This window comes from Nuphar pumila, chromosome 17 (genome assembly GCF_984573655.1).
Source record: "Nuphar pumila chromosome 17, dmNupPumi1.hap1.1, whole genome shotgun sequence".
NCBI classification, from domain to species: Eukaryota; Viridiplantae; Streptophyta; class Magnoliopsida; order Nymphaeales; family Nymphaeaceae; genus Nuphar; species Nuphar pumila.
Window position 1 is genome coordinate 17,183,548 of NC_143265.1, and position 144,179 is coordinate 17,327,726.

The 144,179-nt window shown below is 37.4% G+C and overlaps 3 protein-coding genes across 4 annotated transcripts; 2 read left to right on the forward strand and 1 right to left on the reverse strand.

The window, feature by feature from the left end:
- Positions 1-5,111: 5,111 nt before the first annotated feature.
- On the forward strand, positions 5,112-48,942 carry LOC149811729 (U-box domain-containing protein 6-like). Its single transcript, XM_089993463.1, has 7 exons — positions 5,112-5,279; positions 6,124-6,243; positions 11,783-11,871; positions 12,722-12,907; positions 37,733-37,840; positions 40,165-41,339; positions 47,961-48,942. The coding sequence occupies exons 2-7, from the start codon at positions 6,222-6,224 to the stop codon at positions 48,745-48,747; spliced, it is 2,367 nt and encodes a 788-aa protein (XP_089849589.1). The 5' UTR covers positions 5,112-5,279; positions 6,124-6,221; the 3' UTR covers positions 48,748-48,942.
- A 16,590-nt stretch (positions 48,943-65,532) lies between these two features.
- Positions 65,533-98,318, forward strand: LOC149811730 (very-long-chain 3-oxoacyl-CoA reductase 1-like). 2 transcript variants are annotated; one of them, XM_089993582.1, is made up of 3 exons: positions 65,533-66,304; positions 66,961-67,030; positions 98,246-98,318. In XM_089993582.1, the coding sequence occupies exons 1-3, from the start codon at positions 65,583-65,585 to the stop codon at positions 98,258-98,260; spliced, it is 807 nt and encodes a 268-aa protein (XP_089849708.1). In that variant the 5' UTR covers positions 65,533-65,582; the 3' UTR covers positions 98,261-98,318. The 2 variants fall into 2 exon arrangements, with proteins under 2 accessions (XP_089849708.1, XP_089849707.1); XM_089993581.1 differs by lacking the exon at positions 98,246-98,318 and adding an exon at positions 72,520-72,930.
- Positions 98,319-98,957: 639 nt separating this feature from the next.
- On the reverse strand, positions 98,958-116,231 carry LOC149811731 (4-coumarate--CoA ligase-like 9). The gene is made up of 6 exons (XM_089992657.1): positions 115,128-116,231; positions 109,924-110,113; positions 102,258-102,403; positions 99,965-100,032; positions 99,346-99,448; positions 98,958-99,222 (listed from the first exon to the last, which is right to left on the reverse strand). The coding sequence occupies exons 1-6, from the start codon at positions 116,157-116,159 to the stop codon at positions 99,097-99,099; spliced, it is 1,665 nt and encodes a 554-aa protein (XP_089848783.1). The 5' UTR covers positions 116,160-116,231; the 3' UTR covers positions 98,958-99,096.
- Positions 116,232-144,179: the final 27,948 nt, after the last annotated feature.

Consider the following 144,179-nt stretch of genomic DNA (forward strand, 5'->3'; position numbering starts at 1 on the left):
ATTTATATTATACTCTAAATGACTATTTCAAAAATTACCTCTTTAGGCGTAACAACCCATGTAGATAACTCAGAGTCTACTGTGTTGGCCAGACATATAAATCACTCACAACAACATAGTCCAAATCAACCCAGACTATGGACTTACAAGTGTTGCAACTGCTCGTCGGTTGCAAGCCAGGAGCCACAAAGTACTCATCGGTGGCTAGCTGAAGAGTTCGAGAGATTATACATGCCCCCAAGGTACTCAAGGAGCTATACCTGCCTTCAAGGTGTTAAGGAGCTATACCTGTCCCTAAAGTTTGTGGTTCATGATACATTCTACATGTGTCTAGTGGTCTTTAACCCCTAAGGGCCACCTAAAAATTCCTGAGGTATGAATGATGTATACCTACCCCAACAATGCCCTAAACCATGTATCTCATAATAGAATTTTTTATCATACTCTGTATTGTTAACCTATGCATATTATTCTTTCAACTTTCATTTTTTGACGTTAGTTCATTATATAATAATCAATGTATGTTCACTAACTACTTTTGACACGTAGGCACATGTCGTATATCTAAGGATAACAACCCACCATAGAGTCAATTGATTATATCACAACACTTATAATGCTCCTCCCAAGGCATAAGTATGACATTCTCAGAACAACTCATATCCTAAAACTCTACTCTCATTTCTCAAAGTCATATATCAACATTTAACAACATATTACATGCATCAATGCCATGAATATATCCACACATGATACATTTATAATCTAAATCATGTCATAAATAAAGGAACATGTAACATGTATAATCATATTTAAGCATCATACTGAATAACAAAGTTATAGATTCTTAAGCATGCTAAACAGTTCTATTCAAGATAAGATAAAACTAACATACTTAAAATACATAAAATCACATTGAAGGATGCCTAAACTAACCAACATGTATTTTACTTAACTAAGAAGAAATTTGCAAATGTTCACTAATGCAGAACGCTTAAATTCTAAATCTAAGAAATAACTTTAGTCTTCTCGCAAGTTCTGATATGAAATAGACAAAAATCTTGTATCATTATTTAAAGTCTCAACCTTGTGAAAAATTATAAAAATATCTCTAGGCTTTCATGCCAAACTCTGACCTCATTTTCTCAGAGTTTATCATCATTTCTTCTGCTAATGGGTCCTACTCGAAGAGAAGAATCCAAGTATCAAAAAATCACTTGAATCCGATATCGGGGTGACAAGTTATACCTTATTTATTAATAAGGTATATCAAGGGTAAAATAGTCTTTTTACTCTTCAACCATCCCTGGGTTCATATAATTTTTCTCATATTCATTTTGTCTTTATACTCCACCTAATTTGCATTCTCTATAGTTCATATTTAGTTTAATTGGATCTATTGATTGAGTTTCGGATCCAGATCCACTTTTATTCTAATACGGATCTTTCAAGTTTTTCAACCATAATCCTGACTGGATCCTGGATCCGATACAATCGATCCAAATCTTTTCGTAGTAGGTTTGATACAAGTGTGACATCAACGATGGAAAGGACTTGGATTTGAACTAAACCCAATTGGATCTAATTTATTTTAGATCCACTTATGTACATGAGATCTGTTCTCGGTTTGGATCCGACTCGTATTGAAAAAATCAAAGTCTTCACCATCTCAAATTTTGACTCGCTTCATATACATGTACATATCCACTTAGTCTCTCTCTCTCTCTCTCACACACACACACACACATATATATATATATATGAATATTTTATATTTATATTTTATTTTATTTTCTAAAAAAGGGTCGACCTGGTCTAGATCGAGTCAGTCTGTCTCAAAGGTTGGCCCTACTCGGTCTGGATAGAGTCAATCTGACAATAGTAGACCCGACTTGGTCAGGACCGAGTCAGTCCCTAAAAAACAAACCCAACTTGGTTTGTCTAGACCGAGTCAGCCTGCCAAAAAAGTAGACCTGGCTCGGTCTTCCAAAAAATAGACCCAGCTCGGTCTGTCCAGACCGAGTCGGTCTGTCGAAAAAAACAGACTCAACTCTGTTTTTTCTTACTTAACTCGGTCTAGGCCATTGCCAGACCGAGTCGACTGGTTTTATTTATTTTGACTTGGTCGCCTAAACCAAATCAGTCGGGTTAGCTGCTAACCCAGCTCAGTCTGCGTTGTACCCAGATTGAGCGGCCTGGTCGACTCGATCTACTGTTATGTGCAAACTGAGTTTGCCTAGTCACTCGAGATCGAGACAGAGAGTCCCCCTCTTCTCTGTTGTGACGCCTCTGGCAACCACCCGTTGCCGATGGTTGAGGCAGGGCAATCCCTCCCTTGCCTTCCATTACAAACGCGGCGGCACCGTTGACAATCACCGATTGCCAATGGCTGTCCACCCAACATTTTTTTTTCTGAAATCGCAGGCCGCTGGCAACCCAGTTGTCGGCGATGAAAGCAGAGGGGACAATCCCCTCTGCGCCTCTCCACAAAGAGTGCCAGGTGGTAGTGCCTCGCCATTTTGAGTGATAGGGACAGGGTCGCCTCCCTGTCCCTGCACCTCTGCAATCGTCGACTACCGTACGATTGTTGGCGTTTCTTTTTCTTTTTTTTAAAAGAACGGGGGGAAGGATGAGACTTACCTGGTTTGCCAATGGTGGAGTGTTTCTCGCTATCCCCTTCCTCTTCTCTCTTTCTCTCAACCTCCCTCTCTTTCTCTCTTTGCCAAAATCGACATGTGGGAGATAGGGGACCCATGGGTATAAAGCCATGGATGAGGGGCATTACCCCTCACCCCCTCCTGCCTTCTTTGAGAGACGTTTCCCCCCTCTCTCTCCCCACTTTTCATAACTCACCCCCTCCTGCCTTCTTTGAGAGACATTTCCTCCCTCTCTCTCCCCACTTTTCATACGTGAGAGAGGGGTAACCACCCTCTCCTCTCTATAACCGACCCAGGTGGGTTACACACACCAGGGCAGCGTTACACCTTGGCCCGACCTGAGTTCCGATTAAGATCTCCAATTTTTTAATGTAAAAAATATAAAGAATATTATTTTACTTTGGTATGGTCTCGGTCTGATTCATGTAATCCTTATAGGATCTGAGTATGGTTTCTCTTATGGTGAATCTGATTGAACCGGGAACCATAGTCTCTAACTAGGTATGGGTCTGCAGGTTCCACCTTGGTCCCAACCAAACATGACCTGTTGATACCGTACTGACTACCTGTTTGTTTCTGTGGACCCATTTCTATATAAGGGTCGATCATTTTCCCCTTCTACGTGGATCGAAGAAACAAATTCCTTTATGAGGAAACCTAACAATATGCACTTGGTAATGGGGAGATAGCCTTGGCTTATTTCAAATCTGGTTGTTTAAACTTAGCCGATCTGATCATTTATTAGAAAGAAAGAGACTTTTTTTTTTTTTATAATCTAAGGGCAAACCCCATCACCGACCGCACCTTGGCAGGCCTCCTGTTGGTAAAACCTTTAAAGTCTCCCTGCCCACCAGAAAGTACACCCAGGACCTTGCAGCAAAGGACACCACCCGTGGGTTTTGAACTTGTAGCTGGGTGACATTCACAAGTCGCCCCTATCAGATGAGCGGATCCCTTTAGGATGAAAGAGACTTTGTTGCTCTGTTCACTCTCTTTCTGCTACTGGTAGTAGCGTGACTGGTGCGACCAGTTGAAGGTTGACCAGTAGGAGATGGAACCTTACTTCATCAATTACTCTAACATCATCAGACAAAACACCATTTCTACTAAAATAAACAATGATAAGTCTATTTACATGGTCTGATCTAGTTAAAAATGTATAGCAAAACATTATTATATTTATTGATATTCACATCTATACGAGAGAGTCGTTTGATATATATTCCAAAATTTCCTCTCTTATGGCAAATACCTTACTTAATGTCCTCAATCAAAGCCCTATTTAGCTCTTTCTATTCTCTCAAGCCTGACATGACTTCTCTCTCTCATTAAAAAAGATTATGGTGCAATGTGAATGCACTTAAAGTGCCTCTTCAGGATGGAGGGCGATCAGGTGCAGCGGCACATTAAAAGTGTGCAATCACATTGCACCTGATCCTCCCTCCTCTCTCATGGGGCTTAGCCGTTTAGGTCCTGTTTGGAAACTAGTAGCTTGGATGGGAAGTGGCATTTCAGTGGTAGCTGTCAATTCCATGCTTTAGTATAAATACAATGCTACATCCCATCCCAAATACACTAACTCCCGTGATCCCATCTCAGCTACAGTTTCCAAACAGCCACCATAGTTTAAACAACTTTTTGCCAAATGCATTAACTCCTATCCCAGTTCCTACATTCCAAACAGGCCGTTATAGTAAATCAAAATGACCTCCTTGGCAAAGTGATACCAAAGGTCTCAATTTTATTCAACTTTTGGTGCTTATGACAGGTTTTAGTCCCCTTATCTACCATTATATTTTCTTGATTAACACGCGAAGAATAAAAGTATGATTTTTTTTTTGTGTTATTGACATTAGATTAGGTTATTTGTATTGCATTTCATTTTTTTTTTCATTGACAGTTCTTTAGCCTTCATAGTATCTTTCATCCTGTGCACTTGCACGGGCTTTATACTAATATATATATATATATATATATATAGTCATGAAATATAATATAAAAATTGCAGCAAGCACGGAGCATGTCATGCGTCACGTTACCATTCGTATTGTCTCCTCTGAAAATGTAATCCATTTAACGTGTTCTTGTGACATGGATCGTGTTGCAGTTGGATTGAAGTTTGTCTTCAATTAATATCCGATATTCGGATCCAAGTTTAACCCAGTTGTAAGCATGACCCGACATAATTGGTTTGTAAGATCCGGGTTTGACCTAGTCAGATTCAAGTGAAATCCATACCATCATCATCAACCACACAAAACGTGTGGTGGTTTTTAACCAAAGTCAAGAAGATCCAGAAACGAAAAGTCGTTATAGAAAATATTTAAGGGTATTTTGGTAACAAAGGACTCAAACAAATCCGTCATTCTTTAAAACTGAGGGACATTTTGATAATTCCCTCATTTCCAAAACCCCCCCAATTATTATTTATTTTTGTTTCTCGCTATCTCTCTCATATCCCGACGAGGCCAGGAGGGACGCGGAGAGAGAAACGAAAATCCCGATTATTTATAGAATCCCGAAATTCGGTGTTCGTTTTCACTCTCAAACGCCGGGAAACTTTCTCCTCCGTGTCCGTTCTTCCATGAAACCTCCAAGAGAATCTCTCCCTCTCTCGATTTGGTGAGATTTCTGATTCTTTCTCCCTTAGCTTTGCTCATCTTCCCGCAAATCCTTTTAGCTTTCTTTTCTGAGAATTTTCGAGGTCGGCAAATCCCATAATTCAACTGGGTTTTGTTTGTTTTCTTTGAAACTTGAGCGATTTATTCATTGGTTTAGATCAACTCTTGGTGGTTTTGTTCGTTTTTCCTTCAATGGGTTCGTTTTTGGCTTCGTTGGTTTTGTGAAAAACCCGTTTGGCATGATGGGTATCGAGAAAAATTGGGATCTGTGACGGTTTTGATGACGAGAAGGGTCTTTTTTGGTCGAATGAAATTGCTTTCCTTCTGCTTTCTATTTTTCTTGGTTTTTTGTTTTCTTCCTTTTCTTATGAGGGAAGCTTTTGAGCTATTTATTTGTTGATTTTAATGGTTGTTATGGTAATTCGTATTTGGATTTTAGCACGTTTGTTCTCTAGAATACTTGTTACAGCTTTGGCATTTAAGTGATCATTTAATGGTTTGTGTAATTTATTGAGCGATTTGAAGAATGGTCTTTGTGATTGATTTGTTTAGCTAGTTTCTTTTAGTTGGTGTTGATTAATGGATCAATACCTGCTAAATTTACTTTGAATGATGATCACATGATAATCTTAGTATAAGGGAAGACGTAACTCTATGTTAGGATGGTGTTTTGAGCAGCCCATTTTTGGTTCATTGATTTTTTTCCTTGCCTTTAATACTTGTAAATTGTTGCTGCGGTGGTTGCCTTTTGGCTCTCATTTGTACTTTGGTTTATTCTCTTATTGGAACCTTTCTTGATTACTTCCTAATGTTTCCCTGATTTTTCTTTCTAATTTTTTTCGTAGATCCATGCAAGGAGATTCAACCAAGTGTTGAAATTATGGTTCATCTGTTGAGCTATGTGGATCCTTTGATAGGAAAGGATCCCAATTTGTGACCTTTGATGATCTTACAACGCTATTCTGGTGAGTCGTGCTTACCATTTTGTGAATTGTTAAGGATGTGGTTGACATACACAAGATTTCTGCATTTATCGGATGTTCACTGCATAACATTCGTTCCTTTTTCGATGCTGTTTCCTAGGGGTGTCTATAGGCATAGAGACATATTTTCTTGTTTTCGCTTCCCAAATTTTGTTCCAAAACACTCGTATAGAAGCCTTATCATCTAGATGCTCTTTGATGACATATATTTTAAGCTAGTTCCCTAGTTGATTTTACCATAGTAGCTCTTTATGTTTCAAAAGTGCCTCCCTACTTGTCATTTATTCTATGGAAAACATTTTCATTGGTCAACCTCTTTAGTATTTAATAAGTATCACCATTGGCAGCCTTGTCCATATAGTACTAGATCTATAATTATACCATACTAAATAAGATTATAAGAGACATGGTTCAATTTAAGAACCCAACAAGAGAATTATAATGGGCAGTTTTTTTTTCTGTTTTGATTTTCCTTTTCTAGGTTAATAAATTAAATGTGGCAAACAAATATGGTGTCTCTCACTTCTTACTTGGGATTCATCATAGCATTACATGCTATGTGTTCCGGACCACCATGTTTTTCACCTTTTTGCTCTTATGTATATACCTCTTTGGCACTCTAGAGTGCCCCACAAGGCCTTACAGCCTAAGAACCCCGTGTATTCGGACCCTCTCTTCCCCTCTTGATGCACTTTGCTTTCAAGTATCTATAAAGAAGCTTTTTGCATCTCTCTCTCTCTTTGTGCTTGTGCATACGCGTACTCTTGCTTCCGCTCGTGCGCGTGTGTTGTGCGTTGCTTGTGCGCTTAAAAGGCCTGCCTTCGGTGTGTGTGATTGCCCGAAGCTACGTCACGGGGGCCTTCGCTTCCCAGCCCGTGACAAGTTGGTACCAGAGCCTTGTCGACATTGAGAGTGACAATGGCGCCGAAGAAGATTGCCATGACTCCTTCAAGCAGTGTGGTTCCTGCTGAAGAGGACTTCATGGCCGATGATCGGGTGTCAGCCATCTCGCGCGATGTGGCGGAGCTGACTGGGTCAGTGACCAACATGGAGAAGTTGGTTAATGGAACTTGTGTCGCTTTTAGAGATCTCAATGCAGAGATCAAGACAACAGTAGAGGGAGTGGAAGACTCGGTGGAAAGTCTTGCCACTAAACATAACTACTCGGTGGAGGACTTTTCCACCAGATTTGATGATTTGTTGGGTCGGTTCAACATCATGGCTGCTGAATTGGATCTTGTTCGACGAAAGAATGAACAGTTAGAGCGGTAGTTGAGAACTGCTCCGGCTGGCGGTGTTGCGACATATGTGGATAGACCACGTTACAGGCTACCTGAGCCCACAAAGTATAAAGGCACGCGAGACTCAAAGGATCTCGAGAATTTTATCTACGAAATGGACCAATTTCTAGAAGATGCGAGGATAGAGGAGGACGCAGATAGGCTGCGCACCGCAACAATGTACTTTGCGGATGAAACGACCCTTTGGTGGAGACGTCGCTTAGGTGATGTTCGACGGGGATTGGTTGCTATAGTCTCATGGGAAGACCTACAGAAGGAAATGCGAGACTACTTTCTACCTAAAAATCAAGAGAAAATGGCCCGCAAAAGGTTATTGGCATTGAAACAGACAGGGTCAGTACATGACTATGTCAAGGAATTCTCTTCGATAATGTTGGAAGTGGAGAGAATGGATGATGAAGATCGATTGTTTTACTTTGGCAATAGGTTGCAAGGATGGACAAACCAAGAACTCATTCGGCATGACCTCGCAACACTGGCTGAGGCGCTTGCGGTTGCAGAGAAACTTGCCGAGCTGGATAGGAATGACCATGCATTTCAAGGCAGATAACAGGGAAATGATCGCAACAATCTAAGGAACGACCAATGACAAAATGCTGGTCGGGGAAACCAGCAGAATCATGGCCGGCAAGATAGCCAAAATAATAATCATAATTGGAATAACTTTCAAGGTGGTAATTATCGTCGCCGTGATTGTCGCATCTGTCATGGGGATCATTGGCATGATACATGTCCCAATAGAAACCGCGGTCAAGGGAATGGAGATAACCGCGCACCCCGAGTTGCGAATGCTGTTCAGGGTGAGGAAGATGATCAACTTGCAGTGGCGCTAACAGTTGGCGCAATGCAGATGATGAATGCAGTAAAGGTCACAACCAGTGTGAAACCGACAGTATGCAAAAAATTGATGTATTTGGAACTTTTGCTCAACGGAAGACTCACCAAGGCATTGGTAGACACAGGTGCCACGCACAACTTCATCTCGCATGAAGAAGCAGAACGGTTGGGATTACAATGGGAGAAAAAAGAGAGCCGCATGAAAGCGGTTAATTCAGAGGCTAAAGCCATCTACGGTGTCGCTCAGGATATACCAGTGCGGATCCACAACTGGTCAGGAAGGATCGCGTTATCAGTCGCACCCATGGATGATTTTAAAGTCATCCTCGGGATGGAATTCTTGAGAAGCAACAAGGCAGTGTCGATGCCCCACCTCAACGTTGTCAGCTTTGAGAGTGAGAGTCAGCCCTGCATGGTTACTGCGATGACAGGGAAGCCTTGTGAGCGTTTGGTGTCTGCGCTCCAGTTGAAGAGAGGCATGAAAAGTGGTGACGAGACTTTTCTTGTCACAATCCGTGCTACAGATGAGGTAGAAAAAGTCGCGGATGTCCCAAAGGCCTTAGCGCCAGTATTGAAGGAGTTCAGTGATGTTATGCCCGCCGAGATGCCGAAGAAGCTACCTCCGAGGCGTGAGGTAGATCATCAGATTGAATTAATACCGGGTGCACGACCACCCGCAATGGCTCCTTATCGCATGACAATTCCTGAGCTGCAGGAATTACGCAGACAATTGGATGGTATGCTCGAAGCAGGAATCATCCAACCATCCAAAGCTCCATTTGGAGCGCCCGTGCTCTTTCAAGCAAAGCACGATGGGTCGAAGCGGTTGTGCGTTGACTATAGGGAACTGAACAAAATTACGGTGAAGAACAAGTACCCGCTTCCTTTGATCGTAGACTTGTTCGATCAACTTGGAAAAACAAAGGTCTTCTCTAAGTTGGATTTGAGATTGGGCTACTGGCAAGATCAGATAGAGTTGGCGAAGGTATATCTAAACAAGGCAACCAAGCGCATGAAGAAATGGGCAGATGAAAAGCGTCGCCCAGCAGAATTTCGAGTTGGAGACAAAGTGTTGGCCAAGCTCTTTTCTAACCGCACAACTATCTTTCGGGGCCACCACCGAGGCCTTATTCGCAAGTATGATGACCCCTTCACCATTATCAAACGTGTGAGAAACTTGGCATACCGGCTGGACTTGCCAGCAAACTTTCAAGTGCACCCGATATTCCATATATGCAACCTGAAGCCATTCCACGAAGATGAAGGAGATCCTCAACGGAGCATGCCTCAACGTGCTCTGATCCCGCAGCGAGCTCCTTCAACAGTTAGTGTACCAGGCAGAGATCCAAATATCATCCTCAACCATTCCAACAACTATCTAGGGGAAGTAAAAAAGTACTTAGTGCAGTGAAAAGGATTGCCAGAATGTGAAGCCACCTGGGGTGAAAGCCAGTAGCATGTTTCAACATCGACAGCTTGTAGAAGGCTACCATGAACAATTGGCGTCGAGGACGGCGCCAACTTAGGCGGGGGAGCGTGTTCCGGACCGCTATGTTTTTCACCTTTTTGCTCTAATGTATATACCTCTTTGGCACTCTAGAGTTCCCCACAAGGCCTTACGACCTAAGAACCCCGTGTATTCGGACCCTCTCTTCCCCTCTTGATGTACTTTGCTTTCAAGTATCTATAAAGAAGCTTTTTGCATTTCTCTCTCTTTGTGCTTGTGCATACGCGTACTCTTGCTTCCGCTCGTGCGCGTGTGTTGTGTGTTGCTTGTGCGCTTAAAAGGCCTGCCTTCGGTGTGTGTGATTGCCCGAAGCTACGTCACGGGGGCCTTCGCTTCCCAGCCCGTGACACTATCTTACCGGGACACTTTAGGTGGCATGTCGACATGGGTACACGTACCGGACACGCCACTTTGCATGTCCTATATTATATGATATTATATTATATATTATATTTTCTGTATATTTTCAGTATATAATATATATTTTCAGTATATAATATATAATATATAATATATAATTATAATATATTATATTCAGTTTATTTTGAATTTATTTTGTATTTATGTGATATATATATATATATATATATATATATATATATATATATATATATATATATATATATATATAGCCGTGTCCCCGTACCCACATTTTTTGGAATTGCTGTGTTGTACCCTCTATACCCGTCGTGACATAGATTACATGTCAGCGATGTGTTTTTCTTTTATGCTTTTCCCATTGGTTAGCCTTGTTTCTAGCATTTCTGTCCTGGTCCCTGGTTTCTACTTTGTAAAATTCATCTGTATAAACTTTTGGTCGGTTTTATTGAAATTTTATGTTTTTGCTAGGTCAAGAATTTCTTGATAAATATAATTAAGGTCATGTTTAGAAAGAGGGATTCATTTTCATACATGCAAATAGATCTCTTTGCTTTATGTGAAAGGGGCTCAGTTTATCATGTTTGTATGCTATTGAAACTTGGACTCAATTAGTTTCAAGCATTTTCTAACTTGGATTTAATCTTAGATCCAAATTTGAGTTGGTTGGACTCAAGTATCAATTTTTTGTGATATTTTAACATTAGATCCAAATTTAAATGGATCATAGTCAAATTAAAATGTGGTTGGATATTTGATTGAAACCAAAACCAAATCCTGACTCCATTTGATATTAGACCAGTTAAGTTGAATTTGATAGATATAGATTCAACTATATATACAGAGAAAAAGTAGGCACTAATGGTGCATGTAAAAAAAATTTGTGGGAAGCAAAGATGCAAGGAGGGAGGTGTGACCTCAAATTCCATGAAAACCACTTTGTCCAAGATCTATTTTTCCATTGACTTGGGAAAATGGATCCCACATTAATTTATATTTAGGGCATGTTTGCTTTGGTCAAAGGTGGGGATGAACAATCACATCTGAGAAAGTAGAAGTGATCTTGTGACAAACTTTCACAAGATTCAATTAAAAAATAATCACATCTGGCAATCACAATGACTACTTGTACTTTTCTCATGTTTCACTAGCCTAGAGAAAGTGTTGTGATTGTGATTTACAATCACAGGATCTTGAGAAAATCCAAGAATCACAGGGCATTGAGAACATGCCCATAGTGTTATGTGAGAAAGTATGCATTTCATATGAAAATAAGTCACTTTCCAAACATTCCCTAATAGAAACCCATGACTTGCTTTTGATAACTAAAGGATGCCAGAGTAATTAATTTTACATACCATTTGTGTGTTGTTCCTGTTGCTCTCTTTTAACTATAGTTTGTTTGAATATGTGATTCTGTACCTTTTCTTTCGTATCAATGCTTGCCCATTTCTTATTCTAATGCTTCACGTTCTTACTTTTATGCTTGCATTGTCAGCGGAAATACATGAATCAGATCTTCTGTGGATGGGAAACATGGATGCTGCTGAGGTTGAAGAAAGTGTGTTTGCTGTCAGTGATGCTAAGGTATTGTTACAATTTATTGCTGCAACTTTTGAAGATGAATTCACATAGATAAAATGTCTGGAATTTTTGTTACAAAAGATCATAGGCCATTTGTTTACTTTCATGCGAAAATGAGCCATAAATGTAAAACTCTTGCATTAAACATCATCCTATTCTCACAAGTGATTTCCTAGTATCATGCACTTCTCGGGATATAATAAATGGTTCATATCAGATTTAGCTATATCCGCATTGCTGTCTATTATTATCTATTGCAATAGGTTGGATATTTTCATGTGTTTCTTGGGTTAAATGCTGAATGCAGTCCCTGGTCATGCATTGTCATCTTGGATATGATCCTTTGCCTTAATTCATTTCTTCTAATTAAACCTGGGAGCTTATCATGGTACTTAATATGTATACAGTGGTGAGAGCGTAAGGGTTTTGTCATGGCACTTGATATGTATGCAAGAAATTTTGATGCTTGATATGTAGAGGGGTTGGTAAGAACATCATCAAAGTTATCCATTTTAGTTTCAAAAGACCGGGTTGGTATGCATTGAATTTTTAATCTTTTTAGCTTCACCACTGTATTCATTTTAGTGCATTTTTTCCAAGTGAGACTTTGGTGGTGTGATCTGAAAGATGTTTCTAGCATGCAATACTGATTATCTGGTGTTGACTTTTTAAATGTTTTAACTGCATCATTGCATTTTTCTTCCTTCTTCAACCTTGGATTTGAGAGCTGTTCACAGAATAGGCTGTGACGCTGTTTACAAGTTACTAGTATTTGGGAGTTAAAGACATAAAATAAGTGATGTTCACAAGTTGTTTTATGTGGAGTTAACCATGTTCTGATGTGCATTTGCAGTTACATGGAGGGATGTGTAAAAAACTTTCTTGTGTATTGTGTAAAGTGATGGCAATATTTCCAGTTATAGAAGAGGCAAGGCCTAGATGCAAATCAGGCATACAGGCATTATGTTCTTTGCATATAGCACTTGAAAAGTCTAAGAGCCTACTCCAGCATTGTGCTGATTGCAGCAAACTTTACTTGGTATGCCTCTACTTTCACCATGATCATTTTATATCACTGCAAAGTTTCCTGCCTTGTGAAAGCGTGATAGAGAATATAAACTTTGACATGATATTGTAAATGGGATTGAGCTAACATTATGAATGGAATTTATTTATTGTTTTGCCTTAACAGAAGCATCAATTGACGAAGTTGCAATTATCAGTTACATGGAAGTAGTCATTATCAACCAGGTTCACGTGATTGACCTATATGAAGCATTGTTTTGATCACATTCCTACAGTTAAGCCTATAAGCAAGCCGAGGCAAGCCATAGTCTAGGTTGATCACACCCGACACTTGTTGGCCTACACCCAGCCGTGTCGGATGCTGTACCAGCACCGACACCATCACATCACACCCACATTCAGCAATGTCAGCGCAGGTGCTTCAGGAGTTCAGAAGCACCTATGTTATATAGTATAAATCACTAAGGGTTTAGAAGAGGAGCCATTTTTTGGTTTTAAAGTGATATATGATAAATTGATAATGCTGAAGAGAACTTTCTTTGATGCTTGGCCTCATATATAGGGCCACTAGAATATAAGAATTACCATATGAACTGAGATTTTTTTCTCCTAAATCTAATCTGATCGATGTGATACATGCATGGTTTTATAGGGAGTCGGGACCAACTCTTGAATCATCCAATTATGATGCATAAGTAGGATTTTTTAAGGCTTGAAAACCAACAGCTCAGAATGTTATAAATATTCAAGTATCCAAAAATTGTGTTTTTTCATTGAAAATACATGATCCAACAGTCAATTCCTAGCAAATTCACCATGCTGAACACATCTGCATGGTTGGATTCACAATTTTTTTTTAGAAATGGCCAGTTCATATGGTAGTTTTCATATTCTAGTGGCCCTATATATATAAATAATGTGTGTTTGGTACTAATGAATATAAGGAGCAATTGAGCTAGAAATCATAGATGCAAAAGTGTATCGGCTCAATCTGACCACATAGATGTGTTCAACATGGTTTGTTTACTAAGGATTGGACCTTGGATCATGTTTTTTGATGAAAAAATATGATTTCTTGAGTTGTCAAATTTTGGTACATTTTAAGTTGATGATTTTTGAAGCCTTTGAAAACCTTGCTTACATTGTCACAATCACGTGATTCAAAACCCATTTCCTACTAAACAAATATAGTAGATCACATCTATAAGGTCTGATCTACAAGAAAGTATAAAATATATGAAAATCTAATGTCACATAAGTGCGGGCACGGATGCAGGTGCGAAGGGTGCGACACGGCAGTCTCAAAAAGTTTTTGTACAACATATATATATATATATAATCATGTGTGTGTATTTGTATTTACGTATATACTATAGATAAAATTGAACTTGATTAGGGTGAACTGAGTTCAGATTTTGACAAAATTGGACCTCATTGCTGTTGACCGCATTGCAGAATCCACACACACACACACACACACACTATATATATATATATATATATATATATATATATATATATATATATAGAGAGAGAGAGAGAGAGAGAGAGAGAACCTACTAAATGGGCTTTCTTACAAAATATGCTAAATGAGCTAGCACCATCTTATCTTATTTTGATTGGACGATTCTTGTTTTTCCCATATAATAGCCCTTTTAGCCGCCCATCCCCACCCTAGACGCCTCTCTTTCTCCCCTATCTCCCTCTCCCTCTCTCGCCTCCCTTCTCCACTCCAGCGATGACCGCCTCTGGTTGCATCTGAATTGACGACAATCTAGCATCTCTCTCTCTTCTAGTTCTGCCTCTCTTCTCCCCTCCGGCAACACCATTGACAATGACAACCCATCCAAGCCTCTTCTCCTCTTCGGTGCTGGAGATGGTCTGGTCGCTGCAGGATCTAAGGTGGCGGGCCGCTCTGATGTCGAAGGTGCTGTCGGAGGTGGTGGATCAGGGTTACCGGAAGCGCCTAGCTAAAAGGGGAAGCGCGGAACGTCGCGCTTCCGAAGCGTGGGGGGAAGCGTCCCCCTTTTTTGGGAAGCGCGTTTCCCTTTAATGGGGGACACGCTTCCCTTTAATGGGAAGCGCGCTTCCCATCACGCTTCCCCCACGCTTCCCCCTCGCTTCCCCTGTTTTTTTCAATTTTTTTGTATTTTTTATTTTTTATTTTTATTTTTTTCGCTTCCCCTTCGCTTCCGAGACGCTTCCTAGGTCGCTTCCGAGATGCTTCCTAGGTCGCTTCCGAGACACTTCCCGAATCGCTCCTAAGTGGTCCCACGCTTCCCCGCTTCCTAAAATTTTGAAAGTGCCTCGCTTCCCGCTCCCGCTTCCCGTATCGCTTCCCGCTTCCCGTATCGCTTCCCGCTCCCGCTTCCTCAACTGGCAACCATGTGGTGGATCATCACGTGAGGAGAGAGGAGAGAGGAGAGAGGAGAGAGGGGAGAGAGGTGGTGGGTCGTTGGATCGTGTTAGAACCCGAACTCCCACAAAGGATGGTCTTACGGATTTTGGCGAGTTGGACATGAGTCACAACTCCAGAGAGAGGCGTGGCACCACAAGCAGGAGGGGCATGCAGTGTTAGGAGAGAGAGAGTCATCTCTCTTGGTCGGCTACAAGGGAAGCGTGAGGTGGATGGGGGTAGACGACAAGGGAGGGAGAAAAGACATTTCCTTTTGGTCGATAATGGACATGGAAGAAGAGGCGAGGAAGAAATACTTTCCCTTAGAGAACAAGAACATGAACTAAGAATGAAACTTAGAGAAGTCTTTGAATAAACTTTATTAATTATAAAGTAAGCAGGATACATCTATATATAGATTTACAAGAGGGCAAAAGGGTAAAAATACACACAGTTCCTATCCTAGAGAGGAGTTTAGGAGGCGTCCCACCAGAGTCCCAGCCTGGGCAAGACTTCAGCCTGGGCGGGTTTCTTTGGGAGTCATGGGAGAAAAGGAAACTCCCTCCGCACAATCCCAGCTAGGCCGATTCTGGTTGGGGCGGATCTTACTAGTCGGACTTGGGGAAGGAAAGGGTCCATAACTCTAATACCTATGCTTAAAAAAATGTTTTGGATCTAGGTTGATCCTAGCGGATCCAACCCGGATCCAACCTAGATCTGGGTCGACACCCCCTCTTGTGTTCTATTTAAACCCCCCCAGGGGGGTTTTCTTTTTTTAAAATCACCTGAACCCCCGACTCACCCCTCCCGACTCCTCCCTCGCCTGTTTCACGTCGGTGCACGAACCCAACGCCCCTCCTTGCACCTCGTCGAAGACCCTGCTTGACCCCGAACCCCGATGACTCCATGAACCACGCCGAAGCCCTTCCGATCTTTCTCTTCCAGTCTTTTCCCTCTTCTTTCCCCCTCAGGTACGCTCGTTGCCCCCTCTCTCCCGTATCCCTCTTACAGGTTCAACCGTGCCTCCCTTTCTCCCTCTTGCAGGTTCACCCGAGCCTCCCTCTCTCCCATCTCTCCGATCGCTCTCCCTCTCGCAGGCTAACCCAAGCCTCCCGCTCCCTCGCCCCTCCTCTGTGTTTTCTTGATGGACGGAAGAGGAAGGCCCAACTTCCCTCCTCTTCCTCTATTATTTCCATCGGCCAACAGAGGGTCGTCACCCTCTGCTCTCCTCTCACTCTCTGTGTTTTTCGGCAGGAGGGCAGCGGGCAAGCACCCCTACCCTTCCCTCTTTTGTTACCTAAATGAGTGGTGGCACCACTTGGGTGCCGCCCTTCCTCTTTTGTTACCTGAGTAAGTGGCAGCCCTATTCGGGTGTCGCCCTCCCTTTTTTCTACCCTACGTGAACGGCGGCACCACTCGAGTGCCACCCTCTTTTTTTTTTTCTTTCTACCCTTCTCTGGCTTGCCAGGACAGAGGGTGCCCAACACGCTCTTCTTTTTCAAATCCAGCAGCAGCCTATGGCTGCTTCTCCTACTTTGGTAGGATAGCTGACAAAGGGTAGTTGAGGTCGCTCCCTTGTTGCCCCTTTGTCAGCCCCCCTCCCCCCCATGTTAAAGAACTGAGCAAGGCTCAGTCCTGTCACAAGGTTGGGATCAGGCCGGGCTCGGCCTGACCACCGAGCCCACCCCCTCCCGTTTGGTTGCTTAGCATGCTGAGCTAAGCTTGGCTAGAACCGAGCTCAGCTCGGTCCCCGCCTTCAAACTGAGTCGGCTTAGTCGTGCTTTACCCCCGTCTCTTTTACCAAGCCCGGCTCGGTTCGGTCGGCTCGAACTGGGTTTGGGTTCGACCCCTGTGACACAAACGTTGCTTATTTTGTTAAATTAAGTATGTTGCATCATTTTTTTTGCAACACGATAAAATATCTTTTAGCGCACCACATCAGCGCAACAAACAAGACATGTTTACCAAGGCATGAGCCTTTAAGAACCTACGTTCGGAATCGTTAGTGAGTCAGACCATCTTCGAGGTAGGAAAAAGTTGTATACGAGAACAAATGACAGAATACTTCTAACTTATATGTATTATATATATATATATATATATATACTTTTAACTCAAGGACGAATTTTGCATATTCTTGTCTATTTAAATTATGTCATTTACTTTGCTGCCACGTTGTAATGTGCACAGGCTTCTGCTTATGCAATTTATTTAGCCGATATACGGTTTTGTACTTTGTACATCGCTTACGCTATTTATTTAGCTGATGTACAGTTTCGTACATCGTGTATCGCTTACGCAATTTATTTAGTTCAATGTGTGGTTTCGCACATCGGGCCTTGCTTTATGTCATTTACTTTGCCACCACACTATAATGTGCATAGGTTTATGCTTTAATATATATGTATTATATATACATATGTTTAACTTTATAAAGTACGCAGTTTCACGTACTCCTGTTTACTTTATATTACGCTTATATGTATTTATAGACGCAGATTTGCGCATCTTCACCAAGTCTTTGTTTAAAAAAAAAAGGATTTCTCTTTGGTATCCAAAATGACTTGGATATTCTCCGGTCTAAGGCACGAAACATTGAAATTTCTAAATAATGTTATGGTTTCTTTTCGAGAAACCGATATCCCTCTCATCGTAGTGGTACTATCAGACTTGCATGGTATGTTAGTATTACGATGATTTGACGAGGGGTTTATGATAACTTCGTAACGTGAAAATGCATGATGATTAAAAGAAAATCACATAAATGGTGATGATCGCTTTCACCAGCAAGATGCTCGATTTGGTTTGAAAGACTAGAGCATGTAGAATAGGTCGCCAATTAAAATAGAACCTGACATATTCATTCATCTTTTTGGTTCCGTCAAGAGAGAGGATAAGATGGTACAAAAACTCCGATGAACAAGTTATTAACTACGCCCTTCGAGTAGCAATGACTTTGTGTTCCCGGTCATCGGAGTTAGAGGACTGGGCTACCAAAAATTATCTTAGGTGGTAGATCCCATTGGCTTTTGCAGAAGTTTGGATGCATCTCTTGCCATGTATGCCTCTGGGAAATTCTCTCTCGGTCATTAGCCGTCCTCTTAGGAGCGGACTCAGTTAGTTGTCCGGGGAATCAAAATACATAGAATAACAAATCCCTGAGCAGTCTCAGTTGTTTATACGTTTCTCTTATGCGTACCCTCAAGACAGTTAATATCGAAACAAAATTATCTTGCTCATTTTACTTATTCTGAACTGCACATCACGAAAGGAACAATATATATGTTAGCTTTATTATGAATTTTGATATCTATGCACCTACCAGATTTTTATAAGTTTGACCCATTTTATGGGGTTCAGGTGATGATTAGGTCAGTACGATAGGCAATGACGCAATGACGTGATGATATTAAGATCCCACTCTTTCTCTGACGTTTCATTCCTGACACGTTTTGAAATTTTGCATAAGGGTTTCTTTTGAAATCCCTGTTTTGTATAAACTTTAATTATCAAAAACCTTGTTTTGAATATATGTGATTTCAATACTTATATGGAGATACAAATCTATTGTGTAAAGGAAAGTTCGCTTGTAATGCGCCCAAGGTTCATTGACTTGTTATTTCAAAACACTATTTTTCTGCTGAACTGCCATTTTAAATTCTGAAAAAGGATTGATTGCAAAGTATTTAAATTTCTCCTAAAAGATTACAAGTTCAGGATTTTGGGGCATTACAAATGGTATCAAAGCAATACAGAATAAAGTGATTCTTGATCATCCGACATCGGCATCACACTGTAAGTATTCTTGATTAAATTATTTTTACATCTATCTTGATTAAAGAAATATGTTTTGGTTTAAATGTCTTACTATGAGATGATCGAGACAATAGATGCCTTGACTGAAGCAGTTGAGCAACTTCAATCATTTGTCTAGAACATGAATCATAGGGTGGATAGGTTGGCTTACGAAAGCATAAACCTAGGACGATTTGGTAACTAGATGGAATGTTTTCAAGCTCACCCAGGTCAAATGTGCTCCTAGGATCCTAATGATTGTATCTTCTGTGGTAAGATGAGCCATTATGTGGAAGAATGCCACCTTAAACAAAGGCACGACAAGAGGCAGCTGGCCGCACAAGGCCACGAGGAATGGGAGCGAGTTAAGGGTGTACAAGGCAAAAAGTTTGTTGAGGATGGTGGGGGCATCAAACAACAACCTGCTAATGACAAAATGTGGAGACTCCTATTCAAAAAACAAAAACAAAATAGAGGAAACGAGCCACAACAACATCCAAATTAAATATGCTTAAAGTGCAACTATGTTAATCCTGGACAACCATGCCCCCGAGACATTGGAGGCTATCTATATTGCAGGAAGATGAGGCATTACGCCCGAGAATATCGGAAGAAGTTATCAGATTGGCAGAGACAAACCACAAGTGAAGGTCAGCAGTAACAATCTCAGCAGTAACCACAAAAAGTAGCATCTATGCCACTGTGATCGAACAAGTAGAAAATAACGAGTAGATACTTTAATAGTCGTAGGTTAAGACTTTTTGCGATATGGTAAAATTGCGAATTTTGCGAGACAAAGCTTAATCAATGAAATCACGTATAAATTTTGTTCAACCGAGTGATTAGCCCAAAGCTTTTCCTAGGAACTCATTATGAGTTGTGTTGATCACTTTAAGAGCTTATATATTTAGATTTACACACACGGGTTGTGCATCCTTATTAACTCTGTTTAACTTAGATTATGATCTTTGCAGATAACCTTTGAAGGAAATTTCGAGGATGAAATTCTTTTAAGAAGGGTAGAATGTACATGCTTTAAAAAAAATGTTTTAGATCTAGATCCAACTCGGATCTGGGTTGACACCCCCTTCTGTGTTCTATTAAAAGCCCCTGCAGGGGGGTTTTCTTTTTTTAAAAACACCTGAACCCCCGACTCCTCCCTCGCCTGTTTCACGATGGCGCACGAACCGAACGCCCTTCCCTGCACCTCACCAGAGGCCTTGCTCGACCTCGAACCCTGACGACTCCTTGAACCACGCCAGAGCCCTCCCCATCTTTCTCTTCCCATCTTTTCCCATGCAAGTTTTCAAGCATGTACTATTCGTTGTGTCGAAAAGAAAAAATAAGTATTAGGCGTATGCGTATTTGCAATTGAGTTTTTTCCTCAAACCTGCATACCGGAAAGACTTCGACTATGTGGCCCTAGGTGGTACGTACATCCGATACTTCTCTTTGGTATCCAAAATGACTTGGATATTTTTCGGTCTAAGGCACATAATATTGAAATTTCTAAATACTATTTGGGTTTCTTTCTGAGAAATCGATATCCTTCTCATCATAGTGGTACTATCAAACATACACGACATGTTAGTACTATGATGATTAGACGGGAGGTTTATGATAACCTCGTTGCGTGAAAATACATGATGATTAAAAGAAAATCACATAAATGGTGATGATCGCCTTCACAGGCAAGATGCTCGATTTGGTTTGAAAGACCAAAGCATGTAGAATGGATCGTCAGTTAAAATAGAACACGACATACCCATTTGTCTCTTTGGTTCGGTCAAGAGAGATGATGTGATGTTATAAAAACTTTGATGAACAAGTTGTTAACAACTACGCTACTCGAGTAGCAATGACTCAGCATCCCCGGTCATCGGAGTTAGGGGATTGGGCTACCAAAAATTATCCTAGGTGGTAGATCCCATTGGCTTCTGCAGAAGTTCGGATGCATCCCTTGCCATGTATGCCTCTAGGAAATTTTCTCTCGGTCATTGGCCGTCTCCTTAGGAGCAGACTTAGCTAGTTGTCCGAGGTATCAAAATAAATAAAATAATAAACTCCTGGGCAGTCTCAGTTGTTTCTACATTTCTCCTGTGAATATCTATGCACCTACCAGATTTTTATAAGTTCTACCCGTTTTATGGGGTTCAGGTGATGATTAGGTCGGTATGACAGGCGATGACGCGATGACGTGATGATATTAAGATCTCACTCTTTCTCTGATGTTTCGTTCCTGAGCACGTTTTGAAATTTTACATAAGGGTTTCTTTTGAAATTTCTCTTTTGTATAAACTTTAATTATCAAAAACCTTGTTTTGAATTTATGTGGTTTTAATGATTATATGGAGATACAAATCTATTGTGTAAAAGAAAGTTCACTTGTAATGCGCCCAAGGTCTGTTGACTTATTTCAAATACTATTTTTTTGCTGAATTGTCATTTTAAACTCTGAAAAAGGATTGATTGCAAAGTATTTAAATTTCTCCTAAAAGATTACGAGTTCGGGATTTTGGGGCGTTTCAGTAATAAACCACCATTCTCAAACTCGCCTTGCCCTCAAGGCTAGAACTTCGGGCAATGTGTTGTTTGCCGGTCCTCCTTATCTTTTTCCAATCTTGTTTCACCTTGTAGGTTATAGGTTCACAATATTGAATCGGACCTCGGGGCTACTCTATAAACTAAATGAACCAAACAGGATCTACCCCAACATGCGCACTGAAGCCAGGAACATTCTTTTCGATCCAACCAAAGTCATGTGAGAGGCCTCTAAAGTGGAACAGGTTAAATGAATCTAGAGCGACTGGTTGAGACAAAATATAGATCTATTTTGAAGGCGCTTGATCTGATCCAGATGATTGAATATATTGATCACCTTTGGGTTAGATAATATGGGTTTGGGACAAGTTTGAATTTGGCTAAGAAATTGGACATAGGGAGGTTTTGAGATTGGATTTGATAAGCTCAAGTTTAGATCATTTTTATGGTTTTCAAGAATAAGGATATGAGGGTCCACAATGGGTTTAGGAGGGCCCAATATAGGAGATTTGAATTCAAGACAAGTTTGGATCCAAATCTTCTTGAATTGGATTTGGGTTTTGAGAAAGATCTTGGATGAGTTCTAAGAGAGGGATGTCTGGATTGGGTCTCGATTGAGTTTATCTACTCGGGTTTGGGTAGGCTAAGAGGTGTCCAAAAGCTTTTCCTTTTCCCTGTTGAGTTCTTTTTCAATATCTAAGGCATGCTAAACAACTTGCTCATGAAAAATGGTTGTAATGCTTTTTATTTTCTCGGATATACAAAAATTAAGTCCTTCAATATACCTGGTAATTCACTTCTGTGTGGTTTCCTGAATCTGGGTTTCCCATGTTGCGCAATGAAACATCTTTGTGTATTCTTGTATGGACTTGGAGCCTTGAAAAAAGAAGAGGCATCAGATCTCTATCATCAAATCTTCATCCATTCTCTGTTTGTGTTGTGTTGTCTGTTTGCAGGACAAATTATTGCCGGTTCGAAGCTCAGGTGGTGCAGAGGGGTAGGCTAGGGTTTAAGAAGGGCTTAGGATTCGATGTCTCGTTTAGGGTATTAGGTATTTGAGATTTATATAGGTTTTTAAAAGGTTAGAACTAATTTATTTTTGGGATAGGCCAGCGCGTTATAGGCTCTGTTCAATTTTCTAGGTTCTGACAAGTTCTAAAGATCGGACCAAATCTCAACGATCCGGACGAAATTTTTGGATCTGTAAATTGGGTTTGAAAGCTAGCAGACGTATGTTCTTAGGGTAAATTTTTTAGGATTTATAGATCTATGATCTGGCTTGGGGAATTTTTTGAAGTTTAAAAAGCATCAAGTCATCAGGATCTAAATGCTGGATCTGACAGGTTTCGGTAAAACGATGATATCTACATATGAGGATTTGATTTTTTTGATCTGGAAATTGAGTTCTGTTTAGGACAAATAGTGCTAACTGTAACATTCCTAAAAAATACAATATTTTTAAAACTTTATCAAACCCAAAATTTTGAGAAAAATTTAAAACTTTTTATTTATTATAAAAATTTACATGAGTCTGGAAAGTAATATGCCCACATGTTCATCTATGGCTACATTTCAACCGTTCCAAATACTAGACGACCCACTTGAGCGCAAGCACAAATGTATATTATCCTCTCAATATCAGATTCAGTACAGAATCATCCATAAACACAACTCAATTGAGAAATTTACATGAATCCTGAAAGTAATATGCCAACAAATTCATCAATGGCCACATTCCAACCGTTCTAAATACTAGACGACCCACCTAAGCGCAAGTGCAAGTGTATATTAGCCTTCCAGTATCATATCTAGTACGAAATCATCCATAAACACTACTCGATTGAGTTTATTACTCTAAGGATTCTTACATGTAAAAAACAAAATAAAATGTGAAAGACAGAATTTATTTAAGGTTTAAGACAATTGAGGAGTTGCGTAAAAATTCAAAATTTTCAAACCACAAGCATAACCAATGCGAAATGAAAGGACAAAATTTAGAATTCTTCTTGTTCCAAAATATTACAATTCTTAAAACTTAAAGATCCTGACATAAAAAGTTAAATCTTGACAAATTTATAACCATCCCAAATTGTTTGGGTCCTCCAGGGATTATAATAGGTAAGAGTGGAGCCTTCAGCCACGCAACAATCCGCGCTTCGCATCAATCCTCCACGAGGTAATCTGTAATATTATAGGGCATCAACCACTTACCCATAAGAAACTCAAACTAAACTTAGAGAATACAAATCAAGTTGTAATGGTATAATCAAAGTGTAATTCTCATCATTTTAAAAATGAGAGTCAAGGAAATCCACCCGAAAACAAGCACATTATGTTGAATCACATTTAGCATCATTTATTCTATAGCATTCATAATTTTGTAACTTGTAAGTATGTTCTCACACATGTTCATTTTCATTCATGGCATTTTACCATTACAATCATTCGAATCCATGACAAGTATTCACATAGATGAATAAGTTCACAATTCATAGTATGCTTAGAAGTGAAGTAAAACACATTTCATGAAAATGTAGACATTCACTTTCTTTATCCTAAAAAAAAACGTGCTCATGACTAAAACATGCATTATCTAAATTATAAATTTACATACTATTTCTCAGAACATTTATGCACTTTGCATTCAGATATATAAACAGAACAGGCCCTGATTCGACCTTTTCCGTGTCTCACACACACAAGCACCTCGCGTGCAACAAGCAAGCCCTTGGCTTGCATCAATAGGTCAAATCACATGACTAACATAAACATGTCTTTTTCATTCACATGTAACAAATCATATGCAATAATCATGTAAATCTTAGTAGTCTCTGCATGTTCACATCTATATGTTTATGCATATGATAACTGTAACGCCCCAAAATTTCAAACTTGCGAACCTTTCAGAAAACAGGCAAGAGACTAGAGAAAATCTCTTTCCTCCAGAGTTTGTTTATGAAATCAACGGAAGATTTTTCTTTTGTTAAATCAGAAGGCAAACTCACAACTTTGGGCACGTTAGCTAAAATAACCAAAACTCATAAAATTAGGGTATCCTAAGGAAAATCCGTTACAAACCCAAAGCGTCCAGGACGCGAGCTAAGAGCAGGAAGAAGAAGTCTTGAAGCCATCTTGCAATCGCGCCATCGCCTGTGGTGTACCTAATCATCACCTGTACCCATAAAATGTGTTAGTTTCGCGAAAAACTAGTAGGTGCACAAGAAAAACTACAGGAAACTGAATTAAGTACGTTTAATTCAGCAGACTAAGCAGTTAAAAGCAGATATGTAGTTAAACAGGTAAGCAGTACAAACGGGTAAATAGTACAAGCGAGTAAGTAGTGCAAGCGCGTAAGTAGTGCAAATGCGTAAGTAGTGCAAGTAGTAAGCAGTTCAAAGCAAGGAAGCAGTGCAACTCACAAACGCAACATACAATTAAATTGATCGTAGGCTGTGGACCACCACACAACTAGCTTGTTCTCGTTCCTAGAACGGGGTTTCTGCATCTAATCATTATCAGGTCATCGTTTGTCGCCCTCACTACTTCCAACAAACGCTTTTTCCTGAACCACCTTAAACTATTCCCATCTCTCAAGGCCTTACGCGGTCAACTGTTACTGATTATGACTCACTAAGTCGTCATAATTTCTCAGAAAAACCCACCCTTTCGTAGAAGGTCCAAAATATGATCATGATCTAAAATCGCTAAAGATCTGATTCTCACATCAGGGATCAACATGTAATCATGCTAAAGCAGAAAGCCAAACTATAGATTTATAACTGGCTATCTCAAACAATCTCAGAAGATCATCACGGCTCACCATAACTTTTTATGGTAAGCAAAAACATAAGATCCACGTCGGATCGCTCGGTCCGGGAGATATACGACCAGACAAGGAATTACCGCCCTAGAGGCTATACCTGGTCTTGGACCATACATGCCCTCGCAGATAATCCTTTGGAGATCAAGTCCTTAACAGACAACCAACTCGGTGATACATGCATCAATACAACCGACTGCTCTGAACCATTGACCGCCTCGGGGTCAGTAGCCACAATATGGGCACAAGCATGTATATTAGCAATATGCATCGTATCACTTCACACAGAAGCATATAATCCTACGCATCGTATTATTGCCACAAAGAATATTGCAATCCTCAGATAGGACCTCAAAGCATGCGTAAACGACACATGAGAACACGCAGATATGGCAATCTAGTTGATTCTATAGGCGAAGAGTAACTAACTCTATCTGACAGCCAAACAAAACAACTGAATAAGACAAGCACTCGTAACAATGCTCGTAAAACATACAATTACCATCAAATGGCTCAGTTCATCAACAAGTAATTAAATTAATCGTAAGACATAAACCATTGCATAACAAGCCATTCATAAGCTATACATGATAAGCAATCATACGACAACAGTTATATCATAATATGCAAGCAACTTATAAGACAAGCGGCCACATCAATCCTAGTTGCCACCAGTTCGTAGATAACGAGCTGTATGCAATCACATCAATCATAAGAGATGCAAGCCAACGTGCTACACTACAATAAGCACCAAACAGTTCGACCAAGGGGTAAAGCAAGTCACATACTAATATGTAGCAACTGGCATAATGCTATTATTATAAGCATTTAACTAGTATGAGAAGCTAGATGTTACTTAGCAAAGAACTACGTAAGCAATTTAACAACTAGAGTAACTCCTTGACCGACGGATACAGCTCAACGAGTAGCATACTGAACTACCGAGCAAGCAAGCAATCGACCAGTGTGAACAAACTTTATGTTTTGATATTACTGGCCCGCGGGTACGCGCAGGCAAAACGTAGAAACAACTGAGACTAGTTCGGGCGTCTGTTATTCTATGTATTTTCAATAACCTGAATAGCTAGTTGAGTCCGCTCCTAAAGGGCCAGCTTTAGCCGAGAGAGGATTTCCCAAAGGAGGCAGTGTCACGGATGCATCCAACTTCTGCAGAAGTGTTGAGCTAACTATTGTAGCCCCTTTCCCCTTAACTCCAATGACTAGGGAGGTCGGATCATTGCCCATGGGGCGGTTGTTAACAACCTGTCCAGTGGAGTTTTGTACTGCTCTGTCCTCTCCCTTGACAGAACAACTAGAAGTGAATGGGTGCGTTAGGGGTTGCTTAACTAACGACCCATCCTATGCTGTGGTCTTTAAACCACTCGAGCATCTTGCCTGTGAAGGCGAAGGTGAGGCCATTTATGTGATTACAACATTGTGCATTTAACACTGTTCGAGGTCGCACGACCGTCTCATCCAATCATCGTACTACTAGACGTGTCGTGCACGACTACAAGTACTCTAGGATGAAGGGGGTATAACTCCTCAATAGAAGCCTCAAAAGGAGTGTTTCACAAAGATGTAATGTTTATCAACTATACTTTGATATTCTTTATCTTTTGAAACATCAGTACCTTGTGCCGACATTATGCATGCGATTTTCTAAAATCTCATCCGCTATCGAGGTATCTACATGCCTTGCATGACTCGATACCGACCTCGATAGACGAAATACGGGTTTCTCAACAGAACACCCGCTAAGAAGTTCGCTTGAACCTCCCAATTCAGGATCACCTGAGATATGCTGAAAAGACGAACAAAACCAACCAATCACATCATTCTAAATGCTTCTATTTGGGGTAGTCTTTGATGCTTTTGCGCAGCTCCCTAAAATCTCAAGTTGACTCTGTAAGACTGCGTACACAAAGAGCCAGGATCCTTGCGAGGTATCCCTCTCCTTAGACGAGGATGTATCGCTCGCTCCCGATTGAACTCTTGTCGCAAGAGGGAGAGTGGTAGATGTCTCTTGCATCCTTCACGAGGATGCCTCAAACGCGTATGCAATGAGCGAAAACCTGAGCGTCATCTGCAATAACAAGGTAGTAACAACACATATGCAAAAGCAAGAGCTTGGGCGCAAAGCGCGACGACAAAGTAAAGACGGTAAGCAAGAGTGCAACGCAGAACCTTTGCGCGATGCACGATGGCAAAGTAAAGCACTGTAAGCAGGAGTGCAACGCAAAACCTTTGCGCGATGCACGACGACAAAGTAAAGGACTGTAAGCAGAAGTGCAACGCAGAACCTTTGCGCGATGCGCGACGACAAAGTAAAGACTGCTAGCAAGTAAAGGACAAGGATCACAGAACTGCATCCTTGAGTTAAATGCGTACTCGTATAAATATATATATTTCTATATATATATATTTATTTAATGGCCCCTTTTTAGTTAATTAAACTTAATTCAATTGTCCAAGTCTTCTGTGCAATCTTCCCTTACCTTTGAGAGTTGCAAGGTTGCTGGCGTCTGCGAGTGTAAGCGATGAACGGTTTGGGTCGCGGAGCGTGAGTAGGATCCGTCGCGCGAGCTGCAAAAGTGATGATCTTAGCAAGCTAATACAAAAAATAGAAGGTCAGGGGTATTGTCGTCGTCCTGACGTAAGGGAAGCAGAGGCAGGGGCATCGTGCCCTTCAGCAGGGAGCCTCTGCTCCCTCCCCTGCCTTTTCAACAGAAAGCAAGACAGGGGGCACATCCCCCTGCTGGAAACGAGACAGGCAGCAAGATCAAGGCAAATGGGCGAAACCTCCTACCAAGAAGCAAAACAAAGGCAAGGGGACCTCGCCCCCTACCGAGAAACACAAGGCAGGGGGACGAAGCCCCCTGCCGGAAACAGGATGGGGGTAGGGGGCAGATCCCCCTGACAGAAGACCACAGGAGGCAGGGGGAAGAACCCCCTGCCAAAAACAACAGAAGGCAGGGGGCTTTGTCCTCTGCCCGAAAAACGTAAAGAGGCAGAAAAAACCTGCTAAAGGCAGGGAGCGGAGCCCCCTGCCAGAAAGCCGAGCCGACACAGGAAGCCAAGCTCCCTGTCGGCGATAGGAAAGAAAAAGGAGAAGGGGTTTTTACCTCAGGAGACCACGATGATGGGGGAGTCCACGGACCACCCAGGAGATGGCGACGAAACCTCGCTCAATGGGCGAAAAGGGACATAGGAGAGGATGGCCTCGGGGTTACTAGCGTTAGGCTCCGACGAGCAGAGGGTAACAAGGTCGGCGGGGGTTGCTCAGGGTTAGCTCCGATGTTGGGTGGTGCCAGCCCAACACAAGAGAAAGGCAGTGACAAGGGGGCTCACCGGAGTGCTGATCAAAGAAGCGGTCTGGCAGAGGCGTTGCTAGACAGAGGTGGTTGTTGGCCACTGGCAGGAGCAGAAAAAGGAGATCGGGGGAGAGGGTGCCTGACAGCGGCGATCGTCGGGAAACACAACCAAGAGGGAGCAGATGGTAGCTGACGGCGAGTCGCCGATGACGGAGGTCGTCGGGGCTCGGAGGTCGGCAACAACGAGGAACTCAGGCGGCGAGGGCTTCAGTGCAGTCGATGAGGTCGCATGGGAAACAAGAGGAGATGGTCGGTCGCCGGAGCTCGGAGGCTGTCGGGAGGTCTGCCGAACTCAGAGAGGAGGCGACCGGACGGAGTTGGTCGCCGACGACAGCGTGAGAGAGACGGAGCAGAGGAGAGAGAAGGGGTGAGGGTTGCATACCTGAAGGTCGCCGACGTCGACAGAGGGAACAAAGGCAATCGGCGGCGGCGGCGGAGGAGGTCTCCGACGACGGTCGTGGATGCCGAAGGTGGTCGGCTCCGACGGTGAGTTCCAACGAGAGAGGGTCGGGAGGAAAGAGCAGAGAGATGGGAGTATCGGGGAGAGAGAACAAGAGAGGAAGAAGGGGGCGGAGGTTCTCTTTGTAACCCCTGCCTCGCTGTCTTCAAAATACACGGGAGGCGGTGCCTCAATTGGGTCCGGGTCCGGATCCGACCTGAATCCAAGCTTAGAATTTTTTTTCCTGATTATTACAATAACAGTGATTCTAAAAAATCTAATTAATTGTTTTTCTTGTTTATTCAGACTCATCTGGTATAAAAGAGGGTATAAACATCCAGAAACAACCATAGGAATATTTATTATTCTATGTATTTTAATTGTCTTACTATGGTTTAACTTGTTTCTTTCCGAGCGATTCAACTTTGCAATGCATCTGTTGGGAGAACCGATCCATGGTCCCAGGTCTTGGCCTACGCCAAACTAAAATTCCCGGTGAACAAATCGGGCATGCATCCCTAACTCTACAGACTTGTGGTACTACCACCTAGGACTCAGGACTCATTGGTAGACTTGGCCCCTAACCTCCGTGGGACGGGAACAAGCGGCGCCTTCAGTCCTTGAAAATACATGTCCCATGAGACTTGTAGTGCCCTTTCCTCTCCCAGGAGGATATGAGATCGAGACAAACCTAGCCATCTCGAAGAGCCGGGCTTCACTGACGCCTCAAATAGACCCATGGTCCAGGGTTATCTTTATTATTAAGTCATAGGTCAAAGTCAAGTCTCATAGGATAACCCTCTCATGCCCTCATACATGATATCAACATTTCATGCTCTCTCACATGATTAAAACAGTCTATGCCATATGCATATGTATGAATTAATCTTACATGTGCTCATGCATGTACATAACATAATCGTATTCACTCTCATGTATGATCCTATCATGTCATGATTTAAACTACACTTGTTCTCATGTATGATTAATTTCTAACATGCTTTCATGTATGATTTGAATTCAACACGTTTTATGCATGATTCTCTCGCATGAGTTACTGTGCATGTACATGTCATAAAAGATTTCATTTTTCATGCATAATACATATCACAACATAATTCACACACAACCATGACATACACTAACACACATTCACATTCACGCGCATGATACATTCATTCTATGATAAGCACTCATGTTACATGCTTCATATACTTCATTTAGTTATTAATTCACATAGGTATTCAAAACTATCATCTTAAACCACATCAAATTATGCACTCATACAATTCACACAATGCATGCTCAAACATGTACCTGCAGTAAACACACTCCATATCCTGCTAACTAAAATCATGACAAGCATGATTTTCAACAATAAAATAAGATCACTTCTATTCTCATATATTCAAATCATGCTCAACATGATCTCCAAACTACAACCATAACAGTCTTAGATATCCACAACTAAGTGAGTGTGTGAGCAGAAAACTATTGCATTCAAGGAAATAAATATAGTGTATGATGCAATTGCACCATACACTTACTACGAGTATTTACCCAATTTGTATTCTTATGCATTGCATTTAATGCGTATGACATTTCTAGCTGCAACCGATACTTAACAAGTATCACTTATTCTCCTTTTTCTTTGTTTTGTACCTGTAAATAAACAATTACAATGCAATATTCAGGTATCTCTAAGAAATTTCTACTATTATGAGTAAACTACTAATTTAATCTAAGTATATGCCACATTCTAACATAAATTTAGTTACGCAAGAATTCATACTCAACATATTTTTGGAATACTTTAGATTTCTATCAATCAATAAGAAATTACATTCTACAAATTTAGTTTAGGAATCCTACCTTTACGATGTGATGTAAGAGGTAGCGAAACTCGAAAAACAAAAATCCCGCGAAGAACTGCAACACGAAATGGTTAGTTGTCATCTCACAATGAGAGAGCGCTACAGTGCTCCAAAAACAATGATAACTCTTATCTAAATATGCTTTCACAAATGAAAACATAATTCAGTACTTCGATTGGCGAAAACTGCGAAGCAACACACTAACAAGTCTAAAACAAGATTGGACAGTACACCACAGGCTAGCCCCATGCATCACCACAGTGATGGCACAAACATCGAGGTACCCGATTCCAACAAAATTTTTATATACCTATGGGAACCAAATCCAAAACAAGAAAACCATATCGGGGAAGAGCTATCAGAGTGAAGGGTACCCCTGCTGTTATGTGACAGCAACCCTGTATGATTCCCAATGCTGGGAATGGGGCATCCAAAATGAGGTAATGACAAGAATAGAAATCAGCTAGAATAATACGTAAACAATACATAATCCATGGTTGAAATTAAAAAGGATGCACATAGGTATTCTTTTAAGCAAAACGATTCAGCCCTAACCGATTTTAAACTTGACATCCCCAATCTGATTCATGTCCCAACCAAAATGTGAATCACCCCGTTCGATTAGCACATGAGATCCCTAAATTCTGAAAGATCAAACAAAAATATAAAGACTAACTTACAATAAAAAAAATCGGCTCATGATTTCAAAATATAAAGCATGCCAAATTTCTGAAATCACCCAAATGTGATTCATGTTCCAACTAAAATGTGAATCACCCCATTCGATTAGCATAGGAGATCCCCAATTTCTGAAAGAGCCATCACTCGGGCTCCACCCAAATTGGGAAGAAAACAAAGCATACCAGACAAAAATCTAAAAGAAGAAGAGACGGGGAACATGAGGATACCTTTTTCGGCGTTGGGGCGTTGTCCAGCAGTGGCGGAGGATCGACAGCCGGCGGTGGCTGGGACTGGTCTCCGACCCAAAGGACATAATATATATATATATATATATATATATATATATATATAATAGAAATAAAAAATTAAAATAAAAACTAAGTCTATTTAGCGAAATAATAATCTAATTTTAGACAAAAAATTTGTTCTAAAACAAAGGCATGATTAAAATATAATATGTTTGTTTTATTGTGAAGAATCTTTAAAATTTTATGTTCGGGTCGATCCAGTTGGGTCCAACCCGTATAGAGTTCGGTTCCTTTTTGAAATCCTTATTTTTTTTTTCAAATTTGTTTCTCACATTTCATTCGAATTAATTACTTGTCTAATTTTAAATAGTTCAAGGGTTTTTAGTATTTTAAAAATAATAATTTATTCAATTAAAATATTTTCTTTGATTAATTTTATGACCAAAATACCCTTTTTAAGAAATTATTTAGAAAACCATTAAAATGTGTCTTGTTAAGTTTGAAACACCTAAAAAAACCCTAAATGAGTTTGTGACTTTTTAAAACAATTAATTTTCATGATCATTTGAATATTTTATTAGTATCTTGTCTGAAGAAATTCTTAAAATGACTATTTTACCCTTACCGATCAGAAGTGTATAATTATGCGTATAAATTACCCAAAATTGACATTTAAATGATAGAAACACACTTTTAACTCGAAGTAAAACTAATTCTTTATTTATTTAAAATCTCCAAAAATTTAAAGGTTTTACACTAACTAGGGTGTTTTTTGGGAGATTTTTAGGGTTGTCAAACCACTGGGATAAATTTTTGAAAACTGGACTTAGATGCAGGCTTGAGAAAAAATTCAGTCACACGACTACCAGCCCGCCGAGACTGTTCTTCGGCTCTTGGTTGCAGACAAAAACATCCTAGGGGATGTGAATCAACCTGAATCCTTTGAATTCGAGGTAGATCAGCATTGGGTCTGATCTAACTCCACTCACGATAAAAATCTGACACAACTTAATAGAATATGTTTCAAAAAATAAATACGAGCGTTGAATCGAACCTGAACAGAAACCATGAAGGGCGTGGGCCCTTGCTGTGTTGTCCAAGGCAATCAACTGGATGGCGTGGCTCCTGGGAACAATGCTTTGATACCACTGTTAGAACCTGAACTCCGACAACGGGCAGTCCTACAGATTTCAGCGAGTTGGACATGAGGCATGACTCCATAGAGAAGCATGTACCACGAGAATGAGGGTCGTGCAACATTGGGGGCGAGAGAGAGTCATCTCTCCTGGTCGGCTACACAGGAAAGAGTGAGGTGAATGGAGGGTCGACAACAAGGGAGAAAGAAAAGGTGTTCCCTTTGGGTCAATGATGGACGTGGAAGAAGAGGCGATGGAGAAATACATTCTCTCAGATAATAAGAATACGAACCAAGAACGAAGCTTAGATAAATCTCTGAATAAACTTCATTAATTATAAACTAAGCAAGATACATCTATATATAGATTTACAAGAGGGAAAAATGATAAAAATACACAGTTCTTACCCTAACGAGCACTTTATGGGGGCGTTCCACTAGAGTCCCAGCCTGAAAGGGTTTCTCTGGGAGTCTTAGAAGAAGGGAAACTCTCTTTGCGTAGTCCCAACTGGGCGAGACTCCATCCGGGCAGGTCCTAGCTGGTCGGACCCGGATCTGGAAAGGGTCCGTATAAAGATCATCATCGATGGTGCTGCTGGGGAAGTCAACGATGCTGATTAAGGAGGAAGGAGGCTCATCGATGGCATCGTCAGAGTCGAGCTCGTTAGGGAGAAGGGAGGCAGTAGATGGTGTTTGCCGGCAGAGAACGTAGGGTGCGAGCGACCGTCGAAGATGGTCTGGGTTGTCACTGCTAGAGAAGTGAGGTGGGAAAGGGAGAGAGAGAGAGGAGAGCAATTTAGGGCTGGAAAGGGCAGAAAAAAGGGGTATATTTAAGAGGGCAACCCGAGTCGTCTGATCAAAACACGATCAGATGACTCTTGTTCATTTAGCATATTTTGTAGGGAAGCCCATTTAGCAGGTTCCCATTTCTCTCTCTCTCTCTCTATATATGTATATATATAGGGTCACTAGAATATGTTAACTGAAAATATGTGAACCGGAGTGTGAACTAGGCGTTTCCGACAATTTTTTTGCAAATCCAACCTTGCACATGTATTTGGCATGGTCCATTTGCTAGGAATAGACTGTTTTATTGTGTATTTTTGACGAAAAAATGAGTGAGTAGGGGAAAGCTGCCTACTTTAATTCGTGCCTATGACCAGCCTATCATGCTTCTAAAGGTTTATTTTCTCTATTTTTTTTAATGTTTTTCTCAAATTTGACCATAAAGATGCATTCTACATGCTTGATTTTATAGGAATTGACGTGTGTGGGTTTTTATAAGGTTTGAAAATCGATGGTCTACAATTTTCATAAATATTCAAGCTGAAACATTCAAATTTTTTGTCGAAAAATACAAGTTGTCATTTTTATCCAATCAAGTTTTTAGCAACCATGCTGAAAGCATCTGAGGGGTCGGATTTGCAAAATAGACCCTGAAAACCCCCTTTTGCTCATGATAGGCTCTTAACTTTCATAGGTACCCACTCCCCTCTCTCTCTCTCTCTATATATATATATATATGCTACAATCGAGTTTGAATCTCATGATGCGGGTTGTTTTGGCATAATCTAACCTCATAGATGTGTTCAACATGCTCGATTTAGTAGGAATAAAATCTTGGATCATGTTTTTATGAGTTAGAAAAATTTGATACATTCGTAGCCATTGATTTTTTGGATCGCTGGAAAAACCTGTATACAGGTCGGATTCAGGCAATCTAAAATCCGCTTCCCACTAAATAAAACATGTAGATCACATTTATGGTGTTAAATGTGAGAAAAAATCCAAAAAAGAGGGGGGGCCACCACGTTGCTAAGTCGATTGTAGCAAATATATATATGGAGAATATATGGTGGTTCGGTACCATGCCATCAGCCGTTGGATCATCCTTGATCCAACAGCTATTTTGGTTCCTTCATAAAGGAGTCCATGCTGGACATCCTTTATGAGGATAAGCTGGCTGGAGTTGGCTCTTACAGCCAGCTCTTGCCTTGCATTAAGTTCATAGGAAACATCTGAAACACTATTATAGGATCTATGTGTGTGTGTGTGTGTGTGCAAAAACCTAAATGTATATATGTGTGCTGCTAAACGTACATAGACTGGATAGTGGTGCAAATGGATCGACTTCATACCAAGGTTGCCAAACTAGGAAGTGGAAGCGGGAAATGATACGGGAAGCGGAAGCGAGAAGCGAGAAGCGAGAAGCGAGGCATTTTAAAATTTATAGGAAGCGGGAAGCGAAGTATCAATTTAAAAGCGAAATATTTAAAAAAATGAAGCAATATGGTAATTGAATAGGAATCGAACAAGAAACAAATAAAACTAAAATAAAATTGCTCATTCTTATATTTCATGATTTTTCAGTAAAAGAGCTAAATTTTTGTTAAAATCTAACAATGATGGTCACTAATTTAAAGAAAGTACATGGAAAGTGAGTGAAAGCGTGAGAGAAAATACATGAAAAGAAACGTGAGAAAAGCATATAGGAAGCATAGACCATGTGTGTGGGAAGCATAGAAGAAGCGTGGGGGAATCGAGATTCCCATGAAGTTTTCGAAGCAAGGAGTATCGCGCTTCCGAAGCGAGTTTCCGGGAAGCGAGCTTCCCACATACCTAAGAAGCTTCCGGTAACTCTGCCTCATACCAATCCATGAAAGATCCAAATATGAACTCAAAATAATAAAATCCAAATATGAATTTGGATCCATCCAGGCTTGCACCCTAACCCATTGACCCATATAAGTTTATAAGTTTTATTCATACCCAGACCCAAATATGGACCCAAACTCAAATTGGTTCATGCGTGGTTCTAATTTTTGAACTCGATGGAAAGTGGGTCAATTTATGACCCAACTGATTTGGACCTGATTCAGTTTGGACTCAAATCTCTTATGTCTTTGACTTTTAGCCATACCCAAACTCGGAACCGGTCCCAACCAATTTAGTTTTGGTCCAGGTCTAATTTTGAGACTTGATTAAGAAATAGGTCTGAGAAGATTCAACCTGAACTCTAACTGAACCCCACCCTGTTGCACCTCTAGTGCTAATAAAGCAGAGAGAGAGAGAGAGAGGTGCCTTGTAGAAGTAAATGATACATTATTCCCAAGAAACGCCAAAAAAGTCAATTTTTTTGGTCTTTGAAAAGCCATAACTTTAACTTGCATGATGGCAGCTGGCTTTGATCCAAGTCTGTGGGCTTAGCCTCAAAAAATACATCTAGGCTGGACGTCTTTATTGATGGAACAAGAACAGCAGTTGGATCAAGGATGATCCAACGACCAATGATATTGATCCAATGGCCAATGATATGGTACACACACACACACACACACACACACATATATATATATATATATATATATATATATAGAGAGAGAGAGAGAGAGAGAGAGAGAGAGAGGAATGAAAACCTGCACACTAAAAAACATGCCAAACCTACCCAATAGTGGTGCAGTTGCAACTTCTGCCGAAGATTCCGGCCAATTCCGGAGGAATCCTGGCAAGCCATGTAATTTTTGGCATACTACACGTCAAGATATTTCCAACGGCAGTCTCGGATCGACGATTGGCGATACTTCGCGATGCGACCCGTTTTGTCATACTCGATCCCTGCATAGTTATAGAGATCTAGATTTCCGGTGTTGTCTGGCAACCTCTGGTGATGCGCCAACTATCATCCGCATCCCTATTGCACCGTGAGCCCAGAACCTCCGGGCTCTCATCCAGTCAACCAGCAGACTATCCGACAGACCCGCATAAAGTGGTGCATTTAATCACAGGTGGATCCAGGTTTTAGTGGGTAGGTTTGGCATGTTTTTTAGTGTGCAGGTTTTCATTCCTCTCTCTCTCTCTCTCTCTCTCTCTCTATATATATATATATATATATATATATATATATATATATATATATATATATATATATATATATATATATATATATATATATAGCCCCAGGAAGCAAAATGGATACGTGAAGAAATGCATAAAGCGGAAGCAGTAAGTGTTAAAAAGTAGTATGAAGCGATTGTGGAAGTGTGTCAGCAGAAAAAAAGGAAATGTAAAGGAAACAAGTGGGAAGTGACGGGGAAACAAAAACTATAAATATTAACATGAAAACGCAAAAAACAAGGGAGAAGCAATGGGAATCGAGTGAGAAATGAAAAGGGTTGCGAGAAGGAAGCTATTTGAGAAGCAGGTAGGAAGCACACTTCCTATAAATGGGAAGTGCACTTCCCACAAATGGAAAGCGTGTTTCCCTTGAAGTGTGGGCACTTCCTGCTTTGGAAGCATGTCTCCCCCCTAGAGAGGTGCTTTTGGTAACTATGGTATATGGTATTCTCGGAGACTTTTTTGTGTTTTGCCTTTTCAGTATGTAGATTGCATAAGATGATTTATGTGGGCCATCATGCTCTTCATGTTAATCATTCTTTGTTCTACGCATCCCATATGGTATTGCTTCATCTTATGGGTGCCACAATGTGCCATTTCTGAGGTAGACCTTAATCATGAGCAAATTTTGTGATTTTTCAGGCCATTACAGGAGTTTCTGTATTGTTAAAGTTTGAGAAGGCTAGATGTGCTCTTGTGGAAAGTCTCGAAGGTGTTGAAGACATTGTTCCAGAAGTCATTGGTTGTCAGGTAACTTGCTGGTCTTTGGATTAGTAATCTGCTTTTGTACTTGAGACAATGTTTTGCAAGTACTGTCCAGCTTTTATATTTCATCTGTTAATAATGTGGACATTCGAAATGCATATTTTCTTGAACATACAACTATAAGTCTATAAGTGTATAATTATAAATGAAATTTTTAAAGTTAAAGGATGAGGCAAGAGTAGTACAAAGAAATTTGTTGCACTAAATTCATGCAGGAGTAGTTTGATATATTTAGCTAAAAGAAAACCATTTAGCTAAGATACATATCTATTTAACTTGTTAAAATGTATTGATTCATATATATATATATATATATATATATAAGAGTGTATATGTATATATTATATAATTTTAAACTGTTTTTCTTCCCTTTGTAATAGGTAATACCCTTTAGGGGTATTGTGGTAATTTTGTACATGTAATAGGTTCTACCCTTTAGGGGCAGAATGGTAGTTCTGTACATGTAATAGGCTCTGCCATTTAGGGAAAAAACTTACCTCTTTATTTTTTTTTATTTTGTCCTTTACACTTTTGTAAAGGGCAGTTTTGTCTTTTAGTCAACATAGCTGTTGGGAATCTCCAACAGCTATATTCAGTTTTGTCTTTTAGTGAATATAGCTGTTGAAAATCTCCAACAGCTATATTTCTAGCTGTGAGAGCCTTTCCCAACATCCATATGGGTCCTCTTGGCCCTCTTGTTTGTATATAAATAGGGATCTCTTGTCCCATTAGATGTAATGCTTTTTTAAGCATCCTATCTCAATAAAAATTAATTATTTTTTTTATGTTTTTTGTGTTCTTTTGTATATGACCTTTGGTGCCTCTTATGATCTCATGTATTTGCCATTGATTGGCTTGTGTATTGTCCCCTTGTGGACTTTGTGCATGTGCACATTTAGGCTCTTTGTAGCCATTGTATGCACTTAAGTTCATTTGTATTGCCTTTGGTGTTTGTATTGTCCCTTGTAGTAGGACTTGTTCTTGTGCTTATGCACTTTTTGGTTTGCTTTCCGCTTGATTTCATTATATAACTGACAAGTTTAAGTATTTTTAGCCATGAGAGCTATCTTTAAGACAGATAATAGATGCAATTAAATAAACGATTCATGATTGTGGCTTGTTTTATGTATCCTACAATCAAGTTTTCTTGTGTGAACACATTTTACATGATCAACTTCCCAATGTTCTCCTACATGACAGATAGAACAGTCTATGATTTAATGAACTCTGGATGATTTGAAGTATTTAAATGTATAAATTCAATATGCAACTGCCAGTCCACCTGCTGGGTGTGAATCATATGATGAAATAGCAGGTAAATGGAGAAGCAATGCTAGAAAGAGTCTGAACGTTCTGATTCCATGTTTGTAGTTTCATAATGTTACGATTGGATGTTCTACCAACCGATATATTTCTTCAAGTATATATTTTCCTTTTACTTTTTGTCCTTATTTGCAACAATTGTCTTGGTGTGTCCGAGAATTGGCTTAAATATGGGTCATGTTCATTCTCTTGAATGTTCTTTGCCATCTTCTACTGTCATCCCCAGATGAGCCTATATGGATTTGGAGAGGAGAGCATTACAAGGTTGATGGTGTTTTTATGGTTAAGATGTTTGCAGTTACGTAGTTCTTAGGTTTTGAATTGTGATAAAGTGACTGCATATAGAATCTGGAAACAAAGTTAGATTATCTTGCTGCGATGTGTATAAAAATGGGGTTCTTCAAAAGGTATAAAAAGGGAAAAGAGATTGGATGAAAAAACTGACACCTTTACCATTTCAGCAAACATTTGTCAGCACTGGTTTTTCAATCATCAAGCTGCCAAGTAATCATTTTCCTTTTTCTTTCTGTTCAATAAGTCCTGTTCGACTGAACAAGTCCTCTTGGATGATAGAGTTGAACAACTTAAGGTGCTAGATCTTATTTGTCAGTGTATAGCCTGGTGAGACTAAACTAAATCACTCACTTGGTATTTTGCACTATACCATGAAAATCAAAGGTCTTTCCTCAACTGGTTCAGTATGTTTATGACATTTAGCTGGTTTGTCTTCTTTGTCAATGTTCTTATTATACTCACTCGGTAATTTGCACTATACCATGAAAACATGAAACGGCCTTACTGCACTGGTTCAATACATTTATAATGTTTAGTTGGTATGTCTTCTTTGTCAATGTTAATATTATACACTCTTGGTAACGTGAAAACATCAAACATCTTAACTGCACTGGTTCAGTATATTTGTAACATTTAGTTGGTTTCTCTTCTTTTTCAATGTTAATATCATAATCTTGTGCTAACTGTTACAGGTTATGGCAATTGCCAGTGAGCTTCAGGGAACCACTTTCACTCTTGATCCCTTGGAAAAGCAGGTTGGTGATGATGTCATTGCTTTGCTCCATCAGGACAGAAATTGTAACAGCAGTGTCAGTGACACATTTGAACTTGAAGCTTTTCATCAAGCAGCTTTGAAGTTGGGTATCACATCCTCGAGAGCAGCTCTTGCTGAGAGAAGAGCTCTCAAGAGGCTGTTTGAAAGGGCTCGTTGTGAGAATGACAAAAGGAAAGAGTATATTGTTTCTTATTTGTTACATCTCATGAGGAAGTATTCAAAGCTTTTTAGAAGTGAATGCTCTGATGATTGCGACTCTCAGGGATCAACTCCATGTTCCCCGACACTCCAGGGTTCTGTTGAAGAAGGTGCTGGTTCAGGACAAGCCTTTGATCACCAACTGCTGAAACTTGGCTCCTTTAATGTTAAGCCAAATGGCACGAAGTCGGGCAACATGCCAATAATTCCAGAAGAATTTAGATGCCCGATTTCACTGCAACTGATGTATGACCCTGTCATAATTTCATCTGGACAGACATATGAGAGAGTTTGTATAGAAAAGTGGTTCAGCAATGGGCACAACACCTGTCCAAAAACTCAGCAGAACCTGTCTCACCTTTGTCTGACCCCAAATTATTGTGTCAAGGGCCTGATTGCTAGTTGGTGTGAACAGAAGGGAGTGAGTCTTCCTGACCGACCCCCTGATTCCCTTGATTTTGATTACTGGAGATGGACTTTGTCACAATGTGAGAATGTGAACTCTGGATCGATAGGGAGCTTTGAGTCTAGTCATGTAAAGGGAGCCAAAGTTGTTCCTTTGGAGGATAGTGGTAATGTACATATCTCTGAGAAGCTCAAGGAGTCGGGAATTCATGATACTTGTTCCAGGAATATGGAGATAGATCCAGCTCAAAGGTACGAAAGGCTGCTGACTTTGTTGAATGGTGAGCTAGACACAGAAACAAAATGCAGAGCAGCAGAGGAGATAAGATTTTTGCTAAAGGATGATGAAGAGGCTAGGTTTTGTATGGGGGAGAATGGTTTTGTTGATGCCCTTGTGAGGTTCTTGAGAACTGCAGTACATCAAGGGAATGAGAAGGCTCAGGAGACTGGAACGATGGCTCTTTTCAACCTTGCTGTCAACAATGACAGGTATGTGCTACAGTTTGTGGGTTTTTGGTCTGCATGCATGTGTGCTCAGTTGTGTGCATATCTGTGTGCACTGTGCATGTTACATGCATGCTTTCCCTAGTGAAGAACATGCTGTTGTTGGTAGCCAAGCTTGGGGCTAGAGTTGGATTCCATCCTGAGACCAGGGATGTCAACAGTTCTGGGTCAGATAGCTGAATGAATATGAATTTCTGTAAACAAAATAAAATCCCATTAATAATAGGATTGGATTCAGCATCTAAAATCTTAGCATGATTACATGTAAATGGCATTTCCAGTTAGCTATTTAAGCTAAGTGAATCCAAATCTGGCAGTAGCTTTTCATTCGAGCGTGATGAAAGTTTTTCACCTGTAGAGAAAAGAGAGAGAGGAAGAGAGAGAGAGAGAGACGAAGAAGAAACGCAAGTTTTTTTTTTCAGCTGTTAAGCTTTCTGTTTTTCTCATCACTTAAAATCGTGACCTAAAAGATGTTTTATAATGTTACAACACAGTGATATGAATCTGGGTCTGGTGTATCCAGACCCGATAGTCTAAGTGGGTTATAATACATAACTATGGATATGTGTACATGGCTGTACACAATCCATGGATCGACGTGGATTGGGTCAGATCCTTTCCACCTTTTTCACCCCCCCTCAAGTTGATCATGGTTTTGGACTATGAACAACTTGCCTTTAAGCATCCAAAAATGATCCTTTGTTAACCCTTTGGTAAATAGATCTGCAACTTGTCTCTCAGTATTGACGAACTCAGGTTCAATCTCTTTTTCTTCAACCTTCTGTCTCACAAAGTGTTGGTCGATCTCAATGTGCTTGGCATGACTATGATGTATTGAATTGAATGACATGTTGATAGCACTTTGGTTGTCACATAACAAAGTAGTGTGGGAAATCTTTTCTCCTACTTCGGTTAGTAGGTGCCTGATCCATGTGACTTCGGCAGTAGCAGCAGCCATAAATCTATACTCAGCCTCAGTGCTTGATCTAGCGATGGCCTTTTGTTTTCTACTGCTCCAAGAGACTAAATTTTTTCCGATGAAGACGCAATATCCTGATGTAGATCTTCGTTCCTCAGGATCTCCTGCCCAGTCTGCATCACAATATACAGTGAGTCCGTGCTCATTTTTGCCATATGACTGTGGTGAATATATCAATCCATCTCCAATAGTCCTTTTCAGATATCTAAGGATCCTCTTGATTGCTTCCATATGTCCAGTACGTGGCGCATGCATAAATTGAGACACTTGATTGACTGAATAAACAATATCAGGTCTGGTGAATGTGAGGTACTGTAACATTCCTATTATGCTTCGATACCTGGTGCGGTCATCACACATATCTCCATCCTGAGAGCTAAGTTTTTGATGAAGCACACTCGGAGTTCCCATAGGTTTGCAGTCTTGCATGCCTGCCTTGCTGAGAACGTCTACGGTGTACTTGTGCTGAGTGAGTGTCAAGCCATGAGCCTGATTATCAACTTCTACGCCAAGAAAGTAACGTAGAACTCCAAGATCCTTCATTTTGAACCTCTGACCTAGTAAGTCTTTTACTTCTTGGATGTGGGTCGCAGAGTTTCCTGTGATGACAATATCATCGACATAAATTAATAACAGAGTGCTCACAGTTTGACTTCTAAAGATAAATAATGAGTGGTCCAGCATGGAACGTGAAAATCCATGTTTCTGAATCTCTAGCGAGAAGCTATCAAACCATGAGCGAGATGCTTGCTTCAGACCATAGATAGCTCTTTTTAACCTGCACACATGAGTTTTACAATTTTGTTCTTGATACCCAGGGGGTTGCTCCATGTATACTTCTTCCTTTAAGTCCCCATGTAAGAATGCATTTTTTACATCAAGCTGACTCAACTTCCATCCATGTTCAACAGTCAGGGAAATAATAATTCAGATTGTTCCCATTCTTACAACCGGACTAAAGGTCTCATCATAGTCTTGTTCTGCTTCTTGAGTGAATCCTTTTGCCACAAGCCTTGCCTTGTACCGTTCAATAGTTCCATCTGGCTTGTGCTTTATTTTGTAGACCCATTTACATCCAACAACATTTTTGTCAGGTGGTCTGGGAACAACTTCCCAGGTTCCACATTCATGCAAGGCTTGCATTTCATCATTCATGGCTTCTACCCACTTGGTAGAAGTGGCTGCCTGGTAGTACATAGTGGGCTCTTCTTCCTTATTGAGAGCAGTTAAGAAGAGTTGAAAATCCAATGAGAAGTTGTTATAGCTGACCCACCTGTCAATGGGATGTCATATGCGGTTTGATTTTCTGACCTCAAGAGTACGAGAATGAGTCGGATTGCCATCTGAGACATGATTTGAATGGCTTGATGCTGTCGGTCTCGGTCTAGAATAGACAATGCCTTTGTATCTGCTTGGTACTTCTTCTGTATTCTGTGATCCCGACGTCCCAGTGTCTTCAAAACTCTCTTCTTCTTGCTGCACACAATCTGAGGAGCATGCTTCGTTGGAGTCAACAAAAAGTTCTGAACTCAACCACGGATAGTAAACTTCAGTTGGCATATTCATTGCATCAGCTTCGTCATCAAAATTTTGTTCATCAAAGACGACATTTCTTGAGATTCTGATACGTTTGTTGATGAGATCATAACACCTATATCCTTTATAGTCATCTGCATATCCCACAAACCTACATTTCTTGGCTTTGTCCTGAAACTTGTTTCTCAGGGACTGATCAATATGCACATAGCAAAAACAACCAAAGACACGCAAATCATGATGACTAGGATGAACTCCAAAAAGACAGTGATAAGGAGACTTATTTTCCAGAACAACCATGGGCAGCCTATTTATCACATGCACGGCAGAATGAAAGGCTTTTGTCCATAGGTTGATAGGGAGATGACTGTCATGAAGCATACTCATGGCACTTTCAACAATATGTCTATGTTTTCGTTCAGCAATCCCATTTTGTTGAGGGGTGTGGGGGCAGGACACCCTTCTTCCTATTCCATTATTTTGAAGAAAAGAAACAAAATCACGGGATGAAAATTCCCTACCTCCATCACATTGGAAAAATTGAATGGACTCAGAAAATTTATTTTTGACCAAGGAAAGAAAATTTTGAAACAAAGAGAAGACTTCCGACTTATTCTTTATGAAATATATCCAAGTGTATCGAGAATAACTATCAACAAAGATTAGATAGTATCTGCTCCCAGATCCAGAGACAATTGGGGCGGGTCCCCATACATCAGAACAAATAATCTCAAAAGGTTTTGAAACTCTCTTATTAATGGAATGGAAAGGCAATACATGACTCTTACATTAAAGACAACTGAAACACTTATGACTGCCCTCATTCCCATTAAGACTTTCTTTTGGAATGAGATTATTAGAAACAAGTTTCTTAATGAAATGACTCCCACAATGTCCTAACCGACTATGCCATAGGAACGGCTTATTACATTCAGAAACACTAAAAACACTGGCAGAAGAAGATGAACACAACTCTAACGAAGACTTTGAATTCAGATGAGCAGGGCGGACAACATGACATGGAGCTTCTTCAAAGACATACATATTGCCTCGTCTTTTTCCTTCAGCGAATGTTTCCCTCGTGCGTAGGTCCTTGACCTGCACAGAGAAGAGAGTAAATTCAACTGAAGCATTATTATCATCAATAAGCTTGGAGACAGAGACAATGTTTTTCTTAATGTCAGGAGCATGAAGAACATCAGAAAGAGTAAGAGTGGAATGTGACATGGGAATGACAGTTTTTCCAACATGAGTAACAGGATGGTGGGATCCATCTCCAGTAACAATCTTACTTTTTCCAAAATAAGGAATAAGATTAGAAATCTTACCTGCATCACCTGTCACATGAGTCGCTGCTCCTGAGTCAACAAACCATGTGCCTTCATCACTCTGTTTCAATTTCAACTCTGACAAGGCAGATATTAGTAGATCTTTGATGTCTCCACTATCTCTGGTATTTGTGATTTTTTTTTCATTGGGCCTTTTCCTTTATTCTCTGGATTGTGCCAACAATTCGCCTTGATATGCCCCTTTTTGTTACAAAAGAAGCAAGTGGGGACGGATCTTGATCCCTGCGCATGGGCAGACATATTTGGAGTGGGAAGCAAACCACGCCCTCCGTATCCATTTCGCCCTTGTCCTCCTCGTCCTCGTCCTCCTCGTCCTCTACCATAAGTCACTCCTGTGGCAAAAACTTCTTGAGAATTTGTGTGGATGTGAGTTTCTTCAGAGAATCCCTTCAGAGTCATTTCATACTGAATCAATTTCGCCCGTAACGCATCGAAGGAAGGAAGAGCAGGAAGGCACAATAGTGAAGTGACTATCATATTGTAGTCAGATCCCAATCCACTCAGAGTTTGCTGCTCCATGTCGTTGTCGCTTATGGCACATCCTATAACTGCAAGCTGATCTGTGATGGTCTTTATCTTGTTCAAATATTCCATGATGGTCATGGATTCTTTTCTTAACAACTGAAATTCCCTTTTGAGGAAAACCATCCTTGCTTGAGAAACCTGCGAATACGTCTGAACCAGTTGCTCCCAGAGTTGTAGCGCTGTACAATTGTCGGGAATGACAACTAGAACTTCTTGAGACAGGGTTGAGGTGATGTATGCAACAACTGATTGATCTTTCCTTTCCCAATTGAGAAATTCTACATTTTTGACATACACGATCGAACTCACTCCTTGATCATCTTTCTCTTCTCTCGGGACAAATTCTGGTGGAACAAGAGTGGTTCCGTTCAGGTGACCTAAGAGACCTTGACTCCTTATAAAAGGAATAATTTGTCTCTTCCAAATCAAGAAATTTGAGGTATTCAACTTTTCAGAGACGAGTTGGTTGAGGAAGCTTGAAGAAAGATTTGATTGAGAGTGATAAGGGTCCATTTGAAAAGAAACAACGAGAATGTCGACCAGAGTGTTCACAAAAAGTTCAGCCTTTCTGAACCTTTTCTGTGCAGTCCAGAAACTGAGATTGATGAGATGAAGGATGCCTTCACACGTTAAAGGAACCCCTTTTTTTTTTATAAGAATAGAAATCGATAATCAAAGGATAAGTTTCATAGTATAGTAGTAAAGAATAAAAAAATCGAATGTGCAAAGACAGACTTAGAGTAGATTAGGTAAGGCAGATCAAGAAAAGAAATTGAGAGACTGTGGGTGTCTGTGTTCACGTAAACATGAATCACAGATTCAAAAAAAAAAAATGAAACCCACGTGAATAGAGGTCACGTGGATCACGGTTTCACCAAGGGAAGAAACCCATGTGAGGCGTGGGTACACAGTAGATTTCAGAAAGAGGGGAGGAAATGGGGAAGAACAAAAGAAAAACCCACGTGAGGTGTGGGTACACAGTAGATTTCAGAAAGAGGGGAGGAAATGGGGAAGAACAAAAGAGAAAAAAAAGGGAAAAGGGGGAACAAAAAAAAAAAAGGGGAAAGAAAAACCTCGATTTTCCGAACTCGCTCTTGCCGGAATCCTTCTCAGCCTCAGTCGGATCTAGGCTCTGTTACCATGAAAGTTTTTCACCTGTAGAGAAAAGAGAGAGAGGAAGAGAGAGAGAGACGAAGAAGAAACGCAAGTTTTTTTTTTCAGCTGTTACGCTTTCTGTTTTTCTCATCACTTAAAATTGTGACCTAAAAGATGTTTTATAATGTTACAACACAGTGATATGGATCCGGGTCTGGTGTATCCAGACCCGATAGTCTAAGTGGGTTATAATACATAACTATGGATATGTGTACATGGCTGTACACAATCCATGGATCGACGTGGATCGGGTCGGATCCTTTCCACCTTTTTCAAATCGAACCCCAAATCTGATTAGGACAGATCTGTTTATCTGTTTACATCCATATTTTGAGACTTTTGCTTAACTATAGAATGGGTCTACCAGTCCAGCCATGACACTGGACCTGATTGCAAGTTGTTGTTCCTCGATGAGATCATCCTTCCTGCAACCATGTGTTATTAATTATAATCTCTTTACAGCACATTGTCCCTCATGCATTCGTGTGAAATTCTGTGATGCCATGTTTTCCTTTTTTTGGTTTCACACACCAATTTTTGAAATAAATATGTTGCTTACCGAAAGGCTTATAGAGTTTTACATTCTCATTAAAACTTTCATTGTGTTATTTCATTATTTCAGAAACATTTACCTAGGTTCCGTTACGAAGGCATCCATTAGGTCTTAAGTAAAAGAAGTCCTTGTGATATCAAGACTCCTTGCAACAATATATTTGAACAATTAAGTGCTACAAGATGCAATTTTGTAGATGTCAATTCTTTATTCATAGAGAGCTATCTGCCAAACTTTAGGCGTGTTCCATCATCTTGTAAAGCAAACTAGTATTTTAATCATTACTTGATCATATATTTGTCAGACTGAAATTATGTTCAAATGTCTGATTTTCTCTTGATAGTTATGCTAATATAAACTTCTTTAGGTTTCTTTTTTTGTACATATAATATGTAAGATTATCTACTATATATTGCTTTTATTTTTCTGCTGTTTCAAATAATTGTGTAATTTTTTTTTGCTTTATATGAGCTCATTACATGTTTGTTGCGTATTTGCTTGTGTAACAGGAACAAGGAGTTGATGATAGACGCAGGAGTGCTTCCACTGCTGGAAGAAATCCAGCAATCAAGCTCCTATGAGGCAGCTGCTGCTCTTTACCTCAATCTTTCTTGTTTAGATGAAGCCAATGCGACCATTGGCTCTTCTGGGGCTGTTCCTTTCTTGGTCAGTTGCCTCCTCCAGCCCAAAACACAATGCAAATTTGATGCCCTCCAAGCCGTCTACAATCTCTCAACACTTCCAAGCAATATACCTTGCTTACTTGCGGTTGGAGCAGTTGCCAACCTTGCCTGCATCCTCAGTGGATCTGTCAACACTTGGCCTGACCAAGTTATTGCTGTTCTCTGCAATTTAGCATCCACTAAAAAGGGTAGAACAGAAATCATTAGATACCCTGGGCTCATAGGCTCCCTTGCATGGGTTCTTGACTCTGGTACACAAGTTGAACAAGAGCAGGCAGTCTCCTGTCTTTTAACTCTGTGTGTTGGAGATGAGCGGTGCAGCCAACTTGTCTTGCAAGAAGGGGTGGTCCCATCTCTAGTCTCAGTGTCTGTAAATGGGACATCAAGAGGAAAGAACAAGGCACAGAAGCTGCTGGTGCATTTTCGAGAGCTGCGAGAGACGCGAGAGCAGGAACCAGGGAATAGCACCTCCCAACCTGTGGGAATTGCAAGTGGAAGCATTGGTGAAGAGCTGCAGGAAAGGGAGGTGAAACCATTGTCGAAGTCAAAGTCGAAACCACTGGGGAGGGCTTTCAGTCGCATGTGGAAGGCCAAGTCATTCTCAGTTTACTAATGTTTGGTGGGGTGGTGGCCATGTAAAGTGTCTATTTTTTTTTCTTTTGTTATTGTTTTTTAAGCTGGCCTTAAAGCTGTGGCCCTTTTTCTTCTATCCTTTTGTCCCTGGGATGCAGGGAATTGTTATAAGAGATGTATAGAAATCTGTATATCTGTTCTATTTCCCCTCGTTTTCAACTTTTTTGAATGAAAAGTGTGCAATGCCTTTGTGGTTTCCGGGCGCTTTGGTGCCCTGTGATGCGTATGCAAAGGCATTTCTTCCTTTGTAAAGCTAAACATCTGTGTGTGTGCGTGTGCGTGTGCGCCAGCGCATTCATGTGCCTACCATTCTACCACACATGAAGGAAGAAAAGACTCAGGGAATATCAAAAAGGAGTTGCCACCTATATAATGTTGTGGCTTGTTTTATCTAAGGGGCCGTTTGTTTCACGTGCTGTCCTGACAAAAGCCAAAAGAGGGCCTCTTTAGGTGGAACAAATATCGGCTTTTATAATACTAAAAATTACTAAAAATGACATCACTGGCAAAAATGACATGTTTTTTGAAATGTCTTACAATTTTTAAAATCTGCCCGATGTCTAAATTCATAAATTTTTGGTTTTAAAATAACTTTTTTACCTTTCATATAAGCAAATTTCTTTTCTATATGCAAACTTCTCAAATATCCAAATATACAAATGTTTTCTTAATTATATAATTTTTTCCTTTAATATGCAAATTTTTTCTTACACATTTGCGAATGTCCTCTTGCTTGTGCCCCTCATGAGATTTTATTAAAAGGAGGCATGCACATTTGAGCACATTTGCAACCATGAGTTGCTAAGGTCCTCAAAATGGGCACACCTTTTTTTAACTAAATACTCTCACATTTGTGAATGCCCTGATCTTTGCACGTGAATGTCCTCACACATTTGTGAACGTCCTTTTGCTTGTGCCTCTTATGCGATTTTACTAAAAGGAGTTTGCATATTTTGGAGACCTTTGCAAACTCAAGGTTGTGAATGTCGGGACATGGCAGGCAAAGGGCCTCATGCTTGGTATTTGCAAAAAGTATTGCTAGATCCTTTAGCAATGCTTTAAAAGCGTAAAGGGCTACATGTTTGGTATTTGCAAATATAGTATGACATTTGCAACCATGAGTATGATATTCACAAATAGAGTACAACATTCACATATTTGAGAGAAATTCACATATTTAAGAAAAAAAAATATATTTGAAAAAAAAACCACTTATTCTCATATTTGGGAGGAAATTTGCATATTTAGGAACAAATTAAAATATGTGCGGAAATTCACATGTTTGGATATTTGAGAGGAAATTCGTATATCTAGAGAAAATTCACTCGTGTGAAGGGTAAAAAAATCCTTTTACATCAAAATTGTAAGTATTTTGAGAAACATGTTATTATTTTGCGTACAATACTATCATTTTCCATTTATAATAAATGTAAATGGCATCTTTCTAATCAAAATGGGCTTACACTTTTCCTCTCGAACATCCTTTCAAAGGAAAGTAACTCTCCTTGGGTGGAGATGTAACAAATGCCCCCTAAAATAACAGTCCAACCACTTTTTGCTCATGCATGGTAGGACATTGATGTCTGTTTGTGAGTTCTGCACATTAATTGTGATACATTTATGAGTAGGGGTGCAAATGGCTCGGATTTGGGATGGAGGTTTTACAATTTTTGGCTGTTTTGAATCTAATCGTATTTGACTCTCACATGTATTTAGCTGTTTCAGATCCAAACCGTTTGCATCCTTATTCATGAGCAGAGGCAAGATTAAGCTTCTTTTGTCTATGCATGATTTGCCACCAAGATGTGAGGATTTTTTAGGACCCTTGGCATCATTGGAAGATGGCCTAGTTCAAAGACTACAAAATGTTCATTAAATGTGGAAGCCGATATACTTAGATTTCATAAACTTTGTGAAGTATGTAATGCTCCAATTTTTTAAATCAAAATTTTAGGATTTTTTTAAAACTCATTTACACGATTTTCAAGAACATAATGAAAAATCCTTTTTAAATATGGTTCAATCCATGATCGGGTTACAGATACAACACAGACACAAGACTAGAATAACTTAATCAACCCATAGTTTGTATTAAAAAGAATCAAATATTAGTCTCAACTATTATCAGAGTTTACATGACTTAATTAAATCAAATAATATCAAAATCTATCAGTCCTCTTAAAAGCCTTAAAGAACTGTGACTCTCTTGGCACCACCCCGAGCCTACTGTCATCACTCTCCAGCCTACTCATTACCTAAAATATTATAAGTAGAGGCATAAGTTCACAACCTCAGTAGGTAATCAGCAAAACACATGAACATAAATATTTCAATCATAGAAATAAGCATTGACATTTTTAGATAACATCAAAATCATGCAATATCACAATATCAGAATTAAGTAAAATTTATATCTACATAATTAATCATGCTTGCATTCATATTACAAGGTAAACATGCTACAATGTATTATGCCAATGAAATAACAATTTATGCACAAACTAAAATATTTCAATGATTCTATTTTGATTTCTTATGTTCTACTTTTTGATGTGGAGTCAACAAAGATGCTAATCCACAACCTAAGATCTAAATAGATTTCAACGTGCGAAAGTGAATATTTGGAATGGAGTCTAAACAATACTCAATCGGCCTTTGTTTAGAGGCAGGGGCACTCTAAACCGACAGATGATGCTAGCACAAAAAAGATGCGCAATGAATGCACCTTTTCAACGGATTTGAAAACATAGCTTTTGGTGCTCGGACGTCCGAATCATGGAGCTTACACCAAACATGTTATCGAAGACTTCAAACAGGGAGTCACCAATCAACTCATGGGAAACAAACAAAACATGTTGGTTCTGTTTGAATCCAGATGATTTTCAAACACAGGGGTTAAAAATAAAATCTTAACAAAATCGGAGTAGAAGAGTTGACACAGGACAGAGCTCGTTTGATAGAATTCTGGTCGAAACTCATGAACAGGACAAACAAGTCACAGGGTTTCCAACCGATGGACCGTCTGTTGACTTTGGGAGGATTTTTGGACCCTCAGATGACCGAGTTTGAAGAAACTCAAAACAGAAAATTTGTGCAAAATGGTCTTACCAATGAACGAAATTTAGAATTTTTAAATAAAACTATAGGGAGTTATGCCCAAAATACATTGATGTGTTTTCTATTTTAATACACACAAAATAACGACTAAGTTATTTGACATGCAATAAAACAAGCTAACTTTTGAAATAGCAAACGGATAATTCACCAATTTACTAAAACATTAAAGTTGTTACTTTAGATGTTATCTTTCTAGAACAACAAAAAGATTGACAAACAAAGCAGTATTGATCAATATATGATTCAAACACTAGACTCAGTCAAGAAATGTATTCAGCAGTTCAGTAATTTTATTCACATTCAAACAACAGAAATTTCTAGTCTTTTTAGATGATTCACAAAATGAATTTAGAAAAAATGATGAACATGAAAGTTGTAGGGTCAGATGTTAGCTTTCCAACAAGCTAAAGTTTGTAATTTTCTGTTTAGCCGTTTAGGAGAACAAATCAAATTACTGGACTCTATCAGAGGGCTTAGCCACTCACATCTGAATATTACACAATCCCGAAAAAAAGAAACGATTGCTATTTGAAACAAATGAAATTAAGTGATCGTTCAACCTACAAACAAGGCACCTTTAAGGTTCATTCACTTCAAATATTTTCCTTATCCATTTAAGCCAACTCCGATTATAACACTAAACAAATTAAAACTCATAAGATTTTCGAAACTACAAAGAAGAGTGTAGGAAAAATGATATTTGTAGATGATGATGCTCAACGACCACCACAACTTCCAGATTCACCAATGAAGGCTTGTGAACACGAATCACCAACGGTACTCGAACAGGGTTTAGCAGCAACATGTCTGAACCAAGCTACCTAAACAACTCCCCCAACAACAAGATAGTGACTACCCGCCACACGTTCAATAGCCACGAACGACTCCAAGAAATCACCACACGATTTCTTCTCTCTTGTTGAACCAACAATCAAAATCTCTAACCAGTTTTCCCTTTTCTTTCTCCAGAAATTTTTCCAAAAGATTAGCAAAAGACCCCTCACCAACTTTTCTGCTCGAATTTAAGGGGCTCAAAAGAGCGCAAGTTCTCTCATTGGCCACATGAGAGGCAGCCTCCCTTGAGGCCAATGAGAACTTATTTGAAATAAGTCTAACTCTCATTGCACCTTAAGTTGTCCCAATGGCACAACACCCTTTTGAATTAACTGGACTAGTTGGGAGGCACCTCAATCACGCCCAATGAGGATGGGCTGATGTGGTTGGTCAAGGGAAGCTTTGAATTTCATTTACCCAGGTCCATATTGGTTCAACTCTAGGGCACCAATATGGATCCAAGTGGTGGTATTGGATCTTGTTAAAAGATCTAATACTTAAACTAAATCTTTACACACATATTACTTTGGATCCAACAATAAAGTCATAAAAAAAACTGCTCAATTACCCCGTACACCCTCTAGTACCACAAAAAGATCCTACGGAGTACTAGAACTATCTGGATCCATAGAATCCGCCACCTATAAAAAAATAAAAATAAAAATAAAAATAAAAATAAAAATAAAAATAAAAATAAAAATAAAAATAAAAATAAAAATAAAAATAAAAATAAAAATAAAAATAAAAATAAAAATAAAAATAAAAATAAAAATAAAAAAAATAAAAAAAAAATAAAAAGAAATATCTAATATGATTCCTAACTTTGCCAAAATGAAATCGAAAATAACAATGCAATTTCTGAGAAGGTAAAAGCAAAAATCTCAAAAATTGAAATTTGACAAACATAATGGATCTTGAAGATCCAAATGGACTTGGATAGTCCTGCATGTATCACATCTCAGATTGGGTCTGGTGAGTTAGATTTAGATCCAACTCATCTTCACTGAATTGATGATCCAGATACTCTGCATCACTTTTCCTCCCATCCAAAGGTACACTCTCGGGTTTCTAACTTTGATTCAACCAATCAAATGAGGGGCTTATCATGACCTATATTTTATTAACCTCATTGAATTGAAGAATCTGCAACCTCACACCGAGGTTCCACTAGAGCGGTCCATGATCAAGAAAAACTTCTAGTGGTCCAACAAGAAATTGATTCTTACTCTACAGAGATTTTGGACATACCACCTAGGGCACCTGGTAGTTTGGGCTCCCTACGATCGGAGATTGGGGACCAGAGAGACACCATTGCCTTCCAAAAACCAAACAATGGTCAACAAGATCAATCTCTCCACTGGAGATTCCATAAGCAAGTCTGTTTTGACTCATTAAAATACCCATAGTTCACACTATGAGCCCAACCTTCATTAGGCAATTATGTGATTATGTGCATAGATATCTTTTTTGTCTATATTACACTATAGACAGTCATAGGTTCCACTGAACCCAGGCTCTCACCCGATCCATACACATGCTCATATCACACATCATTATCACCATGTCATATGCCCATATACATATAAAAGCTGCAACAACATGCAATCATGATCATGCTTAAACAAACAAATAACAAGTGTAACAATTTACTTTATATTGATCATGCCTTATGATATGCAATGTTCATTAACATGCATGTCATATGAATGGTTATAAATCAAGAATAACATGTAATAAATTCAGTTTGCATGTATATCCAATCAAATTTCAAGATAACAACCATAACCATACAACATAAAGTAAAATATAATTAGACATCCATACATGTCATACTATGCAGTTTGGATCCTTATTAATCCAATTTTTGAAAAACTCACAAAAAATTACTGAAATCTAATTACACTCTCCCAATTTTACTAGGACTGCCCCCATATATCAAAAATACAGTCCAAAAAATAAAACTGCAAAATTCATTGTAATAAAATAAATTTTTTTTGGGACTAAACCCTATTCAGGAATAATATAAGACATATCCTGTCAACTACAGAAATTCATCCCGGTTTGGGGATTTTTTTGGACCTACAAAAATATCTTTTAACAAAACACTTTTTATAGGATCTTCTTAACATATTAGCTTTCATTCAGATTTTTTTAATTTATTTTGATCAGTTTTGATTAGGTTTTTAAATCTATCAAAATTGTTAGTCAGAACAGTACTGCATACATGACAAAAAGCCTATGCTCTGTTGCAACAGTGTTTCGGCCTTAAAATGGATCCAAACAGAACAAAACAAGATCTAAATTCAAGCCCTGGATGTGTAAATATTTTAATATTTTTATTTTAATTTATTGACTTCATTTTTATAGAGATATCGATTTATTTCTAAAAAAGGTCGGGGATAGAAAAAGGACAGAAGCCAAGATTCAAACTCATGATAGATCTATTAAGCAAAAATAAGATTCAAGGTAAAAAATCTATATAATCATGATTTTTTATGCTCTAAACATATTTATATCATCACATAACACATATTTGATTAGATTCATGCTAATCTTGCTAAAACAATAACATATATCATCCAAGAATTACAAAACCTTCATGAAATATCTCAAATATGATTTCATCTACGCAAGAATCATAAAAAAACCAAATAATCATGAAAACATGGTTTATTTATACAATGACATGCTGTTTAATCATGCTAAACGTGAAATAATCTACCATATATGCTTAGATAAACTTTTTTTATCAAAAACATCAAAACCCTAAAAATATTTTTTTCCAAAACCTTCTTCAAAATGATTTTTTCGTATACAAGGACATGGATTCAAGCATATATCAAATTTTTAGAACTTATAAAAATCCATTAGATCTAAGTTTAGATACAACCTATTGGCAACCTCAACTATATAGTTTTATTGTAACTTTTATCCAAACAGGCTCGAACTTGGATTCGATTGGAATTGAAAAGTCAAATACCTTTTCAAAAATAGCTTTACGAATCCATAAAATTTACCTTTTTTTATCTTAAAAAATAATTATATATTTTTAAAAATACCACTTTTTAAAGGTATTTTTATTGAATTCATCAAATGTTAAACACAATACCTATATATATGTAGAGCGAGAGTACCTATATATAGAGAGTGAGAGAGCAAAATAATGTGTTTTCTTTTACATTTTTTTTATTTGTGTCGTTCTTTACAATTTTGTTTTTGAAGTTGCAGTCTTTCTCGAGATTTTTCCAAGAAAAAAACCCAATGAAAATCTCCCAAGATTTTCATTGGTGAAGAAAATCCCAAGAATAAGATTTGTAACTGTGATTACGGAGCATGAACCACATTCTTGTGTAAAAGCATTACCCTCTTGGTGCTAATCTAGTCCTTCATAATACCTTTCTCTCTATTAGGCATATCTTTACGTGTTCATACATTAATTTACAATATGTTTGTATCAAGACAAACTTTATAACACTTGCGATTTTGAAGTAGTTTAACTTTTAAATTTAAGTAAAATTTAAGTTAAATTCAGGTTAAATTTAGGCAAATATCAAGAGTTTAAGTTAAAATGGGACTCTAGTTAGATCCGTTATGAGTCGTAGATCTCGTAGAAGATTCAATTCAGTGATTTGAATTTTGGTTTGTTTAAAAAAAATGCAATTTCTTATTTTTCTTAAAATTCTTGATTTTGAATTATTATGAAATTAACTCTCAAGTTATGAAAAACATTGCAAAAATAATTATAAAATTTAAAATATGTAGACTAAACAAAAAAGAAAATGATTTATATATATTTAGATTATGGATATTAGACTTGGATCTACATCCTAGCATTCAGGTCTAATATGAATTTAGACCTTAAATTAGGTAGTGGATTTAACTCATGATAATTGGATCTAACTCAATTAGGTTGGATATAATCTATGACATTTGGATCTAATTAGAGATAGATTGGATTTGGTATAACTCAAGATTTTTTTAATCCAATCTCATTGGATTGGACTTATGGGGTGAAATGCTCTAAACAACATCATTATTATTTTGGCAAAAATTTTGGCCGATCAGTGGCTCACATATTAAATCGGAGTCAACTTTGACGTTCTTTATTTTAAGGGCATCAAAATCAACTATCTATATACCCAAATTGGTATTAATTTGAGCATTTTATCATCGACTGAAGTTCATGTCTAATTATAGGTAAAAATCAATGTTTTTCAGTGTCGACTAAATTTTCTTACCAATTTATATGCATATGATTAAATCTAAGAATATCACGATGATCTACGTTTTGAGGTCTATCAAATTGACTATTTAAACATCAAATTCTATCGACTCTTTGAGTTTGCAGGCCTCTTAGAAGGTTACCATGTCACTGTATTCCAAGCCAGAGTAAGAAGTCCCTATCTTTCTTTTATAGCTTAATTAATTTTAAAATTTAATGAATTAGTATCCATAATTTATTTTTTTATTTTATTAATAAAAAAATTAATAGATATTAACTTCTTATATTAGAGATATGACTCTTATCGAAGCCCATCTATAAATAGAGGCCCTTATTAAGAGGATTTACAAGGTTAGTTCTTCCTCCCTTCTATTTTCATTAGAGTTCTCTAATCTCTTTCTCTTCCATCTTCTTGGGGCTTTTCCAATAGCCATTGAAGTTCCTCTAAGGTTTGAAGATGAGAGACAAAGGCTGATCTATGTTTAAGAACCCGATTAAAGTAGGTACATCAATCGCGCAGGCACAAATTTTTTCAAACATATGAAATATGTGTGAGACAATTTTCAAATATGAACCAATGAAGATCAGACCTTTAAACACACACACACACACACACACACACACACACACACACATATATATATATATATATATATATATATATATATAGATAGATAGATAGATAGAGAGAGAGAGAGAGAGAGAGAGAGAGAGAGAGAGAGAGCTTGGTGCTTGAACATTAGGTGCTCGATCAGTTTCTCTGCTCTTCTGGTATTTTTTTGCAATTCTGACCCCATAAATGTGTTGGACATGGACGATTTATGAGGAATCTACACTTGAATCATGTGTTTTCGATGAAAAAAATGATATTTGGAGTCTAAAAAATTTACAAAGATTTTGGATAGTTGATTTTTTTAACCTTATAAAAACTTATCCATGTGTCGAAATTGAATACTTCAAGGGATGATCCCTATAAAATCAAGTACATAGATCATATTTGTACGATCAGATCTTAAAAATAAAACAAAAAAACCCTAAAAGCCCCATCAAATAGTATCACAAACACCTAATGTTCAAGCACCTACTACACTCTACTCATATACTCTCTCTCTCTCTCTCTCTTTATATATATATATATATATATATATATATATATATATATATATATATATATTCCTTTTTGGTGGTATCTTAGGCATTCAAAATAAAAAGGGTTATAAATGAAACTTTAGAAAAGAATGTGCAATTCCCAACAACGCTCCTCTTCTGTGGCTACAAGTTTCAATGGACTCTGCAGGCAAGGCTCCACCTCAATGTATCTGACTGTTTATCTCTACATGATTTTATCTCTAGAGTATTGTAATGATCTTTCTGAGAGCAAACTTTTAGTACATAAGTTTTTTTTAAGAGAACTGAATATATTTCATTAACGTAGGTAACACAGAACTTGTTTGCAGGTCATATCTTATTCACTTCCACTTTGCTTTCACATTCACTTTTATGTCACTTTATATTGTTTATGGCTTTATGTACACTTCTATATAATGCTTAATAAACTCTTCAACACTTGTTTTTTGCTTCCATTTCACTCATCGAATATACTCTTGGGCTCACTTCCTATACTGTTAAAAAGGGTACAACCTATGGGGAATGACATATATTTGTGCATGTGATGCTGGTTGAGCGTATTTCAGTATGAGGGGTTCACATTGGTCCAACAAACCGCTTGGGTAGAATGTCTGCCTTAAACCTGTTTAGGTTATTAGCATGTTGAACACAAGCTAATGGTTTATGGAAAGTGCTAAATAAATATTTCAAAATAAATGATAATGAAACTAACATTCCTAGTCCACATTTTTTTTAATGCTTGGATCTCGAATTGAGGAATACAGAGCGGTGGATTCAAATGGATACCAGATGGACTGTCTGAGCCATTCAAAGATTATTTTTGTATTTTTATAATTTTGATTTGAAAATTGGATAACGAGGCTCAGAATTGGATTTTGATATCGAATCCGGATCCAGAATTGAGTCAGATATAGAAAATAGATTTGGATTCTAGTGAATCCGAGAAATAACTAAAATTTTGATCAAAACTGACTCAATTATTCAGAAAATGGGGGCCAAGGAAAAAAAGGAAATTTTTATAATTTTTTGAAAAATTTGGGGTGCTCACATGATGTTATTTCACCAATTGTTCACCCAAATCATGTGAGAACCTAGTATTAATGCATTTCTGTTGCTGCCATTACAATCTCCACACCTTGGTATCTAGAAATGAAAGCTAGGAAAAAACTACCAGGCCCTACCGAAGTCCAAAATTTTCAATGCCGAAGATGATGAAAACGCCGTCGGCCCCTATCACGAGCCTTTGGATCACCTCTCCTCCCTCATGAAACTTTATCTCCCAACTTGCTTAGTGGACCTCAAGGGCTTTATGGGTGAAACTTTGTATTAGAAAATACTACGGTGACACGTAGATGATCTCAAATGATAGAACGATTTCTACCCGCTTGTCTTGTCTCCGTCGCTCTCTCTCTGACATTGATTGTGTGGACCTGGATCCCATAGAGGTTACGGAGTTCCAATGTAATGCCCCAATTTTTTGAGGATTTTTTTTATATTTTTTTATAACAACAGAAAGATTTAAATAAACCGGGTTAAACATTTCAGGCACATAACAGGAATCATCAAAGAAACTAACATTCATTTTATTTCCAATAAAAGTTTAAAACATAATATCAGAGTTTGGAAGAACTGAATGACATAATGACAATAACAAAATTTGAATTAACATCCCAGGAACACAACATATCATATATCCTGAATTCGTACATAATCCCGCAACCACTCTTTATCTTTTACTCTTCTCTTGTAAAAATAATAAAATAATTTATGTCAGACTACAACCAGTTTGCATAGGAGAATACTATGATTTTGCAGAAGTATTATGTAACAAGTATGCAATGTGTTTGCTTAATTATAGACAATGAAGCATGATACTAAATATAAAAATAATTTATTACATATCATTATTTTGACTCACAAAAACATAACATGAATTAACATCTAATCAGATAAGTAAACATTGGTTTAAATACTTAATCACATGCTCAATTATCTAATCACAAGTTAACAAGTTCAAGTATAAAGCTCACAATGTTTTGTCTGATTGATAAGAAGTAAAATTTAATGTTTCTCTTGAATTATCCCACGGGTACTCGCAAGCTAAGGAAACCGTAACAAAAGATAACATTCGGGGGTTTATTATGCATTGGTATTTTATTAACCCGAATGTCTAACTTAAACTGAAATCCTAAGGGAGCGGTTGAATGACTGAGAGAACCTCTCAAAGGCCCAAGACAATAGGATGCATCCCTAACTTTTGCAAAAGAATATGAAACTACCACCTAGGACAAAATTTGGTAGTCTGGGTTCCCTAACTCTGATGACTGGGGACCAACGAGCCATTGTCGCTCAAAGCAAGAAGCACATGCCCTCGAAGGTTTGTACCACATACTCTCTCAAAGGTAAGCCCGAATCTGAGTGGGTTGCTATCTAATTAATTTGTATTACTTGATTTATCAGGGTTTTCCCTAATCTGAACTCAATGGCTAAAAGACACTGAAATTTTTCCAAAATTTGAATCATATCACCGAAGTAGTAGATCCTCATTCATACCTTAAATAGGTGTGTTAACCGGATCTTTATTTATTTAATTGTGCAGACCCAAGACCCACTCAGAGTGCTCCGGTACCTTTAAACCAGTCAAGCGAATGTATTCATATATGTTTGGAATTTACATGTGTACTCCTTTTAAAATTTCGAGGGCTAGCGTGTGTCCCTCAACACTCAGGCTTGTCACTTATGTATCCCCAATAAACTGACCTACAAGCTTGGTTAAGAGATTGTCATTTCTCTTTACCAATGGCAAATTGCTACAACCTACCATTAGGTTTTACAATGTCCTATACCTAGTGGCGTAAGCTGAAAAACTTTTGCCAAATAAGCAGAGACTCGATTGATTCATTTTAGAGATCACGCTATATAATCTCAAGGATGTTGATACATTTACATACATGTTTCTTCAATCACCTTTACTTTCGATCATTCCAGATGATATACAATTAAATGGGCACTTGAACATCTCAGGAAATATGCAGCCTTATATGCATTTGAACATCAATTGAATATGCAAACAAATATTAAATTGAATATCAACTTAGTATGCAACTCAATAGGCTTTGAGTATTAGTTTTAATATGTAGCTTCATATGAAAGTGAACAACAACCTAATATGCGGCTGAATAGGTATTAAGTATCAGCTTGATATGCAACTTTGTATGAAGTTGAACATCCACTTACTATGCAGTTACATAGACATTGAGCATTTGATTAATATGCAGCTTCATATGAAATCGAGCATCAACATAATATGCAACTAAATAAGCATTGAGCATCAGATTAATATGCATCTTAGTAGGCATCATAAATTATGCATCTTCATATGCATTTGGAACATTAACTTATCTGAAATGAACATCGCAAGCTTGGTCACTATTTCAGAACCAATTGCAAATCGAGTTCAAGTAATTAGGAAGATGTAGAAAATGCAGGCATACTGACATGTGTAACTAACTATTCAAAACCCAGCTATGTGTATTAACACCAGAGTTATCTACACCTACTTTTTAATATTGGATTAACCCACTGAGTACATGCTTTATAAGTTAACATGCGAAAACTTATAATTCTTGCATATGCTATAATTTGAGTAAATAACATTTCCAAAATTGAGGTAATCTAAACATGGGAACCTATTCTGAACATGTACTACTGGAGCATCAAACTATTAGAACCTATGATATCTTTAACAGGGAAAATTAACCGAAACATGCACCACTCTTTATCTTCAGTCGATATGATAAACAAAAACTCAGAACAGGTGCTACTTTATGCAGGAGTTTTCAGAACATGCCATTTATATTCAATAACAAAAGTTAATAATTTACAAAAGTATATCATCGTGTCTGCAGTTTTTTATTCATTTACAAGGGGTAAAATATGCAGATTACACACATACTGTAGTTATCACTATTTGGTATTCATTAGTAGGGCTAATTATAACTAGATTTTCTTTAAAAAAAAACATTTCTAGAACTTCCCTAAAAATACACAAAATGCACCTTCAGATAGCAGACATAGGATTTATCAAGTTAATGTTTGATTTTCAGTTAAGCACCTCTGTAGTTCAGCATAACTGGGATCATCTTATTTTTTTTTTTTTTTACAAAATCCATTAACCCCCAAAATGAGATAACAATTGGTTAATATGGATTTCCAAAACTTAGTGTAAGCTAATCCCATTGTTCGATCTATAGCAAACTCGCAGGGACCAGATTTGCATTAGCGCAACCTCAGACCCATGCCGACGAGTTGTCACATTTTGCATTCTAGAACACAAACACTACAAACAAAATCATAATATTTCCTACCTTAAAAACCGTAGATCCCCATTTTTTTTATTGCTTCCTTCTTTTAGCTGCCTTGAAACCAAGCCCTCTTCACACCGATTCCGCGAACACGAACGAGACAAATGGAAATCTGAGGTAACGAGAGAGAGGAGATGAGGGATCTTAAAGAGAGAGAGAGAGAGAAAAACGAAGGGGTGGAGATCGTGGAAAGATGGGGAAGATCGTGGGTGGGGGAGAGCAGTCGGTTTCCCCCCTCCCCACTCCTCTCGATAACCCCCCTTTCGTGAATGGGAGGTTTCAACCCCCATTCACCCTATTAGGGTTTCGGGTTCACTAATGAACACCCCCTCTTTTTTTATTTCACGATTTTTTTTTTTGTGATCTCATTTTAACGCACCAACGGGTGCAGGTTTGGTTCGACCAAACCTGTGACCCGCGACCCACATATAGTTGGGTCCATGTTTTGGGCCTATTTGGATCCATCTGCAGATCCAGATCTTCTTCTTTTTCATTTTTAAAATACTAATATTTAAAATTCTGAAAAAGGATCCAACTTGAATTATGATGGATCCAATTACGTTATCCTGCATTTCATGTAACTATTATGGACTCTAGATCCGCTTTGTTCATAAATCCCTATAAGAGATCCTGATTTAAGGTTCCAAAGCTTTCTTTATACTATGATTTGGGACTATGGATCCAAATTAATATTCACGGATCCAAATGACTCTATCATGGATTCCAACAAATTATTATAGATCCAAACATTAAAATTTTAATTGGATCCATACCATATTTATTTTCTCGATGTTCAGGATCCAAATGAAGTAGTGTGGATCGAAACATCGCATAGGGTATACCAGTCGCACTAAAGCATTGTAGGCCCAATATAGAAATTTTCTCGTTACAATTTTGATTTAAACTTCGTGGACCCACTCCATTCATTCTGGATTCAATATTGAATTTGATCATGATATTGAGGATCCAAAACCTGAGATCTGATCCCTTTGACCGAAATCTATTATTAGATATCCAATTTAATATTCGTGATCCAATATCTAAGATCCGAATGAAATATCAAGGATCAGAATGGAATATAGAGGATCAAACAAGATTATAAGGATCAAACATTGAATATCCAAATAGGATATCTGAGATCCAATTATGAATAAACAATTAAAACAATAAAAATAACCTTGTACCAACTTAAGAACCTAAATTTCAAGTTTATTTATCAGATAAAATTCACGGGTATTACATCCAATCTAAGCCAGATTTGGATCCTAAAATAATTTGATCAAATAACTCTAAATACAATCCAAATATTCATCCACATCTTAATTAACATCCATGTCCGATAAAAAGGTGTAAGATTTGCATAGGAAAGCAATCATTTGCATATTATAGAGATAATCGATAAACCAACAACATTAGAATATGAAGACAAATGGTCAGATACAGCCCATATCATGTTAGATCAAAATGAGAGTAGATTTTGAGCTTCAAGTTCGATTTTGAGTCAAGATCGGCTGAAGTCATCACAATATGTTGAATACTATTTTACGTGGCAATACCAGTCAAATTAAATATCAATCCATATGACATTTTATTAGATCTTTAATCCAAATCTGACATTTTTTTGAGATATGAATCTAAAAGCAGAATGCATTTTAGTATTGAAATTGAGATAATATTTGCATTCCAAGACTTTATCATAACCAAATTAGATCATTACTTTTATCATTATTCTAAAATCCAAATCTAGATCAATTTTATGGGCGAGCCGAGAGAGAGAGAGAGAGAGAGAGAGAGAGAGGTCATGGGTGAATGGAATTTATTAATTAGGAAGGTGCTTTGAATGAAACTCCAGATAGATATAGAGAGAGAGAGAGAAAGAGAGAGGTCATGGGTGAATGACACCAATAAATTAAAATTTGTTAATTAAGAAGGCGCTATGAATGAAACGCCAGAGAGACAGATGGAAATTGATAAATTAGATTTGTGAGATGAAGAAGGCGCTATGAATGCAACGCGCGAGATAGATGGAAATTAATAAATTAGATTTGTCAGATAAAGAAGGCGCTATGAATGCAACGCCAGATAGGTTCTACCATTTGAGGTCTTCCACTTTTAATGGAATCGCATAGCATTTCTCTTTGAATTAAAGGCGGTGTAGGGATGCAAACAGTTAGGTTGCAACCCGATACCTGACTCACGTCAGGTTTGGTAGTCAAATCCGGATCCGATTAATAATCAGATCCGGGTTTGGTATTAAGTTTTAAATTCAAACCCAAATCTGAATATCTCTAAAACCCAAATCCTACTAAAAAACCCGCCCGATTGAGTGTATCGGATCCGGATTTGGTTTTATATTTTTTTTTATCCAAATCTGAATTTGATTAAGCCAAACTCGATTAAGGCAGACTTTGTAATGCCTAGATCAGAACCGAATCCAAACCGCTTACATCTCTAGGGCAGGAGGATTTACGTTCATTCTAGCAGTGGTGATGATCAGAATGGAATTTTCCCTTGGTTTAGCTAAAAAAAGGAAAACTTGTTTCTCAACTTTTATGTTCTTAAAATCCGTTGGTTTCATATAATTTTGAGAGAAAATGCTCAGCTGACACATCTTTCCACCCCTTTACTACTATGTTTGAAACAAACATCCATGCATGGTGTTGAGGAAGAACCGTGCTAGCAATGAGTGTGGACTCCAGTTTTTTTCCACCACCTTGATCTTTTCACATGAAAAGTCTTTCACTAATGTTGTTGTCAAGATACCGGTTTCGGACCTGAATTAGAGATTCAGCCTATTCACACTAGAACCAAATCGAGAGCTGAATCGGTCCATTTTGTTTTTGTTTTTTAAATTTAAAAATCCATTCGAAATTATAAAATTAAAACAATATTAAAAAAGGGCAGAACGGACGGATTCAGCCCAAATCGTCGGATTCGCATAGTTACAGATAACATTGTTTCACGCTTCTCCCCATTTAAAAAAGCACTCACGAAAAGGTGATGTTGACAAGACTTTAAAAAAAAAAAAAGTAATGTGTGGTAGCTATAGTATGGCATTTATCTTGTTTTTTTTTTCTTGATTTCGTGAGGGATGCACATCAGCTGCATGACTCTCCTATTGAAGAAAGCATACCATGTAATAGTGTAAATATGTTTTATGAATTGAACTCATCCCTCTATCTTAGGCCACACTGCTTCCCTTGTTTCCTCCATATTGTAATGTGCCATCTGAAAATGCTACCACTGTTCAAAGAAACCAAAACGGAGGTCCAGTTTCTGCTCACTCTTTCAACATTCCTTGGCTTCATTTCTCTATTCAAGACGTTGGTGGTGATTCTGCGATGGGTTTGGGGATCATTTCTTAGACCAACAAAGAATCTCAAGGAGTATGGTTCTTGGGCTATTGTCACGGGGCCTACTGATGGTATAGGGAAGGCCATGGCGTTTAGCCTGGCTCATAAGGGCCTCAACTTGCTCCTAGTAGGCCGAAACCCTGCAAAGTTGAGCTCAGTGTCTAGCGAAATACGAGCAAAGTACGTCGACGTCCAAATCAAGAGTATCGTGTGCGATTTCGCGAGAGATTTGGATGAAGGGATTAAGAGAGTAGAAGAAGGGATCAAAGGCTTGGATGTTGGCATCTTGATCAACAACGCGGGGACTGGTCATCCTTATTTCAGGTTCTTGCATGAAGCTGATCAGGAGATGATAGAGGAGATCATTAGAGTTAACGTGGTGGGAACTACAAAGGTTACTCATGTGGTGCTTCCAGCAATGGTGAACAAGAGGAGAGGCGCCATTGTCAACATTGGCTCGGGCTCTGCTTCTATTGCTTCATCTTATCCTGTTGCTACCATCTATGCTGCAACAAAAGCGTAAGCCTTTTTCTTTCTTGTCATGTTAGATGTCCATGCCCACAAGGGCTCCGCTCATCTGATATAGGGGCGACCTGTGAATGTCGTCTCAAGTCATAATCAAATGATATTGAAAATCCCCATTGATGGTAATTTTCAATTTTTTATTTTTATTTTTATTTTTTATGATAGGGATACATGATTTTCAATTGGCATCCAAATCCTCTTTTGAATCGGAGATTTGAAATCTGGTCCTTGATCCACCTGGATAGGCGGTGGATATTGAAAATCTGTATCAATGGTGCATAGTTACAGATAATATATATATATATATATATATATATATATATATATATATATATATATATATATCACACTACTTAATGAGCTTGCAGAAGTTGAGCTGAGCTCAACACCTGTTGCTTTTGGCTTTGAACGAACTTAATCGGGTTCATGTTCAAAATATATATATATATATATATATATATATATATATATATATATATATATATATATATATATATATATATATATATATATATATATATATATATATATATTACAGAAATTGCAGAGGCTCGTCTTATTTCTCAGCCCCGCCCAGTGACGCATATGTCCGGAGAAGCTCTCTGTCTCTGTCTCTCATCTTTATTCACAATGATCAAAATGTTCTGCAGGTATATTGAAAAATTCTCGAGGAGTCTCCATGTGGAATATAAACAGTATGGTATTGATGTTCAGTGTCAGGTATGTCAATCTCTCTCAGCATTTTGATTCAAGCCCCAGGTGTCTCTGAATCTCAGAAGAACAGCCTGGTTTTGTATGATATGGGACTGGACCGAGTTTTTGTGACATGTTTGGAGGTGGGTGAGCTTGGCAAGGTCTGAATAATCCAACCCAAATTCGTCACCTGGTGCAATCAATTTTCTTTGTAAGACTTGAGCTCACCTAATATTGTGTTCCCAATACCCTTAGAGGCATGGTTCAGTGTTCAGGGCAAACACTTATATAAAATGTTCGAGCAGCTGTGGGCCACCTCTTTAATAGCGGTCAGTGGCGCCCCTAATTAAGTGTTCGGCCCTGAACACTGGATCCACTTCGATACCATTAGGAGATCCAACCCAACCCAATGACATAAGCAATTGATCACTGCCGCTACATATCTTTCTTGTAGTGTGAGTTCCATATTTGGATGGGGATGAATGACCAAGGCATATGATCCACAGAAAGCTAGATCTGACCAGTTTAGAGCTAGCAAATTTTGCACTTGGCCTCTAGGTTTACTTGGCTCCTGTTTGACATGTTTGCAAATCACACACCAGGGCCATTCTGAGTCCTAGCTAGCTCATCAAAGCCAAAACTTGCACATAAACGATCATTTTAACCATATACATAGAAACAGCAGTGGAATATCAATCCCAATGTTGTCAGTATCGGTGAGTATCGTCCTGTATTGGCCGATATATCGTATTGACAGAAAATTGATACAATATCGGCTATTTTTTAATACAACAACAATAACTACGCCTTCAATCATTTCTATCCAATGCCATGTCCTCGGTGAGGTTCAAAGCATTCATATCCTTTCCTATCATCTCCATCCAAGTCTAACTAGGCCTACCTCGACCTCTTTTAACTAATATATTTTTCCATTTCTCCATCCTTCTAACTGGAGCATCATTAGGCCTTCGCCGAATATGTCCAAACCATCGTAAACGATTCTCTCTCATCTTATTTTCAATGGGTACAACGCCTACCTTCTTACATATCTCCTCGTTCCGAATCTTATCTTTTATTGTATTTTCACACATCCATCTAAGCATACGCATCTCAACTACACTCATTTTTTGAATATAATGTCTCTTAGCAGCCCAACATTCCGTACCATATAGTAAAACGAGCCTAATAGTCGTCCTATAAAACTTTTCCTTCAACCGCAATGGCATTCTACGATCGCACAACACTCCAGTTGCACTTTTCTATTTCATCCACCCAACCTTTATCCTATGATTTACATCTCCATCAATTTCTCCATACTTTTAAATGATAGATCCCAAATATTTGAAACAATCATCCACCGATATTTCTTGCTCACCAAGCTTCACTACACTCCCATCACTACTTCGTTACTTACTAAACCGACATTCCATATATTCTGTCTTACTCTTACTCAACTTAAAACCTCTTGCTTCCAATGTCTGTCTCCATAATTCTAACTTAGCATTAACCCCAACTCTAGACTCATCAATCAAAACAATATCATCAGCAAACAACGTACACCACGACATATTTTCTTGAATTGATCTCGTAAGCTCATCCATTACTATAGCAAATAGAAAAGGGCTTAAAGCAGATCCTTGATGTAACCCAATCGTTATAAGAAAATTAGTTGTCATCCCTCCACAGGTGCAGACATTGGTTACTACTCCTTCATACATATCCTTAATTTTACTAATATACTTGAGATAAACACCTTTCTTCATCATTGTCCAACAGAGAACGTCCCTAGGTACTCTATCGTATGCCTTCTCCAAATCAATAAAAACCATATGCAAATCTTTGTTCCTCTCTCTAGTTCTCTCAATAAGTTGTCTAAGAAGATGTATAGCTTCCATAGTTGATCTTCCAGGCATAAAACCGAATTGATTCTCCGATATCATGACAACCTTCCTCAACCTACACTCAATCACCCTCTCCCAAAGTTTCATAGTATGACTCATGACTTTTATACCACGATAGTTTGTGCAATCTTGTATATCACCCTTATTCTTATATAGAGGCACCAAAGTACTCTTCCTCCACTCATTAAGCATCTTATTTGTCGGCCAAATCTTGTTAAAAAGATTTGTCAACCATTCTAAACCTTTCTCTCCCAAGCATTTCCAAGCCTCGATAGGTATACCATTTAGGCCAATTGCCCTTCTTGATTTCATTTTCTTCAAAGCCTCTACAATTTCTTTCTTTTGAATCTTACGCATGAAGTCACAATTCATCTCATGAAAAGGAATGAACAAGTCTCCAAGATCCTGAGCATGACTTTCATTAAATAGCTTATCAAAATAATCTTTCCATCTCTCCTTAATCTCCTCATCTTTGACTAAAACCCTTTGTGTTTTATCTTTGATACATCTAACCATACCCAGATCCCTCGATTTCCTATCTCTCATCTTTGCAAGTCTATAAATATCCTTCTCACCCTCTTTGGTATCCAACTTGTCATAAACCTCCTTATATACCTTATCCCTTCCGTTTCGAACTACTTTTTTAGCTTCCTTCTTTGCTATCATATACTTCTCCGAATTCTCATTATCATGACTCTTACTTAGATTTCTATAACACTCTCTTTTAACCTTAATAGCTAATTTGACATCTTCGTTCCACCATGATGTATCCTTACCTAACGGTGCACCGCCTTTAGACTCACCCAATACCTCTTTAGCCACCCGCTATCTTATTCCACATTGATTCTGAATCCTTATCGAGACACCAATCAACTTTCTTAACTACCTGCTCTACAAACGTTATTTGTTTAGATCCTTTCAGTGCCCACCACTTAATTCTAAGATCTATCCTATGTCTATCCCCTTTACAATATTGTCTAATTCTAAAATCTAAAATTAAGACTTTATGTTGTGTAGCTACACTTTCTCCCGGTATAACCTTACAATCGATGCAACAACCCCTATCTCTATTTCTAAGTAGGAACAAATTTATCTGACTCGTATTAACCCCACTTTTAAATGTTACTAGGTGAGACTCTTTCTTCCTAAACCAAGTGTTTGCTAAGATCATATCATAGGACAAACCAAAATCTAAAATCCTTTCTCCACTTTCGTTTCTTTCTCCTATACCATAGCCTCCATGGATACTCTCAAATCCATCCCTACTAATGCCTACATGTCCATTAAGGTCACCGCTGATGAAAAGCTTTTCTTCATAAGATATCCCTTGTACTACTCCATCTAAATCTTCCTAAAATTGATGCTTAATGGAATCATCTAAACCTACTTGAGGTGCATAAACACTAATAATATTAATAATATCCGTACCTAATACTAATTTAATAAGTAAAATCCTATCACCCTTCCTACGGACCTCAACTACATTATCTATAAACTCACGACTCATAACAATCCCTACTTCATTCCTATTTCTATTTATTCATGTATACCAAATCTTATATCCCCAAGGTTCTATCACTTTTACTTTCTCACCTACCCATTTGGTCTCTTGTAGACATAAAATATCAATCTTTCTCCTACATATAACATCTATTAACTCTACCAACTTACCAGTTAAAGACCCTATGTTCCAAGTGGCTAACCTAATTTTATGGTCTTGAACTAACTTCTTTACCCCTACCCGTCCAACAAAGTGAGGGAACCCTTGCCTATTTGACACAAAACCTGGGCGCCGGTGTGACGCGTCATTTACGGGTGACGACCTAGCAACCCTTGCCCATTTATCATTGCCTCCGGGTCTATAGAGTATAGTGTGTCGCTCAGTAAGGAGCGCCCCAACGAAATTCTCATATTGGTTCATATTCATATTGTATGACTAAGTTTTTATGCTAGCTGTCACTGGCCTACCACAACCCTCCTCCTTTATCCGGGCTTGGGACCGGCAGTGTATAACTAAACAATTATACACAGGCTATTTTTTAATAAATGTAAAAAATAATTAAAATAAATTTTTTAATATTATTTCAATAGTTTTAACACATGTCATGTTCTGATTGACACAAAATATTTTTTAATTATGCTTTTAGCCAATTCAGAATGATTCACTTGAGAATCAGTATCGGCCGATTCGCCTGAATAGTCGGCCAAGCGATTCATGGCCGATACCGATACGGGAAAAATTGATCATTCCTAAGACCTTATTTGTTAAAGAATCTACTCCTTGGTAACGAAAGCTAAAAGTTATATGAAATAGCTTGTGTTTCACTCTCCCATCAGATAAATGACCTTTTTTTTTTTTGAAAGGAAAGCTGGGGTTAGGGTAGGCAGACCCCTACCAGTTATACAACTTATACACCATTGGGTTTTGAACCTGCAACGTTCCAATACAAGGTGACGTACAATAATTGTTCCTACCAGACAATCCGAGCCCCAATGACCTTTCATCTTATGGATCTCCCCTACATATTTTGTCTTTGACATTGATGATGAAACGAAGATCAATCGACTATTGTTTTTCTTGTATTCTGCACAAAACCATCCGACCTTTCAAGATTTTAATTTAAACATCCCAATGCTTTTACAATAGGTTCATTAGGTAAATCAGTTTTTTAAAATAAATGAAAAAATTGAATCGATATTTAATTGGTCCTTTTTTACCATCAGATGACACGTCATTAAAAAATAAAAAGAACATTAATTTTTTTTAACCCCCTTAAAAATATTTAAAAATAATTTGAATCTGTCTTTGAGCGGATTCGATTTAGGCTGATTTTGACAACATTGGAACATCCTACTTAATTCACTAATTCGTGAAAGGATACAGAGTTCTTTCTTGCTTAAATTTATTTGAGATGATAGAATGAAAAGTCTTTTGTGTATAAAAGAACCGTGTATCAACCGGTCTCCACGTGGTTGGTTGGAGCTATCAGTGCACGTCTCCTCGTGGTAGGATGTTGCAGGTTCAAACCCCAGTGGTAAGTTGAATAATAACTGGAGGGGGTCTGACTAAACCCTAGCTTGCCTTTCAAAAAAAAAAAAAAAATAGGAACCATGTTATCACATGTTGGCAACTCGACCCAAGCGGGAACATAATCAGAGACCCACTTCCCTGCCGTAAGTATGAATTACATGTGAAAAGACACGTGGACACGATGCGTGATGCAAAGTTCAATTCACAAGTTAGAAAATTTCTTGAAAAATAGGGCACGAGGACACAAATGTTTTGATATTTTCTTAATAAAAAATCTTTTTTTGATATTTTAATGGAAAAAAATACATATTTATTGACATCTAACCTTTAAAATAATAAAATAATATTAAAATATTGTCTTTACACAGCAGTGTCTGTGTTGACGTGTCTGAGCGTGTCCGAGCGTGTCACAGGAGCACACTGCTGTGACGTAGATGTGGATAGTTGGTACATTATCGACCAAAAATGACATTCTTTTTCCATGTTGGCGACCTAATTTCATGAGAGGTAGAATAGAGTCAGGCAAGTTGGTTTTTACTGGATCAGTTGATATGGGCCAAGTTGTGACCTATTTTGGATTTTAGGTTCCCTCTTACGTGGCAACAAGGATGACAAACATGGAGCCTTCCTTCTTTGTTCCCTCAGCAGATGAGTATGCGGAGTGGGGCTTGCGTTGGATAGGGCAGGAGGTCCTTTGTACGCCCCATTGGATTCACTCCATACAACGATTTGGAAAACATCTTCTGCCTGACAAGGTGTTTGACTGGTATGTGCTTCGTTACCACCTTGTTCAAAGACAGAAGGAGCTGTCGAAGGAGCATTCGAAGGACTCATGAGAGAGAGAGAGAGAGAGAGAGAGAGAGAGAGAGAGAGAGAGAGAGAGGATTGGTTGGCTACAGTAACTGGACTTACAGCGTGATGTTGAATGTTTGATTGTTCATGTATAACTGACATTAAATCATGTGTGTTATGCAAACCACAACCAAATTCTAAGCGAACCACAAGATAGAGAGTAGAAAGAAAACAAGAGAAGACATGAGATTTTCTTGGTCTTATGTCTACGAACAAAAAAGAAGAAGCAAAAACCACTAACAAAATGTGAAGAAACTACAGAGCTTTCTCTCATACCCAACTCTCAAAATGAGGACACTATATTGTTAGGAAAGTTTTAAAATATTAATGATTACTACCAAAAGAGTTTTGAAAAAGTTTAGTCCCATATCTAAGAGAGAAAAGTTTTTCAAGAGGTTTAAATAGAGAGCTTGTTATCTATTCTTTACTTTGGTAGGCCTTGATTCTTTAGGTGGATTGCGGACGTTGCTGCACATCGTCCAGCAACAGACGCGCCATTCGCGCACACGCGCGCGTGCTCTTGATGGTGCGCGTTTTGATGGCGCACTATGCATTTCGCACGCTCGCAGCGGTGTGAGGTGCTTATGAGGTGAAAATATCCGTTTTGCTTTTCGGTTTGAGTTATCTGGCCGTTTGAAAAGCTTTAAGTTGCATGCATATCGAGTTAATGTTGCATTGTGACTGTTGGGCGGTTTTGGAGGCCTTTGATTGACAGTCAAAGGTGGGTGACCGTTCAGGTACTTTTCGTCCTATTTTCAAACCGTCAGATTTATGGCCATTAATCTCATTTATCGCAAAACGTTTTGGCCTCTCTAAAAGTCTATAAATATCTTCTATTTTCGTCTTTTGAGGACACAAGAATTTTACGACTCTCCAAAATCTTCTTCTTCCTTCTTCTCGATTTGGCTTGCAGAGTACAAGTGTGGTAGAGATCATCTGTCCTTGCGAAGCAGTGACTCTCTGGAGGTTCAAGCCTAGTTGTATCCTGGGAACTCAGTCGCATCAAACCCCTTTTCGCATCTTCGGTCTTCCCGGAGTGGGGCGATTGAAGTTCTAAAGATAGCGATCTTAAGAACGTGCCTCTAGGCTTGAGATCTCTTTTCTGAAATCCATTTTCACAAGGTTGGTGTAACAATTTTAGAACTTCATTATGGCTTCTGGTTCAACATCCAACTCCATCAATCTGCTTAGCCGTGACCTTGAAAAACTCGATCGATTTGATGGGTCAAACTTCAAGAGGTGGCAATCAAAGGTCTCTTTCTTGCTATCCGAGCTGCATATTGACTATGTTCTCAAAAAGCACTGTCGCTGCTGGAGAAGTTGAGATAGAAGAACAGAAGAAAGAGCGAGAGAAGTGGTTTACTGACAACTACCGATGCAAAGGGCATATCGTGAACACTTTAGCCGATTCCCTCTTTGACTTGTATTCACCATTGGAGTCGGCTGGAGAGTTGTGGAATGCTCTCGAGATCAAGTACAATGCAGAAGATGCTGGTAACAAAAGGTTTATCGTAGATCAATATGTTAATTTTTCTATTATTGATGATAAGCCTATACTTGCTCAAATTCATGAGATGCAAATACTGGCCTATAAGATCAAAGGAGAAGATATGTATCTTGATGATGACTTCCAAGTTGCTGTCATCATTGGAAAGCTGTCGGATTCCTGAAAAGGATATAGGAATCACCTAAAACATAAAAATGAGAAAATCACTTTAGATGGCCTTCTTAAGGACATCCGATATAAGGAAGAGACTCGTCTTCGTGACAAAAAGAATTTGAGTCCTAAAGAAGGTTATCCTAAAGTGAATTTTGTTAGTAACAAGGGTGGCAAAATCATGAAAACCCAGAAAATAAAAAAGAATTTTGTGAAAGGGAAAAAGCCAACTAATAAAAAGAAAATTAGTTGTTATGTTTGTGGCAAGTTTGGCCATTTTGCTAGAGAATGCAGAGAACAGAAGATGACTGGTCCTAAGCCAAATGAGTCAGAGGAGAGGCTTGTTGCTGTAATCTCTGAAACCTTTATGGTGGCTGCAAATAAGGACTGGTACCTGGATACTGGAAGCACTGTTCATGTGGCAAACAATAGGAACTTGTTCAAGTCGTATGAAGTAGTGGGGGAGGGATGCAATCTCTTTATGAGAAACGCTTCCTCAACTAAAGTGCTGGGAAAAGAGAGTGTGGAAATTAAGTTCACCTCCGGGAAAGTCCTAACACTTGAGAATGTCCACTATGCTCCAGAAGTTCGAAAAAATTTAATCTCTGCAGATCTCCTGTCACGAAATGGTTTTAAGATTGTTATTGAGTCTGGGATTGTAACTGTGACCAAAGGAAAAATCTTTGTAGGAAAAGGGTTTGCCACTGGTGGTATGTTCAAGATGAGCATAAATGAAGCTACTACTTCTGTTTATATGGTTGACTCCTATTTTCTTTGACATTCACGATTAGGACATATAAATTCTCGTTGCATTCATAATATGAATAACTTTGGTCTTCTTCTGTGTCATGTGAGAATAGAACATAAACATAAGTTTGAGACATGCATTCAAACTAAGCTAACTAGACTCCCGTTTCCTAGTGTAGAAAAGAATTATAAATTGCTTGAATTAGTGCATTCTGATGTGTGTATGATGGATAATGTTTTGAGTCGTGGTGGCAATAGGTACTTTATTACCTTTATAGATGATTACTCAAAATTTTGTTATGTTTATTTGTTGAAACATAAATCTGAAGCATTTTCCAAATTTCTTCTTTATCTAGCTGAAGTATAAAATAGGTTTAAAACAAAGATTGTACATTTAAGAACAGATAGAGGAGGTGAATACTTAGGTGGAGAATTTGATAAATTCTGTGAAGATAATGGTATTATCCATCAAACGTCAGCTCCTAGAACTCCTGAACAGAATGGAGTAACAGAAAGGAAAAACAGAACACTTGTAAAAATGATGAATGCTATGCTGCTTAATACAGGTTTGCATTCCAACTTATGGGGAGAGGCTATACTTTCTGCTTGTTATATTCTTAATCGAGTTCCTTATTCCAAATCTGATAAATCACCTTATGAATTGTGTTTTAGTAAGAAACCTAATCTTAGTTATTTTCGTGTTTGGGGTTGTTTAGCATATGGTAAAATTCCAGAAAATAAAAGGAAGAAGGTTGGACCTAAAGCATTTAAATGTGCATTTGTTGGGTATGCTGAACATAGTAAAGCATATAGATTTTTGGACATTGTTAATGATGTTATTGTAGAATCTAGAGATGCATCTTTCATAGAACATAAAAATGCATTTGATTCTCTTCTTGATGGCAGCCGGATTATAGTAGATGAACTTCCTGTAAATGACATGATTGAATATTCTAATGATTGTGTTGACGAACCAGAAACTGAAGTTAGACTCAGTAAACGCATTAGAAAACCAACTAATTTTGGTTCTGACTTTTATACATTTCTAATTGAGAATGATCCTGTGTCTTTTCAAGAGGCTATGTCTTCTCAAAATGCTGCCTTTTGGAGAGAAGCTATTAATGATGAAATAGAATCAATTATGTCTAATAATGTATGGAAATTAGTGGATTTACCTGTTGGTTGCAAAACTATTGGCTGCAAATGGATTTTCAAAAAGAAATTAAAAGCTGATGGTACAATCGATAAATTTAAAGCACGTTTGGTTGCAAAAGGCTTTAAACAAAAAGAAGGTATTGATTATTTTGATACTTTTGCTCATGTAACCAGAATATCTACTATTAGAATTTTGATTGCCATGGGTGCCATATATAAGCTTCAAATTCATCAAATGGACTTGAAAACAACCTTTTTGAATGGAGAATTAGATGAAGAGATATATATGGAGCAACCTGAAGGTTTTGTAGTGCTAGGGCAAGAGCGCAAAGTTTGCAAACTTGAGAAATCCTTATATGGATTAAAGCAAGCCCCTAAGCAATGGCATGAAAAATTTGATAGTTCTCTGGTGCATAATGGTTTTAAAATTCATGATGCGGACAAATGTGTCTACAGTAAAGTAGATAGTAGCTCAATTATTATTATTTGTTTATATGTTTATGATATGCTTATTTTGGGTAACAATAGTGAATGCATAAATCAAACAAAAAGATTTTTATCTTCCTTATTTTGTAGGAAAGGCTTGGGTGTTGCAGATGTTATTTTAGGAATCAAAATTATAAGGAATAAAAATGACATTGTATTATGTCAATCACATTATATTGAGAAAATTCTTACAAAGTATGGATATCTTAATAGTTCACCAACATGCACCCCATATGATCCAAATATGAAATTGACTCCTAATGATGGTGCTAGTGTTAAACAATTAAAATATGCCAGTGTTGTAGGTAGCCATATGTATGCAATGAACTGCACAAGGCCTGACATTGCCTATGCAATGAGTAAAGTGTGTAGATACACTAATAATCCTGGTCATCAACACTGGAATGTAGTGAACAAGATTCTTAGATATCTAAAGAATACTTTAGACTATGAAATTCACTATACCGAGTTTCCTGCTGTTATTGAAGGGTATAGTGATACAAGTTGGAATACTGACTTTGAAGATTCCAAGTCTACGAGTGGTTAGGTTTTTACCCTTGGAGGATGAGCAGTTGCATGGGGGTCTAAGAAACAGACCTGTATAACTCATTCTACAATGGAATCTGAGTTTATTGCTTTGGCATCTGCTTTTGCTTTGGCATCTGCTTGTAGAGAAGCTGAATGGCTTAAAAATATGCTAGTGGATATTCCACTAGGTGAGAAGCCAATACCTGTTATTTCAATGTTTTGTGATAGTCAATCAGCTATATGTAAAGCATGTAATATGAAATACAATGGGAAGTCTAGACATATTAGTCTAAGACACAGTTTTATAAGACAAATGATTGATGACAATATTATTTCATTAAAATACGTGAAGTCATGTCAAAATTTAGCAGACCCATTTACGAAAGGCCTTTCGAGAGATGTCATCAATAAAACATCGAGAGGAATGAGAATTAAGCCAATTAAGTCATCACCTAAGGATACCCAACCTAGAGCGCTGGAGATCCCACATGCATAGGTTCAATGGAAAACGAATTGGTGAATGACAAATATTAAGCATATTTATGTAAGCCCATTACTGATGTGTGCTCATGAGCTGTAACTAATATGAGGGTTGAGCTAATAGCTCTTAATGAGTTTGTAGGCCTTAAGGGTAAGGTGTGTGTTACAGTACACCTAGACAAACTCACCTATATGAGTGTAGAAATGTGAGTCGTTTCTTATGAGAATTGGCAAATCTCTAGAGCACTCATGAATCTAGGAAAGCACAAGGCTCTAAATGTGCCAACATGAAATCCACACAATCGTACTTTTGAAAACCTATGTATGATTGAAAACTTCATTAACAATATAAGGAGCTAAGTTCAAGGTAAGTCCACTTAGCACCTTGGTTAATTTAGGTTTTCTTTCAAATAGTGGGGGTTCAAGTCATGCAAACACTCTCACTAATGCATAAGTTTCTATGCAAGCCAAATATATTTTAAAACTAGTGGGGGATTGTTAGAAAAATTTTAAAATATTAATGATTACTACCAAAAGAGTTTTGAAAAAGGTTAGTCCCATATCTAAGAGAGAAAAGTTTTTCAAGAGGTTTAAATAGAGAGCTTGTTATCTATTATTTACTTTGGTAAGCCTTGATTCTTTAGGTGGATTGCGGACGTTGCTGCGCATCGTGCAGCAACGGATGCGCCGTTCGCGCACACGCGCGCGCGCGTGCGTGCGTGCGCAAGGGCGCTTGAGGCGCAATGTGGCGTTTTGATGGCGCACTTTGCACTTCGCACGCTCGCAGCGGTGCGAGGTGCTTATGAGGTGAAAATATCGGTTTTGCTTTTCGGTTTGAGTTATCTGGCCGTTTGAAAAGCTTTAAGTTGCATGCATATCGAGTTAATGTTGCATTGTGACTGTTGGGCGGTTTTGGAGGCCTTTGATTGACAGTCAAAGGTGGGTGACCGTTCAAGTACTTTTCGTCCTATTTTCAAACCGTCAGATTTATGGCCATTAATCTCATTTATCGCAAAGCGTTTTGGCCTCTCTAAAAGTCTATAAATATCTTCTATTTTCGTCTTTTGAGCACACAAGAATTTTATGACTCTCCAAAATCTTCTTCTTCCTTCTTCTCGATTTGGCTTGCAGAGTACAAGTGTGGTAGAGATCATCTGTCCTTGCGAAGCAGTGACTCTCTGGAGGTTCAAGCCTAGTTGTATCCTGGGAACTCAGTCGCATCAAACCCCTTTTCGCATCTTCGGTCTTCCCAAAGTGGGGCGATTGAAGTTCTAAAGATAGTGATCTTAAGAACTTGCCTCTAGGCTTGAGATCTCTTTTCTGAAATCCATTTTCACAAGGTTGGTGTAACATATATATATATATATATATATATATATATATATATATATATATATATATGACAAAGGGTACAAAATATTTTCAAAGCCATATAAAACCCCAAAACTCTCCATTATGCCCTTTCCTCCTCCTCCTTAGCCGAGAGTGATGATGTGGTTTGAATTAGTCCATTATTTGACCCACATGCCACGTCATGTGTAGAGTCTTCGTGGGACTCTATTTTATTTTTTTTACTTTTCTTGTATATTATGAAAAGTACATAAGAGAGAGGAAGAGTCTTTCATGTTTTGTATGATTGTGGTATTATGAGTGTTATTTTGGTAAAAAAAAACAAGAAAGAGAAGAGAAACCATGTGCAAATGTTATTCCTCCATTGGAGACCATCATAAAAGAGTTTCCTTTGGTTGCACATATAGGTGATTGAAAGAGGAAGATTGGGTTGCACACATCGATTATATTAGTGAATCGAATAATAAGTACAATTGTTCCTAGATTTTTTGTGGTTTTGCATATTTTTCTTATAAGATGATTGTTTCTCATTAATAAGATAATCTCAAACTCTCTCCGTGGATGTAGGCACATCGTCGAACCACATAAATCTTCTTGTCTTGTGGTTGATTGCTTCTTTGCTTATCATTGGGTAATTTATGTTCTCTCTTTGAGGCACTATCAAATTCGAACATCTTTTTAGATTAATTTACGTTTGAACTCTAAAACTACAACAAATTGGTATCAGAGCCATGATTTTTTATTTAAGGATGATTCAGTATGTCTCCAAAGATATCAAGTGCTAAGTTTGTGGTAAAAAAATTTTATGGCAAAGAAAACTTTAGCATATGCAAAAGAAGTGTGAAGGATCTTTTGACCCAACAAGATTTATACAAAGCCCTAATGAGCAGACCGATGAAACTAGTGGTGATAGTTAATTGGCAATAAACCACCACTTTAACATTGTCAATGAGTGATGAAGATTAGGAGTTCAATTTTAGTGTTTTGAGAAATGTATAATATGCTCGAAATTGAATTGACTAAGGAGTTATGAGAAAAATAAAAGAGTTTATATATGATCAAGTACCTACCTAATAATTTGTATTGAAAACCACAACTTTATGAATTTTATATAAAGGAAGACACTAGTATTTTGGATTACTTGAATGCCTTTAATAAGATTGTAAGTCATCTTATAAGTATGGATGTAGAGCTTAATGAACATGATTAGTCCCTAATTTTTTTGAAATCTTTATCCCCTAAATATGTAAGCTTGAAGACCATACTTTTGTATGAGAAACAAATTATGTATCAACTTTGCTGATATTATTGTTGTATTTTTTTTAAATGAGATGTTTAATAAAACTTATTTAAATGATAAAAAAAGTGAAGGCTTGATTGCGAAGACACTGAATGAAAGTAGGGGTCGGCCTAAGGGGCGTGCACAATCAACATATCGTATTAGGTTCAAATCGATGGACAAATCTAAATTGAGATGCCATTATTGAAAGAAGTTGAGATACTTTGTGAAAGAGTGTCACAAGCTCTAAGAGAAGACTAAGAAAGTAAAAGTAAAAGATTTTGATCAAGCAAGTGTATCATAGATGATGAAGACTTGAGAAACAATCTCTCAGTTTCTTCAAGTATGAATTCTTTTCTTGATTCATGGATTTAATTCTAAATGTTCTTTTCATATGTGCCTCAATAAAGGTGCATTTAACCTCTATATCCTATATAATTGTGGTATTGTTCTCATGAGAAACAATGCTTAACGTAAGATGGTAGGAATTGGTAGTATAAAGATAATGAATGTTTGATAGGGTTATTCGTAGTTTTTCTTATGTGAGACATGTGTCAAAGTTACGAAAGAATCTCGTATCTTTGGGTGCATTAGATTCTAAAGGTTGATCATGACCACTCACTTCTGTAGAAGACCCAAGGACGTGCCCACCTAGAATAAAAGAGGCAGTCATGGCTCCCCTAAATTTTCTAGGTTGAGGGTCAAGGCATTGCCCCTCGCGGCATAATAAAAAAAATGGCTAAGAGAATTTCATGCCACCTACCCTGTATAAGGTAGACAAAAGACCATTCCAGTTCAGCATACCTCGATAAAGGCATACCCAGAATCTTGCTCAAGGTTATCTTTATTAATTAGGTCATGAGTAAATGTATCTACCATTTAGGTTAGTGCATTGTCATCTTATTGTTCACTCTTTGAAACCTTAAATCAGTATTTTATTGAGCACCCAAATGCCCACGCAACCCTATGGGATTTCTATCACCCTATATGCATTTCACAAATACTGCATCTCAAAGCATTACATGCATTCTCATAAACAATGAATCATGTAAACATGTTATTCAACAATTTATTCATGCAATATCACATAATTTCAATAAATAAAGATCAACATGCATCATTGTTATCATCGCAAAAATTTTTTCCCTCCCTTGCGAGAGAGAAACGAATTTCGTGAGTCAAACTCGACCAAAGTTTTGAAAATGATTTTGAAAATTTACTCACCTCCGTTTTTAAAATTTGCGGGAAAATTCCGTGGAATGGGATCCGCCTGTCGGTACGAGGTTCAACCGTTCCTGGCGCCTTTACCAAGGGTAATTGAACCAAGGATCAATTACGTGCTTTAATTTGACTCAAATAGCTAAATTATGCTCTATTTTTCCTAGAATGCACAAAGAATCAGGCTTGTGCTATGAAATTTTAAAAAAAATGCAAGTTTGAGAAACTATGATGTTTGCTTTAGAAAATTGAAATATGCTTGAAAATTGATAGGAAGAGTGCTTGAAAATTGAATTCCTGGGAAAATCATTGAATTTCATTGGAAGTCAGAAATTTGTATTGTAAAGTGATTTCTCAGGAAAATTTGAACTTTGGAAAATCGATTTTGAAATTTGGAATTGCTTTTCTGGGAAAATGGATTTGAGAATTCTAAGAAAATCTAAGAAATTCATTAGAAAATGATTTTTGAAATGGAAAATAGATTCTCAAGTAACTAGATTCTCAGGAAAATAGGAAATTTGAGAAAATCGATCTTTTTGAAAACTTGAGACTTTGAAATTTGAGAATTTTAAAACATTGAAAAATCTTGGTTTGAACTTGGGAAATGCTTTGAAATCTCTTTTGAAAACTCAGGATTTTGAGAAAATCAGATCCTCAGAAAGACTTGGAAATTCTTGAGAAAGTTGAATTTTCTGAAATTGAAATTGGAAAATGAATTTGAGAATAATGCAATTTGAATGATATGAATGAATGAATATGAACTTGAAAAGGGAATTTCAATTAAGGAATTGAAAAATCCTTTTGAAGTTTTGAAAAATGCAGTGCATTTTGAAGTTAGCCTAAGAGTGTAGGCTGAATGTGGCTAATACGAAGATCATAAATCTTGGTTTTCTTCGTATTCTGACTATGGCCATAAATACGAATCCCACCGAGTTTATAAACTCCATAAAAGCTTGTGCACATGCCATTCGTGTAAACCATAGTGAATTTGAAATAATGTGCATGAATCATACATCACATATTAAAATTTGCATAAATTAAACTATATGCAATGCAGCCCTATTCTAAGCAGAAATGTAACTCTTATTCCAAATATTACATTGATTTTTACATTGAATTGAAATAAAAGAAATAAAATGGCTAAGTCTTCTTCTTGAATATTCCTGCAAAACTAGAAAATAAAGTTAGCACAAAAATATAGGTTTTTCTGAATTTATCCGAAAATATGGAAAATTATTGAATATTATTCAGATATAAACCCAGAATCATACCCCCTTTGATATAAACATGAAAAATAATGAATAAATTTTGAAAATAAACTTGAAAATTCGAAATTGGGGTCAAAATGACCAAAATACCCCTGATGACCTTGAAATCAGGGTTTTATGAAAGAATTTTTATAAATTTTGGAATTTTGAAAATCAAATGAAATAAATCAAACATAATATGATAAAATATGATGATATGCATGAAATTTTGGAGAATTAGAAATTGAAATTTCGAAATTTAGGTCAAAATAACCAAAATACCCCCGATAACAAGACTATGGCCTTGAAACCAGGGTTTTTTGAAATAAATTTTGCAAAATTGAAAAATATGAAATGCAAAGGAGATTGAAATTAACCCTAATATGATTCTACATGCTTATGTACATGATAAAAACCCTAAAATGGCAAAAATATCATAAAATATCAAATTTAACCTCATTTTCGCCTGATTTTCGCTTCTGAATTTAAAGATAAATTAACACATGGAGCAAATGAACTTAAAATTAAACCAAATTTGGCATGGACACCTAAAATATCCCTAAAAGCAGAATGGAACTCGAAAATATATATTTTTTTTGTATTTTTAAATATAGAAATTCAAGTAAAAACCTAAATTTTGTGATGTTTGCCTAAAATGTTGATTCTAAAGGGGATTTAGGATATCAAACTTCCATAAAAATTTTCCAAATTTTATGGGATGACAGGGGACAGTAAGGCAAGGATTTTTTCCTTTTACACTTTCTGGTTTTGACCTATGGTCGGAGCTGTACAACTCCGGCAAGTTGGATCAGAATCCGGCGACTCTAGGATTTAGGGGAAACAGACAGGTTTCGGTAGAAAACATGGGAAAAATAGTATACAGATGGGAAAAAGGCTGAAATTGTGGGAAAATGTCCCTGACAAATATAGGAAGATTTGAGCTTTTGACATCTTTGGGATTATGGTTATGGTTTGGAAAAGGATATACTGTTATCAGAGACCTAAATCTCTGAGATTTCTGGACATTGGAATCTGTTAGACAGAAAGGGAAAATCCGGGAAAACTAATGAAACAGATCCGAAAATTCCCAAATTTTGGGAAATGACAGGAAATTACGTTAGGAACAACTTTCATGTTGAAAGTTTTTGCATACGGGTTACATATTGGATGGACTTGGTGAATTAGGGTCTGTCTACACCCTGACAAAAGAAAATCGATATTTTCCCAAGGGTCTGAGAAATCCGCGTTTTTACAGAAGTCAAAACTGACTGGAAAAACCTCAAAATTTCCAGATCACTATTAGATTCAATTATAAATCTACTGTGATTTTTGGAGAGCAATCCAAATCTCCCACAAGGGTGGTGTCGGAGGTTCTTTTCTGCTAAAGCAGAAATTGAAAATTTAGAGAACTGCAAAATCCTAGCTTGATATTCGATTCATTTGATAAGGTTTCAGAACTCAAACGGATCTAAATTTTTAATATTAGATCATGGACAAATAAACCTAACTACAAATATTTTTTTTTGGATTTATTAAAACGAAAATCTATATAAAATAACGGCTGTAACTTATGCTACAACTAATTTCTACAAGCCTTAACACGAATCTTAATGATATCAAACAGACTATTAATAAAACAATAAGACTAAATTAATAAAATGCTTGAAATGCATATTTAACATGAATATAATATTTAAAATAAAGAAAAACAGGGATACAAATCTTTTTTTTTTTATGGCTTGTGGGAAGGGAGGATCCGATCCATGCATCGGATGGATCTCCCTTATTCAGCCTTGATCAATGGTAAATCAATATTACAAACTCATAAAATAGCTTTTGCAACTAGATGAATCCAGTTTTGAACCGGATTCATACTGGAGTCATGGAAGAAATCACAAGAATAATGGGTTTTACCTTGAGATTCGCTTGAATGGAGGAGTTTGCACCGGTTGGGGCAAGGTTGCTGCTATAGAGAAGCTGCAACGAGAGAATGGCTGACGGATTTGCTGTGGTGATTGTCACCAAGTAAGGCTGGTAGTGATTGAAGGAGGCTGCTGCAATTGAAGATGGTTGGTGTCTTGAGTTGCTGAAAGTTGGCTGAAGATGCAACAAGGTGGACTGTGGTGCAGCTGCTGGCTGAAGATGGCTATTGCTGTTGTGGCTGCAGCCAAGGCTGGAGTTGCTGGTGGTTGTGTCTACAAGATGGTGGCTGCTGTGGTGGCCCAGTTGCTGTGGTGGCTGAAGAAGAGCTGCAAGCTGGTGAACTGCTGTAGAGGGGTGAGAAGCTGTGTAATGGAAACCAAGAGAGAGAGAGAGAGAGAGAGAGAGAGAGAGAGAGAGAGAGAGAGAGAGACGTTGAATAGCCTCTTTTTTAGGTAGCCGTCCATGGTTTTCTTGATAACTTAGGTTTTAATCCATTAAAACCTAAGTTACCAATAATAATAATGGCTAACTTGACTTTATTTTTGTGTACAGCCATACGTGAATGGCTATAGCTGCAGCCTTGGCTTTTTTTCTTTTTTCCTTTTTGTTTTGTTCTCCCTAACTTAGGTCTTAATAGGATCTTTTCTAAGTCTTTGATAGAAAAATGAGAGAGAGATATACGTGAATGGTTGGGCAAGAGGGAAAGGAGGGAGGAAGGAAAGGAAGAAGGAAAGAAGGAAAGAAGGAAAAAGGAAATAAGAGGAAGAAGAAAAGGAAGAAAAAGAAAGAAAAGGGAAAAAGAAAGGAAAGAAAGAAAAGGAGGGAAAAAGGAAAAGGGAAAGAAAAATGAGGGAAAAAAAATGAAAAGTGGGGCTGGAGGCTTGGACGACCACCTTGTGGGTCCCACCTCTCTAAAATGCAAAATAAATAAATAAAAACAAAAATGAACAAATAAAAAGAAAATTGAAAGGAATAAAAGAATTTTTTTTTTAATAAAACAAAAATGTAAATGAGTGGGCCATCTCAGAGCGGGTCCAAATTCTACTTTTGAAATTTATTTTGACGATTAGAGGGGTAAAATAGTATTTTCAGAAAATTTCCACGCGAAACAAGCTATTTTTTGCAGTTTTTGAAACGAGCTCGGATTTTGAAGTTCAATACCCCATCGCGAAGCAAATCCAGTGTAGAATTTAAAAATCTGATTTTGAAAGAAATCCAGATTGTTTTTCTCAAGAAAATATTTCCAAACGAAACGAGCTATTTTAGCAATTTTTGAAACGAGCTCGGATTTTAAAGTTCAATACCCCATTGCGAAGCAAATCGAGTGTAGAATTTGAAAATTTGAGTTTGAAATAAATCCAAATTGTTTTTCTTGGGAAAATATTTCCAAATTTAGACTCCTGGGGGTAAAATTGTTAATTTTAAAAACCCGGGGTTTGAAATTCATTTCTAAAAGCTTTTGAAACTTGATCTGGATTGAAATTTATAAAACTGGAGTTCTGGACTTCGAAAATGGAATGAAATGTGATGAAATGTTATGAAATGCTGAGAAATGATATGAAATGATGAGAAATGACATGTGAAATGCATACCTTGAATGAAGAATTTTGGATGTTAGACCCCGATTGACACTTGTACCAGTTCAAAGAGCATTAAAATTGATAAAATTTGTAAAATAGCTCAAGAAATGGTTTTCGGGACTCTACTGGGTCAGAGTGACACTGAAAATTGGGGTTCGAGCTGGATTGAACTGAGATGAGCTAGATTGAGCTGGGTTTTAGAGTTTCAGAACTCAAATAAACTGACCAGGCACTGACTCAACTGACCTTTCTGACTGAATTTTCAAGAAAAGCTACCATTTTTAGAGAAATGGTACAGAATGGTCTCTAGAGTGAAGTGAATTACGAACTTGAGCTGGCTTTGAGCTAAAAAAAAGGTCAATAATACTGACATGAACTAAAATCGAAGCTCGAACACTAGCTTAATTGGCTGAACTCATCTCAATTTCAGTTGAAATGAACTAAAATGGGCTCCTGGACACTTGGAAATGGTTTTGAACTGAAACTGGAGCGCTTGAACTTCTGGTGAACTCAAGTTAGACTCTGGGGAGTATGACTAACTATGAATGACTGACTCAGAGACAATTGGCTTGGATTTGAGTGAGAAGTAAGCTCATTTATGAAGAAATGATCTCATTTTGGCAGGAATGGTCAGAAATGGGAATGGTCTGTTCATTGTGAGCTCAGATGAGCTTGAAATGACTAATATTCTAACTATTCTAAACTGACCAACAAGCTTGGTTGACTCTGACTGACTGGGGTCCGGGATGACCTAGGGGTAAAATGGTAATTTTCCTAATGAAAGTGGGTAAAATGGTAATTTTCTGAAACTGACTCGGGGTTTGACTCCTACACTGACCTAACAGGGTTGGCACTGCACGAGGAGGGTTGTTTGAGAATGGATGAGGAAAATTTGGGGTGTTTACAATCATTATCATAAATATAAATAATTTTATGAACCATAGGTTTAAATCATTGTCAAGTTATTTAGGTCATGTGGCTAGAGTGGTCTGAAATCGTACAACCAAAATATGTTTTGTCAAATCACAATGAAACCAAACATGTCCAAATTCATATTTTACATTATTTGTCAATAAGATCATGACCATGCTCATATTAACATGAAAATAAATATAGTTATGCTATCATGAATGAATTAGATCATGAATATCAACTACAATTTGTGTAGGGGCTTATTTCTCTTAAACAGAGCATCCTTACACCAAAACCATAACTTACCGATCGTGATCTAACTCACCTCTATCTCTATTATAAATATTTATATCAAATATGATATAATTCAAAACTGATTTTGTGAAAGTTTTGAAGAAAAACATCAAAACATAATTAGAGTCACGAAACCTGACTTTTTCGATAAGAGCTTCCATAAACCCTTATTGAGCAAATCAACATAACTCTCATTAATGTATTGATTTTTTAGTACTTCAAATCATATTAGACCTGATTAAGATATCCATAATAACATATTGAATTAATGAGTTTATTGCAACTAACCCATAACAAAAAACACACAAATCAATTTTTTTATCCAAGCTCCTATAAGCCCAAATCGAAAGGCTCATATGTTTTTAATTATGTTCAGTTGTAGCCATGCTTATCCATGGTAAATATACATAATTTAATACAGTTCATGTTGTACATAACTTAGAAAAATCAAATCTCAACAACATATACATTTATACGAATCAAATCTCAAGAAAGAGCCCAAAACCCTAAATCGATTCCTAAGAAATAAGGGTTTTGATTCTCTTAAATACAAATCATTCAATTTCCATTAAGTAAAGCATGATTTTAGTTATTTAAAAAGCTACACAGGTTGAACACAATCATATAAATAGAAATACTCTTCTTTGGAATCAATCAAAACAGTTAATTTGCATAACAGTCAAACTTTGGCAATATCTTTCAACCACAACTTACACAAATTCGAATTTAGTTCTTTCTTAGTATTTGGTTCTTTGTTCATGCTTCAATAAGATGTCTTAACACTGATAATATGTATAATATGGCAGAAAATAGTAAAATAATAAGATCCAAACACATTACTATCTAATCATAAGTATAAGTCATCAGGGAAATTCGGATCCCTGAAAATCTGGTTTTACAAAATCTACCAAAAATTGCAGATCGCATATAAACTCATCAAGAATGCAACCCAACAAACCGATCTTAAAAATAATGAGTAAAAGAATAATTTAAAATCTTCTACTAAACCTTGTTCTGATAGAGTTTCAATCAGAATCTGTAAACCGTAGAATTTTTTATCCAATTGATGATTTTCTTGGGATTTTTAAAAAATATTTTTTGATAAAACCCTTTTTACACAGTCTTTTATTATATGTTAGACTTTACCCAAAAGTTTTATAAAATATTCAGAGTGATTTTGCTTGGGCTTTCATCCCTTTCAAAAAGATAGGTCGAAATAGTCCTGTAACTAGAGCCTGAAACTAGAGTTCTTTTATGATGGACATTTCTTCCTTAATACAAATCCAAATCAGGTAAAACAATATGCTAAGATTAAGTCCAAGATGTATAGATTAACCCAATATTTTTATTTAGATTTTTCAAACTGATATTCTACGAGATACATAATTGTTTTTGAACCTGGTTGAGAATAATATATCAATCATCTCAAACTAAGGATTCTTAGAAAATGTTTTTGCTAAAAAAATTCTTGAGGCCATAAAACCTTTGAAATCTCAGTATTTTAAATTTAACCAGATCTAATAAGGGCTAACTTATGAATATCACAAAAAAGAAAACACATTATGGCTAAATATAATCTGAATCAACAAAGAAACCCTATTTAGACATGCCTTTCAAAATTGTTTTGATGAAAACCTCATGATTCGTGCTTTGTAAATCCAAATAGCAATTTCTTTATAAAAGAAAATGTGTATAACTACTCTAATCATATAAATACACCTCTGAAATATTATACTATACATATATGCATGCTCGATGTATGTACAAAGCATCTACCACGTAAATCTTACCTGAAAATCGATAGAACCGCTAAACCGAAAGAAAATTGGGTGATCTAGTCTCTACACCGCCACCAACACCACCAAAAGATTTACAAGTTTAATGTCTATTCACCACTACTCCAGACCTCCTAGACGTTTTTAGGAGAAGAGGAGGAAGAAGAAATAAGAAAGAGAAGAAGAGAGACAAAGACATTTTTTTATTTTATTTTTCAAAAAAATGAGAGGGGCGTGTGGGAGGTGGTTTAAATAATCCTCTCACCTAGGTCATAGTCCTAAGGGGTTAAGGACTTTTTCCCCCAAAATCATGTGGAGGGGGAGAGGAGTCCTCTCTGAGTTAAAAGTTTATCTCCTCGACTCCTTCCTCAATTGGTTATTTGATTTTCATAAAATTTTATTTGATTAGGATTCTTAAGTTTGACTATTCTATAACTAACTACTAATAATATCCAACTAATTTAATCTTATTCAAGAGGTGTGGGATGTCCCATCCTCTTTATTATCTTAATTAATAATTTGATTTAATTTCTTAATTGAAATCTTAATTATTTTCTTTATTTATTTAGCTTTAAATTATGACTAGATAAGATTTTAACCCACACAGACTCTTTGATCTAAATGGAGTCTACATAGGACATCCCCTATGAGGGTCTAATTCATTTCCATTGGATCCAAATAATATTTTAAATTAGATCCAATCCAAATATCACTTCAGATCCATATTGGATCCAAATGCCGAATTTAGATCCAAAACAAATGTCCAAAATCTAAAATCATTTACTTTCTCATTTAGTCCACATATTTTAATTTTTTACAATTATTATTGCAATATTCTTCATAACTTAAGATGAAAATACATAATTAGTCAAAATCAGGAAAATCAAGAATTTGCACTATAGTCATAGATGTACCAATAATTCATCATTTATTCATTTTTATTACCTACGAAAATTCTCGGGTTTTATACCAAGGTTGTTGAAACTTGTTTGATTGCTTGATCTTGAATTTCATGCTTGGATAATTCTCGGGTTTTACCAATATATGCATGTTTATTGAATTATTAAACTAACCAGAGTTGGGATTGGTGGAAGGGTTGTTCAAATTATAAAATCAACCATTAAAAGTGTTTGTTTTATAGGTTGAACTATTCAACATGAAAAGATAAAATTAGAATATAAACTTTTAATTTTATTGTTGTTCTTTTTGCGTTAAATCACATTCTACTTGCATGAGTCATCCGATTTGCATTCACGCACTAGACCAACTACTTAGATCTATCCCAAATCACACATAAATCTTGTTGAGTTGTGCATTTAGTGTCTTAGGGTGTATTTCTGTTGTATACTTATTTTTCAAGTTGTGTTCTTATCCTTGATTATTTCATTTGTGAACTTGATTCTAGTGGGCTAATATACGCTCATGCTTGCACTCCAGCAGACCCCCCCCTAGTGCTTAGTCTGGCTTAGAGCATCGACATTAATAAGGCCTAACATCATTTTTTGTATCAAAACCTAAGATAGGTATCCTACACTTTAGAGTGATCCTACCTATAGTTGGTTATGGCTTGGAGATAGGGTGGTCGTGGTCGAGATGATTATTTTGAGGCTAACGAAGCTAGGTCTCATAATCATGTGGGAGTATATGAAATAGAAGCGTAGAACCCAATTCCTTTATCATAACTATTAGAGATAATTATATGAGAGGTACCAAAACCTCAAACATGCTACAAAGTCTGTTCACCAGTATACTAAGGAGTTCCATGACCTAGTTGCTAGAAACAATATTAGAAAAAATAAAGAATAATTAGTGTTCAAATACATAGGTGGTCTAAACTATCAATTGCAAAAGATATTGAATTTTGTCAAGAGTTGGACCTTATCAGAAGCTCATCAATGATCTAAACATTGGGAGAGATCTTCCCAAAGGAAGACCATAGGTAGAGTCAATCAACCCGTAAATACCACTAGTGTAATATTGTGTATTTTCCCATGATTTTTAAATTCAAAATATATACATTTTAAATTATATATTCATTTAAATTGATAAAATCATGAGAAAATATTAAAAATAAAGGTGACATCATGGCCTAGAGCCCACTGACATGACCTAAATGAGTTGATTTTAATTTGAGAATTTTTCAGTTTTTAACTTTTAAATTCAAGCAAAAATCAGGCTAAATTTAGGCAAAATTTAGGTATGACCACCGTTAGATCTGCCTCAATATGTAGATCATGTTAGTGACCTATTTTTTTGAAATCGGATTATGGTTGACCTGAAAAATGCATTTTTCAAAATGACTAACCTTTATTTTTCATATTTTTTTGGTTTGGATCAGACTAGATTCGCTCTGTTTGATCCAAGTTAATATGGATTTAGACCCAATCTATATTCCATATTGACTAGGATCTGTTCCAATTAGGATCCATGCAAATTTGGATATGAATTTGGATCTTAGATCCAGATCTGAATCTGAAATCCATCCATGGCCATTTTAAAACTTTAAAACCAACTTTTAAATAAAATTAGGATGAAGTAGAGTTCTATATTAAATAGAATACTCTCTAAGCATAGATCTAGAGGGGATGTCACCCCCTTCTAGACCAAACACCTAATATATATAAAAAGGTATTAGAAGCCTCTCTCTAGAATTTGTATTCTAGGGAGAGAGAGTGTGTGAGATAGAGAGAGAGAAAAGCAAGAAGGAAAACTCATGTGAGGAGAAAGAGAAAAAATAAATAAAAGAGAGGAAAGAAAGAAAAAGGAGAAGAAGAAGAAGAAAAAAAACATTTTTTTTCATACATCCATCCACTTTTTTGGGTTCTTCACACTTAGAATCAAGGTACAAGTCTCTCTCTAATTTTTTATGGAAAGGAATATGTATAAATTGATTTGGGCATGGATTTAGGGGGAAAAAAGGCAAATCTGAATATATATATATACATATACATATACATATATATATATATATATATATACATATACATATATATATATATATATATATATATATATATATATATATATATATATATATATATATATATATTAGAGAGAGAGAGAGAGAGAGAGAGAGAGAGAGAGAGAGAGAGAGAGAGAGAGAGAGAGATAGGTGTAGTTAATGTTTTATCCATTTTCCTTGTTCATCTATGCTAAAAGTATGCATATCGATTTTTAAACCATGCATCTAAATATATATTTGTTGATTTTCTCATGTTCATGCAAATCTGAATATATATATATATATATATATATATATATATATATATATATATATATATATATATATATATATATATAGATCATGCATTTGAATATTTTTTTATGATTTAGATGTGTTGATCATGCATTTGAATATATATTATGGTTCAAATTTGTTGTATTCCTTTTTGCATAGACATACTACATATAGATTTATATATTCAGGTCTATCAACACTTTTGTTCATTGAATTTGAATATTTTGTTTAATACAGATCTGCTGAGTACATCCTCACATTGTCTCGATTCAAATCTGCCAAGTTACATGCATGTACTTGGTTCAGTTCTGCTGAGTTACATGTGTAACTGTTTTGATTCAGATCTGTCGAGTTCCATGCTTATGCAACAAAACATATTGTTTTGATTCAGATATATCCAGTTACTTATGTATTTGAATAAATTGTTTTGGTTTAGATTTGCTGAGTTATATATATGAACCTGAATATATTTTGTCTAATTCAGAGTTGTTGAGTTATATATATATATATATATCCATGAATCTGAATATATGTTCAAACTTATCGAGATATATCAATGCATTCTGAATATATTGTGTGATTCAGATTTGTTGAAGTTACACGCTCATACATCTGAATATTTGTTTTGATTCAAATTTTGTAATGTTGGTACTCATATATCGAAATATTTATAACCATGAACTCATAATGCCTAAACGGGTCCTGAACGTTTTCTTAGGGATGTCCTCATCCCTAATCCCGAGCTGATGATAACCTAATCTTAGATCGATCTTAGAAAATACCTACAATCCATTAGCAATCATATCAAAACTTTCTCCTTGCGATCCTTTAAATCCCCAAATTATAAGTCAGGATTTACCTTAGCTTTCTAAAGCTGATCAAACAAGTCCTCAATTCGCGGAAAAGGGTATTTGTTCTTGATCGCCACTTGGTTTAGCATCCTATAGTCGATCGTAACCACATGGAACTATCCTTTTTTAATAAATAACACTGGCACTCCCCAAGGTGACATACTCGGTCGAATGAAGCCCTTATCTGACAATTTTTGTAATTACTTTTTGAATTTTCAGAACTCAACTGGTGACATCATGAATGAAGCTTTGGAGATTGAGGTCGTTCCAGGCACCAACTCAATAGCAAAGTTCATTTCTCACCTAGGGGGTAACCCAGGTAGCTCCTCAAAAAAACATCTACAAACTTTGTCACGACCTCTAACTCCTCTATCCAGGTCGGTGTGGGCTCAACCAAAGACACGCTAGCGAGAAAAGCCTCACAATTGCATCCAACCAGATGTTGGACCTTTATTGCTCAAAGCAACTTCGCCTTCTCCATTGGTTTACCTGCTTTATACTCGAAGATAGGTTGGTTCGGATAAACAATACATATTTGCCTCCTGCGATATTCCATACAAGCGTAGTGCTTGTGCAACTAATCCATCCCCAAAATCATGTCATAACATATCATATCCAGGATTATCAGGTTGACATATAGATTCTACTTCGCAATCAAAAGCTCTACCTCAAATAGGTACTCATGAGCGATAGTCCTACCACTCAAAGGTATGACTATCTTTATGGTGTAGCCCAAAGTAACAAACGGTAGATTCAACAAAAGAAGCAAAATGTGTGGCAACAAAACAGTGTCTTGTTCTAGCGTCGAACAACACTCTAGCACTAAAAGCGGCAATAGGAATAGTACCTTTAATGACATCGACATTATGCTCCAACTCAGCTATTGTAGTAGCATACACTCGACCAATATCCTTTTTTTGTTGCCCCTTATGCTGACGTTGCTACTGCTGAGACTGAGGCTAGCCTCCCGCTTCTTGCCTCCCGTCATTGTTCCTCCGCTGGGGGCACTTCTTCGTGAAGTGACCCATTTGCCCACACCGTAGGCACGCACTTGTGTCATAAGGGCATGACTTCCCCGAATGATGACAACTACACCTAGGGCATACTTCGCCTTGGTCCTCACGTTGATATTGGTTTTTACCCTTATTGGCAGGTGGTGCAGATTTCTTCTCGCCAAAATGCTTCCTTTTACTGCCAGAGTGCTGCCCAGACTACTTTTTCTAAGACTTTAGTACCTCTACCCAGTCCTCATCCAACAGAGTGACCACCTCAATGGCCTCATTTAGTGACCTTGGTCCTCGTGTAAAGACCTTAGTCCTCAGAGTTGATTTCAAACCTCGAGCAAACTTCATAGCCCAATCCCGATCCTTAGTGTACAATTTGGGGCGAAATCACTCCAAATTGTGAAACCTTAAAATATACTCTACCAGAGTACCTTTTAGGTCCCAAAGTCGACCTTTCAGCCTTCTGAAACCTTAAGGATCAAGAAGATTCACTCAATCTCCCTTATCCAGTTTTTAGCTGCCTTGGGGTCCGTTTTCCCTACAAGCGGAGGTAGAGCCATGTCCATAAATCTCTTATAAGACATGTCGTCACTCTTGGCGACCTGCCTTTCCTAACCCACCTATTGCAGGTTGGCTCCCATGGCCAGCACGACATCGGCCTGTTGACCCACAACCCCTACGAGGTTGTTCAAAGTGTCCATGATATCATTCCAACAACTAGCCCATGTCACCTAAACCAAACAAGAAAAACTAGGTGAATTGATAACCAAGACATCCAATAGTGTCCCCATCATGTGTCTAGGTTATCACATTACACTACACATTTTCAAGTAATAAAAATCAAACAATCAAAATTTAAGCTTGCCCATAATTATAGTGATGACTGAATGCTCGACGGGCCAAGAGTCACGATTTCTTTAACTTAACTCTGATACCAAGACTGTCTTTCCCAAAGACAGTTGGTATGCCAAACAATCTTGTACCTAAGCTCTTATACCAAGACTGTAACACCCCAATTTTTGAAACCAAAATTTAGAGAAATCTTTTTTAAACTCTTTTATATAATTTTCAAAAATGCAATAGAAACTCTTTTTAAATACGGTTCAAGCCTTGGGCAGGTTACATATACAACACATACATGTAAGACTAGAATAATTGAACCAAACCATCATAATATTAAACAAATTAAATACTAGTCTCATGAATTATCAAAGTTACAATACTTAATAAAATAATCAACTAATAACATATATCAAAAAGTTGCCTATTTATGAAAATCATAGTTACTTTTTTTATATATATATATTTTTACCTATAAAATACAAAGCCAAGTAATCTAAGGTCAGTGTTTGATGCACCCCTTGGGGTGTGACTTGAGCGTCCTGCACTGATGCGATATAATGCGTCACACACACTGATGTGCTGCCATGAGTGGTGCGCGTATCAAACACAGGACAGCAGCCGGGACCGGTCTGTCCTCAACCTATGGGGACAATTTTGTCATTTTACACTGAATGAGGGAGGGTAAATTCAGTCAAACGACGAGGTTGAGTATTAACCTTAGGGGCATTTAACGATGATGATGCAGCAACCTCAAAGAACACAATTTTGTTTATGTACTAAAGTACCCCTGCACACATCATACTGTTGGCGACAAGAAAATGGTATTTCAAGGTCGACAAATAATCTCTTTAAACTTGTTCGTAATGGACGAAAATGTCCCCAAAGAAGATGTATTGACAATATAAGCCCTTTTTTTTACGCAATATTCCCATCAATTCTGTCGCTTTCCCCTAAGGGTAAACACGTCATATTCAAAAATTTGCTCACCAAAATATCCTACCAATTTTTTTAATAATGAAAAATGGGAATGCAGGAATTATTATGATCGGAAGAGGCTCTCATGGCAAGAAATTACAAAATGACTCAAACTTTTGACTTAATGACAATTACGGCCCTACCGAACCACTTATAGACACATGGGTTGACGATCTTCAATGAAAACGACGGGTACGTTTTCCAGGTAATTTCTTTTGATAGTTTGATGAATTACTAAAGAGCGCCTCAATGTGTGTGACACATTATATCGCATCAGTGCAGGACGCTCGAGTCACACCCCAAGGGGTGCATCAAACAAATTAAATACTAGTCTCATGAATTAATTGGATTTTTTTATATTGTTTTTTTTATATATGGGTGGCATTTTCAATTCAGGTGTCCTATTTATGCTCACCTGAATGCGTATTTTTCATTATTTTATATTTTTTGCCTGACATCCATCCGGTAAATCATTCGTATCTCTCTCATTCAGAGAAGTTTTTACAAACAGTTTGCTGCATTGGAAAGCTAACAACATTTTACATAATCAATAAAATTTTGAGTTTTGTTTCCAGATTGTGCACAGAACAATGATAGTTAGAATATAAAAATATAGGCGAACACTAAACTGGTTATCTCTTTCTCATACAAATGAATTTTTATGAACATTTTGTGGCATAAAAAAATTGACAGAATTTTTTATAGTCTGTCAAAAATTCAGCTCTATCAGCAGAATATACACAGTTCTATGACAGTTATATCAGTCAGACAATTTAGGGGTCCGACGGATCCCAAACTGGCTAAGAACCGAGTTATCGATGTATGCGATACCTCACCGGTGTTCAAATATAATTATTATTTTGAAATGAATGATACTGCATATGTACTACTATATTAATTTTATGTAGGGATTTAGTGTCCAGTTAGGGGCACAAATTGAATATGGTGCTTGTTGCACTATATGGTTTTTGTCTTCAACTGCTATCAAACTGAACAAATTTTGCATGAAATATAATGGAATATGGATGCGTCTATTTGTTTATGCTCAATGCTTATTCATGAATGAATGTTGAAGTAAAAAATATATAAAAATGCATTGATGCATGATTATTAATTTGCATTTGAAACATATGCATCCATGAGCCTAGAATAAGAGGCCTAAATCTTTTAATTTGATTCAAATTGTGAGTTGCATGGAGTCAATGAATTAAAAAGGTTAATCATGTAACACTAAATACTGATGCCTATAAAGAGAGGGTAAGTCGTACTTCTAGCTTTGTGGATACTATTTTTGAGCATGGAAAATTGCTTCTCCCCAGCCATGAAGATAGGAAAACCCTCCACTTTAGATGACAGCATGAAAAATAGAAACTCATGAGTGAAAGGCTGATGCATCAGGTTAGTGGTGTTAAGAGTCTCTCTCACTTTGGTCGTCCCTTACCTGAAACTAATGAATGGTGCCTAGCCAGGCCAAAGCTACAATTGTATGAATACACTGCCTACGCCATGACCCTGATCTTGGTTACTGTCTGTGTTAGTACCTACAAGACTAAAAAGTAAAAACTAAATTGACTGTGCATCTAGTTAATCATATCATGCATCATTTAAAAAAAATCTAATTAAAGAAAATAAATTTACTCATGCATGAATGGATGATAATTCTGAAATGGTAAGTACATGCATTATTAATTGTTCATGCATATTTAAATGTTATAAATGTTAAACTACTTTGGATTAATTTTTTTTTGCAAGTGTGAATGATTGAAAATTGTGTAAAGTCTTGATCGTATATATCCTAAGTATTGATTGATATCTACATGTGTGAGTATAAGAATATGCTTTTGCATGCTTGTTTTAATTTACATGTACTGAAAGAACTTGTTAAGTCTGGCCCTATTCTAAAACTTTTTTTTCAGGTAACGAATAGATGACCAATGCGATAACGGAAGGTTGTGGAATGACCCGAGCCAAATATTTTTCAATTATGCTAATATTTTGGATTGTGAACATTGACATTTATTTTATAGACTTTGAATAAGATTCTAATATTATTTATTAAAATTTTGTAATGGACTTTTATCAAATGTGGATGTTGAGTTTTAAATTTATATGTGAATGATATGATGGATCTGTAACTCGACCAAAGCTTTTATCCAATTTAAAATTGCTGCTGTGATTTCTAAAAACCATTTAAATTTTTTTTTTTGCGATTTTTGAGATAAAAATTTAAGGTGTTACAAAACCACCAAAAATCTTTCTCCTTCTTAGATATGAGACTAATCATTTTTCAAAGAATTTTAGTGCTAAGCAATAGATGCACCATGGACTTACATCATAACATCATAAAGTATGATATATTTTGAAACTTTTTCCAACGGCCTTGACCCTCTTACCTTGAGAGCCGCTTGCAGCACCTCACAAGCTTACCGATTCTTATATTTATTGGACAAATTTCAGGTAGACACTTGGGAAGTCTTGTTTTTTTCTCCTAAGTTTCCCAAGTTAAATTCAAATCTTGCCATGAGCACCTTTACAGCCGCTTGCAGCAAGTAACTCACAAGCTTACTGCGTTAAAGTATAGATTCTAATATTTATTGGACTAGAAGTAATAGTGAGGGATAAGTATAGTGGAGACTTGCAAGCATGTCATTGATGTTCGAACATTTTCAAAATTGCTCTAAGGATATGGTTAACAGTTTCAACACCCAACCCACCAAAGAGAAAAAGTCTCTCTCTCTCTCTCTAAGTGCATGTGAACTGAAATTAATTACAGTCTAGATTTTGTGTTTTGGAGTGACTGTTGTATCAAATCCTTCCTCAAGATCTTCCCAGCAGCAGATTTTGGTATGGAATTCACAAATGAAACTCTTCTGACCTTTTTGTAAGGTGCAACCTGCAATGCATTCAGAAAAGATGTTAGCAATATCAGAACAGTACCTGTTTGGATTTCATCATTCAACATCTAGAAACCGATCTGAGGCTGTGTATTCTTGATTTTCCAACATTAGAACAGTACCTGTTTGGCAATGAAATCCATGACTTGTGCCTCAGATAGATTACTGTTGGGGCGCCTCACCACAAATGCCATAGGTATTTGCCCTGCTTCTTCATCTGGGTACCTGTGGTTGCACGTTTAATATCAGCAATTATCAACAGGGTGCACGAGTCCAGCCACTCGATCGAGCTCGGCTCATTTTAGCTCTACTCAAACTCGTTGGCGTATAGAACCGAACTCAGCTTGAGCACAGGTCCCAGCTCATTTGCATAAATGAGCTGAACCACCACCACGGTGGTTACCCATGTGATCAGTGGGGTCCTGTGTCAAGCTGAAGGCCCGGGATTGAATCCCACCGGCACATGTGGGCTGCCATTGCTTTATCATGGCCTGGGCAGGTAAGGTGGTCGTTTCGTCAATCCGGAGTTTTACCTGGCAGGAAGGCAGGCCCATTAAGTGAACCGGTTGTCAGTGAGGATTTTCCTCCGTCATAAAAAAAAAGGAGAACCTTTTTGCTTTTTGAAAAACAAAAACAAAAAAGCCGAACCTAATATGCACGGTCGAGCATAAGCTGGAGTTGGCTCATGTGCAGCCATATGAATCAGAAAAACTGCCTCTAAATAATTAGAAAATGACTTACGGAATGACAGCAGCATCAATGATATCAGGGTGGGATTGAAGTAATTGCTCCAACTCTACCGGGGCCACCTGCACCCACAGTATATATATATATCATGCCCATAACCAACCAACAAATTATAAGTCACCAAATGAATGGAACATTGGTGAATTAACCCACACATTGAGAGCATGTTCAGCCTTCATGCTACTCTAGGAACTTGAAGGTTTCTCCTATATCGTGAAAATCAGATGCCATCCTGATGAATTAGAAAGACCAGAGTTCAAGAACTTGCTCTCACTTCATGTAAAGGCAATTGAAACGCCATCAAGAGCCTGATAAATGATGGTTCACTTGGACCCTGGTTGAATCTTCGACGAATTTGATGAAAGACTTGGCCAAAGTCAGGATTTGATGCAACTTGGGCTCTTTTTGGAAGCCTTGAATGAGAGGTGTGTTGGGGCTTCCCCCCAGTGCTCCCATGCTCTTTGACTGTTTGGGAGCAGCGGTGTTGCCAAAACACTGCATTCGGAGTGGAGTTGGAAGCCACAACATCACTTTTCAACACCATTTACAAGAGCATGTTTTTGGCATCTCCATCCTCAATACTACATTTAGGCAAAACCATATTTTGACAACACATGAAAATGGTGTTTCCATCTCAATGCAAGGCCCTCAAAACAGAGGCTTAAACTATGTTTGGGAGCTTCATTGGATGGGATCGTCATTTCCATGTGATGCCAAAACATAGTTTTGCCTCTTGCCAAAATACGATGTTACCAAGGCTCTGTTTGGGCGCCTTGCATTGAGATGGAAGCACCATTTCTGCATTGCTTGTTGGGGCTGCCAACTGTTGGATCCTGGTATGGATCCTGTGTGGTCAATGGGTCTCACATGAAATCCAATAACCCACTTGAGTGGATCATTGAGATATGGACCACCATGATAGTGGTTGGTGGGCCCACTTCACATTGGAATCCTAGGGAATCCAATGAGTTGGTTATGGTTCAGTAACTACTACTCAAGGGAAGGGAGGATAAATATCCCAGTCCTTGCCTCTGTAGGAGACAGACAAAAAACTCGATAATCATATCGAGGATCCTCTCAAAGCGGGGCCGTTAGTATCAACATTTTTCTCTTCTCTCTCACCTGCACTGTGCACACTTCTATTCTAGTTCGTACACCAACTGCATTCCCAATGCAGCGTTTTGACAACACCATTGTTTCCAAACAACAGAGAGTATGAGAGTGCCAAAAAAAACCACAATGCTCTTCGGAATCAAGGCTCCAAAACAGACCTTAAAAATGCAGTGTTGGGGTTAGCACACGTTATTGGTCAAAAGGAATTATTGAATAAATCTGTAGAATTGAGATGCCTGCTACAGATGGATAGACACTAGATAAAAGAATCTCTTCATTGATGTTGCTGGAATGTTGAAATGTGGTGTTGCATGGGGTTGCTGACTCCATCCTTAACGTGATATTTGTGCAGCGCCACTGTTCCAAACATTGGAAGGTTGTTGGGAAACTGCAATGCGCTGTTCTCAAACAGCAGATGGTATTGTCGAAGTTACAATGACCATCTAATTCAATGCTCTCAAACAAAGCCTTGGGTGGATTCTAATAGTTGCCAATCTTAGCTGGTCTGTTTTGGCATCACTTAATATGTGGTCTTGTTTTGGAATAGCTTCACATGTGACTAATTTTTTTTAGATGGTCCTCTATGCTCACCGGTGAGTACAGCTAGCTTTGACCTTACAGCAAGGAACACCACCCGTGGGTTTGGAACTTGTAATGCTCGATCAACTTGGTGACATTCATAGGTCGCCCTTACCAGATGAGCAGAGCCCTTGTGGGCAACGCTACTAAGTTGTTATTAGTGTTTAACAGTGACTTGACAAAAACAAAAGTTTGGTCACATTTTGTGTGACAAAACTCGGCAGGAAGCAAACTATGTTTTAGAGGATGTCAGTGAGAATTATGCTTTAGACTTAGGCGGATTCTCCTACAGTTCCCATGGTCCCGATCCTCTAACCGATTGCAAAATCTTGACTTGAGTCAAAAGTAGCCTAAAGTTCAGGCAATTATGATTCCAGGCAGCATATAATATAAATGAAGAACTTTCAGAATAATTTGTTCAAATGAATTTCGTATATGGTTTTGATTAAATAACCAAGGATCATTTCTTCATGGTTTGATCAACCAAAGGTGCAGAGTGTGTTAAAAACTAATGGATGCAATGAAGAGTTTAGAAAGCAAGAATAAGATTGACAGAACTTAAAAAGTAACATTTTTCAATTATTAATTTGCTCACCTGGTAACCCTTGTATTTGATCAACTCCTTCAACCTATCAACAACAAAGAGGAAGCCATCTTCATCAAAGCAGCACAGATCACCTGTCTTCAGCCATCCCTCTGAGTCCAAAGTGGAAGATGTGGCCTTCTCATTATCCAGATACCCTGCATAACAACAGAAACACAGAAATTATTGAACCTCAAGAGGATCAGGTCCATGGCATGTGGATCCGGCATACGCTGGCCACCGCACATGAACATTAAAATCATTAACTAACTACAAGTTTAGGAAAATGCCAATTTCATATTTATGGCATGCCAAGTTCAGGAACTCCAGCCAGCTTAATATGTATGTTGGAATTTAGAACTTTATTCATCCATAATTTGGGTCATGACTCGCGTTGATGCATACATCACCTAAACCTAGAACTTTGTTATGATCTGTCAACCGGAGAGTGAGAATTAGGTCTCTATAAATGAGAGTTCCAAATTCGCCAGAATGCCCTGCGTCTACTTCTTCTACTATGTGCTAGAGCACACGTTGGACTCTCTCAAGAGTCCATGTCTTCAAGACTTTATCAAGATGAGGATGACGTTCCACGTGATGGAGTCTCTCAAGTTGGTCTCTCTTAAGAGTCCATGTCTTCAAGACTTCATCAAGATGAGGATGGCGTTCCACGTGATGGACTCTCTCAAGAGTCCAAGGCTGATCAAGATTCAAGAGTCCTCCAAGATCCCAATCACACGTTGGGTCAACACACAGTCAAGATAAGAGAGACACCATGTAACAAGGACTTCTCTAAAGCCCAAAAACGTGTTACGTAGGCATGCTAATTTGCTTAACCATGTTAAATCAAGTTCTTGTGTGATTTCTTTGTGTCATTTTATGGTATCATAGCCACCATAATTGACATCTTCTCGGCAGCCCATTGTGAAGCTCGACACCAGGGACTTCTACATCTATGTTTGGTATGCTTTCTAGCCTCTCGTCCCCATCCATGCTCAGCAATCTGCATCATTACCAGGCCATCAAATTGATCTCAAAGAACTATCTTATCTGAGAGTCGCAATTCATTCAAATATTGCATACCTATGGTCTCATGGGGTACGTTGATGGTAGCAAGCCTCCATCCCTGAAAATTGTCAGAGATTCAGTGGGTTTAAATCCTACTTATGTAGAATGGTTAAAATATGATCAACTCATCATAAGTTGGATCATTGTTGTCTTAGTTGATTCATACTCAAATAGTTGGGTTACATTCTGCCCATGCCATTTTGTTTGTCCTAAAAAGGTCATATGCAGCCCAAACTAGATTCACATTATGCAACTTAAATCACAGTAGCAGGATCTCAGGAAAGAAAATAGAACCGAGTATTTTCAGTAAGCCAAAGTCATTGCTCACCAACTGGTTGTTGCTTTTAAACTTGTGGATGAAGAAGATTTGATTCTTCAAATATTTAGAGGTCTCCTAAGTGAGTACACGGCATTTAAGACATCCATAGAGAATAAAAAAGAACCCATCACCTTGGATGAGTTGCATAGTTTATTGTTGGTCCATGAAGCATGGATTAAGGATATAGATGTCTTTGTGGACACCATCGTTCATGCCGCCAATTTTTTATCAGGGCGGTATGGTTGTGGGAGGGCGGTCGTAAAAAAAATAGAGGTTGAGGTAGGTCGTGTGGTAGATTTAACAACTAGGGTGACAAACTCAGGGTTGTGTGTCAATATTGGGATAAACTTGGTCACTTGGTTCATCAGTGTTATCAAATCTCAAACATGGCACAAGAAAAATCATCTTTATCTTCTCTCACGACTCTGCATGATGCACCCCACTCCAATATATTAGTTTACAGTGAAGAACGATGGTACCAAACACAAGAGCCACCCACCATGTCACCAACAACATTAACAATTTGTTCATCTAGGGTGAATATCGGGGCCTCGATTTAGTAAAGATTGGTGATGATTCAAGTTTAAAAATCAATCATATTGGTTTCTCTAAATTTCATCAAGGTTTAATTTTGAAGGATATATTGCATATGCCAAGTCTTACTAAAAATATGTTATCAGTTCAAAGATTCTGTAAGGATAATGATATTTACTTTGAATTTCATATTAATTGTTGTTGTGTGAAGGATGGCCGCACATAGAATTACCTCCCTCAAGGAACAAAGAAGGTCTTTATCAGTTTCACATGGGAAGAACCTCTAAAGAGGCTTATGTTGGAGAAAAGACATCCATTGATCAGTGGCATAAGAGGTTTGATTACCTTGCAGTTCATATGGCGTAGTAGATATTAGATAATTTTGAGTCATCGTATGAAAAAATTGTTTGACAATAATGTGTATGAGGCATGTTTAAAAGAAAAAAGTTACAATTTATCTTTCAAATGTTCTAACACATGTCATGGTACTTTAGATATTGTTTATTATGATGTGTGAGGTTTTTCTCCGGTGACTGAAAATAATGGTTCTAAATATTATGTTACATTTAAAGATGAATATTCTAAGTTTACTTGGCTTTATCTTATTAAACATAAGTATGATGTAGATAATGTTTATTTTTTTAAATGCTTGTTGAAAACCTCGTGGGAAGAAATATAAAATACCTTCATTCCGATTGGGGATGAGAGTATCAAGCTCTCTCTAGGTATTTAGTTGAGTGTGACATAGGATATAATTTTTTTGTCCCCACACTCACGAACAAAATGGGGCTGCTGAACGAAAGTATTAGTATATTGTTGACACATGCTTGTCTGTGATGGCATAGACTGGCGTTCCATCTAAGTATTGGACCTTTGCTTTCAATACAACCGCATATCTCATTATTCATATTTCCTCTAATGTTGTCAAAGGTGACTCTCCCATAAAGAAACTCTTTAATAATGATCCTGGCTATAATTTCTTAAGAGTTTTCAAGTGTGCTTGTTGTCCCTGTTTGCGTCCCTATGAGAGACATAAACTGGATTTTAAGTCTGAAAATGTGTTTTTATGGGTTATGATCTACAATACCGTAGGCAGTATTGTCTTAGCTTAATGTGATGTACACTTCATGCAATGTTAATTTTTATGAAAATAATTTTTGATTTAAGAGTCCAAATTATTCCATGACTAAAACGTCCCAAGAGGAACTTATTGTTATTGCCTCTCCAATAACCACCTCTAAAATCATTTCCTTACAGTCCAGTGAAACACAAAGTCTCTCATGTCCTGATGAATCAAGCCCAATGAGTGTTTCCTCTGGGACCTCATGTCCTATAGACCAAATTCGTACCAACCAAATTCCTGAATCTTTACCCATCATATGATCAGTTGATTCCAAGATGGTACCTTGAAACCCAAAGTTTTTCAACCCAAAAATTATCTTATTCGCATTGCCCTTTTCACTATTTTTCTTCGAGACCAAGAACATGTGTGTGTGTTAAAGTTTGCTACAATCGATTGTACGTGCAATGAACTTATAAACTTCATTTTTTTTATTTTTGTCTAAACGACCCGACGGATGTGATCTACATGTTGTTTTAGCCTGTGTATAGGTTTTTTGATAATGCAAAAATAAATGCATGGCTGTATGCATTTACTTTTTCGACTCCGAAAAACATGTTTTTTCATAGAAAACAAGATCCAATGGTTGTTTGCGACTAAATCAAGCATATTGAATACATCTAAGAGGCTAGATTGAGTCAAATCAATTTGACTCAAGAGATCCCAACTAGATTATACCTAAAATCAATTGTATTTAATATAATATATATAAAGAGAAAAGGTTGTAGCTGCTAATTGCCATACTAACCGGGATTTTGAATGGTTTTCCTCGTGTGTTACTTAAATCTAACCATACAAATGCATTAGGCATGGTCAATTTACTAAGAAATGACACTTGGATCATGTTTTCTCAATGAAAAACATGATTCTTTAAGCCTTAAATATTTAAGAAAGTCTTAGACCATCAATTTTTTAAACCTCATAAAAACCTACCTGTGTATCACAATCAGATGATCTAAGAGTCTATTCCTATAAAATCAAGTATGTAGAACACAACGGTATGGTCAAATTTAATGAAAACATGAAAGAACCCTTCTAAAGCATGGTTAACATTGATGTTACCTATAAAAATGGTTAGCATCTACCACCTTCTCTCATATATATATATATATATATATATATATATATATATATATATATATATATATATATATATATATATGCTATTAATGAAGGTAAGAAACTAATGAAATAGAAAAATCATAGGTGCAAGTTGTATTGACTCAATCTAACAACATAGATGTATTCAGCATGGTTAGTTTTCTAAGGATCAAGCCTGGAATATTTGTATTTTTTTTATGTAAGAACATGATCTTTTGAGTTATGAAATTTTGGCACATTATGGGCCTTTGATTTTTGGAAAACTAATTATTTATCATAATCATATGATTCAAAACAAGTTTCATACTAAACAAAACATGTAGATCACATCTGTAACATGATCCACAAAAAATTTAAAAAAATTGACGAAAAAAATGAATTTTACTCATTAGTCTTTAACCTTCATTAGTAGCCAATATATATATATATATATATATATATATATATATATATATATATATATATATATATAGAGAGAGAGAGAGAGAGAGAGAGAGGATTTCTAGCTCATTAGCTCCTTACCTTCATTAGTAGTAAATATTTTCCCACATATATATATATATATATATATATATATATATATATATATATATATATATATATATATATATATATATATTGTAAACAAGTTTGGAAGCTCATTTCTTCTCCTTGTGCTTCTTTAATATATATATATATATAGTTTATAGTTTATAGTTTATTTATTTTTTCAAATGAACCAACTCAAGCTTAGCTTTTGCTCGTAATAAATAAGCTCTAGTTCGGCTGGAGCTCCTGATAGGTTAAGCTTGGGCTTGAGTTAGAACTCGTGTTGAGCAAAACAAACTAAGCTTGAAAAAAGCAAGCTCGAGTCATTCAAAACATTTAGCAGCCATAACCCTGCTTAGAGGTGCAAGTGGCTAAAATCCGCATCCTAAGCATGAACTGGGTAAGGAAAAAGCAGCAATTCTAATTCTGGATCGGATAAGAAACCTATACAGTGGGTGTCGCTGAAACTAGATCTTGAACTCTTTGGTCATATAAGACCTGGATTGGTACCGGGTCCAAATAAACCTGGTCATTTTTTCTATATAAAACTTACTTCACCCATTTTCACAAGGCCAAGTTGATTCTCCTGGCATGAAAGATAAAAGTCCAGAGAAGATCCAGATCTAGCACCCACAATAAGATCTGAGTAAGATTCATATATCAGTTGATTTACTAAAAAACTATAACGTGTTGGATCAGTGATGGCCCGATGCATATCCAACGCGTCAGCTATCCTGCCTGAGATATATCTCACAAAACCCGTTCTAAAATATATGAAGTTATGGATCAGATTTAATCGGACTTTGATCCGAATCCGACTCTTTATTTCTTTATTCGGATCACCAAAGCAAAATCTGTTAAGGTATTCATATCGGATTTGATATACACATTTGGATTATTTTCAGATTAGATCGGTGCTTCATATCAGATCCATGTTCAGTTTCTAATCTAATCCTATTCCATTTGCCCATTTTTAAAACCTTCATAATGATCTCCTTTCACCAGTATATATATATATATATATATATATATATATATATATATATATATATATATATATATATATATATATATATAGAGAGAGAGAGAGAGAGAGAGAGAGAGAGAGAGAGCTGAGCATATAGGCCCCATTTCTGCCCCCATAGGCTTTAAGTGTTTTATGATAGATCTTAACCGTTACACGTGTTTAGGATGCTCGATTTAGTGAGAATCGACTCTTGGATCATGTTTTTTCAAAGAAAAAAAGATATTTTTATGAGCCAGAAAAAACTGGTACCTTTATAGCCATTCATTTTGGATCAACGCAAAAACCTGTATAAAGGTCAGATTCCGGCAATCCAAACACCGGTTCCCACTAAACAAAACCTATAAATCACATCTACCATGTTAGACGTGAGAAAAAATACTTAAAACTATGATTTTTAAAGGGGCCTAATGAGACCTAACTGAAAATAGAGCCTAAGGAACACATTATATATATATATATATATATATATATATATATATATATATATATATATATATATATATATATATATATATATATATATATAGAGAGAGAGAGAGAGAGAGAGAGAGAGAGAGAGAGAGAGTAATGTGTTCCTTAAGCCCTCTTTTTCGTTAAGTCTCTTTAGGCTCCTTCAAAAATCATAGTTTTAAGTATTTTTTCGCAATTCTAACACTGTAGATGTGATCTATAGTTTTTGTTTAGTGGAAACCCGCTTTTAGATCATCGAAATCTGACATGTATATAGGTTTTTCCTGTGATCCAAAATCAATGGCTATGAAGGTATCAGTTTTTTTCCTCTAAAACAAACATGTCGATTCCCACTGAATCTAGCATGCTAAACACATCTAACCGTTCAGATCTATCATAAGAGTTAAGACACTTAAAACCTATGAGATAGAATGAGAAATGGGGCCTAATATATATGAGAACTGAACATATTAGCCCCCATAGGTTTTAAGTGTCTTATGATAGATCTGAACTGTTAGATGTGTTTAGCAATTTAGTGGGAATCGATGGTGTTAGACGTGAGAAAAAATACCTAAAACTAGGTTTTTTGAAGGATCCTAACAAGACCCTTTTTCATTAGGTCTTGTTAGGCCCATTCAAAAATCATAGTTTTAAGTATTTTTTCTCACTTCCAACACCGTAGATGTGATGTATAGGTTTTTTTTAGTGGGAACCGGATTTTGAATTGCCAGAATCTGACCTATATACAGGTTTTTCCGGTGATCCAAAGTAATGGCAATCATTTTTCTGGCTCAGAAAAACATGTTTTTTCGTCAAAAAAAACATGAACCAAGAGTCGATTCCCACTAAATCGAGCATGCTAAACACATCTAAGGGTTCAGATCTATCATAAAATACTTAAAACCTATGGGGCAAAATGAGAAATAGGGTCTAACATGTTCAAAATTATATATATATATATAGGCCTTATTTTCTAGTTAATGCTCTGTTAGGCCCCATAGTTTGAAGTGTTTTATGATAGATATGAACTGTTAGATGTGTTTAGCATGCTCAATTGAATGAAATCGACTCCTGGATCATGTTTTTTCCATGAAAATTTATGTTTTTATGAGCGGAAAAAACTGGTGCCTTCATAGCCCTTGATTTTGGATCACCGAAAAAACCTGTATACAAGTCAGATTCTGGTGACCCAAAAGCCGGTTCCCGCTAAACAAAACCTATAGATCACATCTACGGTGTTAGATGTGAGAAAAAAAATACCAAAAACTATGTTTTTTGAAGGAGTCTAACGGGGCAGAACAAGAAAACAGGGCATAACATATATATATATATATTTCAGATCCTGATTCAATCTTAGATCATAGGATCCTATTTGGGATAGAGCTCAGGTTTAGATCAACTGAACAAAATTCAGATTCGGATTCAGAGCTGGTAAAATCTAGCGTATACCTGATTTGTTTGCAGCCCTAGGGTACCAAAAACCTAGCGAGGGCTGTTTTTGCAAAATATTTGATGATGGTTGAAGGCTTACCTTTCATAATTGTGGGTCCTCTGAGCCAGAGCTCCCCTTGCATGCCAGGAGGCAAGGCATTGCCAGTGTCTGGATTAACAATCTTTGCTTCAACATGTGGAAGCAGCTTCCCCACTGATCCATAACGGTTGGTCTCCTCTGGTCCAGCCGTGTGAGCTATGCCCCCTGTTGACTCAGTTAGTCCATACCCCTACAGCAATACGAACAAAGAATAGACCTAGTGAGAGATCATTATATATATATATATATATATATATATATATATATAGAGAGAGAGAGAGAGAGAGAGAGAGAGAGAGAGAGAGAGAGAGAGAGAGAGAGAGCTGAGCATATTAAGCTCCATTTATCGTTCTGCCCCATTCTGGCCTATAGTTTTGAAGTGTTTTATGATAGATCTGAACCATTAGATGTGTTTAACAAGCTCAATTTAGTGAGAATCCACTCTTGGATCATGTTTTTTCGGAAGAAGAAAAATGTTTTTGAGCCAAAAAAACTGATACCTTCATAGCCATTGATTTTGGATCACCAAAAAAACAGATTCTGGCAATCCAAAAGCCAGTTTCCACTAATCAGATCACATCTATATGGTGTTATATGTAAGAAAAAATACCAAAAACAATGATTTTTGAGGGGGCAGAACAAGAAAGTGGGCAGAAAGAACACATTACTCATATAGAGAACTAAGAAATGATACAGTGCTCCCGGAGCACCTACTCCCACGTATTAGAAATTACAATTGTAGGTTTTATCTTCTCAATCAGACCTTATAGATGTACTTAACATAGTTTATTTGATAGCAATCATGTTTTTTGGATATAAAAATAGGTTTTTAGGTTTTTTTAAGTCATGAAATTTTGGTACATTGTAAACCGTTGATTTTTGAAGATATTAAAAAATTACATGTATGCCATAATCACATGATTTGAAACTTGTTTTCCACTCAATAATGAATGTAGATCATATCTACAGTATCATATCAACGAAAAAAACTCAAATTTTTTGAAAATTTGAAGCTTGTATTGGGTGGGAGTAGGTGCTCCGGGAGCACCCTATCATTACTGGCTCATTAGTTTAGTACTTTCATTAGTAGCCAATATATATAACTGAGAAAAACTACCTCACTCATTAAAGATCTCGTCGGTGTAAAAACCCTCTGTCCCCTTTGCTCATCAAGGGGTACACCCAGCTTTGGCGTTGCAGTAAAGGGCACACACTTGTGGGTAGGGCTGGTAAACGAGCTGAGTGAGCCGAGCCTAGACTCTTCGGATTTGGCTCATTTACCATTTAAGTAAGCTCTAGCTCGGCTCGTGTTCATAACTAAATGAGCTAGTTGAGCTGAGCCACAAGCTGGCTTGTGGAAAAAAATTTACTTCAAAATTAGTATTGCCCAAAATGGGATTTAAGCCTCAAACCTCTTACATGCCATATACTCTGACCAACAATACAAAACTAAATATTGCACTTAATTACTATATTTTGTATCCTTATGAGTTTACATTAACCAAATCGAGTGGATCACCTCTTGTTCGTGCTCGGCTCATTTTTGGTTAACAAGCTGCTCATGGCTCGGCTCGTCGACTATACAAACCGAACATGAATGAGTTCATCAAGCCAAACCACAAGCTGCTTGGCTCGTTTCCGAGCCCTACCTGTGAGTTTCAATCACGACCCAGATGATGAGAGAAGTCCTTGAGGTTTTCTAAAAGGGGTGCTCTGGCTTACATCCTAAGCCTTTGATTTGGAGTTCATCCCAATAGCTAGGACCCTTGGGACATGAATTTATTTACCACTCCTAAACAGTAAATGTATGCATCCAAAATAGGCTGAACTAGAAAGCATCTCAATGTTGTTTAACATTGAACTTAAATAAAAGCAAGGGTTAAGAAAGCTTGTAGCAATTTGATCATAAATATCACAATTTGTCTTAAGATCTGTTATGCTTAATATACTGCGATACTTGATTGTTGTATTCAAACATGAAAAAGATTCTCGGTATGTAGGCTTCATTTGACATCACATCAAATAAAATACTCCAAAAAATCAATCTTAAGCATCTAATTAAATATTGATATTTGTTAAATGCTAAGCTACTCACATCCATCATGCATCTTAAAAAATTAGTCTTGGGGCTAACATCCCGAACCCTCACCTTACGCGCAAGGGGGTGCCCCTCTTGCAACCTCCTGCCAACATACCGCGAAGTTAGATCTATATAAATTAGTGATTTATATCCATGAAACATGCTCCAACTCCTCCAACAAGTAGGTGATAAGGGTTGGCTCTAGCATATGCAAAACTGTAGCGTGCGGTTTCATGTCACGAATAGGAACCCAAAAGGGTCAAATTTACTGAATCCAACTAAAGCAACTATGACCTAATTGGATTTGAAGTTGGATTCAATGTCAGATAAGAAAAGCTATTAAGTTAGGTTTGAATCCCTTGAAACAAAGGATCTATTTGGATATAAGATCCAAGGATCTTAGATCCGACCTCATAGGTTTGGTTTTAAAAACCCTTGTGTAAGACCCACAAATTTGAATAAAACTAAGAGGTATTTTATATAAAACTATAATAGTAACCCGAAATGCAAAATGAACGAATTTCATCAAGCCATTTATACTTAGGACGTATATATCCTCAAGAATATATACTTAAACAATAAAGAAACTACACCTCTCTTCCTAGACAAAATTAAGAGATTTCGCAGAGTCAATCTACTTAGTCTCGTTAAGACGAAAAAAATGTTGTACTCTTTTCGCGAAACATATAAGTGAAACCCAAAAAATACGCGAGCCCCACAAAAATATCTGGTGGACCCTATCTCATATAATTATTAAGTGGGCCCTACATGGATATAAATGTTATTTAGTTACTTTACCATTAAGTTTGAACCTTAGATAAGGTGGGTCATCTAGATCAGAACCACGAGAACTCCCTTAGAAAAATCATCCCCCTTCTCTCTCCTCTTTCTCTCCCTAGTCTTTCTCTCTCCTCTCTCTTGGTTCTAGCCTAAACCAAGCTCAGTTGCAACGAGCTTGGACTTGCCTAGCTTAGGCTGAGCCTAGTTGGGTCAAGTCAACTTGACCTACTAGGTTAGCCTTTTTCTCTTTTCCTTTATTTTGGTCTTAGTTTAGGTCAAGATCACTTTTTGTTGCAGAAAATCATACCCTTAGAACCCCGAAGAAAATTGTCTGGCTGCCTTCTTTTTGTTCATAATCTTGCATTTTTTAAATGAAATTCTTTTGTCTTCTCATATGAAGCTTTCTGTCAAACGATATCCTTTTTCAAAACTTTGGTATCTTCATCATAGTTGACGACCTCACCTAGGTAACAAGACACATTTTAGTTGTTTATTTCCTCTCACAGAATAATAACACAATTGTGCTTCAAAAAACTGAGTAGGGTTCAGAGTATATGTTCCCTTGGTGCAGAATGCATTGAATTGCTTGTGTAGCACTCAACATCTTAATAAGGAAGATTATGTTGTTGAACCCCTTCAAGACTGGAACTCACTGTAGCATGACAGTGATGGTACCACCTTAAGTGACCTGTATGATGTTATGGACTAAAGAGTTAAGGTAACCTCCCACCACTCAGAGGTTAGGATGTCAGGTTATTCTTAAGATTTAGGGATTAAACTCTGCTACTGTAGTAGAAGGATAAATCCGAATCGGCCTAGTGGGGGTCTCCCAACATAAAAACTGTCGTCCCGCCATGGATATGGTCATCAGGCCTCTAGAGTATACAAAATATATAGCATAATAAACTCTCAAAATATCACGTTGATGTCAAAACCATGCTTCTCTCATGTACCAGGGGTGAATGGTTAATATCAAAACAATGCATTAGCTATAAGTTCAACGATGAATGAATGTGTATTAGTATTACTCATGCATCACCTTGTGAAAGGTATTGATATCGGTACACTACTAGATCGATCGGGCAAAGGACCCAAGTCGTATCCACATGGCTAAGCTAAGCTCGATGAGCTCTTGTTTTGATTCGTGGGATACTGATACGCTAAGTCATGGAGACTTGAGCTATGTTGTTTCCAACTACGACTTGAAGAGGTTCCTTATGTTTTCAAGCTTTATACTTGTTAAAATTAACTCATTTTATGGGAGATATAGGTACTAAACCTACTATATGATATGCAAAACAAAGGGACATCAAGTTCCAGGGTTTATCCAAACTGTGTTGAACATTTCATTCATAAAAGCAGTTTTATAGAATACCAAGCAATATTGTTTGTAATAAATAACTCATTTTGATTTGCTTAAATAAAATATTTTGGTGGTGAATGAGTGTTTGACTATATACATATAACTTGTAGGCAGCTTTTGGATGCAACCACTTATCCAGAGAAGGTGAGATCTTCTATTATAGATGAAAATCTGATTTTCCAGCTTATCCCATATCTGGAAGTGGGATGCACCCAAACACCCCCTTAGGGTTGCATTTGGTTGCCGTGAATCTTTGAAGAGCAATTAAATGGAGGATTTCAGATCTGATATCCTTACTGTAGGCCAAAACTAGGGGTGTCAATTGGGTTTGGTTTGGATCCAGGTGGAACCAATCCTGACCCTAATTTTCTCAGATCTACCATAAGAGAAGCCATACTTGGATATGATAAGAACTACATGAACAAGACCCAGGCCATACCCAATAAAACAGTATTTTTTTTATCAAATTTACATTGAAAAATTGTGTCAAGACTCGGGTCGGGCCCAGGTCTGGTGTATAATTTCACAAACTATACCGGGGTCCATGTATTAATTGGACCTTCGGGTCTTCTTATTTCTCACCATACTTGGACCCTACAGGGTTTAGTCCGGGTCCGGCCTGGTAAACCTGACCCGTTGACACCCCTAGCCAAAACACTATCAAATCCATAAATTTAAGGTCTTGGATCTCTCAAGATCCATTGGATCTGGAATTCGAGGAATTCAAATGTACTCTTAGTTTCGATGACGAAGTTCCCTGTTGGAGCAGGTAATGTCTGGGTAGGGTCACCGACACCCAAGCCCTTCCAGAGCAGGTAATCTCTACCATATCTCATGAAAGGAACGAAACAAACAGGCCTGGATCCAATGGGTCATGATTCTCTCCGACTTCTATGGGGTCGTCTGCGTGTTTAAATTTATAAACTGAGAAAAAGTTGCTGGATTAGCACATGCCCAAGATCCATGATCCATGAAAAATACCTGAACCACCGCTATATTGGGGAACCTGGCAGCGAACCTGTCGATGACCTCCTTCCCAAGCGCAGCCCCACCGGACCCGACCGACTCGAGCGAGCTGAGGTCAAACCGGTTTATCTCATCCATTTTTGCCAAAGCTACAAGCAGGGGCGGTGAGACGGGCATGTTGTTGACCCGGTACGCCTGCACGGCCCGTAGCAGCCTCCCCATCTCAAACCGCTCCATGAATACCAGTGTATTGCCGGCATAGATAGCGCTCATGACGAAGAAGAAGCCAAATATATGGAACATCGGCACCGTCACCAGGATTACACCAGACGCCTTGCTCGCCTCCTCTCTCGTCGACTGGATAGAAGCGATGAGCGCGATGTAATTCCGATGGGTCGAGACCACGGCCTTGATGGGCCCGGTAGTACCAGACGAGTAAAGAATTGTAGCTGTATCGGTCTGACTCTTATCCGAGAAGGATAGATAACGACTCGGAATCGGATGTGTCGGTTTTTGGCGACTCGTATTGGGTCGGAGTATGGCGAGGAAATCAGGTGAGTCGATAACAATCGGAGGGTGGGGAAGGGATTTAGGAGGAAGATGGACGGTGTTTGAGTGAACGAAGGAGAGAACCGGTTTGGAAAGTCGGCACTGATGCGAGACCTCCGAAACGGTGCTAGCGGGGTTCGATGTTGTGAGGACGGCACCGACGGAGAGGATGGAGAGGGCGATGATGGGGACATAGATGGAATTCGGAGAGATAAGGAGGATGGTTTGGCCCTTTCTTACGCCGATAGAAGCGAGGAAATCGGAGAGGGAACGGACGTAGTCGGGAAGTTGGGCGAAGGAGACGCGCTCGTCGGTGGAGGCGTCGATGAAGGCCGCTGCCGAGGAATCGAGCGAGGAGAAGATGAAATCGGGGAGGTGCATGGGGAGGTCAGGATCCGGGAGGGGGTGGGCGGGTCGGACCGAGTGGTAGATCCTGCTCGTGGAACAGTAGCCGCTCCTTGGGTCAGGTTGGCTCGGACACGGCACGGTTGTCGCCATGGATTCTGTGACCGAGTTGTCCCCGCCTTCTCTCTCTCTCTCTCTCTCTCTCTCTCTCTCGATCGATCGATCGAAGATGGATGTGGGTAAAACGTGAGAGGAAAGAAATAGGGGACTTAGTTGCGTGGGTCCCACAACAATCCCAAAATTTCATGAGTTTGGGAGTGTCGTGGTCTATTGGTATTGGTTTTGAAGGGTAGAACGTGGGTCCCACACAAAATGTATAATGAGTTTTTGTTTTGTTTTTTTTTGAAGAGAAATTAATTATCACGAGTTTGGGAGTGCTGTGGTCCATTGGTTTGGGGGGGCGTAAAACGTGGGTCCCACATGGACCCATATGGAATAAGCAGTTGAGAATAAACAAGGTCTTGCGGTTAGGCTTTTAGCCTTTTTTTTAAGTGTTTCATTCAGCCAAAAGGTAGGTGGCATATTTTAAGCAGCAATTTTGAAGACTTTCGAAGAAATAGAATCCAAGGCCAACAATTTTTTAAAAAAAAAATCTCCAACTTGCTTTAGGCTGTTGCAAGTTGTGTCTTTACCTGCCATGCCCAACAGGACAGGGCAGGGCAAGAAAACAATTGAAAAAAGTTTACTTTTTAAGTTCTTGTTAGTCGGTTGTGTCCGTTGCTTTCTGAGGTGGGCCACACAAGGCAGGAGAGTGGCCGTGGAGCCCCCACCCGGGGTTTTTCTTGCTTTGGCAAAGGTTCCTCCTCATAAATAAAAAAATATTTCAGTGCCTGTTGAGTAGATCAAACCATATAGAAAGTGATCTCATTAAATTATATCATGAAAACCATCTATCAGGTTAAGAAAAGCTAATCTCTAGACAGGCCTTAAAAATAAGCAAAAATATTTACAGCATTTCATGCACGAAAATTTGAATAAATTACAGTTAAATGCTACATTTATGTCTGCTGCTCGAAATCCTCAATTTCTTGAACTTTGATTCTTCTGATTAATCATAGGAAGTTAAAAAAAAAAATACTGCTGTCGTTTGTTTCATAAAGACCTCCATGGTAAAATCATCTCATGTGAAAAGTAGGGATGGCAGTAGACCGGGGCGGGGGATAAGGTCTCCACCCCCACCCCGTTTCAAAATCTGAACCTTCATCCTCGCACTGGGATGGATTTTAACCTCCACCCCTGTTTCATGTCCTCCATCCCCGGTCCAAACGGGGGTGAGGCAAGGCGGGGCCCCATTTTCCCTCCGTCTATAGTCATTCCTTAAAGGATTGGGGATGGGGCGTGATGGGTAAAGGCGGGGACAGGGCGGGGCGGAGGAAAGTGTAAGTCAATCCCCACCTCCATCCCGCACGGGGATATATTTTAACCTTCATCTCCACCTCCATCCTTATTTTATGCCCTTCATCCCCGGTCCAAATGGGCCGAGGTGGGGCAGGGCCCGTTTCCCCCCTGTCCTCTGCCATCACTAGTAAAAAGTCCCATCCTTAAATCCATTCGTTAGAGGGGGTGGTGTAAATGGATTTTTGTGTAAAATGCACGATCAACATGAAAATAAACTCTTGTTGACTAATGGAATGTTTTATACGTAAATCACCCTTTTCATATGTAAAATGGGTGAAAGGCATCATTTTGTTTCATTCAAATATAAAGGAAAGGCTTTTGATGGGGTGGACACAAATTTCTATAAAGTCCAGCCAGCTCAACGGTGTCATGAGAGTTTTTATAGAGTGGGTAGGAAAGGTTTTGCACATAAAAAGTAATAGACAATAGGAAAAAGTTGAGGTTCGCATGATACTTTCCCACAATGATGATTTGATGTTTGATTCATTCATAGTGGGAAATGAAAGAAATGGATTGTCAGCTGAGCACTTTTCCACCAAAGTTGCATGAAACAAATGAGTAAGAGTATGCTTGATAACCGATATGAGCATATGTTGCCAACAAGAGGTGTTGCTACGGCATGGTGCCCAAGGTGTGGGGCAATCAAATGATGCATCTCGGATCTTAGAAGGGGCGCTTAAATGTTGTGGATCTAAGACAGTGTAATGCTCCCAAAATTTTAACCTTAATTATTGTTTAAATATTAAAATTTTATGGGTAATTTTTTTTTGATAAGTATAAGTAAATTAAATATTATAATGCAGAAATGATTTTAGAAAATAGTAAAGACTTTGGGTGAGGTAACACCAAAGATAACTCATGCAAACCCTCATGGCAACAAGCCGACCATACGCTTTGATATCAAATGATGCGGACTCAGCATAGGAGCCGATCCACAATTCAAGATCCAAATGGATCTCGATACACATGGAAGCTATTAATATGCAGATCAATCTGAACCAGACTCTGGAAAACAGAAATTCGAGGTCCAAGCATTCTGTTTTGATAGAGGTGGTCCAAATGAGAAAGTTGTGTGATACACACACCTTTCTATCGGATCCACGGGCACAAAACTGGACCAGTTAGACTGATCTGCGATAGACTGATCGAACGCAATAGACAGTCAGATCGAGAGGGTTTTCAAACCCTCTGACAGTGGTGTTTTAGAAAACTTCGAACAAAAGATTTCAAGGTTAAACTGAGATCTTTCCAACGAACTAAAGTTTGGATTTTTTGGGTATTCCTATGAGTCTATGAATTTTTTAATTCGCGATACAGTATGTTCCAACTGTTGAAACATGCGAACGAAGGTTTTAAACATGCAATCAAACTAACATGGGTTTCAGGCATTTAGGTGATTGAATTAGGTAAAACTCAAAATGAAAATAAGATTCAGCAAGATGTTAGCTAACTAAATCAAGTTTCAGATTTATAAATATCGTTGAGAATATCAAGATATTCGATAAACACCAAAAGCCTATTCAGGATTCTAAAACAGGATTTTTGATTCATGACTTTGTGACAAATGCAAAAATATCACAAATTTTGAGTAACTTACGATATGATTAAACAAAAACAACAAACATGAAAGTTATAGACCCACGTCTTAACTTTCTATAAAATAAACTAATCAAGATTTCATGCAGGGAATTGAAAAATAACTGAGAAATGCGAAACACTGTCAGACGTGTTCAGTACTGGACAAGGTACAAAAGTGCTCTGTCCATCCAAAAACTTTACAATGATTTTTAAAATCACAAATGACTGAATCACACAAAAACCTTAACATCAAAGTTGAAGGTCGGTTTTCTAGATTTCCAGAAAGCCAAAGAACACCAGAATCTGACCAGTATCCATGCTGATACAATCGATTCTTTGGATTTGTCTCAGACAACTCGAGAACAAAATAACTTGTTTCTTGACAGAAACTGAGTTAAACAAAATCACAATATTCAAGAATAAAACATGAGCAAAAATCACACTCAATAACATAAAACACCTCAGAACATTCATTCAATCAACAATAACAAGTTCCTGCAATTTTATATTCATCAAAGCAACAATCTCTAGTAGTCAACAACAATGGATTGTAAAATGAAACCAAGCACGTTATTTGTTTGAAGGCAAAGATGGAGTGTCGCTGGGAAACAACAATCACTGGTTTAAGCACATGAGCAGCAAGCTGACGCAGGCCTTTCCAGACTTTCAGCAACCACGAACAAGTCTACGTCCAACACCAGCCTCAAGGTCGATCTTCACAAAGACCACCTCAACTCCAAAACAAGTTTTTTTCTTTTTACCACCAAAGGATTTCCCCCAAAACCAAAAATTCAAAATTTTCAGAGAGACAACGATGCCATTGCCTTGGTCGACCTCCCCATAATAACAGACGTGGGGAAGATCCACCATAAAGATGGAATGGCCTTCCCAAGCAAAATTGTAATTCTCGATTTTTTGACTTGGCTAAAATTGGCTAAGAACCATAAAGATGGTCCAACAACCATATTAACTTGGAGAGGTCAAACTGGATTTTGAATGAGGACCAAAATGGTTCATACCAAGTGGCACCAACCATGGCCTTCTTGGGTATGGATCATGATCCAGATCCACGATGCAGTCAAATAGATCCTCACAAAAATTGCATCAGAAATAATGCAAATAAAAAAATTAAAAACTACCTTCATTCCCATTGACACCGCTAGCCAAAACACTATCAAATCCATGAATTTAAGGTCTTGGATCTCTCAAGATCCATTGGATCTGGAATTCGAGGAATTCAAATGTACTCTTAGTTTCGATGACGAAGTTCCCTACCCTGACTGAGCACCGCGTGGCATTCAGTCAGGTGTCAGTACACCCGCCTGTGAGATGCAACTGAGCACCACGTGGCGCTCAGTTGGGACCCCGGAACACGCACATATAACATGCCCCCCCCTTTACTGAATACTTTGCTCATGTCAGTGGCACATCCACAAAAAAGGGTGGTTGACAACGCTCTAAAGAGTTGGAAGAGAACATCAATCAGATGCAAGATGAATTTGCAGAAGGGAACACTATCAGTAATTTTGTACGTATGTAACCACTATCAGTTTTTATGTCATCGGTTTGTATGTTAACAAGTTCGTAAATTTTTGCAAGCAGACAATATCTGATTTCGTCAATTATATTCAAAGCAACGCAACAAGCAATACTATACACATCGTCACCCCTTATTGTATGGTATATCTGTTCTGTTAATGTTTTTTTTGCTTTTATGATTTACTCATATTTCTTAGTGGTTAAACCTTACTATTATCACTATTTCGTTAAATAGATGTACGTTCGCCGAAAGTCATACAGCATTGGATTTGAAGATGCACTACCATGTTGGAATAACAATGATTACTGCGGAGACTTTTGAACGAGTGAAAAGGTAAGTGAACAAACCTTTTGTCCAATGTGTAGGCCTAACATTCATATAACGATTTGTCTATCGATTTATAAAATTTTGTATCCAATCGCAGATTTTGATTCCTACACTCTGGCAAACTGCTAAGCATTGGGTCTTATACGTGGTAAAATTACAGGAAAAACAACTATGGTGCTACAACTCATTGGACTTTCACAGTGGTGTACAACGTGACGTTATGCATTTGGTAAGCTTCTGTCAATAGGTGTATCGTATCTTTTGCAGTGGCTCGGATTTTAATAGATTCTTTATTACTCACATGTCGGATTCCTAAATGATGTTTTGGGTGTCGACATTGGCGAGTGGATCTTGCTCTGTGTTAATCATGCTCTTTTACAAAGTAATGGGGTCGATTGTGGCGTATTCGTAATGAAGATATTGAAGCAATATACAATGGACGAGAACCTCGTTTCGACGTTGTATGATCTTTGTATCCTCTGTTATTGGGGACTCCATTTATATATTGGTTTCACATTACATTTTTTGTTGCAGGAAGATATACATGGATTTCGTAATGAACTATGCCGAAATTTGACTGAGTTTACAAATTCAAAAGATATAAATAATCATCCAACATGACTACTTACAAGAAAACGAACGGCACGATCCAGCCACGATTAATATGATGTAAATAGATTTCTAACAGATTTTGGAGACTGTCTACACCAATTTGTATAGACAAATTTTGTTAGACTTTATATGAATTATGTAAATTGCTCTCGATTGAAATAAAATTTGAACTTTACTAAACACGCTTGTAAATCGGTGTAATGCTTCATCTACATAAATTAAAATTGCGGTCTGGATTATCGATGTGTGCGGTGAACAAATGCTTCTAGTGTTCGCCCTTCATAAATGAAAATATTGTAAGCGATAAAAGATGTTTGCGGTTCAGAAATCGTGGTATTGCTCAACCTCTGTGATTGCAAATTGCAAAATTTGATTTGTGATGTATGCGGTGAACCAAGGCTAGTAATGTTCCTCTTTCGTAAATAGAAATACTGCACACCGATAAGAGTTGTTTGTTGTTCTGAAATCGTTGTATAACTCACACTCCGTGAATGAAAATTGTGAAAATAGATTTGCGATGTATGCGGTCAACAAAGGCTTGTAATGTTCGCCCTTACGAAATGACAAGTAATTATCGATAAGAAATGTTTGTTCCTCATAAATCGCTATATTGCTGAACCTCCGTGAATAAAAATCGCAAAATTAAATTTTCGCTTTATGTTGTCGACAAGGCAATGTAATGTTCGCCCATCGTGAATGAAAATAGTGCAGAGCGAGAAGAGATGTTTGTTGCTTAGAAATTGTTGTATTGCTCAACCTCTATGAATTAAAATCACAATTATCAAAGCAAGTTATGTAGTCTGAACAATATCTCATTTTGTGTGATGGGTTTAGTTGGGGGAGTGAGCCGACCCGACCCGTTGTCGAGGTCTAAATCCCTAATCTAGACCTAACGCGATATGTTGGGATGAGCCTGGATGAAGTTATGGATTTTCCTATCATGATTTAAAGAATGACATATAAAAGACCAAAAAGAGTTCTGTAATCAAATCCACATGAGATGTGCTATCGTGATTTAAACACCGATGTCCTATCGCTTTGATTAGTTTTGTATACAGCTATATGAAATGACATTTATTAATTTCATTAATGCAGAGTGAATTTTATTTGCTCGCACTTTTTTAAAACTGGCATAATTATTTGAAAATTGGCGTAGGGTGATAGGACGTTTCCTTTATATATGACCGACAGATCACACATGTTATAGATGTTGTGTTTCACTTTGCTTTGTGAATAAGAAACCGACAAACCGATGATTCCTTTATAAACGACGTGATCGTGAATGGATCGTATAACCAGCTTCATCGCAATTCTGGTATCTGTCCTGACTTATTTCATATTTTATCTAATCTCCAACACAATTATGCATAAAAAATTTTGTAAGTCTATGTATACAAATTATGTAAATACAAAATAACGATTTGTCAATAGCAAACATCTCTTATCGATGTGGACTGTTGACGATAACCCTTCTCACCTCTCTCTCCTTGAGTTACAGGATCTTATCTCATCCAAACAGTTACAGGAAATATCTCTGTGTATCAAGTTGGTTATGAAAATTGTATATCATATTGATCTTTCCAATTTAGTCATATGGTGTGTATTATAAATAATGTATCACTAGATAATTCAATACAAGAAGAAGAGTGCGAAAGTGTTCGCTTTCTGTCTTCAAATTGCTACACGGTGGTAGTTCACAAATCACCTCGCTTCATAGTGGTAGTTCATAAATCGCTACTTGCTTCATGAACTATTATCATATATCGCTACTCGCTTTGTGGCGGTAGTTCATAAATCGCTACATGGACTATTATCGTTTACAAAGGGCGAACATTGCAACCCTCTGTTGACCGCAAACATCGCAAAACTATTTTGCGATTTTCATTCACGGAGGTTGAGCAACACAACTATTTCTGAACAATAAACAAATCTTATAGATGTGGACCATAATCATTTACGAATGACAAACATTACAAGCATCTGTTGACCGCATACATCGCAAATCTATTTTGCAAATTTAATTCACGAAGGTTGAGCAATACAATGATTTATGAACAACAAACATCTCTTACCGATATCGACTTCTATCATTTAAGAAGGGCGACTGATACAAACTGTATCGTTTTGAATGGTGCATTGGGCTGCCATTACGAATGTGCTCGTTTGGTTGTAAAGGATACATGGGATCTAACCCCTAATATAGATTTGTTGTCAGAACTTCTGCAGAAGAACATGGAGCTATGACCTTCAGATAATACTTTTGCATCTGTTGTTGTTGATTTAATATCTAAAAGCCCCTCCGTTGCATGACAAAGGGTAGTCCGATAACAAACGACGGTAAAAAGTGGTCCTGTATCATACGACAGTAAAAAGTGGTTCGGCAATAGACAACCGCAATGGGTGCTCCCGCAGCAGCAGACAACCACATTCATTTACAAAATGTATGAGTGCTACACATTCTTTGCTTCTCATGCAAAGATCTGCAGTGTTGGGGAAACAAAACGCAAGCTTGCGGAAGCAAACAGACAGATCGAGTCTTCCCCACAAGTGTGAATCGATAGAAACGACGCAACGATGATAGTGGAAGTAAAATAAACCAACTCAACACAACACACGATGATTTACGTGGTTCCCTTTCAACTGAGGTACGTCCACGGCAACAAATAGGTCAGCACCTTCCACTATCTTTAAACAAAGATTACGAAGTGGCCAAAAAGGCATAAGTCTTACAAACACACAAGGTGTAACAAATGAACAAGAGGATATACCTCACTCAAGAACAAGGAACGAATGATCTGAATAACTAGCTTGACAAAGTTGTCCTGAAAGAAATGTAACAACACTTCTTGCATTTGGTCTCTCTGCACCCTTTCGGTGCCCTTAAAGTGTTTCTAAGAGTGTCTCTCTAAAGTTCTGCACGGTTTTTGTTTCTCACTCATCCAACTCTTAAATAGAGGACGGGACCCTCAATAAATGCGAAAAGACTAAACGTCTTGCACAACTTAGGAAGTGCCTGCAGCGCCATATAAAAAATTGCTATTCCAGCAATATTACAAATCGACACTCAGCTGAACCCAAAAATTGCTATCCAGCAATACCGAAAACATTATGCAGCTGAAGTCCCAAATCGTTGTCCAGATGATAGTACAAATCGTTAACCAACGATACCCGCAGATGCCACAAATCACTATCCAGCGATACTCTAAATCGCTATCCAGGGATTACAAGATTCTACTTACGCAGCTCCAAGCACTAACCATAAATTGTTGCCAACAAATTGCTAATCCGCAAACTCTGAGCAGTTGAATTGTCATTCAGCTGAGAGGACTTCCAATTATCGCTATCCAGCAAATACGAAAAACATAGATAAACATCAACATCACCCCATGCAGAATATTTGTGCTTGCTCCGGTATGGCGACAGCGATTCAAGATGATTATGGTTTCTGACCAATGGAGGGTCCAACAATAGGAATAGATCAAATAGTAGGGTTTAGGGTTTATGTTGTAGGGATTGGGGTTTTGGGTTTATGAATTTATGATTTGGGGTTTAGGGTTTAGGGTTTGTGGTTTAGTAATATATTAAGGGTTTAGGGTTTATCATTTAGGGTTTAACATTTAGTCTCTAGGGTTTAGGGTTTATGTTGTAGGGATTGGGGTTTCGGGTTTATGAATTTCCGATTTGGGGTTTAGGGTTTAGGGTTTAAAGTTTATGGTTTAGTAATATATTAAGGGTTTAGGGTTTAGCATTTAGGGTTTAACATTTAGGCTCTAGGGTTTAGGGTTTATGTTGTAGGGATTGGTGTTCACAGTCTATGATTTAAGGTTTGGTGTTTAGGGTTTATGTTGTAGGGATTGGTGTTTAGGGTTTATGTTGTAGGGATTATGGTGTAGGGTTTGTGAATATAAGGTTTGGGGTTTAGGATTTAGGGTTTAGGGTTTAGGTTTAGGGTAATATATTTAGGGTTTGTTTTGGGTTTAGGTTTAGGGTAATATATTTAGGGTTTAGGTTTTGGGTAATATATTTAGGGTTTGGGTTTGGGTTTAGTGTTTGTCGTATCGATATGTAGTATATATTTAGGGTTTAGGGTTTAGTGTTGACTATTATCATTTAAGACGGGTGAACTCGGCCAGCCATTGTTGACCGTGTACATCGCAAATCTCTTTTACGAGTTTCATTCACGGAGGTTGAGCAATACAGCGATTTACGAACAGCAAAATTTTCTTATCGATGTTGACTTTTATCATTTATAAAGGCCGAATATTACAAGCCATTGTTGACTGCATGAATCACAAACCTATTCTGCTATTTGCATTTACGGTGGATTGACATAAGAGCAATTTCTGAGCAGCAAACGTTTCTTATCGCTGTTAACTTTTATCATTTAAGACGGGCGAACATTACCATGCTTTATTGAGTGCATACATCGCAAATCTTTTTTGCGATTTTCTTTCAAGGAGGGTGAGCAATACAGTGATTTTGGAACATCAAATATTTCTTATCGATGTCGACTTTTATCATTTTTGAACGTCGATTACATGCCTTTGTTGACTGCATGAATCGCATATGTGTGTTACGATTTTCATTCAATGACGACGAGGAATATTGTGATTTAGGAACAACAAACATTCCTTGTCGTTGTTGACTATTATCATTTAAGGCGGGCAAACTTAGCCAGCCATTGTTGACCAGATACATTGAAAAACTCTTTTGCGATTTTCATTCACGGAGGTTGAGCAATACAGCAATTTTTGAACATCAAAATTTTCTTATTTCGAAAAATATTTTTATTTACTAAGGACGATAATTTTTAGTTTTTCCTTGGTAGCAATTGCGAGATTTACTACCACGATTTATGAGCTTTGTGTTTTAGGTTTAGGGATTTTTGGTGGAGGAAATTGGCGGTATAATATACGATACAAATATTATCTTACAAATCGATATACAGATCGAATAATATATTGCCAATCGATCTTGATGCTACGATTTGTCTGATAACGATATCTTTTGACAAGCTTCATTTATTTAATACTTTTCCTTTCGAGATTTACACAATCATCGTCGAAAGACCCAAAAGATGATGAAAAACATATCCAAATGAGCCTTGTAATAGTGATTTGACTGATTCGCCTTAACTCTTTGATGAGTTTTTTAAAAGGAAGATGACATGACATTTTTTAAACTTCATGACTGCGAAATGCAATTTATTGGCGCTCGTATATGAAAACAGACGTTATTTGTTTGATTATTGGCGGCCTGTGAAACGACATTGTCCTCATATAAGAATGACATGTCGCACAAGTACTCGATGGTGTGATTATCATATGCTTCATGAACAAGCAACATACAAACCGACGATTCCTTTATAAACCTCAAGTTCGTCATTCAAACATATAACCAACTTCATCATGAATGGGGTATCGTTGAGTGAGACGAAGACAGCTACACAACCAACGATGGCGAATCAGGCGTATATTGTCTAAACATTGTGTCCATTTTCATCAAAATTTGTCTCTTTTATGTTGTTTATGTGATTTATGTTTTGTACTATATAATGTAATTTTAATATCGTTCATTGAAAATTCTGCTAATGTCAGTGAAACGTCCACCGAAGAAGTTGGGCGAAAACTCAGCCAATCACTCCGGGACAACATCAAACTTATGCATGATGAATTCGCACAAGGCAACATGATCAGTAATTTTGTTCGTATGAAACCAATAGCAGTTATCTATTTATCTAAGCCATGTGTATGTACGTTAACAAGTTCATATTTGCTGCAAACAGACTATGTTCGATTTCGTCAATTATATTAAATGCAATGCAACAAGCAAAACTATAAGCATCGTTAGCCCTTATTTCATGGTATATCAGTTTTATTTTATGTTTATTTTAGTTATTGATTTACTTCTGTTGATTCGTATTTTAACATTGTTGTTAACAATGTTTCGGTCTACAGACTATCGTACATCGATTGCCATACTCCAGTGGATTTCAAGACGGCCTACCATACTGGGTTAACGATAATCATTGCGGAGACCTTTTGTTTAGTGAAAAAGTAAGTAAACAAACCTCTAGTGCAAGGTTACAGTATAACAGTCCTAACACTCTAGGTTAACGATAATCATTGCGGAGACCGTTTGGGTTAACGATTTTCAGATATTGATTCCTACACTTTGGTAATCCGAAAAGCATTGGGTCTTATACGTGATGGATTTACATGAGAAACAACTATGGTGTTACAATTCGTTGGATGTAGACGGTGGTTTACGGCTTGACATTTCGCATCTCGTAAGATTCCATCTATAAGAGTATTGTATCATGTACGGGGGTCATGAATTTACTTTCGTCTACATCAATCTCAGATCGGTTTCATCAAAGCCATTTTGGGAGTCGACATTAGCGAGTGGATCTATCGCATGGCTTACCATGATCCTTTACAAAATAATGGTGTCGATTGTGGCTTATTTGTAATGAAGCATATTGAAGCGATATACAACGATGGAGAACCTTATTTCGATGTTGTATGACATTTATTGCCCTCTGTTATTGGGGATTCAATGTATATCTATTGATGACACATTACATTTTTTTGCAGGTTGATATGCCTGGATTCTGCAAAGAACTATGCAAAAAATTGACGGCATTTCTAATTGCGGAAGAGAAAATAATACAGCCGGCAAGAGGACCTAAAAGGCAATGAACGACGGGACCCACAACTTGATATTCATCTATTTCAAGTTGGTGAAGCACTATGAATGCAAAGATTGTTCAACTTTGAATATTTGCATGAGAAGCAAATAATGTGCAGTGCTCATATATCGTGTAAAAGATTGTGGTTGTAATGTATTGTTGAAGTTAACTTGATTTATAGAGACGAGAAAGAATTCGATTGTTATATAGTAAAAGCAAATCATTGATATGTTCGCCCCTCGCAACTAATAATCGTTGAAGTCTTTATCGACCGAAAAATCATTGGGTGTACATGATAAATCGCCTTAAAGTATAAACATCTTGTAAAATACGTTATTGTTTTCTTTGCCGTCATTTACGAATCAGTGTGATCATTGAAAAAATTTTCCTCTTCCTTTTTAGGGAAAGAGAGAAAACTTCTCGCAAGGTCTCACTTGACCTTTGGAAAAAAAATGAAAATTTACTCGCCTCTATTTTGAAAATGCGTGAAAATGAAGAGATGGGGCTCGCTCGTCGGTATAAGGTTCAACCGTTTCTGGCGCCTTTATCAGAGGTAATCGAACCAAGGATCGAATTTATGCCTTTGCTTTGCTCAAATTTATCTAAGTAATTATTCTAAGTCCTAAATGCACACTGAATTAGGCTTATGCTATGAAAATGCAAATATGTATGCTTTTGAAAAATATTTCAGAAATTTTGGATTTTTTCGAGTGATTTTGAAATAGATTTGAAAAATATCCTTTAAGAAACGGACTTGAAGTTAAGAAATTGATTTTTGTATTGAAATTTACTGAAAAATCTTGTAAATCACGCATTGATTTACTAAAAGACACAGTAAATTACAATAGTGATTTACAGAAAAACATTATAAATCACACAATGATTTATTGAAAGAGATTGTAAATCGCGATAGCGATTTACTGAAGAACAATGTACAATGATTTATTGAAAGACATTGTAAATCGCACAACGATTTACTGAAAGATGTCATAAATCAAATGACAATTTCAAAGATCAAGAATTTGAAATGAATTTGAATTGAAAGATTTGTAAATAGAAGATTTGTAAATCAAAAATTTGTAAATCGAATTCAAAGTCAAGTTTTTAGAATTCGGAATCTAAATTGAATAGAGAATCGAGATTGGAATAAATAATTGAATTAAATATTTGAAATTGAAATAAAATTAAAAGTTGAAATATAAAAATGGAAATTTAGAAATAGAATTGAAAATTGGAGATTGAAAATAGGTATTTAGAATAGGATTTAAAGTTAAAGGGATTTGAAAATGAAATTGAAATTGAAAAATCAGGTTGGATTTATGAAATGAAGTAAAACAATGACTTTGAATTTAGGAATGAAAAACATTGGCCTTTTATGCCTCAAAAATAAAGAAAATTAAACGAAATAAACACACATGATGCATGATTTTGTGAAAGCATTTGAAAAGGCATTTTTGGAGTTTTAGATTTTTGAAATTGGGACTTGAAATATATAAGTGATCTTCCTTTTTACAAATTTGGAAAATGATCTCCCGTTGGGGAGATATGACTCTTGCAAAATGAACTAAAAGCTTGTGCAACTCAAATAATATAGAGTATGATAGGGTCTTGGTTTTTGACACAAAACAGGTATAAAATAACCATAAAAATTGATGAAAATTGGCATAAATAAATTAAACTCAATAACAAAAACACCGCTTTTTACGGATTTGAAATATGATCTTTGGTTAGGGAGATATGTCCCCGACAAGTTGGTCTTGATTCAATTAGTGATTTACGCGTGACAGCTTACTGAATAACACTAGAAATCACTATAGTGATTTGCGGAAGACACTACAAATCGCTATAGTAACTCGTTGGAGACTCGACAATACTATAAATCACTAATGGGAGTCGTTGGAGGCCCAACAATACTATAAATCGCTAATGAGACTCGTTGAAGACCCGACAACACTAAAAATTGTTGTAGGGACTCGTTGGAGACCCAACAACACTACAAATCGCTTTAGGGACTTGTTCAAGACCCGACAACACTATAAATCACTGTAGGGACTCGTTGGAGACCCGATAATACTACAAATTGTTGTAGGGACTCGTTGAAGACCTGACAACACTACAAATCATTGTAGGGACTTGTTGAAGACCTGACAACACTATAAATCATTGTAGGGACTTGTTGGAGACCCTCCAACACTAAAAATCATTGTAGGGACTCGTTGAAGGCCCGACAATACTATAAATTGTTGTAGGGACTCGTTGGAGACACGACAACACTGCAAATCGCTATAGTGACTCGTTGGAGACACGACAACACTGTAAAATTGCTGTATGTACTCAGTGGGGAATTTAATAGGTTTAAAAATATAAGTTAAATAAAATATGAATAAAAACAAGAGAATTTTGAAAATAACGGATTTCAATTCGATCCAATATCGAATTTGATTTTCGAAATCCAAATTGGGTTAAAACCCGGATCAAGATTGAATTTTGAAAAATTTTGCAAAAGTATTGAATTTTGGGTTTGAAATTTAAGAATTGTTTTTGAATTGGGGATAAAAATTGGATTTTGAAACTGGATCTGGATCTGTGGTTTTGAATGAAAACTAGATTTGGATCTGGATCTCGATTACAGATCAAAATGAGGAAAATTATTTTGAATTGGGTTTGAACCTTGGAAATGAATTTATAAAATTGAAAAAATCAGGCTTATGATGGAGTTCGAATTTGGATATTGGATCAAACCTGGAAACGAATCTTGGATATTAGATCAAAACTTAAGAAATGAAGTTGGATCTTGGATATCAAATGAACTCGAGATCACAAATTGATTCAAATACACTCCTTAATGAATCAGGAATGCAAAAGGGGGTTTGGCATCTATAGAAGGAGGTGTCCGAAATGGATTTGAAAAATTTGGGGTGTTTACTATCAGTCATTGTGTAAATTGCAAATAAAAATATCTCTTATCGTTGTTGACTATTATAATTTACTAAGAGCGAACATTAAAAGCCCTTATCGACCAGAAAAATCGCAAATCACTTATTGCGATGTTCATTCACGGAGAGTAAGCAATACCACGATTCCTGAACATCAAACATCTCTTATCGCTGTGGATTATTTTTTTTAAAGGGAAAACATTATAAGGCTTGTTGAGCGCATAAATCGCAAATCTATTATTGCAATTTTCATTCACAGGCGATGAGAAAGATCACGATTTCTGAACAGCAAACAACTCTTATCGCTGTGGAATATTTCCATTTATGAAAGGCGAACAATACAAGCTCCTGTTGACCGCATGCATCACAAGTCTTTTTTGCAATTTTCATTCACGGAGGGTGAGCAAAACAATGAGTTAAGAAGAAGAAGAAGAAGAAGAAGGGCGAGAAAAAAGCAGAAGACGAAGAAGAAGTTATGATGTAGCAGTAAAGAAAGAGAATAAGATGTTAAATAGATTTAAAATCAAATCGCTGATATGTTCGCCCCTCGCAACTAATAATCGTCCAAGCAATTTTGGTTGTGTAAATGGGAAATGATGAGTTTTTTTTAACTTGCCTTTATATAAGTGTACAACGCGATTGTTATCCACTTGTCACCGACGTAGAAATGAATCCTTAAATCGTTATACTATGGCGTTTTACAAAATGATGTCTGTCAACTGGACAAAGAGGTTTGTCTAAATGAACGATAATCAAATTCGCAATTTACTCCACGACCTATGAAGGATACATGTTGTAGTGATTTGCTAGTATGGCAAATGTCTACGTCAATGATTTTTCCTATTCGCTTTTACGGGCGATTGAGAAAGATGGTTTAAGGATTTCGATTTTTTGCTTCAACGATAAAAAACGAGTTAACTAGAAATGATGAGTTTTTTTAACGTTCCTTTATATAAGTGTAAAAACATTATTTGCAAGATTATTAATAAATGGTGGAATCGATTTGCACAAGCACTCACAGTGCACCTTTACCATGATTTATGCTCATGAACAACGCGATTGTTATCCACTTGTGAACGGCGTAGAAATGAATCTGTAAATCGTTATACCATGGCGTTTTACAAAATGATGTCTGTCAACTGGACAAAGAGGTTTGTCTAAATGAACGATAACCACATTCGTGATTTACACCACGACCTATGAAGGATACATGTTGTAGCGATTTTCTAGTACGGCAAATGTCTATGTCAACAATTTTTCCTATTCTCTTTTACGAGCGATTGGGAAAGATGGTTTAAGGATTTTGATTTTTTACTTCAATGATAAAAAATGAGTTAGATTCTCGAATAAAAATGATTTCGTTTGGAAATAAAAACAAACACAAATCTTTGTCGTCGTAACTTCGTAACTATAAATCCACATGATTTACATGAATTACATAAGTTACAACCACTTTCGTATATAAAAAATATTAATAGTTGGTTATAATGTCTATGAGCAGCTAAGGATATATACTCTCCAATGTAAAGGAGCCCAGTAGTAATGGCATCCCATTGTACCCTATTTCTCAGTAAACGAGCTCTACTGTTTTGTTAAACTCTTAACAAATCCGACAATGTGGAAATTGGGTCATGCAAAGAGGCATGACAACTAAATTAATAGTCCACACGAGATTTCTGTGTCCCATAGCTCACTTTCGAATTCATCAGAGTCTCTCATGAAACAGAAAATATAAGACACTGCATTAAGTTTTACAAGAAATGTAAACCTCCTCCCAACATTGATTACATACCAAAAGACTTGTAAAACTGAAGTTATCGTTCCTGAAAATCTGGTCTGGATGAATGAAGGTTACAACATTGGATATTACGTCTTTAGGGTATTGTTGCATGTTGGACATTACACGAGTCATATATTGACAAGCTTTTAGACTTTTTCTTGCCAACCAATTCTAGTGCACCCTTTCCCCTCCAACGACTGCGATCAGAGGCAAGTTTTCTTTTGATACCCTTCGCTTGATGAATATGTTCATCATAATCAACAATGTTCACTACTGACTTGTTAAAGATGATGTTTACGCTTCAGCGCAACTTCTCAGAAGTATCAAGGAAAGCATGATTTTCACCTACGTTGTTCAATCCCATTATCTTTGACTAGTATTTATTAGCTGCAACGGACTGAAGGTGAATTAACTGCATATTTTCAAGTAACTCCTTTGACGCTTTTCAATTGCATGCATAGCCTTCTTCACTTTTCGATGCCAAATCAGCAACATGCATAAATGACCTACACAGTTGTTGGTAACGGGAGGCTATGTGGCACTTCTCGTCAATACCAGATTTACTGACATTGTCCATATCCAGCATTTCAATCTTTGCATGTCTCCTTCATCTTCATATTACACAAGACTCAGGTATTTCTTGTATCTTCTCTTGATTAAGTGCCTTTAATGCATGACGGCATAAAATACCTTTGAATTCATACATTTTGCATGAACATTCAACTTTTTCGTTGTCAACATTGTACGTGACATGTGTTTCTTGCCTTTTCTGATGCTCTTAGCCATCCCATAAAATATGGTATTTGTACATATTCTCGGTTTGCACTAGTCCTTTTATATTACAATCAATGACATGTATAACTTCTTTCTTGATCCATTCAAATACAGTTAGTGTATACAGATTTGCAGGTCACATCAATATTTTCATGCCCAAAGTTAGAGGTCGTGTATTGAAGCATTTCACGTCTTGTTCAAGCTTATTATGTCTTAGATCGTTTACAAATAATTCATATTGTTTCATGAAGTGAAATATTGTTAAACATGAATACAGAGTTTTCTTCAGCGTGGCATGCATAGATTCAGCTCTTTGTGTGCTTATCATACCTGCACAAAAGTATTGTCTTCCATATGCCAATGCCCACTTCTCTTTTTTTGTATATAAATTTTATAACCAAGGATAGTCTTTAAGGTCGTATATCTTAATCATTTTCTCCCAATCTGACATAAAGGTGACCTCGTCTACGCTCTCAAGTACACACCTTGTAAACTTTTTATCAAACCCTGTCTTCTGATTAAATATGTGTCCTATTTTCTTTATTGCATTTTGAAAGATATGCCACAAACATAGGCGATTATGTTCATCTGGCCACACATGAAGCAGTGTAGCCGCAATTGCGTGATCACCATCTGTAAGTACAACTTTAGGTTGCTTCCTATTCATTGCCTGTGTATATATTCTAAACAACCACTCAAAGCTTTCCTTGGTCTGGTAATACAATAAAGTGCTGCCTAATATACAACTCTGTTAGTGATGGTTCACTCTGATAAACTGCGCAAATTGCCATTGTTGAGTATTAATCTTCACTGTAGTATCAAATACAAGCACATCATTGAAGCATTCATAATCTACTCTTGACTTTGAATCTGCCCAAAATATATTCAGAGCATATCCATCTTCATCCAGTTGCATTGCACTAAAGAAACCAGGGTCAATGCGTGATTTCTTCTGTAAGTAATCAACCAAAGAACATATTTCTTCGTTCTTCATATTATCTGTCATCTTCTTTCTCAAGTAGTTTCTTAGATCCAAATGTGAGAATGACACATTATCGCGAACACCATCTATGTGGGCAAACAAGTTGGATGCCTTCCTTGGTGCAATGCCGGCGCTATCGGCTATTTCAGCCATTGCAGCATGCAGTACAGTTACTTTATGATGTGACCTTAGCATAGGAGTCATAAATGATGCAGATAAATCATGATTATGATCACTGATTAAAGTATGAACTACAAATTTCTCATTTGAAAGTCTTCTCAACACCATTCTCGCTGGACATCCACATCTTGATTCTCGCATGCTCCTTGTTGGATTTCTAATTGATTTCTTCCAACCTTGCTTCGAACAAACATATGTCTTTCTCACCACAACACCCTGTGCATTTTTTGACCAAAAAAACTTTGTAACACTCAAGTCAACTTTTAAGGCATAATCATTGTAAAATTTATATGCAGCTTCCTCAATATTAAACTGCATTCCTTCTACTCGAACATAGTCAAGTGTACTTCCATGTACATTCTCAGTGCCTGCACTTTTATTAAGTGTATTGTCATGATCATCTACCTCATTATCGAATTGCATTTCTTCTACTGGAACATTCAAGTCAAGAGTGAATCTAATGCTTGCACCCTTCTTATCATGTGCATCATTAGTGCACATGTTCATTTCTTCAGGTGCGTCATTAGTTTTGATGTTCAATTCTCAATATCTTTCAAATGATTGAGATAGATCATTTTCATTACAACCAGATGATAAGCTCACCACTGTTATAAGCAAGATATCAATTTTGATTAGCAATTTGATATGTTTACTATGATTTAATCAGGATGCAAATAACACCGGATACTGATAAGGTTAAGCAAGTCAAAGAAACAATTTAATAAATCACAGTATAAAAGCAACTGCAGTTTGATATTTGCTTATTCTGAGCATCAAGTTGTTACTTTCTATGCCAATAAAAGAAATGACATGTCGTTCATGTGTGTTGACGATAACACTTTCATTATATCCACAAGGTTGTGAAGCGAGTTTAATAGAAATCGCTAACTAAGCAGTGATTTGAATACTAAAATCGCCACCGCATGCATGTAGCAATGTGTTTCTTCACGCACACATTTTCAAAGTCTATCTATAAATATCTTACAAATACATACTACAAAACATATAATATCTTACAAATTGATACACATATCGAATAATATATTGCAAATCGATACGACAATTTAGCATAATAACTTACAAATCGACTATACAAAACCATAATATCTTAAAAGTCGATAAATATATCGCAAAATATATTACAAATCGATACAGAAATTGAGAATAATAGCAAACAAATTGATATTAACTAACAAAACAATACCTCACAAATCGGTAGTATGTTACTAATATAGCGGTTTGAGATACAATACATATATTGAGTGAATGGAGGATACCTGATGGGGTAGCGGCCCTTCCTAGCATTTGTAAACAAGCATTCTTGTCAACAGGTCGCAGTGTCTTACAAATATCGATAAGTTTCCAACCATCATAAGGACAAGATCTACTTGCAATAACAAAACAATGCCTTAATGGCACACAAGACGTGTTCTTCATCGATAGCATGATGAGATAGAAAGCTACTCACGATGCCTTAATGGCACTGGTTGGAATGTTTATGCATCATTGCTTTTTTCCATAATGCCTAACAACAACGAAAAAGAAGAGAAGACACAGAAATGTTTTTTAAGCAATATATCAATTTGTGTTAGCAAACACATATGTTTACTACGATTTAATCAGGATGCATATAACAACGAATACCATAAGGTTAAGCAAGTCAAAGAAACAATTTAATGAATGACAGTATAAAAGCAACTGCGGTTTGATATTTGCTTATACTAAACATCGACTTGTTACTTACCATGCCAATAAAAGAAACGACATGTCGTCCATGTGTGTTGACGATAACGCTTTCATTATATCCATGAGGCTGTGAAGCGAGTTCAATAAAAATCACTCACTGAGCAGTGATTTGAATAAGAGAATCGCCACTGCATGCATGTAACAATGTGTTTTTGCACACACATTTTCAAAGTTTGTCTACAAATATCTTACAAATACATACTACAAAACATATAATATCTTACAAATCGATATACATGTCGAATAATATATTGAAAATCGATACGGCAATTCAGCATAATAACTTACAAATCGACTATACAAAACCATAATATCTTAAAAGTCGATAAATATATCATAAAATATATTACAAATCGATACAGAAGAAATTGTGCATAATAGCAAACAAATCAATATTAACTAACAAAACAATACCTCACAAATCGGCAATATGTTACTAATACAGCGGTTTGAGATACAATGCATATATTGAGTGAATGGAGGATACCTGATGGGGTAGAGGCCCTTCCTAGCATTTGTAAACAAGCATTCTTGTCAACAGGTCGCAGTGTCTTACAAATATCGATAAGTTTCCAAACATTGTAAGGACAGGATCTACCTGCAATAACAAAACAATGCTTTAATGGCACACAAGACGACATGTGTTCTTCATCAATAGCATGATGAGATGGAAAGCTACTCACGACGCCTTAATGGCACTGATTGGAATGTTTGTGCGTCATTGCTTTCTTCCATAATGCCTAACAACAACGAAAAAGAAGAAAAGACACTGGAAGGTTTTGTAACATAAGGCAGGAATGAGAAGGAGACGATGTGGTGTCAAACAGGATAAAAAACAAGGCGGGAACCTCGACTGGAGACGACGGCAAAGTTTGTGTTGTCAATGGGAGCTACTGTTACAACAAATGGCGCAAGAGTTTAATAAATAGTTAATATCAAACTTTCTGGATGGAGGATTTTTTTGCCAGCCGTCGTTTACCAACTTTTGAATGGAGGACTTTTTTGTCATTTTCTCGAACTGTGGTTTCCCAACTTTTAAATGGAGGATATTTTTATCATTTTATCGAACCGTCGTTTCATGGAAAGAATAGCAAGAAAGGGTACTTAAGTCTTTGTAACCGCAACAGACTCTGATGCTAAGTGATGTTGAGACACACGGGAATACGATCCTCATGTGCTTACATACGTGGCGCTCATAAGAACCCCCGAACACAAGATGTGGAATTCAGTGCATCATCGAGGGAGAACATACACCACCCTCCCATGTTAGTCGGTTGTGTCTGTTGCTTTCTGAGGTGGGCCACATAAAGCAGGGTGGCCGTGGTGCCCCACCCGGGGGTTTTCTTGCTTTGGCAAGGGTTCCTCTTCATAAGTAAAAAAATATTTTTGTGTATGTTGGGTAGATCAAACCATATAGAAAGTGATCTCATTAAATTATATCATGAAAACCATTTATCAGATTAAGAAAAGCAAAATATTTACAACATTTCATGCATGGAAATTTAAATAAATTGCAGTTAAATGCTACATTTATGTCTGTTGCTCAAAATCCTCAATTTCCTGAACTTTGATTCTTCTGGTTAATCATAGGAAGTTAAAAAAAAATATTATTGTCGCTTGTTTCGTAAAGACCTCCATGGTAAAATCATCGCATGTGTGAAAAGTAGGGATGGCAGTGGACTGGGGCGGGATACAAGGTCTCCACCCCCACCCTGTTTCAAAATTTAAACCTGCACCGGGATGGATTTTAACCTCCACCCCCGCATCTATCCATGTTTCATGTCCTCTATCACCGGTCCAAACGGGGGTGAGGCGAGGTGGGGCCCCATTTTCTCACCATCTATAGTCATTCCTTAAAGGATTGGGGATGGGGCAGGGTGGGGCAAGGCGGGGACGGGGCAGAGCAGGGCGGGAGAAAGTGTAAGTCCATCCCCACCTCCATCCCGCACGGGGATATATTTTAACCTTCATCTCCGCCTCCATCCCTGTTTCATGCCCTTCATCACCGGTCCAAACGAGCCAAGGCGATGCAGGGCCCGTTGTCCCCTTGTCCACTGCCATCCCTAGTAAAAAGTCTCATCCTTAAATCCATTCGTTAGAGGGGGTGGTGTAAATGGATTTTTGTGTAAAATGCACAGTCAACATGAAAAGAAACTCTTGTTGACTGTGGACCCCACAGGAAAATGGAGTGTTTCATACATAAATCACCATTTTCATATGTAAAATGGGTGAAAGGCATCATTTTGTTTCATTCAAATATAAAGGAAAGGCTTTTGATGGGGGTGGACACAAATTTCTATAAAGTTCGGCCAGCTCAATGGTGTCATGATAGTTTTTATAGAGTGGGAGGTAGGAAAGGATTTACACATAAAAAGTAATAGACAATAGGAAAAAGCTGAGGTTCGCTTGTCTTAGCACGATACTTTCCCACAATGATGATTTGATGTTTGATTCATTCATAGTGGGAAATGAAAAGAAATGGATTGTCAGCTGAGCACTTTTCCACCAAAGTTGCATGAAACAAATGAGTAAGAGTATGCTTGATAACCGATATGAGCATATGTTGCCAACAAGAGGTGTTGCTACGGCATGGTGCCCAAGGTGTGGGGCAATCAAATGATGCATCTCGGATCTTAGAAGGGGCGCTTAAATGTTGTGGATCTCAGACAGTGTAATGCTCCCAAAATTTTAACCTTAATTATTGTTTAAATATTAAAATTTTATGGGTAATTTTTTTTTGATAAGTATAAGTAAATTAAATATTATAATGTAGAAATGATTTTAGAAAATAGTTAAGACTTTGGGCGAGGTAACACTAAAGATAACTGATGCAAACCCTCGTGGCAACAAGCCGAAGATATGCTTTGATACCAAATGATGCGGACTCAGCATAGGAGCCGAACCACAATTCAAGATCCAAATGGATCTCGATACACATGAAAGCTATTAATAAGCAGATCAATTTGAACAAGACTCTGAAAAACAGAAATTCGAGGTCTAAGCATTCTGTTTTGATAGAGGTGGTCCAAATGAGAAAGTTGCGTGATGCACACACCTTTCTATTGGATCCACAGGCACAAAACTGGCCCAGTTAGACTGATCTGCGACAGACTGATCGAACGCAATAGGCAGTCAGATCGAGAGGGTTTTCAAACCCTCTGACAGTGGTGTTTTAGAAAACTCTGAACAAAAGATTTCAACGTTAAACTGAGATCTTTCCAACGAACTAAAGTTTGGATTTTTTGGGTATTCCTATGAGTCTCTATGAATTTTTTAATTCGTGATACAGTATGTTCCAACTGTTGAAACATGTGAATGAAGGTTTTAAACATGCAATCAAACTAACATGGGTTTCAGGCATTTAGGTGATTGAATTAGGTAAAACTCAAAATGAAAATAAGATTCAACAAGATGTTAGCTAACTAAATCAAGTTTCAGATTTATAAATATCGTAGAGAATATCAAGATATTTGATAAACACCAAAATCCTATTCAGGATTCTAAAACAGGATTTTTGATTCATGACTTTGTGACAAATGCAAAAATATCACAAATTTTGAGTAACTTACGAGATGATTAAACAAAAACAACAAACATGAAAGTTATAGACCCATGTCTTAACTTTCTATAAAATAAACTAATCAAGATTTCATGTAGGGAATTGAAAAATAACCGAGAAATGTAGAACACTGTCAAACATGTTCAGTACTGGACAGGGTACAAAAGTGTTTTGTCCATCCAAAACTTTACAATGATTTTTAAAATCATAAATGGCTGAATCACGCAAAAACCTTAACATCAAAGTTGAAGGTCGGTTTCCTAGATTTCCAGAAAGTTAATGAACACCAAAATCTGACCAGTATCCAGGCTGATATAGTCGATTTTTTGGATTTGTCTCAGACAACTCGAGAACAAAATAACTCATTTCTTAACAAAAAATGAGTTAAACAAAATCACAATGTTTAGGAATATAACACAAGCGAAAATCACACTCAGTAACATAAAACACCTCAGAACATTCATTCAATCAACAATAACAAGTTCTTGCAGTTTTACATTCATTAAAGCAACAATAGCTAGGAGTCAACAACAATGGATCATAAAATGAAACCAAAGACATTATCTGTTTGAAGGCAAAGATGAAGTGTTGCTGGGAAACAACAGACACCAGCTTAAGCACATGAGCAGCAGGTTGACGCAGGCCTTTCTAGACTTTCAGCAACCATGAACAAGTCTACATCCAACACCGACCTCAAGGTTGATCTACACAAAGACCACCTCAACTCCAAAATAAGTTTTTTTCTTTTCACCACCAAAGGATTTCCCTCAAAACCAGAATATCAAAGTTTTCAGAGAGCAAATCTGTCGTTGCCTTGGTTGACCTCCCCATGATAACAGACTTGAGGAAGAGCCACCATAAAGATGGAATGGCCTTCCCAAGCCAAATTGTAATTCTCAATTGTTTGACTTGGCTAAAATTGGCTAAGGACCATAAAGATGGTCCAACAACCATATTAACTTGGAGAGGTCAAACTGGATTTTGAATAAGGACCAAAATGGTTTATACCAAGTGGCGCCAACCATGGCCCTCTTGGGTATGGATCGTGATCCAGATCCAAGATGCAGTCAAATTGATCTTGCACAAAAATTGCATTAGAAATAATGCAAATAAAAAAATTAAAAACTACCCGCATTCCCCTTACACCCTATAGTGCCATAAAAGAATCTTATAGGGCACCAGAACTTTCCGGATCCGAAGAATCCAACTTCTAAAAAAATAAAAAATTACATAAAACAAATACATAAAATAAAGACTGAATACAAAATGTTCAAATTATGATTTTATGCAAAAAGCCATGGAATCAAAGCATCTAGCGAAGGAGAAAGGCAAACATTGACCAAACTGTGGATCCACTAGGACAAGGGACATCCTACAAGAGGGTGGATCACCTCAGGTAACGATGCCCGGATTGGGTTTGGAGAGTTAGATTGAGATTCAACTTCGCTTCTGAACTTTGAACCTTTGGATGCTCTGCATCAATAACACTCAAATCAAAATGTATGGGATAGACCCATTTCAAACCAAGTATAATATAAGACTGAAATATGAAGGGTTTTAATTTCATTTTAAATCAGAGTATAAAAACAATGGTTCAATTTCTACATGATCAAGTATTTAAAACAAAAAGATCATGTCTACGGAACGATGCCCTATGAATCATTCATTTCAAGCATTCGAATATAATGCATTTAAAAATAATTCATCACTTAATATTATATTCAACCTTAACTCATATAATAAAGCATAATCTATATGCATTCAAGTCATACAAGTCATCACATAAATATATATGCATCTAAGACATTCAGATTATTGCATCATTTTTATATGCATTCATAATTCTTATAAACAATAAGTCAAATCACATTTGACCATTCCAGCGTGAAACACACACATACCTTCTAAGTAATTTAGTTAGATACCAGTGTGCTATGTCGCACATGCTGCAGTGGTGCCTTGGTGACACATACGTTGCTATGTAGAAAGCATGGCTATGGCATGCATCGACGATAAGAGGTAATACAATACTCTCATTGATAAATCAACAAGCAAGCTTTAGTATGCACCTCAAATCTCAAGTGCATCTGCTCAAAGCTTTAGTGGTGCCCATGAGTATGCAAATTCCTCATTTGAGCATCTCTAATGTGTGGGTTCTGCAATCAATGCCCACCATGCCACATAACCTCTTACCCTTTCAAGAGAATCAATGAGTTTATATCAAACAATGGTGATTATACTCAGTTAGGGAGTTTCATTACGTCAAAGTAGCAACTGACTTTGGCTGGCGGTCAAAAGACCTTCTCCATCGTGATGGAAAGTCTTGTGTGGGGTCCTCTATACGCTCTGCGGGGCCCATAAGATCCTAAACTCGATCTTTGCCTCATTCAGTGCCACTTCAAAACTCAATGCGCTCTTAAGTCTGTGATGCTTGTTCGAACATGTTGTTGGTTCTATGACCCTTGATTGCTTTAGTGCTTGTCACAAGAAGGTGACACACTCGTCCCTCATTGGCTTGGATGCTTATACTTCAAAGGTATTGGCATTGCCCCACTATTGACCCATTTGGTTTGACTTCGAATAATTCTATTGTGCTAAGCATGTGTGAGATATGGAAGACTCCTCATCCGCTTCCGCAATCTTCAAGGGTTACTCAGCTCGTTGCCTCAAGGCTTTTGCACTTCTGCAAGGGCAAGTTGCATGTCATCACGATGCAAGGAGTCCATCTCATGCCCTCTCCACATGAGAAAGGGAGGGTGAGTTTTTGCATGACACCAGGAAAAGGGTTTCTTGGTTCCTAGGTTTTTTGGCCTGGCACATAAAGGGTGTTGCGCTTTCTGCTCGCCAAGATGATTGGGGAACGAGGTTCACTAGCTATCGAGGCATAGCTCGAAGATGTGACCATATTTGTGTGTTTGCATCGAGTCTTTGTGCACACCTCCTTGTGCTTTGATACCAATGTTGGTTTTTTTGGATCGCGGGTGTGCGCAGTGAGAGAAGATAACCAGAGAAAAGAAAAGGGGGGAGGGAGTTCTGTAAAATGGCATTTTTCAGGGGGTTTTGCACTTGGATAATCCTACAGTGCGTAGGAGCTCGAATATAAATAGTCCTCCTCTGGGTAGCTGTTTTCCCAACCTTGAAAGAAGATTTAGTCCATGTGTTTTTGTGTTTCCCATGAGATACGAGCCCACCATTTGTGTGGATCTTTGGATTCTCTTTGTGAGCCCATATGACCACATAGGATCCATTATCTTGAACCAACACTTTTAATATAAAAACATGATTTTTTTTTTCAATCATGAAAGTTTTACACATTGTGGACCATTGAATTTTAATACCTTTAAAAGATATGCTCATGCAATGTGAATGGATGGAAACCATGTTTTTGACCAAACAAGTGATCATATAGATATTCTCGTATGGTTTGATCAAGAAAAGAAACAAATAAAATGTTACAAAATGGGATGTCGCTACTAGAAGGTATGATACATTTAAAGGTAGCCTATATATATATATATATAAAGTGTGGACAAAGTTTCCAGTGTTTTTCACAAATCTGACCCTGTAGATGTGATTGGCATGGTCAAATCACTAGTTCTTAGGTCATATTTGGTTGGTAAAATATGTTTACCAACCCAATAGGTTTACTGGTATGAACCAAGATTTTTATAAGTTTTTTTACTTTTTTTTAAAATTTCACTATATGGATGTGATATGGACGCTTGGTTTTATAGAAAGAGACTCTTAGATAATCCAATTGTGATGTATAAGAAGTATCGTTTAAGGGTTGAAATTCAACGGCTTAAAATTTTCATAAATATTCAAGCATAAAAAGTCAGGTTCCTTAATCCGATTATAATGATCCAATTCCTAGCAAATGGACTACGTCAAATGCATTTGCAGGGTTAGATTTGCAAAAAAAACTATGAAAATCTTGATTCATAACAGCAGACATATTTCCAATTTCCCTATATATATATATATATATATATATATATATATATATATAT

Excerpts from the sequence above, each read along its gene's own strand:
- LOC149811731 (XM_089992657.1), bottom strand. The coding sequence starts at position 116,159 with ATGGCGACAACCGTGCCGTGTCCGAGCCAACCTGACCCAAGGAGCGGC. Across the intron at positions 110,114-115,127 it reads CCAATATAGCGGTGGTTCAG|GGGTATGGACTAACTGAGTC; the intron begins GTATTTTTCATG and ends GTATTGCTGTAG. Across the intron at positions 102,404-109,923 it reads AGGACCCACAATTATGAAAG|GGTATCTGGATAATGAGAAG; the intron begins GTAAGCCTTCAA and ends GTTGTTATGCAG.
- LOC149811729 (XM_089993463.1), top strand. The coding sequence starts at position 6,222 with ATGATCTTACAACGCTATTCTG. Across the intron at positions 11,872-12,721 it reads TTGCTGTCAGTGATGCTAAG|TTACATGGAGGGATGTGTAA; the intron begins GTATTGTTACAA and ends GTGCATTTGCAG. Across the intron at positions 41,340-47,960 it reads CTTGCTGTCAACAATGACAG|GAACAAGGAGTTGATGATAG; the intron begins GTATGTGCTACA and ends CTTGTGTAACAG.
- LOC149811730 (XM_089993581.1), top strand. The coding sequence starts at position 65,583 with ATGTTTTATGAATTGAACTCATCCCTCTATCTTAGGCCACACTGCTTC. Across the intron at positions 66,305-66,960 it reads ATCTATGCTGCAACAAAAGC|GTATATTGAAAAATTCTCGA; the intron begins GTAAGCCTTTTT and ends AATGTTCTGCAG. Across the intron at positions 67,031-72,519 it reads GTATTGATGTTCAGTGTCAG|GTTCCCTCTTACGTGGCAAC; the intron begins GTATGTCAATCT and ends TTTGGATTTTAG.